The sequence below is a fragment of the Malus domestica genome, chromosome 11 (assembly GCF_042453785.1).
Source record: "Malus domestica chromosome 11, GDT2T_hap1".
Taxonomy (NCBI): Eukaryota; Viridiplantae; Streptophyta; class Magnoliopsida; order Rosales; family Rosaceae; genus Malus; species Malus domestica.
Window position 1 is genome coordinate 25,788,719 of NC_091671.1, and position 117,003 is coordinate 25,905,721.

Sequence of the window (117,003 nt, forward strand, 5' to 3'; positions counted from 1 at the left end):
TTTATAAGGTTTTGTCCTTATTAGAAAGTGATTGAAGTGATGGACCATGAAAAAAAAAATTGAGCTCAACATTGGATTTGAACTTTAGGGTGTGCTAATTAATTGATAATTAATATATATAATTAATTATCAAAAGACGGACCTTGGACCATGGAACCCGGGCTCTCATAATTAAATTCGTTAATTAATTAGTTATTTTTAATTATTTAATTTCGGATTTAATTTTTTAATTTAACAAACTCATCTTTTTAGATGAAGTTTGAAGCGATAGAAGAACTCCTCCCCTCTGAGAAGATGTCTACCAAAAGATGCATCCCATATACATACATGTTGCGAACAGGCATAACTTAATTATATATGTCACATCCCGAGCTTAACTCCGCCGTAGTACGATATTATCCGCTTTAGGCCTCTACCACGCCCTCACGGTTTTGTTCTGGGAACTCACACGAGAACTTCCCAATGGGTCACCAATCATGGGATTGCTCTCGCGCAAACTCGCTTAACTTCGGAGTTTTGATGGAACTCGAAGCCAGTGAGCTCCCAAAATGCCTCGTGCTGGGTAGAGATGAGAATATACATATAACGCTTACAAGATCCACTCTCCTAGGCGATGTGGGATGTAACAATATATACCTTCATCTGCATGGCATTTAGAACATAGAAAAATCAAATTCATCTCTACAATCCCAAACCTTCTTACTGAGAGAACCACAACGAAATTCGCCAGAAGTCTAGTTTTTCGATGCTAGAATCTTGACTTAGATCGTTGAATCCTGGTAAAGCAGACGTCCGTAGAAATACAAGCACAGTGTAGGGACGAAATTCTGTTTCAAGGATATTGTAGTACGCAAGCCTCGATCTTCAGTTTGTTTGTTTAATATTATTTCTTTTTGTTCATACTCCGTTGAATTATTTATTGGGAACTTTAACGAAAAGCTCCCGGTACTGTTTACTTTAACGAAAAACCACATTTTTACACTAAAAAGTCAATCCTGGTACTGTTCACTTTACCCTTTATTTTGTCCTTATCATTAAAACTCAAAGTTTTCAAGCCCTTTTCATTAGTTTTCCTTTATTTATTTGCATTTATTATTTATTAGCATATATAAATTATCATTGATTGTTGATATTTATCCAACATCTTCAATCACGGAGGACCCTTACTCCTAAACCCTAAACGCTAGTCACAAGGTCTAAACATTGCAAGCCTGAGAACTATATCATACATGCTCCATGAGGAGAACACCATACCAATCTCTGACTATTTTGCAAGTGCACAAACCACATACACCACCACCTTCATATCTAAACCACTCTCGAATCCGAGATTGAACAAACTACAACCACAACCACAACCATGAATTGAAGGGCTCTCAATAGAATGAGAAAGTGACCACAGCTAGAAACAAAAAAGGGGAGAAAAAGAGATCAAGAAAGTTGCCGTCGATCTCAACGCCAAAGGCAGGGGCCTAATGTTTTTTCTTTCTTTCTTGTTTTACTCTAGCGGTGGAGTGTTTTTTTTTTTTATTCAAATGTTTATCCAAAGACAAATTTAAATCATATTTTTGCTAGTCCACTGTGAGGCTAAACCCATCCTCTCCTTTTTCGTGTAGATAAGTCAAGAAAAAAGTGTTAAAACTATTTTTACACAAGTGATAGGAGAAGACGGGGAATCGAAAACTCCAAATACGAGTAAATGCTTTTAATCACTTGTATCATTCAAAAAACTAAACAAGGACGCAATGCTTAGATGTATGATTTAAATAATTATCTTTTTATTTGGATTGGAATAAATACCATTTACATATAAGAGCCGAGGTTAAATTAGTCTAACAACATCAACAAGATGACATTTAAATTATGCATGCACGCTCCTCTTCCTTTTTCTGTTATTTGCACGAATAAGATTACTAATAAGCTCCGTCAACTCGTACAGCTCCGAAATTGATCGAAACCTTTTCTTCCTCGGCCTGAAACTCACTTCCTCTTCCTCTTCCTCATCACCTTCAGCGACTAACGTTTTATATTTCCAGCACGAGGCCCCCTTTCCATTGCATTCATCTCCGCCGCTGTTTGTATCGCAGTCGGAGTACTCAGCTGACGCTGATGATCCGCTCAGTTGTACAAGAAGCTCTACCGCGTTCATTTCCAGCTCCGAGAAACCATTTGGGATCAACGGGTTCTTTCCCCCGCCCTCGCTGCTAGCTGCTGCTGTAGAAGTTGTTGACTGCTCCATAAGTTAATAACTTGAATTACTTGATGTTAATGTTGTGTTGTATAATGCGTGTTAGTAGTAATTTAGTAATAACTTAATTAGTTGAGAAACGACGGCTATGAAACGAGTATGTGAAGAGGCTTCAGGTGCCATTGGGTTTATATAGGCATAGACAGAGTCGGTTGGGATTTTGAATTTAAACCTTTTTTTTTTTTCTTAATTTTATTTAATTCAACATTTCCTGCTTGCATTAGGAGGAGATTTATGATATCTTGTTCGTTACTCTTCATGCTAGCACAAGGAAAATGGACCCAGCTGGTTTTCAATCAAAAGACCATTTTGGCCCTGGGCTATTTTAGCCTCGTATGAGTTGTGGGACCATTGCCTTCTGCGCTCATGTTGGGTCAACTTTATTTTTTTTGTCCAAATGAGAGAATTTATTAAATACGAATTGAAATGTTTTACATCTTCTGCTAGAATGTTTCATCCTCGTCGGCACAAAGACAAACTTGACATCTGGACTCCTGGAAGCAAGCCCCCTATATCAAAAATTAAGCATTCAATATTATCCGCGTCACAATCAATTTCCCGGTTTAGCATTTGAATTACCACCTTAGAACGAGATTCCATTTCCACACTAGTATAGCCCTGATTCACAGCAGCCACCCATCGCAGCTCTGACTGCAGCAGCCTCCGCTGCAATCGAGCTTAAAAACATCAGTTTCCCCGTGCCTCCCGCCACCTGCAAAAGCCCAGCAAAGTCTCTGGCCACCCATCCAATTCCTCCATGCATTGTACTTGCATTCCATGCACCATCGCAATTGAATTTGATCGAACCCAAGTCAGGTCGCTTCCATCTCACCGATTGACCAGCAACCACCAAGACTGCCATTTCTTGAACATACTTGCTAACAACATGCCCTGGTATTGCAGCTTTGAATTCATTAACCTGTTTTCTCATCGCCAAAGAAGCTGATCCAATCCATGGTGGTCATGTTGGGTCAATTTGAACTTACTCTCAGGAGATGGGGGAGTGGACAAAAGGCTGGTTTGATATTGCTGTGCTTTGAAAAAAAAACTGCAGAATAAGCGGCTGTGCTATGAGAATAAACAGCTGTAAAATAAATCAGCAGAGTGTTTGGTAAACTTTTTTGTAAAAATGCTTTTGGAAAAAAAAAAGTCTCATAGTGAGTCTTTTCATTAAAGGAACACTGTAGATCCGTGTGCTTTGAAAAAAAACCAGTATTCCAAAGTTGCAAATAGTAGCTTCAGCTTTTTCCTTTGATTTCAGCTTATTCTCACAGCAACTTCCAAAATAATCCCTTTTTTTTTAGTTTACCAAACACCTAAAACCCTCACAACTTTTTTTCATTGGTGCTTTTTTTTTAAGCACCTCACTCCCAAACCACCCCTAAGCCTCACGATGAGCTAGCAATAATGTGATTCAAATTCAACTTTAACAAGAATCGAACGTAAGACCTCACTTACAAGTAAAGAATAATACTACTAAACCGTAGTACTAAGTGGCAATTTGAACTTTGCCTTTTAAAAGGAAAAGAGGGAGCTTATATAATGCAGGAGGTAATTTGTGGGGGTTCTAGGCACTCTAACATACGAATGAAGTGAACGACGATATAATAACCAAATATCAATGTGAACCATATCAACAATATCAACAAAACATTGATATCATATCAACAATATCTACCAAATGTCGATGCCATTTAACAATGACAGTTGAATATCGTTGATTCTGCTGAAGACTACGATAGTGAACACGAAGACGATGACAGAGGAGAACCCCAAAACGCAGCGGCATTCATATCAGATCTTGATCTTTGTGATATCAGCCACCATTGAAACCATAACCATGGCATTCTCATATCTCTATCGTTTCCACCTTCTCATATCTCCATCGTCTCCACCCTCTCATATCTCCATCGTCTCCACCTTCACCGTGACCACCATTCAAACCATTGCCACCCCGATCTTTAGCCACCATCATGCCACCACGATCAGACTCCGCACCAAGATTCGGTTGCTTTGGGTTTTTTTCCCATGCGGTTGTAAGTGAAGCATCCATTGCATCTGCTCTAACAGCCTATATCAACATGGGGTAAATACTTCACGACTAGCCTTGGGTCGCCTATCGCAAAACTTAGGATGTGCTTCTCATAAACCGTTGTTAAAAAGGACCTTCAACCAAATCTTAGATTGAGAGAAAGATAGCGTGAATCCGTCAATCTGATCATGTGCCCCGGGAGTAGCTTAAGCAAGGTCAATATGACGGAAGAAAACCTAGCCACTAATGTTGCATATCTCAAACCAGAATACCCTCCACAAACAAGCATCCCCCTGTTCTGTAGCAAAATGTGCAGTTTCCTCGACATTCAGAGTTTAAAAACAATCATAGAACTACACCAACGATGGGTTTTGGAGCGAGGTTACCAGAAATTTGTTTCTCCAACATGACACTTGACTATGATTGCTCAGGAGAAACTGCTTAGAGTCCATCGATAGTTCCCAAAAATGAAACCAAACTCGACAGCTCTTCAATCTAAAAGAGATACGACCAAACGGAGGTATAACAAAGAATGTAATCCATCATTTTACTTGCCTCTGCAATACAGTTGAAGTAAGCGCTCAGCAATACAGTTGAAGTAAGTGCTCAGTGCTCAACGAACGAACCTCCTGTCACGAAAGGAAATATCCAATTAGATCTAAAATTGCAAAAAGATAACACAATAAGAGCATGATAAATATTCCATCTCATAGCAACCAAAAAGATCAATGACTAGCACTAACCAGTTACCAATTTCAGAACCGAAGCAGGAGTCAGAGATCAAGCTTTCTAAAGATAGACCAAACGAATAAATAAAACCATAGACAAGGTATAATTACTGAAACAGCTACGTTTGAGCCTGTAAGAATCCGAAAAGAATATATATATATTAAACCAATGCATAAGGATCTAGAATCTGAAAGATCATAACAGTAATTACAATGGACTTACATGATGCAAATGCACAAGCACGAAGAACAGAGATATTTATCAAACAGAACAATCGGGACATTGTCTTGCTATGCAATATCATTATGTTTTCCATTAGAACTTGTCAGACAAAGGTCAAGAATACAATGATAATCAGTTCAGTTTAAAGATGTACTTTTAGCAGCAACTAAAATTACAAAGGAAAGTTAAACTCATATGCTTCTCCTAAATCCATGAAGGTTTTCCATTCTCTCATTTTGGCTATTGGAAACTCCAGAAACAGAAATATGGTTGAATTGTGCTGGTTTCTGGTTATTGTTTCTTCTCATCAGAAACTCCATTTTCAACTCGGTTTTCAAACCCATGATACGGAACTTCAAACATGGGCCGGGGCACTAGACGTCCATTGAAGTCTTCTGGAAAGAATTCAAAATCAGGGCCGAAGTTGAACTTGACAACACAATTTGGTTGATGTGGAAGAGTGTACATTGAAGCAGTAGGATAGTAACGTCCACCATATAGATCCTTAAAAGCAACTCCTTGACATAACCCATTTTTGAAAAATGATATCTCACTTCCTGCAAAGCAGATCAACAATCACTCCAATGTTACACTTCCAAGAAAATAAATGTAGGTTATATTAGCAGAATAGAAACCTTTCTAGTTGAACAGAAGTTTGAAAAAAATGCTCCTAAAACCCAGAAAAATTATTGAAGTAGCAAGTTGGTCGAAGAGGCGGCATGTACAATTGCATGCTTGGATCCTAAAGCAACTTACTATTGCACACAATATACAAATGGCAATGAATTGAATAACAAACTTGAGGACTGGTAATGGAATTGGATGGGAACACCAAACTGAAGTTTCCTTTTAATCTCAGGAAAAAAGAACGGTTAGGTTACAAATTGGCAAGAAGGAAGCGTTTTTCAACCATGGCAAAGCCAAAAATAATATATTCACTCAGATCAAAACCAATTGGGATTTTTACTTGATACAGGCTGGCAATAATAACTGCAGGATACATAATGAGGAGTTGTTTTAAGATGGGTTGGGAAAAGCCCCACACAAATTCCCTACTTTTAGCCATTTGGAAAAGAAAATACAGATGTCTTCGGGTTTAAATAGCTGACGGTTTCCATTGTCTTTAAATTTTATAAATTTAAGTTAAATCATGTTTAGTTGCCTGGATCAGGTCCAGGTGTTCTCGGCTAAGACTATGCAAGCCCTGACACATAGATTCAATGTCCTGTCCCACAAAGATTCAATTTCCTGTTTCATTGAAGTAGAATACACATCTTTCACTATTCTAATTAGATTGTAACTGGATATCACATTCCAAGAGTCAATGTTTGCATGGCTTGTAAGTATATTATGAACTTCGAATAATTCTCATGCCGTGGAATCTACCAACGCCTACATACCCCTTAAACTCACGAATTACAGTTCAACCCAAGACTGCAGAGTCAGTTCTTCAATTTAATCATTCTGATTCCTCATTCCCAAAATTTTCCCATTACCTAGCTTTATACCAAGTTTTTAACTCATGCTATGACTTGTTGAACAAAGAGGGGAAAGAGAGACGACAGATTAAGATTCATAACTAGTTTCACTAAATAATAATATAGGAACAATAATACCATCCCCTGGAAACCATTTCGACCCCTTCGTACCTAGTTTGGCTAAAACGCACAAAGATCATTTCTCCCATCTCTTGCTTTCTTCTGCACAAGCAAATGTTACAATCACATGTCTCAAACCTCACTATAATTATAGTCTCTCTCGCAAGTAAAAGAACTAATAATTATAGTACATTCTCTTGGCTAATGTTGTTCCCCTGAACTTGGATACCGGAAACAATAAGTCAAATGTGCAGTTTAATGCTACAAACGTTATAGTGCAGAGATAAATAAAGACTAAAGTCACAAGTTCAGTTGTTTTGATCATCTCTTAGTCTGAATAGGTGTAATTCGGTCAGTCTTCATGCAAGGAATGTTTTGTTTTATGCTGAGTGGAGGTTTATCTTCTATGAACTACTAAAGACACTCATTCTATTTTCTATCAACCCAACATCTGTTCAGTTCAACTCGTTCATGATTCCAATTAGAACCATAGGGAAAGAGTGCCATAACAGTTGAACTGTGCAAGCGGATTTGTATTCACATTCATAAAACGAAACAAGAATGCCTATGCAAGAAACACAATGCTCTGCAATAAATTTCAGACCAAACACAACCACAACCACAAAATCACCGAAAATAAACACTTGAAAACATCAACACCACAAAAACCAAACAATCACTCACCAGGCACTACTTTCGGAGGATCCTCCTTCACGTCAGGGGCACAAGCATACCGCTGACCCTTGTACCAAACCAAATGGGGCGGCTTTGGGGCATACGAGCCCCCATCAGGCAAATTTATATAAAACCCAATAACATCACCTTCCTTGTACCCTTCCTCCCCATACTTCTCCCTCAAAGCCTTATGCACCTTACTCCCATCAATGTCCCTATACCCAAAACTATTCGCATCATAACCGACGGGTGCCTGCAAGTCCCCTTTCTCAGTGGACCAGCCAAGCCTTGTGTGACCACTCTCTCCCAAGTTCACCACCTTTATTTCAAAATACCAAGCCCCCTCAGCCACTCCCCTGGTGGCCCTAACCATTCTGTACCCTTTTGTGCTACCGGCACTCATTCGGTCCTCACTCACCTCCACTTTCTCGGCCTTGTACACCTTGGAGAGGCAGATTGTCATGTCCGGAGTGTCGTCAGTTTTGTCCGGGAACCGCGTGACTGGAGTGATCAACACGGTGTCGTCCGCGGGGGCATTGTGGTTGTTGTTATTGGCCTTGCTCTTCTTTTTCCCCTTGCGGGTCGACTTAGTGACCCACACATTGTTGTTCTTCTTCTTCGATTTCTTCGAATTGGCGGCGGTTGGGGCGGCGGCGACAGCGATTCCGTTGGAGATGGGCAGGGGCAGTGGGGTTTGATCTTGGTCGGGAAAGGGCTCGGTGGTGAGGGAAGAGAGCTGCTTTTGCTTCTTGGGAGGCGGGTCGTCGTCGTCGTTGTCGATGTCGATGTCGATGTCGATTTCGATTTCTTGGGATTTCACGGACTCGGAGAGAGATTCGGAGGCTTCGGTTTCGGTTTTACTGCCGTTTTGCGGGTCGTTGGAAGGTGGGTTTAGGGTGTCGGTGTCGGGGTCGTCGGTGGTGGGTTCGGGTGGTTCGATGGGCTCGGCAGTTGGGATTGCGGCGGCGGCGGTTGTGGGTTTCGATTGTTCGTCTTCATCGTCGTCTTCGTCTCTATAGGTTCGAAGGTTGTCCATGTCTTGGGGAAGAAAGAAAGAGAGAGATCGAAAATTTGAAATGGGGATAGAGGAGAGGGGGAGAGAGAGAGATGGAACTGAAAATTGGGAAGGAGAAATGTTTGAAACTAATGAAAAATATGTCGAAATATTGGATTGGATTGAATTGGGCTATATGGACTTGAAGTATTTTTGGAAGCCAATCTAAGTTTTAAGGCCCGGTTCCTGCCGACCCACCAAACGGGACCTTCATCCCCATAATCTTATTAAGAGAAAATAGGAATACAATTACGGGGACATAAAGTCAAATCTCGTTTATGAGAAAAACATAGCATTTGTCACATAATTTTCACTATTCCATACCATCATTCTATTTCAATTCTTCACATTCTATTTTCTTACTTCTTCCAATAATCTTTCCTTCAATTTTTTCAATAATTTTCAAATGGCCTCATCTGCAATGAAAGGTAGGACCCAAAAAGAAGATGAAGCTCTTTGCAAGGCTTATAAATGGGTCTCGGAAGATAGTGTGAGGGGGATTTCTCAAACAAGTGAAAGTATTTGGACTCGTGTGTCCAAAAAATACTATTAGTTCTACGAAGGCACCACTCCACCGAATACTCGAAACCACGAGAGTTGTTCTTCAAGATGAAAGAAACATCTTCATCCAAGTTTGAATAAATGGTATCAAGCATTGTTAGCAGTCATAAGTAGACATGAAAGCGGTGCCAATTACTACGACGAAATAAGTGTTTCCACAATTTATTTTAAATATTTAATTATATTACATTTAATTTCATAAATTAATTTCCTTTAATTTTTGTAATTATATTACATTTAATTTCATAAATTAATTTCTTTTAATTTTTGTAATTATATTTTCTAGGTAGCAGAGGAATTGTATATGAAGGGCAACTCGAAACCCTTTCAATTTCACGGTTGTTAAAAAATTTGTAAAGGGTGGGTGTTATTTGAAGATCCACCTCAACATAGAGTATGTCCTACGCCGGTATTTGGAACTCAATCCTCAGATGTAGATGGGGATGAAGATGGATCTCCTACCATTCAAGAAACAAGGATAGAAAATCCGTCTTTGGGTTATGGGTGAAGGTTCCATACCTAGGGCTATGGGACGAAACAAGGCCCAAAGGTTGAAGGAAAAAGGTAAGGCAAAAGATGATTATGCCGCTCAACAGGAAGTGGCAGCCTCATTGTGATTAATGACGGAGTAAAATGTCTTTGCCGCAGAAGAAATGAACCGTAGGCATGAAGAACGGGCCAAACAAATATAAGAAGAGATGGATGATAAGAATATGCAAAGGAACACTTCGGATTACACTCCAATGAGTAAGGCTTATTTTGATAGGAAAAAGAGGGAATTTATTATCCAGCAGCAATTGTTTACCTCCGACTATACTCCTACAATGGCGGATGATGAAGATGATGTTGATTATGGATTTTAAATTTAAGTTGTTGTAGTTTTTAAATTTAAGTTGTAGTTTTTAAATATAAGTTGTAATTTTTAAATTTAAAAGTTGTTGTAGTTTTCAAATTTAAGTTGTTGTAGTTTTTAAATTTAAATAATAAATTATGTTTGGCTCTCAGATGATTTTTTGTCATAAGGCAATGTTTGGCCCTCAGTTGGAGATGATTTTTTGTCACAAGGCTATGTTTGGCCCTATGACCCTTTGGCCCTCGGTTGGAGATGGTAAGAAATATAACCCTGCATTGTTCATTAAAATATTAATTTCTTGGAGGGCCAGAGGGCTAAAATGAGTCATCTGGTCCTCCTTCGATTGGAGATGGCCTGACTCCTTTTCTTGAGTCATGACAAACATAGGGCCAAAACCCCAATAAATGGAATCAAAGTCCTTATTTTATTAGGCTTGTATTTGATTTTCTTCCTGAACTTTTGTACACTCAAAATCGTCTTTTTTTCATTTGTGTAAAATCCCTATTAAATAGAAATTTTATCCCTCCTTTAATCTGCCACATTGATACCAAATTGTAGATAGCATTAAATTTGCTCGTAGCTTGACTTGCATGTATTAAAACTGCCATAACACCATCTAGAAAAATGATTGAATCGTAAAATTCTACAGAATATACACATCCGTATCTTTCCAAGCATGTATGAATCATCATCTGGTTCTTCTTGAGTCGGTACATTTTATTTCGCGAAGTCAAGTGATCTGCACAGGCAATGCTAACGGCATAGAATTTTTAAAGCCTTTTAATCTCATTATTTTTTCTTTTTAGCTCATTTTCTACTCTTTTCTTGTTACAACCTAAAAACCATAGAAGGAAAGTAAATCTATATAGAAAATTTCAAGGTATACAAGATACACTCCTAATTGGAACTTCTTTATATCTTGTTGATGCACAAAATTGGGTTGACTTTGGATCAACTTAAATCCGACCGTAAATTACGTAAACATACAAAAACACATGATGTATCGTGGTTGATATCGAGTTTTCTACCTCCATTTTTCTTCCATTTTTAAGTAAAATGTTGTAAGTTCCGATTTCGACATGTTTGATATCAAATTGCTATCACTGTTTTAGGATTAATGAATAAATAACAAAGAAAAAGAACTTGGCACTCCATCTTTTTGGGTTAAAAATTCCCACGCCCACGCGGACGTCAAATTCAGATCTCCGGGGCTATCAGGTGGTTGGTTGACTAATTGGTCTCGTATGTGGGTTTGCCAAGGGAATGAGATGCAAAATTTTACTTCTAACGCACGCACTGAGCTAAGCGCTGCCACGCGTTAACTGTGGGCCCACACTTAAATCTCACTTTCTAGAGAGAGTAGTAGGTGGGAAATTTGAGTTTTAACAATAAGAACAAAATAAAGGATAAAATGAATAATACTAGGATTGACTTTTTAGTGTAAAAATGTGATTTTTCATTAAAATGAGCTTCTCGTTAAAGTTCCATTGTTTAAAATGATGTCACACTTACTATGTATTATTATTGGGTTGTTTTATTAACATTTCATATATTGTTGAATACACTCCACATACTAAGTACACCCCACAGCATCTTTTTCAATCAAAATTTATCTTAGTACATCCCACATACTTTCATATACTACCCTCACACCCCAAACTTTCTACATACACCCCACATTCTTCACATACATTCAACATTCTCTCATTGTTCGTTCTCACCGCACCTCCAAATTTCAAGACTCTCACTAAACATGTAAATGCTAATTATGAGGTGGACTACATAATATTCGATTGTTGGTTTATTTTACTGGTAGAGCAAAAATCCAAAATTTGTATCCCTCTCTGTTACTCCTCTAAAGTTAATCTCACAAAATTTTGACCCAAAAATGAATGATAGGACATGGGTGAATTTTTTTTTCTTTTCAAAATTATAATGGGAAGATTATAATGGGTTCAATTCTTTTTACTGTACAAAATTTAAAAGAAAGTAGTGTCAACTGTCAAGCTTACCACTTAGAGAAAAATTTGTTTATGTTATAATGGATTTATTCAATTTTTTTTTAAATAAAAAATTTGTTTTGGAGTAGTTATATGTTTCTATCAATTTGGGGGTATTTGTCAATTAGGGGTTTTAGGATTTTAGGGTTCGGGTTTAGACAACCAATTTAGAGTTAGGGTTCATATTAGTAAATAATTTGTGTATTCAATTTTTTTTTTAAATTTATTTTGGGGCTAAATAGTCATTTCATGCTAAGATACATGAGTGATTTAATAATACATATTTATGTGGGGTGTGTTCAACAATATATAGGGTGCTAATAAAAAAACCTATTATTATTTTGTATTATCTCTTTAATAGAGATAAGTCGACTAACACATATGATTCTATCTCTATTATAAAAATATACGAATGATGGTACAAATAATCGGTAATAATAAATTTTTTTGTTTCTTATGGGTTGTAATGTTTTTTTTTTTCTTTTCAAAAAGTAACAATCCACCATTCCGAGGGTAAGTGTGACGACCCGTCCCTAATTTTCCTATGTAATTTCTCCTCGAGTATGTGTATTGACGGTTATGCCCTTAGTGGCGAACGACGTGGACATGTTTATTTCCTCCTTATTTATTTTATCGTCTAAGTAAATAAATTGTTCACGTTATTACGAGACTACATAGATTTTATCAGTGTGAAAACACTATTCCGGATAGATTTTCGATTTCCTTTCTGTACAAAATCTAAAACCCTATCCCTAGCCTTCTATTTAGCCCATCCCATGCACTCCACCAATCTCATCCATTCCCTCTTTGCAGCAACCAATCAGAAAAAAAAAAAAGAAAAAAAAAGACTTTGTCTCTCTCTCTCTCTCTCTCTCTCTCCCGTATACTCTCTTTCTCTGCAAACCCCTTGAACGAACCCTAAACCTCACATGTCGAACCCAAAAAACACTCCATTGTACTCCTTTCATCCTCACGAACACAACCATGTTCTTGAAACCCATAATGGACGAGTTTTCAATGTCGAACTCGTGAGGTTCGAACTCAGTGATTTGAGTTCATCAGATTTCAGGCCGAGTTAAGGAGTTTTGAAGGTAAAGGAAGCCTTCCCACAACTCCCCAAGGCCTCTAGGACATTTTTGAATAAGTTTGGACGTCGAAACAACCGAGTTTCGAGGAGTTCACTTTTGGCCGGAACTTTCGAGGCATTTTCCAGCGACCTCCGTCCACTTTTTGGACTCCAAACAAGTATAACGCGATTCTACTCTTCATGAGCTTCAAATCCATATAAAGTAGGTCGAAAATGGTTGAAAATGAAGAAGTTGTGTAACTTTGAAAATTTCCCAGAAATCCGGCAAAAATCAGGTTGCAGACGCGCGACGACGACGAGGGTTGCCGGAGAAGGTGATGGAATTTTCCGTCAAGGTTGACGGAATATTCCTGACGGCTTCATGTAACGCTATTAACTTCTGTTAGCATTTAACATAATATTTCTTGGAATATTCCTGACAGCGTGAGGCTAGCTGACGGCATTGGCCGTGGGGGCGTGTCTGGACGTGCCATTGCCGGCGCATGGGGGCACGTGAAGGGTCCAAAAAAATTTCTAAAAATTTGGGGATGTTCATGACGTCGAGTAGGTCACGGTGGTATATTTAAACCCTAAGTTTGAGCAAACTATAGAGGTTTTATTTAGGTTTACGTATATGTGCTTTAATTAATTCAAAATTAGTTATTTCACATATAGGGGAAACGTATCCCGAGGACGTTCGAGGCCAAGCTAGGCTCGGGGTTATGACCCAGTGACGTACTTGTGAGTGGGCAGTTTATTTTTTTTATATCTATACGTATTAATAGTTTCCAGAATTGCATAAATACATCACTTTACGTTTATATTGCCAAATAATTGATAACTGCGATATAATTGTGATAAATGCTGCTATATGGTTGAAATATTATTGTCATGACATTCATACATATTTGTACATGCTCATCTTGTTGCACCGATGTTAGTACTTACCCTAAGGCCAGGGCCAGTCTTTCACGTGTATGTTAACATCGCACCGTTCGCTAGTCTTGGATCCAAGTTAGGTGCCAGTCCTGTTGGGTAGATTGCATTAAGCAATCCGACTTGTATGTGACCGTGCTTTTGCACCAGCCTTCACGTGATCGTAGTACTGGAGCATATTGATTACACCTAGTCCTGTTCGTGTCAGAAATTATATGTTCGAACTCGTGTGTTAGCCTAGATGGATGAACACTTAGCTATACTTGATTATCACATGAGTATATTATGTGGCATTTGATACATCACGACTTGGCATATTTATGGTTATAATATTGTTACAATGCTGTTGATTTATTGTTTGCATACCTATGTAGTATGTTTTAAGGAAACTATACTTGTTTTACAGCGAAGGGTTAGGATATTCAAAAATAAAGGATTTCGTATAAGCATTCTTTTGTTGACCTACTGAACTTTGTTTTTCGCCCCTCCATTACCTAGATAGCTGTACTCTTTGTGGCACTCGAGGAATCTCGGCAGTTCTGACATTCCCTTCTGTTTAGACGTACGAACTTATCACTGTTGTGTAATAAGTGTACTTTGGTTACTTTGACTACTCTTCTGTAGTCTCATTGTCTATTATGCTCTAAATAATTATAGTGGGTTCATCCCACGATTTCGCCCTTCCAAAAATCCCATTTTCCTTAAAAAATAATAAAAATAAAAAGGCCCGGTTCCAACCGACCCACCAAACGGGACTTTCATCCCCCCCCCCCCCATAATCTTATTAAGAGAAAATAGGAATACAAATATGGAGACATAAAGTCAAATCTCGTTTATGAGAAAAACATAGCAAATAATATGAAAGGGAAATAAAAAATCAACCCCACTTACAAAGAAAACATATAATAAAAATCATCTGAAACAATAGTTGGTAGAAGTAGAAAGATCATGAATATAAGTAGAAGCTACACATGAAGGAACGTTAGACCACCAGTAATATGCATCGTGATCTACACCAAATTAGCTAAGGCCTCGGCCCCACAGTTGCCCTTGCGAAGTGTATGGGAAACAGAAACAACATATGCCTAATATGCCATAGGCAATTGCTCCAATCAACAAGCAAATACAAATTAATGATAGAACTATGAGAGTTTAACTAGTGAATCACCATATTTGAGTCCGTCTCCAACCAAATGTGATGCCATCCATGCACCCAAGCAACTCGAATAGCCTCAGCTACAGCAAGAACCTCAACTGCAATCGAACTAGAAAAATTTGTGGACGACGCAAAAGAACCCAAAGCAATACCTTGATAATCACAAAATACATCACCATAACTTGCGTGACCCATTAGTAATTACCTTGGTCCACCCCACCATAGGAGGTAAAAAAAAAAAAAGAGGCAAATTCTTTAGAACACATAAAAATACCAGCCTTGGCATGATCCATACATAACCTAGCACCCTCAAAACGAATCTTGTTTCGTACAGACCATAAATACCAGCTCAAATACTCACGATTAAAGAGGACATTTAATAACTATTTCGTTTTCACTTTTTTGTTTTCACTTTTTAGTTTTCACTTTTTTGAAATTGATAAAAGCACTTTTTGTAAAAATATTTTTGGAGTCAATCTTGAGTAAAAATGCAAATGAATCTTGAAAAATCATTTGAAGTACTTCCTACAAAAAACACATAAAGGGTGGTTCTTGCAGAAAACACTTTAAATACTTTTGGAACCCAAAAACATTTTTTCTAAAAATAATTTTAGTCATTCTAAAAACACTTTCAAATGAACCGTTCTCATTTTTCTTCTCGTTTTCATGTTTTTCATATTTTCATGTTGTTGTTGCCTAATCCAACGTCTGATCTCTCATTAAATAAGGAACTGGCTCCTTCTCTTGAGTCATGACAAACATAGGGCCAAAAACCCCAATAAATGGAATCAAAGTCCTTATTTTATTGGGAACTTTAACGAAAAACACCTGGTACTGTTCACTTTAACGAAAAACCACATTTTTATACTAAAAAGTCAATCCTGGTACTATTCACTTTACCCTTTATTTTGTCCTTATCGTTAAAACTCAAAGTTTCAAAACCATTTTAATTAGTTTTCCTTATTTTATTAGGCTTATATTTGATTTTCTTCCTGAACTTTGGTGAACTCAAAATCGTCTTTTTTTCTTCATTTGTGTAAAATTCCCATTAAATAGAAATTTTGTCGCTCCTTCCGCCACATTGATACCAAATTGTAGAGAGCTTTGAATTTGCGCGTAGCTTGACCTGGATGTATTAAAATTGCTATAACACCTTCTAGAAAAATGTTCGAATCTTAAAATTCTACAGAAAATACACATTAATATCTTTCCAAGCATGTATGAATCATCATCTAGTTCTTCTTGAGTTCGTACATTTTATTTGGCGAAATCGAGTGATCTACACAGGCAATGCTAACGACATAGAATTGTAAAAGCCTATTATTCTCATTATTTTTTTCTTTTTAGCTCATTTTCTACTCTTTTCTTCTTACAACCTAAAAATCATAAAAGGAAAGTAAACCTATATAAAAGAGTTAAACAAGGGTGTAACACATGGAGAATTAATATGAATGAAATGTCGAATTTATGAGCAAAATAGCCCCTAATCTGAATTCCTAAGTTCATATGGTTCATATGAATATAATTTATGACTCTCTCTTAATTATATTCAATACTCTGACCATAGATTCTCAAATCATACCTTAAAATATTCCTTTTTTACCAAATATAAAGGTTCTTTGTTGTACACTCACATGCCTTCATAAATAAGTTAATGATCCCAACAATACATGCATGTGCCCTAGGTGGAGCATGGTCTTATTGAATTGTCAAATGATGATGACGTATCTATAAGATAACTGTGGTTTTTTAGGTCCAAGGATTAATTGCATAATTGCAACTTTAAGAATTCCTTATTTGATATATTAGTAAAGACTTCCATATATATATATATATATATATATATATATATATATATAAAGAAATTCCATTTGGTTGAATTCAATGAACTCACTCTCTATTGAGTACTTATACATTTGTCTTGATGTTTTTTGCATGAATGACTCCAGACTAGTCATTTTCTAAAGTGAGAGAGCATATTATATATTGATTTTTGGAATCAAATTTTTGCACATCCGTGTGTAGAAGAACAATTGCTAGAATCCTACAAGACAAACAAACAATTGTAAAACAACCTAGGCACCGTATGGTACCAGCCAAGGACTCTCTAATGGTCAAGTTAGTAAAGTCTTTTAGAACACAAACGATGATAGAGAGCGATAGTATGTAATACTTTTAATATGAACCCTAGGGGTGGATTTATACTAGTTCATATAGGATCCTTGTTAGGATGGTAACCCTTATTAAATCGGGTTTAGAGATCCTTGTTAGGATAGTAACCCTTATTAAATCGGGTTTAGAGGAAACATATATTTCCTTCTTATTATGATTGCGATTTCTTGCATAGTATGCCAATCCTATGAATATAGAAATTTAGTTCTTAATTGGAACTTAATTAAGTTCCCCCTTTTGAGGAACAAGATGGTCCTTCTCGATAAGACAAATCCTGCCTATGGAAAAGGGCTCATCGGAATGACTTGCTGCATAGTCCGTTACAATATATTCAATCGGGACTATACGACGCGTTAGGAAGCTTATATGTCGCTTTGGTCATTTTGGCCACCTAGATTCAATAGTCTAAAAATTCACGGTTCCACATTCATCTTAGTAGATTGCCCAATTGGTAATTTTATGACCATAAACATTCATGATATGTGTATAAGAAAGAAAAGCCTAATAAATCCAACTTCTTTATATCTTGTTGATGCATAAAATCGGGTTAATTTTGGATCAACTTAGATGCGACTGTAAATTACATAAACATACATAAACACATGATGTATCGTGGTTGACATCGAGTTTTCTACCTCCATTTTTCTTTCATTTTTAAGTAAATTGTTGTAAGTTCGATTTCGACAAGTTTGATATCAAGTTGCTATCACTGTTTTAGGATTAATGAATAAATAACAAAGAAAAAGAAATTGGCACTCCATCTTTTTGGGTTAAAAATTCCCACGCCCATGCGGACGTCAAATTCATATCTCCTAGGGCTATTGGGTGGTTGGTTGACTAATTGGCGTCGTAAGTGGGTTTCCCAACGGAATAAGATGCAAAATTTGACTTATAACGCACGCACTGAGCTAAAAGCACTGCCACGCGTTAACTGTGGCCCCACACCTAAATCTCACTTTCTAGAGAGAGAAGTACGTGGGGTGGTCGGTTGGGTTCTTTGTTTTAAAATGATGGAAAAGGATTCTAGCGGGATTTTTTTTAGGATCTTAGGCCATCTCCAACCGAGGGCTGGCCAGAGGGCTCGTTTGAGCCCTTTGGCCCTCCAAGATTTCTCAAGATATTAATATTTTAATGAACAGTACAGGGTCATATTTGCCTCCGTCTCCAACCGAGGGCCAGAGGGCCAAATGGCTCGTTTTAGCCCTGTCACAAAAAACCGTCTCCAACCGAGGGTCAAAGGGCCATAGGGCCAAACATAATTTATTATTTAAAAACTACAATTTAATGTTGTATAAATGGCCTAGAAAGTTATACGAAAAAAATAGAATTGAAAAAAAATATGAAACAAATTTTGTGAAATAGAAGTTATAGGAAAAAAAATATGAAAAAAAATTTGATTCATATGAAAAGGAAAAAAAAAGGGAAAAAAAGAAGTTTAAATTCATTAAAAAAAAAGAAAAAAAAGAGAGGCCTAATAATCCAACGGCTACTAGCCGTTACATTAAAAAACATTTCAAACTATTAGTGTCGGTTATAACCGACACTAATAGTAGAACTATTTAAAAAAAAAAGCTCTTTAATGCTGTCGGTTTTAACCGATAGCAATAGGAAACATTAAAAAAAAAAATAGCCAGCCCCGGGGTTGGCTGGCTGGCCGAAAGCAGCCAGCCCTCCAGCCCTCCAGCCCTCTCCGATCCCGTGGGGCCCTCCCAGATTCCAGAGCCCTCTGGCCTAACCCTCGGTTGGAGACGGTTTTAGGGCTATTTTCGGCCCTCTGGCCCTCTGGACCCTTCGGTTGGAGATGGCCTTAGGAATCATGTGATCACATGATTGTTTATCGTACTTACGATCATAAATTATTTTAAAATTTAAAATTTAAAATTAAATGTGAATATTACTTAATGAAAACTAACCGCACGATATACAATGAATGGTTACGATCACTGTATTTCTAGGATCCCTACAAATCCTTTTCTTAAAATGATGTCACACTTACTATGTATTATTATTTTGTAGGGTTGTTTTATTAACACTTCATATTTTGTTGATTACACCCCACCTACTGAAATAATACGCTCACTTGAGGACTTCTTACTCTGGCCGTTCCATCCCATAATTACTTTTGAAATTAAAAATTATATTAATATACCCCATTTAATTTCCTATACTACCCATACACCCCACATAAGGAATAATAAAGGTGGTTGCTACCTTGCTGGGAGATTTATCCAGTCTTGGAAAGAATTGCTTCTGTTTGTCGAATTCCAAGAAATAAATTAGCGTAGCTTCTAGTTTACTGCTATCTATATAATTTAGCTGTTTTTGTTATCAGAGTTAGTCTATGACTTGACCTCTTAGGAGGTGTTTATTTGCCCTTACTAAGTGGGATTGAACTGGATTGGACTAGCTGTTAGTTCAATACTGTGTTTGTTTCATGTTGAGACTAATTAATGAGACTAAAAGGGACTAGCATAGACAAAACCCTTCACTAAGAGGTCTTAACGAGACCCCCCAATAACTATGGGACTAGCTAAGACTATCCTCTCTCATCCTCGTCATGCTCAACAACTATTCTCGATAGATTTCTCGTCATCTCCAGTCACCTAGATCATAATAAAATATTAATAATTTATATATTAAATAATATAATATTAGAATTTGTTATTATTCAGCTTCTTAGTCCAACTTTGCATCAAATGTTTCACTAAGTTAGTCTAGCTTAGTCTAGTCTAAGCCAGTCCAACTTAGTCCTTGAAGCAACTCCAGTCCGAGATAGTCCGGCGCAACAAACGCCCCCTTACGTTTTTATCCTATTTTGCTCTCGGATTTCAAACTTCAGCTAGCTTTCATCTGTATGAAGTCTTGTTCGCGTCAGGAATTTTCGTCAGGGATGTTTCCTGGCCGACGAGCACACAGCTCCTCTGGAGGTTGGCGCTGGTTGAGGGCTGCTGTTGGGCTTCTGCTTCATTGTCGGGCGTTGTTGGGCAAGTCTCGTCGGGCAAGTCGTGTCAGGCAAGACTCTTCGGGCAAGGCTCGTCGAGCAAGGCTCGTCGAGCAAGGCTGAAAGAGAAGGACAGAGTTAACTTTGAGAGGTGCCTTTGTGGGGCCTTAGGTGTAGGCCTTGAGACTCACAATCAAGGTTAACTTTTAGGTGCTCAGGCGTGCCACTGCCATCTTTAGCATGACAGATGTAAAATGGATGTCGCGTTTTAGTTGTATATATGTATATATCCAAGAAACCGTGTTAGTTATAACAGGTGCCTTTGTGGGGCCTTAGGTGTAGGTCTTGAGACTTCCCATAAATAACTAAACCAGTGCTCGAACACATCATATTTGTTCTCGTGATTGCGGGAGTTTTCTAACTATTATACTTCTGATTACCCGAGTCCAAGAAGTAGAATGAACCCAAATAGGTGCCTTCGTGGGGCCTTAGGTGTAGGCCTTGAGGCTTCTCATCAGAGTTCGTTCTTATACTTAGACTCTTTAGATCGCAGAACGGAATGAATCCAAATGGATGCCTTTGTGGGGCCTTAGGTGTAGGCCTTGAGGCTTTCCATCAGAATCCATTCCATGCTCAAGCGTTCTATGGTAATCATAATATAATAGAAATAAAACTAGAGGGTAGGTCGATTACTTGCGCCCCAAGTAACTTCGGACTTCTCGTTTATCAAGGACTATCGTGGACGGGTTAAGTCCACATAAGGTTCTTTTTTATGCCTTGAGGCCAAGGACTTTTAACTGATCAGATTTACATGCCCGAAGGCTTAAGACTTGGATCTGGTTTGAACACTAAAGATATATTCAAATCGGATTAAAGTACTGAGAAAGCCTTTTAATAGTCATATTGCTAGAAATAACTTGCATATAACTGGAAGTATACAACATATTGAAAAGACAAAAACAAAGCAAAGAAGGTCGGGCAAGGTTAAACCTTATCAGGTGAGGTTGCTCGTCTTGTAGGTTCCTATCTTTGTAGTTTTGTCAAGGGTCTGAAAGCTTAGAGGGATAGAGAGAGAGATTACAAAAGATGAATCGATACTACAGCAAGGTTGAACAGGGTAGCAGAGCTATTACAAAGATTTGAAGGGAGGGTTATCCCGCGAGGGATGAAGGTTTGTCCTGAGAGGGATGACCTTCATCCCTCGCGGGATAAAGGCTGACTACAGCTTTGTTTTGAAGGCAAATCTGGCTTTGAGCAGAGTTTGTGCTTGCATTTGTTTGTTTGATTGAGTGTCTTTATTCCTGGTTTCTCTTTCTTCTTATATAGACAACTCGGCTTGGCCTCCTGTAGCAGCAGCCTTCTCGAATGTGGTTTGAGGGTGATGACTCATCAGCTTTTTTACATGTACTGCCATCATAAAGTACTTTATGGGCTGTGTAGCTGATCAGTCTATACCACTTGGCCCTTGGGTAGGTAAGCAAGTGGTCTTCATGAGCTGCACCAAGTCAGAAAAGGCCCTTTCTGCCTTCTGGGCTTTGACTGGGCTTCGGCTGTCTTCCCTTTCGAGTCTTCTTTTGGGCCAGCTCCTTTCTTGAGCCCAAAGTTCAAGTTTTGATCCAAACAAGTCTCTTCTTTCAGCCGGAAAAAAAAGGAGAAATGAAACTTTTTCTTCCAGGCGTTCTTAACTGCCTAATGGAATCAGTTTCTGATGCATAGTCACTGATTATGCATGTATCAACATCAATCTATTTCCTTACGAAAAATCACATGGGTTGCTTGCAACATTTGCGAATTGCGATGCGATACGAAAAATCCCATGGGTTCCCCCCAAAAAAATCTTTGGAAATTGGTATCTGAACTGTAGAAAATGTTTTCAAATTTGAACCCTTAGACTGCAACTCAAAAAAAAGAAAAATCTCAACATGTACTTGAATTATTATTAGGTTTGCTGTTAAAAGAACTTAGGGAGTGTAATTTTTAGGGCTTTAATAGTCATTTTATAATAAGATATATGAGTTATTTAATATTAGAATTTATGTAGGGGTAGTCAACAAAATGTGAGGTGTCAATAAAAAAACCCTATATTGTATTATCTCTTTAATAGAGATAAGTCGACTAACACATATGATTCTATCTCTATTATAAAAATATACGAATGATGATACAAACAAATAGTAATAATAATTTTTTTTTTCTTATGGGTTGTAATGTTTTGTTTTTTTATCAAAAAGTGACAATCCACCATTTCGAGGGTAAGGAAGATTCACATAGCATTTAAGTTTTTATTAGTCATCATCGTATGATTCACCAGTACTAGAAATCGAATAAAAGACGTGTTGTATGAAATATGATGCGATATTTCTTCCTAAGCCTTGGACCCGTGATGGTTGTTTATATAATGTTTGGGTTGTGGGTGAGAGAGGAGGGCGAGAGAGGTGTTGGCATTGTAGTTAGAGCATCTCTAAAGGAAATGTCAAAACAGAAATGTCAAATGTTAATTGGATGGTTGATGCAGAAATATCAGATTTTATATTTTTCCAACCGATATTTTTTTTGTTATAAATAATATGTGCATGACCTATTTTAAAAAAGAAATCAATAAAAATCAATTTTCAAGATCTATCCACACAATAAAATAATTAAAAATTATTTAACATCACATTTTCTCATATGTCAAATTTGTTATATGAAAACTCATATATCAATTCACATAGGAGTGACATATCGGTTGGAATTTGCTCATACCTTCAAATTTAATTACATGACATTCCACTTAGGATTTGACATCTCTTTTAGAGATGATCGTAATAAATCAATCTCCAAAAATCCCATTTTCCTTAAAAAAAATAATTAAAATAAAATAAAATAAAAATTAGAAAGTCTGAACCTTTGTGTGTGGAAATACCAAACATGGAGTAACAAATCAGAAATCTCCTATCTCCAACATTTGTAGGCTCTTCCTTCCTCTTGGAGAAAGAAGAAGAAGAAGAGGAAGAAGAAGAAAAAGAGGAATCTTTCCTCCTTTTTTTATCAGATATATTTTGTTCAACTCAGCCATGGCTCCCAGCAAGCTCAATTCTACTGTAATCACCTCTTTCTCTCTCTCTCTCTCTCTCAATTATGCTGTAATTAATTAATTAATCAATCAATTTTCATTTTAAACTCCATTAGATTTTGAAGTTGTAGTGTTGTTTTTGGTGCATGTTGCATTTCTAGGAGAAGATAATGAGCTTACATATATATATATATATATATATTATATAATTCTGAATTTTGTGATTGCACTCAATGGCCAGTATTGGACTGATTCTGCTTGAGTACTGGTGTTTGGGCTCAATTTGTTAATCATTGTTATCTGGGTGACTTTGGATCAATCCAAAATTCCAATCTTTGAAGGAAATTGCTTAATAAGTACTATCGTTTCCTTCATTTTCCCCATTTGTAAAAATTGAATCAAACAACTTATCCAAATCTCAATGAAATCTGAAGAAACTTGATTTGAGTGTATTGCATAATCAATGCTCAAATACGGACACGGTCATACGAGTTAAATAGATATGTAATTCTATTGACACTACCCAAAATGAGATAACTTATAGTCGGAGTGGTGGCGTGGCGCTAACAGTTCCTTCTTGTAAGAAGCCTGAAGTAGTGATAACGTGATTCTTCTCCATTGATTTATGACTTTGTGCTGATCTATTAGGCCCGAAACTAGGACGTATTCGCTGAAATGAATTTATCGGAAATTCGGTAACTATACTTACCTCTGCATCATACAATAATAACTATGCTAGCTCTATGTTGTTAACAAGATATCCTCGGAGCAGACGAAGTTGTGCTTCTTATCTGATATGCTTCCTGTGGACAGGGCGAACCAAGTGTTTCATGCTCACAGCCAGAGAACGGTTTTCTCAATTCGATTTCGCTTTTAAGTTCAGAGAAAGCAGTCCAGGAACTTTTTCATCAATCTCCCTTTCAGAGCACAGATGACCACCTCATAGAGTTCTCGGACGCTATGAGAAGTATGGTTATGTTCTATTCTCAATTTTTTTACACTAGTCAGTGAAACAATTATCATTAATAATTAATATACATTGCTTATATTACATTCAACTTTCTCTAGCTGTTGAAAAGGCCCTGAGACGGGCTGCTGAATGGAAGGCTTCTGCTCAAGCTGAGGCAGCTGAATGGAAGCGTAAATATGAACTGGAGAGGGCTCGCAATCTACATTTGGAACATAAAGGTTTTTCAATGATTGAACAACATAATATAATTGTCATGCTGCTTTTGTTCTTTCACATAGATATACATATATTTGATATATTAATTTCTGGTGATGGAAAACACAGTTTTCAAATATTTGCTGATATTATTCTAGCACAATAGAAGCCTTAATACAAATACTTGGGTTCATCTAAAAAAGTACTTAGTTTCCGTCAGTTTTTGTCAAAGCCATTTTTCCTTTTATCCTTTTTTCATTACCTAAGAGCCCTTTTATTAGTGCAAAAGAATTCTTCTGGCACTTTAACCATTGAACTGGAGCATCTTAGTTGATCATTCTTCATTACTTTGGATTTTAGCTTCTTGCAGGCCTTTTCATTGCTTTTGAAATTCTGTATTCGTGTAGCTTTTGTTTCGATGGTAACTGAAAAAACAAGATTACATGCAGTGGCTGAAGTTTGAGAAAGGTCATAGAATAAATCTGTATCCTGGTCCCAGAATTAGGTAATGCTGTTTACACTTTTAAAAATCAATCTAGTTCATATGGAAAAGCTTTTCTGCCACGTATACTCGACCATAACCACAAATAGTACTACTTTAAATTGCCCTACATTGAGTCAGTTTGGAAATCATTTGGCCTCCCTGTTATCCTCTCTATCCCCTATGTTAGTTAAATGAGAATTAATTTATTGATGATGAATTTAAAAACTTCTCGACTCTAAAGCATATAGGTTTGCGTTCTTGTGTCATTTTCTAGTGATATGTTGTTAACTAATAGCTAATGATGTAAATTGACGTGATAGGGCCTTACTCTCATACCTTGTAGAAAGTCTTTTCATGTTTCTAAAGAATTGTCCTAGAGCACAGATTAGACTCTTCAAAGAAAAGTACCAGAGATTCAATGCTGGTATCTCAAGCCCTTGGGGTTAGTTCAAATGGTGATGGAGGGAAAATGGGATAGGATTAGGATAGGTCAAGATTCAATCCACTCCAATTTAACAAAAACAAAGTACCAGAATCTAAAACGACTCTTCTAAGAAAGACGCCTTTGTGAAAGAGGTTACTGAAATATTCCTTAACAGAATATCATCAACGTAATGTGAAAAATTACATGAGATAAAAGCATACAAGAAAAGATAAAAGTATAGAACTTTTTCTTCGAAAGTTCATGGCCAAAGTTACTTGTTGAAACAAAAGACAAAAGGAGAAACGCTCTAAGCATGAAGTGTCTTCTCCCCCCTGTAGCCCCTATCTTGTGGTAGGTAGCATGGAAGAAGATGTCTTTAAATGTTAAAGGGGGTTTCATGTTCTCAAAATATTGAAATGAGGTTGTAGAAACGAATCTTCATAAGTGAAGGCTCTGGATAATTCAATGTTCGATGGGTTTCCATTTTCCTAAACCAAATTGCTTCTGTGTTTAACACTTTGTATACAGTTAAGCCTGCAGCCTTAAGCTGTAAGCGCACCTTAGATATACATGTGTACATACGTGCAAAACTATACATACATATAGTTGATGTTACTGGAGAGGGACATAGTTAGCACCTGTTCAAATAGTAGAAACACTTTCAAACTATGCTATAACACATATAGGCAAACAACAAATCTCCAAGAGAGAAAAACTAATAATGTAAAATCTATTGTTGTTTTACCACAAAAATATGCTAAAATATTTCAAAAGTGCCAAGGGTGCTCCGCCACTGTATATACCTAGTTCAATAGAGTCACATTAATTCATTTCTTCTCCCATCATCTTTCTCCATTTTTGGTAAACAGGAAACTTTTGTGAAGCTTTATGAAATGATCTTGTCTTAGAGGGTCCTTCATATCATATGTTTTCATTTTGCAATTTTCACAAACCTTTTGTCTTTTCTTCCCTTTCCTTCTGGACGGGATCTCCATTTATTGTTTTTGCTTATCCATTTGTAGTGCTTATCCCAGAAAAACCTTTTACTTCTCTCGGAATGCTTCTTGTGGTTGACAATCTTATTGGCCATAGTATTGAGTTGATTTCTTCGTGATACCTCTGCAAATGGTCAAAACTAGATCAATTGCTTGGTGTTGGTGGTCTTTCTAATCATATTTGGACTCATTATCATCAGATTGTGGGTATTCCACTATCAGGTGACAACTTTTATGAAAAGCTACGAAGTTCGTGGGCTCTGAGTTCTCTATGTAATGCAATGGGAATGATAGGATTTATGCTTCCATGTGTATTCTGCTTGGAAATTTGCAAGCAACCGGACAGGGAAGTTTCTGAAGGTACTTGCTTTGTCTTGTACACAAATAAAGTCATTCCGATGCGCCCACAAAATAAAACTGCACATTTCTAACAGAAAGTAATTCCCCTTTCTAGTTTTTTGGGGTCAATTCAAATAATTAAAATAAGTAGAGATATATAAAAACCTCTTTCCTTGAGAGGCCAGGATAGGAGAACGTTGTTAAGCTTTGAGGTCATTTGATCTTTTACAACAATACAAATTACTAACTACAAACTGAGGAGCTGTTGTTAATTTGAGTTGATGGTGCTACGAGGACAAGGGCTAGTTGTGCAGCAAAGTATTAGTAACTGTCCCAGTGTAATTTCCAATACGCCTTTATTGGCTGAACAGACCATAACAAATTTTATTTGCGTAAACTTTTCCAACAATATATTAATGTGCCTAATATTTCTTTGTTACAACATAATGTGAATGAACCTCACGTTATTTTTCTAAACAGCCTTCAAAACTACTACACTTTTTCTCACATCAAAAGTTTTCCCTTCCATAACAAGAGACTTGCAAGAGGCTTGGAGTTAGTGATGTTTTGGCTTATATATTGTGAATGCATTTGGGGTTTCTTCGTGCTTAGACTCATGCATTTGTTGGTTAAAATTATGTAGTTCGTGGTAATTGATTTATTGCATTTTCTCCAAGATTATTAAAGTTTAGATGCCAAAGGGGTGTTTGATGTGGGGGTTTCCCCTGGTTACTGTGGTTGTTTCTCAGTTGCACCACTGTTGTGGTATCATTAGTTTTTTTCTTTTGTGCATGGTACTTTGTGTTGTGTGCTCATTCGCATAATTCGATGTATACTTTGTTTCATCTTAAACTAGCATATGTGATGTTCCCCTGAGCTTCTTTGTTTCACCTTATTCATACCTTAATAGAAGGGATTTTCTGGCTTATGTTACAGAGCAATCAAGTAAAGAGAATAACTGCATGGATGAGAGGACCGAGAACTTGGGCAGCCAATCAAATGAGCAATCTGAACAGTGTTGTGGGAGGAATGGGATATGCTCCCATGAAGTTCTTCGGGATGAAAGCTGTTCTGATTCCAAGGCATTTCTCAATATATATACCAGAAAGGTACCCTTTGTTTTGTGTCCTTGCCCTCCTGTTCAGCTAATCTCTGGCGTGTTTTGTACACCATGATTAAGGGGACTATTTAATTTCTAATAAAAGTATCACTCCAATTTGGACTTGGATGGTGTGAAAAGTTTTAGGTTGGAAAATGATTTTGCTGATCATCATTCTGCTTCCGACGTGAAGTGTTTAAACCATACAGAACCACAGTAAAGGGAAAGTAATAATCCTAGTAGTTACAGGAAATTAAAGCTAAGCAAAAGCTTTCCCAAACAATTCAGTCAACAGTTGGACCTAAAAAACAACTATTCAGTCAACTATACAGCTCTACACGTGCCAACAGATAGTAACCACATGACTTTTTGTATCATTTATTAGCATTTCATTATGAACACAACTTAGCGTATATAGATAATGTGCCTCAACAATTCTAACAACTTAGCATATGGTCAAAACTTAAGATTTACACATGTTCTGTAGCCTAATATCAAATTATTTTTTTAGTAAGATGTTCTTAGTTACCATAATTTTTTTCTGAAATATTTTATATTTATACCACTGCTACTACCACCACCACCAACTGAATGCGATTATCTTTGGCTGTCATAATGCATTGTTCATGTTAAACATGTTGACACATTATTACTGCAATTAATTTTACTGATTATATCATGACATCCATGTTTCTTGAGACAGGCATCATTTAAACTTTCATGGTGGTGCAATGGCGATGAGAGTGACCAGCACAAGCATGACATTGTCTCTTTTGAAAGGGGAAACATTACAACTGCAGAGCGTAGCAGTAAACAGGTATAACCTATTCTATATATGCATGTTGCTTGTTTTTTCCCACTGTTTTTGCGTCTTTCGAATGGCTCCCATCTACTATCTATTTAAGATCTCGATTTCATTTCAGATTGCTTTGAAGTGGGAATCTCAGCCACAGACTGTGATTATATTGACGAAACCAAATTCAACTTCTGTTCGAATTCTATGTGCAGAGATGGTCAGGTGTGGATCTTAAGATTTCTTTAGTCTGTCATCTCTGATACCAGATTTTGTTTCCTGCATTAGCTGCTTTTTCATATTATTGTAGCTTGAGCTCTGTGACCTCAACACATTATATTCAAGAAATGACGACTTGTAGTTAAATCTTAAGTATGGCAATGCTGCAACATTTTCATTATTACAATTATTGAGGTTGATTACTCTGCTTTTTCATCGCTAAGTTGTATATTTTAAAACGATGTTGCTTTTTCATTCACCTTACATATTAGCTCCCATATGGTTATTTAAAATAGCCCCCCGTCATGCACTGAAAAAAAACGCGCTGACGCACAATTTCTCAAAATAAAAAATGGTCATGTACATTCTTGTGAAGTCCCTCATGCCAAAATTCAATTTATAGATGATGCTGTATCTTTACATTCTTGCATGCCTATGTAACTTTGTACTTGAATGTTCGCACATGTTTTTCCTTTCCTCAGTCTTGAATTTCCCTCTCCAGATGGTTGAGTGAGCAGAAAAAGTTAAATATTTACGTGGAACCACGTGTAAGAGCTGAACTTCTAACAGAGTCATCTTACTTCAACTTCGTCCATACATGGAAGGATGGTGAGAACCATAGAAGATTGTTTCTTTTCTATTATATTTTTTAAGAGACTTCAATCTTAGAGTAAAAAAAGGTCGTACCCAGTGCACAAGGCTCCCGCTTTACGCAGGGTCTGGGAGAGGTGAATGTCGGCTAGCCTTACCCCCATTTATGCAACAAATTCCGAGACTTCTTTTTATTATGCTTTTTACAAAAGATATGTTTACAGACTTTTGCGCTACATGCATATTTCTGTGTATGAAATTCTTCTTCTTGTTTTCTTTTTTCTAAATAAGAAATAAATCTTCTATTGCTAGTAGAGGGTGAGGGTAAAGCAAGGAAGGACTATCTGAGGCTAACAGAAGAACGTTAAACAAAACAATTCAAATCATTAGGAAGATACTACAAGATCATGGGTGAAAATCATTAGAATTACACTGACCAAGTATTTGGGAAATAGCATTCTAGGGATGCTTGGAAGTCATTCTACCAGCCTGGATCATTTTCGTGCAATTAACATGTTTCATTATTACATAGTCCACAAAGATCTGTTGTTAATCCTTATCGCATTGATTTTTTCATGTTGGACAGAGTTATACATATGCAACTTCACTTGTGTGAGTTGTGTCTGTTTGTTTTTTATTTGAGTAATGATCTTACAAAATGTCCAGCCACAGAGCGCTTTATGCATGCATATGTTCTTTCTTTAATTCCCAGTTATGGTTTAAGTGATAACAAATTGGGCATACATGTAAGACTTTTGCATAATATTGATCTCAGGTGCTTGTTTGTAAATTATAAATTAATAAACAAGTTTTGTTTAAGGGAACTGTTATTAGCACTCCAAAAATCTCATTCTACACTCCTCACAAGTGTATTTTTCTTTCTAATTATAGAAAGTTTGGAGTGCCAAATCAGATTTTAGGAGTGCCAATAACAATTTCCTTGTTTAATAATATATTACTAGCTTGCTACTTGTGCTCGGGATTTGCTGTTTACTGTTTAGAGTTTCATCTTTTGCTTGACAGAGACCGAAATAATGCTCCTGCACACAAAAGTGGACCTTGTGGTAACTCTTGGCGGGGATGGAACTGTCCTCTGGGTAAGTGCATATAATTTTGAGCTTTAACTTGATTACTTCAGAATGTTTTAGTGCATTAAACTATTTGGGTTGAGGGAATTAAACATGTATCGGACCACCTTTCAGTTCATTTTAGTTCATGTGTGCTCCTGTTAATAGCAGATATCTGAGTTCTGATTCATGTATGTTATCCCTTGTTTCTAGTCGGTATTTATCTTCCAATATGGTTGATATTTTATAGTCAAAGAAGTTTCATAGACGGTTCATAACTTCAAAACCCAGCTACTGGAGTTTTGTGTCACAGATCCTACCTTCCCAATAGCATGCAGCCCCTCGGACCATGTCAAAAGGACAAAAAAAAAGAAAAAAAAAGAATAGGAAAATACAGAAACAAAATGATTTGACAATATACATGATGCAATCGTGCAACAGAGGGGTTGGAATTAAACACGATCATATTGCTCTTTCGTTTTTACAGTTCACAAGAATTTATTGTCACATGTATTTATGAATCACTATGCCATGGTTAAATATGTTAGACGTAATCAGTTTGTTGATTAGAGAGATCAATCCATTAACAGACAGGCATACAATTGATTAATATTTTGTTGGCAGTAACAACTGTTTTCATTTAATTTGCAGGCAGCATCTATGTTCAAGGGACCAGTTCCTCCCATTGTGCCGTTTTCATTAGGGTCACTGGGATTTATGACTCCTTTTCGTATCCTTTTGTCATCTCTTTTAGAAGAGTTCCTTTTTAAAATAAGCACTCTAAAATTAGTTCCTAAAGTTACTCTGAATGCTTACTTGTCTTTTACGGGATCTTATTGCGTTACTTTTTACTGTTCCTGTATCTCATTCAAAGTGATCTTTAACATGCTTCAGACAGTGAACGCTACCGAGACTATCTTGATTCAATTTTAAACGGTCCCATTAATATCACGTTGCGACACCGGTTGCAGTGCCATGTTATTAGAGAAGCAGCCAAAAATAAGTATGAAACTGAAGGGCCAATGCTTGTACTAAACGAGGTTACAATCGACCGTGGGATATCATCATACCTCACAAATTTAGAATGCTATTGTGACAATTCTTTTGTCACATGTGTCCAAGGAGATGGGCTAATATTATCAACAACTTCTGGCAGTACCGCATATTCATTAGCAGCTGGAGGATCAATGGTACATCCCCAGGTTTGTTTTTATACTACTATCAGTGCCTGTTTACAGCTATCTATATTATATGGTAGTTCTGTACTTTATAGTGCCTGTTGCTTGGTGTATTGGTGGATAAGATAAGACTACTGATATGTGATGCTGATAATCTTGACGTTACTGTTTGTGTCGGAGACGTCACATGAGTGATTCTAAATCAGAGCTACCGGGAAGACAAAGCAAGTTTTTATCAAATATATGTTATACTGCAGCGTATATTAGCCTCTTAGCGCACTCTGCATGTTGTGGGAGGGTTTTCTTTAATGAGAAAGGGTGAAAATATAAGAGCAAAACAATCGTCGTTATAAAATGCTCGAAGGCGTGAAGTACAACGTAGATGATTAGCAGAGAAACAGAGTTGACGAAAACTGTTCCTAGGATATTTTAAAACTAATCTTGTTAACAATGAAATACTGCTCACAAGGTTATCTGGCTGATCTTTCGCTGCAACATTGTAATTATGATTTTTTCTTCGTAATTGCAGGTGCCTGGAATTCTTTTTACTCCTATCTGTCCACATTCCTTATCGTTTCGGCCGCTGATATTACCTGAGCATGTGACGTTGCGAGTGCAAGTACCCTCCAACAGCAGAAGTCATGCGTGGGCGTCCTTTGATGGAAAGGACAGGAAACGGTTGGCTGCTGGCGATGCACTTGTGTGCAGCATGGCGCCTTGGCCTGTCCCCACTGCATGTCAAGTTGATTCCACCAGTGACTTCTTGAACAGCATCCATGACGGCCTCCACTGGAACCTTCGAAAGACTCAGTCTTTCGATGGCCCTCGGGATGCATAGTGCGTTTTTTTTTTTTTTTTTTTTGTATACTACTTTTCTAGTTCGCAGATCCCCATAGAATCAAAATCTAACGTGTTATTAAGGGAAGAAGGTGGAAGGTGAAGAGCAAATGTTTATCTTTCATGTGTATGGTCTCCTCCTCAACTACGTTTTCTCCTCGAATAAGTTCAAGGCTTGAAGCAGAGCACTTGTTAAATGGTTGCCAAAAGATTAATTTTACCGCTTTCGTCTTAGGAACTTGAAAACTGGATCTTGATCACTGAACGAATATATACAAGAAATTTAGAAATTGTCCAGTCTACGAATTCATACTCTCTTGCATGCATTTGTATTGCTTCACATTTATGCCTGGTTCGAGCACTTTTGTAAGCATTTATGCTGATAAGCGCTTTTACTCGCTTGCTTCAATTTTATTTGAATCGTGTCAAACAATTTTTAGCAAATCGCACCATAGCAATCTAACCACCACTTTAATTCAAGTGAGAAACATACAATAGTGGGACCAAAGTCTAAAATATCGATGATATCGGAAATATCGTCAGTCTAAAAATACGGAAATTTCAATGGAAATATCGGAATATTATCGATATCGATAAAAATTGAATAAAAACCACGGAAATTGTAAGAAAAACTTGGAAATTTTTATTGAAACTTTGCAGGATGTTTATTTAGTCAATTATCTATTAGTTTATCACAAAACATTAGAAGGAAATGTAATGCATGATGGATTTAATTGATTTAAGTTGATTATATAGCGAGCTGGCAAACATTGTGAGTGTAAAAAATATGTAGTAATTAATGAAAGAAGTTTAAACACACCATAATCATTTATATATAATGAATTAGTACAATATTTTACACTTTATACATTGCATGGTAAGATACATGAGTGACTTAGTACCACATAGAGTTCCTATCAAGGTCTAAAATATCGATGATATCGGAAATATCGATAGTCCAAAAACACGGAAATTTCGATAGAAATATCAGGATAATATCGATATTTTAGACCTTGAGTGGGACACACCTCTATTAAAGACGTGATCAATAATGTGATCAGTTTTGTATGTCAAATCAGCGTTATTTATAACTTACTATATTACTCAAAGGATTGTTTTACAAACCATAGATTTACTCTATTTTTATCTTTTGAAGAAATAATATTATCTACATTAATAAGTGGGAGAGGGATGAGTTTAGTCTTACAATGGGCTAGCAATAATGTGGTTCAAATTCGTCTTTGGTGAGAATTGAACTTGAGGCCTTTAACTTACCAATAAAAAGGAATACCATTAAATTGTAGTACTAGCTGACAGCTTCATGCTAATTTATCTGCAAGGAAATGCAAAGACCTGCCTAATGTGTTCATCTTATTTGAGGTATTTTGTTTGGAGAGAGAAATCACGTGCGTGCATGGGTCGAAACAGCTTCTTACGTCCTACTCCATGCATACACCACTCCAACTCTATAACTGTCATTCTCCAAACGTCGAATTCATGTGAATTTACCCTAATGGGAGTTTCCTGTTTTAAAATTAAACAAACAAAACATGTCAAGTGAAGTTGTAATGCACCATTATATTAAGATTATTAATAACTAAAACTTGTTTTATCTGTGCACAAAAGGGTGATCACCCTAGCTAGGTTGCCCTATCTTTTAACTTTAAGAACATGCGTGAATTATGGGATTTACGTTACTCGAATCCTACTCATCCGTACATAACTCAACATATGTTTGGATGACGGGAAAGTGGTGAAAGTTAAGAACAAAGTTCAATGTCCCAACCGGGAGAAACTATATTGTGTGTAACTGTAATATCACGTGACATGCCGATATGGTGTTACCAATCTACCTGAGTAAAATATTGATAACTGTGTCAGCAAAAACCTTTACCTCTTGGAGCTTTATGCAAAGCCGTAGCTATCTCAGGAGTAACCCTATTGTTTTTCTACATATTTTTGTTTGAAAAATTATCACAAAACTACCAATTAGCTTCAAATTTATTCAAAACCTTGAAAGAAAGCTTTCCGGTGACTACTACTCCCCTGAGTCCCCCTTCTACCAATCTAAGCCACATTGTTTTCGGAATTGTTGGCTCCAAGAACACATGGAAGACGAAAAAACCATACATTGAGGCATGGTGGCGACCTAATGCCACCTGAGGATACCCCTTTTTAGACAGAGCTCCTACGCCGGAATTTCTACCTTGGCCCTTGTCTTCTCTCTCTTTTCGAGTTAAGGAGGACATCACTAGACTGAAAGTTTACCCGGAAGTTCGTATGCCGGTCCAAGTACGCATAGTACGTACAGTCCTGGAGACGTTTAGAGAGGGTGAGAAAGGTGAGAAATGGTATGTAATGGCGGACGACTGTACTGTCCTCTTTGTTGATAATTTAGTTGAGGTTCTAGCAAAGTAGGACCATAACAAGTACCAGTAGTGACGATAGAGGAGTCATGGAGAGAGATATATATATATATATATATATATATATATATATATATATTGTTGTAGGCATAATTTACTGAACAATTATGGAGGCCTTAGAGAGAGAGGGGGTGCGGCAATAGAGAGAAGAATAGAGAGATGTGCAATTGTGGGTGTGTGTTATCTCACCCCATTGTGCCTTTATTTATAGTAGTAGGAAGGGTAAAACCTTTCCCTTTAGGATTACAACATTTAATAGGTAATATAATCCTAATAGGAATATAAGATACATTCCCATATTTCCTAGGATTTACACAATCACATTCCTATTCTAAATAGGACTGCAACACTCCCCCTTGAGTGTGTAAATACTCAAGTAAATGGCGCATCAAGTCTTCATTGATGAAGTAAGTACAGTTGATGAAGTCGTCGGCACAATGGGCAAATGCGAGTCTCAAATCAATGGAAGAATGCATAAAAAGTAAAACTCACAAAACCTCGCTATGGTAAAACCCAAGATGGGAGAAAAACCCATAGTCTAAGGAGAAAAGTGAGAAGTTGCATTAAGTCAAAACTATACGTCTTTTGGACGCAAGTAGAAGAGCTCTCAAGGGTATGATCAGCCCAGGATGGGTGCCTCGTTAAAACCTAGTTAGGTAGCAAAAACCCAGTGGGAAAAATGCTCCTAATCGTAGGGAAAAAGAGTACATTAAGATCAAGTGAGTATACTTCTGGATACTCCCCCTAAGTTTGACATAACTTCCAAATGAGAACTACAAGCATTGCATATGAGTAGTTAGGCATACCAATTCCTCGGACAAACTTCTGGAAGGTTAACTTCGGCAGTGACATCGTGTAGAGGTCGGCAAGGTTGTCTGGGATCGGTTTGCATGACTTCAATTTCCTGATGCTTTGTTGATGTAGATGTAGACGTAATATGTCTTGGTGTTGACTTCGTTGATGTATCATAGCTTGGTCGGGTTGATACATGTGGCATAATCTTCATGGATCGTCGTTGGGACTCAACGATGGATGAAAATATAGCAAGTACTTCGAATATGCTCAATAAGAACTCCTAACCATGTCTCACTTGTGGCATAGTGAAGTAAGGTGAGTCTTGGAACGATTCGAAAATTTTGCAACTAGGGTCATATCGTGGACCTCCAAGATATTGCGATATCCCTAACGGTAAAGATATAACCATTCGGGGATTTTGCCTTGTGCGGGTTTGATAAGTAACCAGCGTCAGCATAACAAACAAGGCAAGCATCATTTCGAGGATCAGGGGGGTTAGATCCGCTCAAGATGCGTTGGGATTTGCCCACGTAATACCTTCAGGGTACGTCTTTAATACCAATTCAGTGGTTGCGTGTAGGCGCGGTGTTGCATCTTTACCAAGATCAACAGTGAAGGAGATGTCCTGTCTAAATACAATGACCTAAGTACAACGAAGCGCAAAGTTGAACTTTTAGATATGGAATTTCGGATTCCATACACTCTTCAAGAGTCTCATTTGCATATAACGTATAGACGATCATGGGTATACTCAAAGGTGACACATTCCGGGTGTAGTTCAACTGGTAGACCAAAATACCGTCAGAACAATGCTTCAACTTCAGGTCAAGGCATAAACGAGTTTTCCCAAGATCCTTCATCTCAAATTCCATCTTCAAGTGCGAGGCAGTTTTCTCAAGCTCTTCCAGGGTCTTAGTAAGATTCGTGTTAACGACATAAACCATAACTCTAGCAATTTGGAATAAGACTTCATAGTTTAACACGCAAGGGCATAATTCATATCCTTGCTGATCAAATAATCACTTAGACGGGTATACCACATCCGTTGGATTTTTCAATCCATAAGTGAACGCCTCAAAACGAGTTAAGAAGGTATTCCGTGGTTTGGAACTATTTGAACCAGTCCATGTAATTCTTTGGGAACTTACACGTAAATCTCCGTATTTATATCCCCATGGAGAAATACTAACCACATTTCATAATGCTGTTATCAATCACATGACGTTTTGAGATAAACCTTGCGCCATAAGGCGTGCATCATATCGCACTATTTTATTCATCTCATAACGTTTCCTTTCCCACTTGTAACTCAACAGGGTTACCTTGGGCAGTGTAGGAACGACAGGTCCAATACACACTTTGGTAAGGAATTTGACCTGGATTGTAACTTTAGTTGTCCAATTAGTTCTACGTTGTCACTTAATCAACGGAACACGGTTCGATATCGTCGCTTTTCATTTATGTCGGTAGTTACCATATAAGTGAAAACATCATCGATGATAATCTCATTTCAATTCCATTTTCTCATCCAAACTAGTATACTGGACCAAGAACTTCAAGTCTCGGGAGTAATTCGGATTAATCTCATGAGATGGAAATGATTTGAGACAGCGATCGAGTTTAAATTCATTGTTGTGCCGTGTCTTCCTCTTCCAGGGAAGTGAATCCTACGAACCGAATGATATGTTGTGCTCCAGGCCAAGACATATTGATTGGCTATCCGCCGGTGTACCGGACCGTCAAACAGGAGCGTCCAAACCGTCCAACAGGGGCGGCACACCCTCCAGGGATGTTGACTCGACGTCCGTTAAGTACGTCTATCCTTACAGGCATGTTTGCAGCTGGTATATGATCTCGTCACTTTAGCTAGATCAGAGGAATGCGTCTGGAGCAACATTCTGAAATCTAGAATTTGTCGCACTTGCTTATCACACTTGTGCGGTATGGGGATCGAGATGAGACATAGTGGGCAACGTCCATGCAAATTCACACCATTCTACAGGAATGTTGACGTTCTTATCTCCCCCTAACGGCAGGAAGACTATCTCATTAAAGTGACAACCCGTAAATAAGCGGTAAAGAGATCGTGTGCAAGGGCTCGAAGAAAGCTAGTGTGAAGGAGAATCATGATCGACAAAAGATACACATCTTTCTTTGAGGAACCATGGTGGTACGTTGCGGCGGCGCAACTTGGCACATGGAATGCGCACCCAAATGCGTAAGTACGAAAGTCGTCAGGTTCGTACCCAGTAACCAACTGTAACGTCATATAGGTTGGGTGGCAATGGGCCTCAAGGCGGACCAACATAGCTGCGTGCAAGATTGCATAGCCCTAAGCAAAGACCGAAAACTTGGTACGTTTACCAAAATTTGGGCGATCATTTAAATTGCGCTTTATGATCGCTAGGCTAGGCTATTTGGGGTGAACATGGGAATGCGATGTTCAATTAAAAACCCAAAATGACATACAATACTTTATCGAAAATCGTCGATATAAACTCTCTAGCATTAACCAGTCTTCTAGACCTTAAGGGATAAGTAGGGTGGTGAACCCTTAATCGGCCAAGAGGTTTAGCAGTAATGTGTGTGGACAAACATGTGACCAGTTTTTCGATTCATCAACCAACAACCATAAATATTTATATGGTCCGCATTTTGGTTGGATTAGTCCACATATATTCCCTTGAATCCACTGCGAAAATGGAGTCGTGTCGTATCTTTGCAAGAAATGATATAGAAAATCAATTTCCCTAATGAGCAGGATTGGCAAAGTGTGCTTGTAGGCATAAAATCCTTACTTCAGATAAGGAGATGCGTTGTAGCATCATTGTTCGACCTAAGTGTCCCAAAAGGTCGTGCCAAAGCAAGTAAACTGCTCAATCACCAGGCTATAGGTCGGCCACATGTGGTGTATTCCCAGTTGGGAGACAACCTATTGGCCCCAAATCAAAGCTTCATGCTCATTTTTGGAGGTGGTGCAAAGATATTTCACTCTATTTTCTTCAGTGGTTTCATTTATGATCATTGTCACCTTGAATATCCTTAAAAACTCAACGTCAGGAGGAATTTAAGGTCCTTTAAATGATAATTCAGTATCATTCATACAAAGAGGAGCGTGCCAATGCTCTTAATCAGGTTGGATAGACCTGAAGTCGTTGTTAGAGATGTGATTTAGGTGTAAAGTTAGTGTGCGTAGTACGCATTCATCCAGACAACTAACTTTCCCACATTCCTACCTAATCACGTGTTTAATTGAATCGGTCACATGTATTAAGAAACATGATTCAATTAACTCATATTCGAGGACAATATCAATAAGATTATCCATAAGTAAAACATACACCAAACTTGAATCCAAGAACATGGAAAAATGTTCACAAAGTAAACCAAAGTTACTTTGGTGGATTCGGCCAACAAGGCCATTCATGTCACAATTTTGCTATTCCAACGATATTCGGTGGAGCAAAATCAATCTCACATATTGACTACTAGAATGGTACTCCTCAACAACATTGGTAGGGGCACGAATAGGTGCATAACCAATGGTCTATTCCATCAAGACGGAAGTAGATTCTGCAGGGTTAAGGTTTGGGAATATTATCCCGTATTCTTGAAGTTTTAGGTCTTGGGTGCCAAGGATCACGCGTCGGGCATGATGCCACACCTTGGCAGGCCCTGATTCTACCATATGTTTGTCAAAACAAACTCAAAATTGGATTGTGAGAGAGTATGCCATTCAGTGTATCCTTGCCGAAGCAGTGCATCTCCATTTGGTAGGCTTTGACCAAATTGGGTCCATACCTTTCTCTCACGTTTGTGATAGTAATCATATCCGAGAATTTGATAAACTTCCGCTATCTACACTGCTGCTTCAGGAGCGAGTTAGAAACAAGGAAGGACGATAAAAGTATTATCCAGTCAAAATTCGATCGGATTTATAAACTTCAGAATTGTACTCATTCATAGACGTAATCATGGTTTGCTTTGGGTAATATCTTTCATGATTAGACGGTCCATAGAAACGAGCCAAAGAGCCATGGAATCCTCGTTCGGGAGGTACTTCCATTTGTAATGCTTTGAGCATAAGTCTTCGAATGAAGATCATGGCGGAGGCTTATTTAGCTCTTCTTTGCCATTGTTGGCATCAATGGTTTCTCAGCTTCTTGATAGTCAAGTGGAGATTCACGTCTTGTACCCCACCTAAAGTGGTTTCTATTAGAAAACGTCCAAATCAGGAAAATCAAACTTGTGACGGTTCGACAATCCACTGAATTTAAGGGAACAAGATTGTGATTGGTGCTATGGGAATGAATCATCCATAAGCATCAAAGTTAGAACATTCGAGTTCTAAGACATGGTTTTCATGAAAAACGTCGGGTTTTCATGGGTGTATTGTTTTATGAAATCTTCGGGTTTCAAAGACACTAAATTTGAAACTACAGGTTCAATTTAATTTATGAACGTTTAGTTCATAAAAGAGAGGTTCCTGCAAGAAACTCAGAATGCAATATACTAACTTAGTGTAGTGGATTTGAGTTGTCTTCGGGAACTCAAGTGTGAGAGCTTCGTTATTACTAAAGTATGTGACGGTTCAAGAAGAGAAATAAATTATTGAATCGTTAATGTCCAAAAGTGATATTCAGGTCAATAATTTTGGATTCATTATCAGATTAATGGACTGCAGGTCACTTTTAATTAATTCAATAGATCGGGACCATTCGGGGTCGATCGTAGAAGCAAAATAATATTAAAATAATATTACTGGATCGAAAATAGAGCCCAAAAAATAATTAGGCTTAATGTCGGGGGTTAAGAGGCACGGGTTGGGTGCCTTAAGCATAAGGTGAGGCCCAAATGTTCCTTTGGTGGTGGCTACAGGCCATGGGTGAGGAATGGGAGACCCTAGCCGCAGCTGGGTCGTGTTTTGGGCCACAAGGGAGTACACGGATAGGTCTAGCGCAAGTTGGCTTGTGGGTTGTCATGGGGATCCCAGCGAAGGCTGGTTGCGTGAAAGCAGCCCCATAGTGATTGCATGTCACGGGCTTGGGTATGGGTGGCGCAGTGACAAGCCCAGCATATGCTAGCTATATGTATGCGGGCCAGAGCAACAAAACCCAGCAACCAAAAAGGTTGCAGCGTGTGTATGGGAGGACAGCCCAGACAATTGGGCAGGTTGGATGGCTGCGGGCCAAGGCTAGTGTGCATAGGCTCAGGGCTGCAGGCCTTACCGAGGTAAAATCCAGGCCTAGGCCTGGTGATTATTTGCACAATGATGGTGCGGTGGTGTGCCGCACCATATCCTGATTCTCCCATATTTTTTTTCAAATCCTTTAGGGTTTAGGAAAACCCGAAACATGCTTCTAATTTAATTGAATACTTTGACTCACAAATTCCACATAGCAATTATTGCGTAATGTATGAAACAAATATATATATTGACCAATATATGAACATATACAATATATATATATTGGAAGGTAAATATAAATGTAGGGGTTCATGCATCATGGGGAATGTTTTCATGCTTCATGGGTCATTTCAAATATCTTCCTTTATTTTAAGCATACCTGAGTAGTAGAAAACAACAAAAGCCTTTGAATTTATAGAAGATCCTTCTTGAAAGCCGAAATTCTCCAATGCATTGTATTATGTTCAACACAGAAAAATTAAATTGAATCAATAGCATGTAGATCAATTTAATAAAATAATAAATTAATCATGAAAAGAATGATTAAAACGTAATACTCCCCAAATTGAAGATCAAACTCTCTTGTTAGCATAGCGTCAAGAGCGTGCTGATAACGTGTTGTAGGCATAATTTACCGAACAATTATGGAGGCCTTAGAGAGAGAGGGGGTGTGGCAATAGAGAGAAGAATAGAGAGATGTGTAATTGTGGGTGTGTGTTATCTCACCCCATTGTGCCTTTATTTATAGTAGTAGGAAGGGTAAAACCTTTCCCTTTAGGATTACAACATTTAATAGGTAATATAATCCTAATAGGAATATAAGATACATTCCCATATTTTCTAGGATTTACACAATCACATTCCTATTCTAAATAGGATTGCAACATATATAGGGGTATTTTAGTCTTTCAATGCCCAAAATTTCCTATAATATCGAGGAACGTGGAAATTTTCTACTTCTACACTGCCCTCTTTAAATTTGTTATATTCCGTCTAATTTCCCATTTGTTTAAGCCTAGTCGCGAAAATGATTATTATTATTATTATTTTAACCATCGATATAATTTACACTAAGGGGTGAGGGTGGGCTAAGTCTCACAATGAGGCAAACCATAATAATATGGTTCAAATTAGTTTTTGACGAGAATCAAACTTAAAACCTCTCATTTACAAGTGAAGAGGAATACCATTAGACTGTAGTACTAAGCGGCTAGTCATGAAAATGACTTAGATTGCAAACTTAAAAAGACATGCTGACCAAATTGAAAGAAATTAAAAAATGCAGTGACCGAATTAGATTCTAGCTATAAGTTCTGATCATTTATGGCCCTAAATATTTTATGTTCCAGATAAGGGTGTGATGCTAGGGATACTAAATTTGTAAAACAAATTTTATAAATTAGATGACATGTAAGTTAATGATTAGATTATTATTAAAGTGTTTATTTCTTATTGGTGATATATCATTTGGTTTGCAAATTTAGTATACATCTAAAAATCATCTCTCCAAAGCCACTTAGTACTACGGTTTAGTGATATTCATCTTCACTTGTAAGTGAAACGTCTTAGGTTTGATTCTTGACAAAGGCGAATTTGAACCACATTATTGCTAACCCATTGTGAGACTAAACTCACTTCCCCACCTTCTTAGTGTAGGTAATATTGTTTGTTAAAAAAAAAAACCATCTCTTTAATAAAGGTAGGATCCACAATACAAGAAGGTTCCACCAAGGAATAAAGTTTAGGAAACACGTTTTCAATTCCGATTTTGGATGACTCAGATCAAAAACAACATTTGTAATTTCCGTTCCAAAATTTCAAAATCAGATCAGACACAATTTTCCAATTCGAAAGTTTTGAAATCAGAGTAATCTCAAAAAATTTGAAACATAATTCGTAAACTCATATACTTTATAGATTTTTTTAATATTCTCAAACTTTTTTGTTCTTTCTTAATATTTGGTATATATTTATATATATTTAATTAATTTTTTGCTATACTAGTATATTTATCCTTTTAATATATAAGTGTATTCGGTCTGGTGATATTCTTCTTCAGTTGGAAGTGAGAGGTCTTAAGTTCGAACCTCGTAGATGGCGAATTCGATCCTAAATGAGGTTGCCCATTGTGTGGCTTAGCCAAACTTCCCCTCTCCTTAGGCCATCTCCAACTGACCTGACCAAAGGGCCATAGGCAAAAAAAAAAGCTATTTTTGACACGAAAACTGTCTCTATCGACAGCTAGGCCTAAGGGCTCGGGGGCCCCACCTAACCAAAAATTGGAGAACCGCCCAGAAGGGAGCAGTCAGCCAACTAACCAGCCCTATAACCCATCCTAAACACATGCTACCTAACGTCATGCTGATGTCAGGTTACTGTTGGGTTTGAATTTTTTTTAGACGAAATTTAAAAAAAAAAATTCTAATTTTTTTCCTATAAATACCTAACCCATTTCTTGTAACATTCCACATCGTCTAGGGGAGTGGATTTTGTAAGCTTTATATGTATATTCCCATCTCTACCTAGCACGAGGCCTTTTGGGAGCTCACTGGCTTCGGGTTCCATGGAAATTCCGAAGTTAAGCGGGTAGCGCGTAGGAGCAATCCCATGATGGGTGACCCACTAGGAAGTTCTCATGTGAGTTCCCATAAACAAAACCGTGAGGGCGTGGTCGAGGCTCAAAGCGGACAATATCGTGCTATGGTGGAGCGAAGTCCGGAATGTGGTGAGGGACCGGGCTGGGATGTGACAATTTGGTATCAGAGACAATCCCTGGCCAGAAGTGTGCCGACGAGGACGTCGGACCCTTAAGGGTGGTGGATTGTAATATCCCACATCGCCCAGGGGAGTGGATTTTGTAAGCCTTATATGTATATTCCCATCTCTACCTAACACAAGGCTTTTTAGGAGCTCACTGGCTTTAGGTTCCATCGGAACTCCGAAGTTAAGCGAGTAGCGCGCAAGAGCAATCCCATGATGGGTGACCCACTAGGAGATTCTCGTGTGAGTTCCCAGAAACAAAATTGTGAGGGCGTGGTTGGGGCTTAAAGCGGACAATAACGTGCTATGGTGGAGCCAAGCCCGGGATGTGGTGGGGGCCCGGGCTGGGATGTGACATTTCTACCTCGTTTCTCACATCATTTTCACCATTTCATACTATCTTATCTCATTTTATTTTGATTATTCACCAAAATTTCACATCCTTTTCATTATATAAAGATAAGAAATCCGGTGGCTTATTAATTTAGGGACAATTGGCACTAAAGATATGTTCGAAAATTTTATTTTAATATGGTAGTTTAATTCAATTAAAATAATAAATTATTAAGGGGGCTAAAAAATAGCCCCCTTCAGTTGGGATGGGTTTTTTTGTCAAACAAGCTATATTTTGGCCTATGACTCTTTGGCCCACTCGGTTGGAAATGGTATAAAATATGGTCTAGCACTGTTCCTTAAAAATAATTTCTTACAGGGCTATAGGGCTAAACATGGCCCCTTGGCCCCTTTTCGGCTAGAGATGGCCTTAATGTAAAAATATACCGTTGTACTAATATATATAAAAGTGTATTTTAATCACTGTTCTAAAAATCTCTGCCTAGGCGCTAGGCAGCTAGGCACCGCCCCGATTAATGGTTAGACGTTTGAAAATTAAGAAATGGCGCCTAGACCTGCTGAGGCGCCCGCCTAAACCGTCTAGGCACCCACCTAGCTTGCCCAAACCTGCGCTAGACACCTGCCTAGGTTGTAACTCACTTAGATAGAAAATAGATAACTTTCCTTTTGCATTGTATTGTTTCCAATAAATTGTAAGAGACTTATTGAGCACTTAAATAAACACACATTATATGTTTGCTCCCCATATTTTCATTATGTTCCAATACTTCATTATATATATATATATATATCATTCTATTTTCTAGTTTACAATGAAATTATATATATTTTTAGTATAAACAGACACTTATTTACACGAAATACAATAGGTTTACTTAAATCCGTCTAGTCTGCCTAGGCATTAGACCCCAGCTCGCCGCCGACTAGCGCCTAGCGTCTTTTAGAACCTTGATTTTGATATAAAAACAATGAACAAAAGATATCCAAAACCAACAATAAAACACAAAAATTGATTATAACATACATAATTTGAGTAAATAACTACCAAAAATCAGAATATTCACAACTTTTTTTATTGGAATAGGTTCAGAACACTTCAAGGGGAACAGAAGACGCCTTTTGTTTCCCCCCCTTCGTCGGGTCAAGCCGGACAGCCCATAAAGTGGCAGCCGGGATAAAAACCTAGGTGTCCCTTATTAGGAAGGAAGCCAAAAAATTCAATATACGAAAAATATTCTAATTCAAAATTTTCGAGCTCAAATTTAGAATGTTTACAATCAAAATCAGAAATACCATTCCGAACTTGCACCCCTAGTCCCAACTTTATTGGTGAAATGATTTAGATGTGATCTCCCAAGCATTTTCCCTCCACTAATTACTATTTTACATTTAATAGTACGGTCTAATTGTATTTCTCTTCACTTGTAATGAGATGTCTAATGTTCGATTCTCACCAAAAACGATTTGAACCACATTATGCCTAGCCCATTGTGAAGTTTAGCGCATCACCTCATCTTCGTGTAGATAATATCATTTGTTCAAAGAAAATTACAATTTTACACAAGCACAATACAAATCTGTAAAGGGATGACGTTTCTATACAGCATTTTCACCTTCAGCACACCCTTCTTATTTTGACCCTTTGATTTGTTTAAACCAACTGTTGATAAACAAAGGGCATGCAAAGGTGAAAAAGTGTGCAGATATCATCTCCCAACTATAAAATCCTTTTCATGCTGTTCAAATTCCTGTAGCAAAACCCTTACAACATCAAGGGAAGTAAAATGAGAGAATGTGTGAAAGAAAAATGCAAGGTGTTTGGGATAAAATCTGAACTTTGGGCCAGAGAGAAAGTCGGCCCAAACCCAAGGCCCAGAGGAAAATTTAGGAGGCAGGAAAGAGGCTTTCGGCTAGGCACAAGTTACAAAGGCCACCTGCTTACCTGCTCAAAGACCACAGGGGGTAGGCTATTCAGTCAATACATAGCCCAAAAAAGTACTTTATTGGTGGCATTCATGTAAAAAAGCTAGTGAGTCATCACCAAACCGCATTCGGGCACCGCTATTGCTACAGGAACCCAAGCTGAAGTCGTCTATAAAAGGAGGAAGAGAAGACAGAATTAAGGACACTCAATCAAACAAACAAAAGCCAAAACTCTGCTCAAGCCAGATTTGCCTTCAACGAAGCTGTAGTCAGCACAAGCCTTCATCCCATTCGGGATAAACCTTCCCAAACCCCTGTAATAGCTCTGCTACCTTGTTCATGGTGGTATCGATTCATTTTGTATCCTCTTCTCCCCCGTCAACCCCTCTAAAAGCTTTCAGACCTTTGACAGAGCCACAAAGATAGATTTTGTAAGAAGTTCAGCCTTGGCCGATAAGGTTCAAACTTACCCGACTATCTTTGCTCTGTCTTTGTCTTTTCTTTCTTTTAAAAGCACAATAACATGTTATATATATATTCCCAGTTATATACAAGTTATTTCTAGTAAAGTTAGAATGAAAATGAGTCTTCGGCACTTGAATCCGATCTGAATTGCGTCAGAGTTCAAATCAGATCTAAGTCTTAAGCCCGCGGGCATGTAATTTAAAGATCAGTAAAGTCCTTGGCCTCAAGGCATAAAAAAAGAACTCTATGTGGACTCAACCCATCCACGACAATCCCTGATAAGCGAGAAGTCCGAAGTTACTTGGGGCGCAAGTAATCAATCTATTTCTCCGTTTTGTTGCTATTATATCTTGATTCGTAGAAAAGGCTTAAGCATGGAGTGAATTCTGATAGAAAGCCTCAAGGCCTACACCTAAGGCCCCATGAAGGCATCTATTTAGCTTCATTTCATGTTGCGGTCTAGTTGGTCCGAGTATAAGGATTAACTCTGATGGGAAGCCTCAAGGCCTATACCTAAGGCCCTACAAAGGCACTCATTTGGGTTCGTCCTACCTCTTGGATTCAGATAATCAAAGGTATAATAGTAATAAGACTCAGGCAACCATAAAAGACCAAATATGATACATCCAAGCGCTAGTTTAGTTTGACAGGAAGCCTCAAGGCCTATACCTAAGGCCCCACAAAGGCACCTGTTATATCTAACTTGGTTTCTCGGGCGTATACATATTCAATCAAAGCTTAACACCCATTCAACATCTGCCATACTGAAGATGGCAGTGGCACGCCTGAGCACGACAAAGTTAATCTTGATTGTGAGCCTTAAGGCCTACACCTAAGGCCCCACAAAGGCACCCTTTCAAATTAACTATGTCCTTCTCTTTCAGAACTGCCCGACGAGCCTTGCCCGAAGTGTGTCTTGCCCGACCAAGATCTGCCCGACAAAGGCTTGCCCGAGTGAGCCCGAGAAGAAAGCAGAAGTACGACAGATACCCTCAACCGACGCCATTCTCCCAGGGGAGCTGTGTGCTCGTCCGCCAGGAGATTCCTGCGACGAACATAGTTTTGGCACGCCCGGTGGGATCCTCTGATCTGAAGATAAAGATAAACATGCCAGAAGATTTACAGAATACATTGTTTCAAATGCTACAGAGACTGAATGAAGCCTCCCTAGGCTCTAGAAATGAGACAGGTTTGGATCCTCCCAAAGGAGAAAGACACAGGACTACCCAACCAGATGAGGTAGTCATAGTCAACCCTGTGTTGCCCTTTTCTGAAGCCCCGGTAAACATGCTCAACATGACCTGGGCAGAGAAGGGAAAAGGGAAAATTATAAGGGAAGAAGAAGAAGGGAAACTAGCCAAACGACCTACGGAAGGGATAGGCAAACCATCCAAGTACCCAAAGGCTGCCATAATCAAAGGGCTGGTTATGTGTAGTAAATGCCAGTGTGAATGTGAACTCGAGATTCCCCCAGCTGGAGTCCTTATTGATCACGAGTTAATTAAAAGAGAAGCCCGCGAAAGGCTTAAGCAGGCAACAAGAAAAAATACTTCCCGAAGCGTTTTTCAACGTTTAGAAGGTGATTCCCAACCCAAGGCGTTGTCAGAAGTATTTCGAAATTATGAAGTTTCTGACGAGGCAGAGGACATGGAAGCCAAACTCCAAAGAAGTACAGAGCAGCTTCAAAATGGCCAAAAGGGGAAGGAAGTCAGAAGAACTGATGGGATAGCTAAGAAAGCAACTCCTGCATATCGTGGGCGGAAATGGTATGTAGTTGGAAAAGATGGGCAGCCCACCAGACCAATGGGAGCATCCATGGTCAGAAGGGTTCAAAGGCAGCACAAAGCCTACATGAATTCCCTGATGACCCCCATCACCTCTGAAGCCTCAAAAAATCAAAAGCCAGAGAGGGCAACATCTGGAAGTAGTAGTCAGCTTCGTTGGCGAAGTAAGAGGGAAGTAGAAAGGGCCAACGGCAAGACGGAGGGTATGGGGAATCATGTGCCACAAAGCCAACATCCTGGCAAGTATAGGATCTTAAGAAGGGCTCAGGAAGATCTGACTATGATGCCAACACCTGGTTGGAGGCCAGGGCCCACCCATGAGGAAACTGTTGCATCTGAGAGGAGACCAACCTTTCTGCCTTTGGATCCGTTTGGTGAAGTTCCAAAGCAAGCGCTGTACAGAGACATAAATCAACCACAACAGGAAGGGATACCAGAGCCCTTACTACCAGCCGATGCAATGGCCTGGTTAGACGAGTTCATGGATCACGTTGGGAGCAAGAAGGAGGACTTGCTCGAACCCAGCAACTTCCACATCAACATGACGTATGTATTATCCGCCATGTTTGGCGCCAGGCCTGACCAGCCCGCTACCATGGAAGGTGATTATTTAACAACTGAGCCGATGATGGCTCACGTCAATGTGGAGGTAGTTACAGAGGAAGACTCAGGCAAGGTTGAATCCTCAAAAGTACCTAAAGGTGGTCCCCTACGGATTTACACAGATAAAATGGTGTTCAGCCGCCCAAGTATTTCGTTGGCCAACCACCTGAAGCCTATATACGTTTCAGCTCATCTGGAAGGTGTACCTTTCAAAAGAATTTTGATTGATGGAGGAGCGGCTGTTAACATATTGCCAGCCAAGCAGATGAAGAGGATGGGGAGAAGCACTGAAGATCTTATTCCCACAAACCTTACAGTCTCGAGCTTTTCAGGTGCCATCACCAGGACTCATGGGATATTACCTTTGGAGGTAGATCTGGGGTCCAAGAAAATAATGTTGGCGTTCTTTGTAGTAGACTGCATTTCCACTTACGGGGCCCTACTTGGAAGAGATTGGATTCATCAAAGTTTAGCCATACCTTCTACTCTTCATCAACAAGTGGCTGTATACCACGAGGCAAGTACTGAAGGATCAAGCTTTTGGGAGTTGGTAGAGGCCGAATCACGGCCGTTCCTCCCCCCAGCTAATGTTGCAGAAGCAAATTTCTACAATCCCAACGTGGGAATTTTGAAATGTTTAGGAGCTGATGAGAACGGCCGCCCTACCAAGGTGACGGCCCGAAAGCTTCTAGAACAAGGGATGCTCCTTACCAAGGAGGAGTGGGAGAGACCCTGTCTTATACCAAACTCTCTATACCATCAATGATCGAACAAAAGAAGAAAGATCAGGTCATGGCAGTCAGATCCCTGATTAAAAGACTGTTGGTGTATGGAAAGGGAAGAAGACAGGAAGAGAAGCTCTTGGATAAAGAAGAGCAGGAGTGGCAGGGGAAAGTTTCTACCAGCCAGCAGGAAAATGAGGAAGAATCTTGCACAGAGGAGTTAGAAAAGGCCATTCAAATGGCCGAATGCGTCTACGATATAGACGAGCCAGACGGTCTGCCCGAGAACCCGGAGTTAGTTGAATTTTTGTGTGCAGAGCCTGATAAGCCACCTCCAGAAGTCCAGGATCCATTGGAAGTTATTGATCTAGGCACAGAAGAGGATCCGAGACCAATTCAAATCAGCAGTTTATTAAGGATTGAGGATCGGGCCAAGATTATCTCTCTTTTGCAAGAATTCAAAGATTGTTTTGCTTGGCATTACACCGAGATGCCAGGATTAGACCCAGCCTTGGTGGAACATAGAATGCCCATCAAGGAAGGATATAAACCTGTCAAGCAGGCACCACGAAGGATGTCAAAGGAGATAGAAGAAAAAGTCAAAGAAGAAATTGAAAGGCTGGTGAAAGCTGGCTTTATTAGACCAGCCAAATATGTAGAGTGGCTAGCCAACATTGTACCCGTTTTAAAAGCTATAACAAAAGCAGTACGGTGTTGTGTTGATTATAGGAATATTAATAGCGCCACACCAAAGGATGAATATCCCATGCCCATGGCTGACTTATCCATAGATGCTGTAGCAAAGCATAAAGTTTTATCGTTTATGGATGGAAATGCCGGTTATAATCAAATAAAGATGGCGCCAGAGGATATTCATAAGACAGCTTTTAGATGTCCTGGTCATGTGGGGGCATATGAATATCTGGTCATGCCATTTGGGCTCAAAAATGCAGGCGCCACGTATCAAAGGGCAATGAATGCCATTTTTCATGATTTAATTGGCCAAAGCATGGAGGTGTATATCAATGACATTGTGGTAAAATCTAAGACAGAAGAGCAGCATCTCGTGGACCTCAAGCAAGCATTGATGAGGATGCGGATCCACAAGTTGAAGATGAATCCAAAGAAATGCGCTTTTGGAGTAAGAGCGGGCAATTTTTTGGGATTCTTGGTGCATCAGAGAGGTGTGGAGGTGGACAAAAATAAGTCTCGGGCAATATTAGAGTCACTTCCACCTACCAACAAAGTACAGCTTCAGAGATTGCTAGGTAAAATCAACTTCTTAAGGAGATTCATTGCCAATTTGGCGGGCAAAATCCAGCCACTAACTCCGCTACTGAGATTGAAGGATAGGGAGAATTTTGAGTGGGGGCCAACCCACCAGCAGGCATTTGATAGCATCAAGGCTTACTTAACTTCCCCACCAGTGCTGGTGCCACCTCAAAGGGGAAAGCCATTGAAACTATATATTTCTGCATCGGAAAGATCAATTGGGAGTCTACTAGCCCAGAATAATGAAGGAGGAAAAGAGCAGGCTGTGTATTACCTCAGCAGAATTCTGACCGAGGTAGAAACAAGATATTCTCCGGTGGAAAAACTGTGTTTGGCTCTATATTTTACTGCCAGCAAGCTAAGGCATTACATGCTACCTTGTCATGTGCACATTATCGCCAAAACAGATGTGATAAAGTACATGTTGTCAAGACCTATGCTAGCAGGGAGGATTGGGAAGTGGATTCTAGCATTATCAGAATTCAGTTTTCAGTACATACCCCAGAGGGCAGTCAAAGGCCAGGCAATTGCTGACTTCCTGACCGAACACCAGGAGTCTCAAAGCGAGGAAATCAATATCCCGGGAAGTTTAGAAGTTGCTAATGTATGGATCCCACCAAGAAGTGATGTTTCGGGCAAAGAAGATTGGATCCAGCAAGAGATAAGGAGAGTAGCAGGTCTTTGGATTACACTTTGGAAGCTATATTTCGATGGATCCTACACTCAGAAGGCAGCAGGAGCTGGAATTGTGATTATAAACCCTCAAGGGGTTTATCATTACTATTCCTTCCTACTTGATTATCAAGAAAATACCAATAATCGGGTGGAGTATGAGGCATTGATTATCGGCCTGGAAATCCTGATGAACTTGGGGGCAACTGAAGTAGAGATCTTTGGTGATTCAGAGTTAGTGATAAATCAACTAAATGGCGAGTTCAAATGCAGACATATCACTATGGCAGGGTACTATATGGCAGCAACACAACTGCTGAGTTTGTGGGAGTCTGAGATATCAGTCAATCACATTCCTAGGGGATCTAACTTGGCAGCTAATGAAATGGCGCAACTAGCTTCAGGAGTGCCAATGCAAGAAAGGAAGTATGGTGTTGATGTTGAGATCCAAACAAGAAACCTTCCCTCTATCTTAGATCAGAGGTTCAGTCTGGATGTAATGGTTCTAGAGACCGAGGTGGAAGATTGGAGGACACCTATTACTCAGTATCTGAAAGATCCTTCTTCACCCACAAGTAAGAAGAACAGGCAGCAAGCAACCAAGTATGTCTTGTGGACAAAAAATCTGTTGAGAAAGACCCCAGATGGGTTGCTATTAAAATGCTTAGGCCTAGAGGAATCCATGAGAGTAATGGCCGAAGTACATGAGGGAATATGTGGAGCACATCAAGCGGGAACAAAGATGAGATGGCTACTCAGAAGGTATGGTTATTTCTGGCCCGACATGGAAAAAGATTGTAAGTCCTATGCCCGCGGATGTGAAGAATGTCAGAGACATGGACCTCTCCAGCACGTACCATCAGTACCTCTCAATCCAGTGGTCAAGCCTTGGCCGTTCCGAGGATGGGCAATGGACTTCATCGGGCAGATTTATCCGGCCTCTAGTAAGGGACATACTTTCATAATTGTGGCAACGGATTACTTCACCAAATGGGTAGAAGCATCGGCAGTAAAATCCATAACTTCAGCCGTGGTCAAGAATTTTATTGAGACCAAGATCCTGCACAGGTATGGGGTGCCTGAAACTATAGTAACGGATCGTGGGCCATCGTTTATTTCAAAGGAGGTTGAAGAGTTTGCAAACAAGTACAAAATAAAGATGATCCAATCCAGTCCATACTACCCTCAGTCAAATGGGCAAGCAGAGGCTAGCAACAAGATCTTGGTCAACATTATTAAAAGAATGGTGATTGATAGTCCAGAAAGGTGGCATGAGATGCTAGGGAACATGTTGTGGGCATACCGGACTTCTAAAAGAGCGGGGACAGGCACGACGCCTTATGCCTTGACTTTCGGGCAAGATGCAGTGCTCCCTATGGAAATCAACGTCAGTTCCGTAAGAATTCAAAATCAATTTGGGTTGCATAGTGCAGAATATATTGAAGCCATGTGTCAAGGTATTGAGGATCTGGATGCAGCCCGAATTGAAGCCTTGAACCAGATTCAAGAAGGAAAGATTGCTGTTGCCCGAGCTTATAACAAAAGGGTGAAGTTAAAGTCTTTCAAGGAGGGAGATTTAGCGTGGAAAGCGGTCCTCCCGCTAGGCGCTCAGCTGCGTGGCTTCGGGAAATGGAGCCCGACATGGGAAGGTCCTTTTATTATTAGTCGGGTTTTGAACAAAGGAGGATATTATCTAGCAGACCTCGAAGGCAATGAGCAGAAACACCCTATTAATGCAAAATTCTTGAAGAAATATTGTCCTACATTATGGGATGTTAGGGATTGCTATATCGAAGAGGGAGCAGAGTGAGACGGACCTTAGAAATTCACATACGGTATTTTGTTCATCCAAACATTTAAAGAAGGCAGAGATGCAGAAATAGATAAAAATACTTATTTCATGTCGACAAATTGATGAGATTACAAGATACCAAATCTTATGTATTACATTTGATCCTCTCTGAAAGTATTGGTGTCTTCAACTGGTTTCCCGCTATCTTCTTGGTTGAAACCCAATCAGGTGATCGGGTTGGGCGGCCAACATGAGTTTGGTAGAGGACCCTCCCACAAGGTCTTCACCATGTATGATGATGAAGCCCAACTTATCACCACAAGTTGTGGGAAGATCAGACATCAAGAGGAGACCGCCTGACCAAGGGTGTTGGAGGTAGAGGGGTGATCGACCAAAGGTGTTGGAGGTAGCAATCATCAGGTGAAAACTTTCTTTTTTTCTCACGAAAGGGGAGTTTCAGGAAACTCTACTCAAAACCTGAGGAACCCATTTCTCAGTGGGGAGACGGAAGGATTCAAGGTGGATGAAGGGTGAAGACCAAAATGAAGAAGAGGTGATGATTTGAAAAGGGTTTCCAAAGCCAGAATTTATAGAGAACCAGAAGGCAGTTTAAAGGTCGCAAGAAGCTCAAAGGGCACGCATGTTGTTATTCATTTAATGTTGGCGCTTGGGATCCCAACCTTAACATCAATTGAATGGGGCACTGTTTGGGATAAAATCTGAACTTTGGGCCAGAGAGAAAGTCGGCCCAAACCCAAGGCCCAGAGGAAAATTTAGGAGGCAGGAAAGAGGCTTTCGGCTGGGCACAAGTTACAAAGGCCACCTGCTTACCTGCTCAAAGACCACAGGGGGTAGGCTATTCAGTCAATACATAGCCCAAAAAAGTACTTTATTGGTGACATTCATGTAAAAAAGCTAGTGAGTCATCACCAAACCGCATTCGGGCACCGCTATTGCTACAGGAACCCAAGCTGAGGTCGTCTATAAAAGGAGGAAGAGAAGACAGAATTAAGGACACTCAATCAAACAAACAAAAGCCAAAACTCTGCTCAAGCCAGATTTGCCTTCAACGAAGCTGTAGTCAGCACAAGCCTTCATCCCATTCGGGATAAACCTTCCCAAACCCCTGTAATAGCTCTGCTACCTTGTTCATGGTGGTATCGATTCATTTTGTATCCTCTTCTCCCCCGTCAACCCCTCTAAAAGCTTTCAGACCTTTGACAGAGCCACAAAGATATATTTTGTAAGAAGTTCAGCCTTGGCCGATAAGGTTCAAACTTACCCGACTATCTTTGCTCTGTCTTTGTCTTTTCTTTCTTTTAAAAGCACAATAACATGTTATATATATATTCCCAGTTATATACAAGTTATTTCTAGTAAAGTTAGAATGAAAATGAGTCTTCAGCACTTGAATCCGATCTGAATCGCGTCAGAGTTCAAATCAGATCTAAGTCTTAAGCCCGCGGGCATGTAATTTAAAGATCAGTAAAGTCATTGGCCTCAAGGCATAAAAAAAGAACTCTATGTGGACTCAACCCATCCACGACAATCCCTGATAAGCGAGAAGTCCGAAGTTACTTGGGGCGCAAGTAATCAATCTATTTCTCCGTTTTGTTGCTATTATATCTTGATTCGTAGAAAAGGCTTAAGCATGGAGTGAATTCTGATAGAAAGCCTCAAGGCCTACACCTAAGGCCCCATGAAGGCATCTATTTAGCTTCATTTCATGTTGCGGTCTAGTTGGTCCGAGTATAAGGATTAACTCTGATGGGAAGCCTCAAGGCCTATACCTAAGGCCCTACAAAGGCACTCATTTGGGTTCGTCCTACCTCTTGGATTCAGATAATCAAAGGTATAATAGTAATAAGACTCTGGCAACCATAAAAGACCAAATATGATACATCCAAGCGCTAGTTTAGTTTGACAGGAAGCCTCAAGGCCTATACCTAAGGCCCCACAAAGGCACCTGTTATATCTAACTTGGTTTCTCGGGCGTATACATATTCAATCAAAGCTTAACACCCATTCAACATCTGCCATACTGAAGATGGCAGTGGCACGCTTGAGCACGACAAAGTTAATCTTGATTGTGAGCCTTAAGGCCTACACCTAAGGCCCCACAAAGGCACCCTTTCAAATTAACTCTGTCCTTCTCTTTCAGAACTGCCCGACGAGCCTTGCCCGAAGTGTGTCTTGCCCGACCAAGATCTGCCCGACAAAGGCTTGCCCGAGTGAGCCCGAGAAGAAAGCAGAAGTACGACAGATACCCTCAACCGACGCCATTCTCCCAGGGGAGCTGTGTGCTCGTCCGCCAGGAGATTCCTGCGACGAACACAAGGGAAAGTAAAAGAACCAAACACAAAAAGTTAGCTCAGCCATGAGCGGTATAAATATATTTGCGGAAAAAAACCAAATTAACCTAGCACTTTTAACCCGCGTTACTTCAATTATCTCAGTTTTGCCCGATTTATGCGACAAATTGAAATTCAGCAAACCGACAATGAGTCCTTTAAAATCCTTTGAAATCCAAATTGACTACACCCCCTTAATCAAATGTGGAAATACTCCCATTGGTATACTAATGAGCCTTTTGAATTCCTATGAAACGAGCATAGTCGACCCACCTGCAAAGAAAAGTAGTAGTAAGAGGTGAGTCACAAGGGTGGTGGTGCGAGGAATAATTCGATGCAGTGTACAAATTTAAAGGGCACAAGTTCTCACAATAATGAACCCAAGAATGTGTTTCCAGTGCGAATGGCAAAGCAAATTGCGCTTAGCATGAGCTTGTTTTGATGTAGTAGTGGTTCCAAAAACCTTTGTTCAATAACACCAGCCAACACTTGGTACCTGCCAAAGAATTTTGCATTTTATTATAAGCTTGTGTTGGTGAAAAGCACAAGTTATTGTTCCTTTTCCATGAGCGTTGTTATTATATGCTTATGCCCGACAAAATAATACTGATAAAAATTTTAGTACCTGAGATTGCTAGAAACTGCCATGTAGACACCATATGCTACGCTAGTGGATACTATAGGCACATTCTCAAGTTCACCTGCTTTGTCCTTATCAACAGCTTTCCTTGCGTTGATCAAGGCATTTGTCACAGCTGTGCCAACCTAGTGAAAGACAAGATTCATTAGTGCTACTGAGTCACATAAGTTAGCATAGAAGTAAAAACTTCTGTCAGAGATTTGGATGGACTCATAATTAAAACTGCAAACGCATACATACTAGCTGAAAGTAGTAAGGCATCCAAAAGCCATGTCAACTTTCAATAAGATGTATGTTTGAGCGTGTGCTTGTGCGCTACATATCAAATACCCATGGCAGTTGGGGAACTGTGCAGATGTCGTAGAGGTTAAACGTAAGGCATTTGAATTCATTCCCTCCCTCCCTCCCTCCCTCCCTCCCTCCCCGAAGAGGTTCAAATTGGGTTTCTCTAAACATCGTTGGGTCTTCTTAGAGGTTTTCTACATTGGAATAGAACACCACCAACAAGAAATGCCCTCCTTAAGTTTCGGTTGCCTTAAATTATGTCTTGTCCACCTGCCTTCTCTAAACTCTAAAGATGCCACAATGGTTGGTATATCATTAATAGATAGGTGACCATGTGGACACTAAAAAGCAAGAAGACAATTACTCAGCTGTAGCAAGGACAAATCCATTATATATCTCAACCTAACCGAAGCATGAGGTCCATGGGCTTCCAGGCAAAAACAAAGGGGAAATAACCTAAAATTGGGTCAAATGCTCAAACACAGTGCACGTCGGCTGACTTCACCTTGTGGACAGCCAAAGTAGGCTCTGTAGTACAAAAGATCACCACTAATCCAACCCAACCGCAAAAAAAATTACTCCTCATTGCATGCTCTTAGGACCAATAACATTATCGCATTGAGATCTAGGAAAAAGAAATTAATATGCTTTCATAAAGATGGAAAAAACAAACTACAAGTACAAGGGCTACACAAAGAGTTTTCTTTCATTCAGCTATACCTTCGGTGCTTCACTACAATTTTAACAATTAAGATGCTTTCTCACCACTTCCAGCACAAGGCAGAAGAATCGACTCAACATAAACTGAACATTTTGCTTCTTTACTTTATCCAATTGAATGTGATGTGAAAAAATGCACAATATGATAAGCTCGTTGTGAGCTTTGCTTTACCAGCTTTACAAGATAATGAAATTTACAGGACGTGTCTATGATGCATGAGAATTGCTGTCACCTCAAATTGAAACAAACATGCAGAGACAAATGAACATGAAAACACACTAGTGGATGGACATGTGGATCACTTCACTAATCAATACGAAAACAATTCTCGGAATCACCATTTCCAAGGAGTTAAAAAGTACTAACCAGTGATGAAGCAGTACCAACAGCAAATAGCTTGGTCCCATTTCTCTGCCAAAACAATTTAAATATGTGATTTCATTCTTACCTTCAAAATTCAGATGAAATGAAAGACAGTTACCAAAAGTATCTTACCACTACTCCACCAATCCTCTGTAATAATGAGTATGATGTTCCAGACATAGCGATCTGCATAGAGAATTTCATAATCATTTTAAGTAACTGTATCTGGCTTCTGATTTGATCTAACGAAACAAACTGTCAGTACAGATTCAGGAATCCATAGAAAATAAACCTGGAAGGCATTGTCGGGGCAGCCATGGAAAAACCTAGTGATTGCTCCTGCATCGAGCCCAAGTGGAGGTCGAAGAGAGACAGTTGGGGCAGGAAGATAAACAAGCATGAAATCTGCAAGTATGGCCATTACCTAAGAGAAATACACTGCAAACATAAATGACAGAAACTAAAACATATATAAGACGCATTATTGATGTTAACTGAAGATATTTCAACAAAAAAAGGCTATTTGCTGACGATTATGCAGCTAATACACAGTAAGCATCAAACAAATTTCTTGTCAATTAATCTTCACATAATCATTTGAATTCATCACTACGAAAGTCCAGTACCCACAAATGGATCGAAAAGCATCAAACTATCTCACTGTGGCTTACATTATTCATCTACAAATACAGCAAGGAATTGGATGAAAATAGATTGCTTATGAGCTCATACATTATAATCATAATTTGAGGACTATAAAATTGATCATATGCTTCACCTTCAATTATCATGCCGAATAAAAGGTTATGGACTTAAACATGCCTACTCACGACATATAATACATGGAAAGCAGCCAACTCTACCCGAAAATACCCCATAGCTAAGCAAGCACTATAAAACTACTTCCAAATCAACTTCCATAAGCTAGAATGTGTAGCTTCAAGCACACCAAATGCCAATAAAAATTAACAACACGGCCAAGTTGATCATTGATATGCATATAAAAGAACAACGATGAATCATGGAATGTAAGGGCTTGTTTGGATGTACTTTTAAAATGACTGAAAGCGCTTTTAGAGAAAATATTTTTAGGTTCCAAAATCACTTAAAGTGCTTATGTGCTTCTTTCAGGAAGCACAGGATTTACTTCTTTACTAATGATTGGTTCTAAAAACATTTTCATCAAAAGCGCTTTCAATCATTTCAAAAGCAAATCCAAATGAGCTCTATGTCGATATCGAAACAATGTGCAATGTAGCTAAAACCAATGTGATTGGCAAAAAGCAAAATTCGTACCACATCTGCAAAAACAACTTCCAGCTCGTTGAAAAAGTTCTCTCTCCGCCTCTCGTACTCTGCAGCAGTCTACAAAAACCGAAACAAAACCAATTAAAATCGAAAAAAATGAGAACTTGAATCAAATTTGAATTAAAGAAAAAACAGAGGAAACAGAGAGAGAGGACCTTAGTGAAGAGACCAACGCCGCATTCCATGAAAACCTTAGCGAAGAAAAGATCATCAGCGAGCAACCTCTCTCTAAACCCAGCGAATTGCATCAACCACCGGAACAGACCCGACTTCTCCAGCTCAAAGTACCGCCCCACAACCGACCCGGGGATCCGACTCGCCTGGACCGCAGCAGCCAAGTCCTTGGGCAAGCTCTCCAACCCCCGCTTAGACTGCGCCAACACCATCAACGCCTCCGCCCTGTTCTTTCCGCCGGCATTGTCGGACCCTCCGTCGCTGTCGCCGTCATCTCCGCCGCCGCCTCCTCCTGAGGAGTCACGTCCGTTAATCCCTCCGTCGTCGTCGCCGGCGGAGAAGAGGATGCGGCGGAACTGGCGGTGGCGGTGGGTGAGGGAGGGAGGGGTGACGGTGAGGCGGAGGTGGAGGAGGGGCGAGGAGGCGGAGGCGGAGAGAGATGGACGGTGGGGATTGAGTTTGGAGAGAGAGGAAGAGGAGGCGGCGGAGGAAGAGGGAGCGAAGCAGAAGGCGATCGCCATTGTTGGTTGGAGTTTGTTGTGAGGTTTGGGGTGGGCGGAGATTTTATGCGGGAGGGCGTGTGGGTTGGCGGTGGGCTGCGCTCTCTCTCTCTCTCTGTTTCTCTGTCTCTTTTGTTTTGGTGGGTTGTGGGGAAAGGCGTGAGTTCAGAGGCAGAGAGAGAGAGAGAGAGAGAGAGAGAGAGGAGGGGAGGCGGAGAGAGGTATATTTAAGTAGGGGTTTTGGCACGCTATACCGCCAAGTCAACAAAGAGTGCAAACGACTTTCTTGTAGGCGTCGAGCGCGCATTGAGTTACTCTGCAAATGTGGGGCCCCGTGTCAGCCCTAATCAGTTACCGTTGAACTTAGACCGTTTGATTTCCAGATCAACGGTCCATGTTTTTTAGCTTTAAAAAAAAGAAAAAAAAATCAGAAATGTTACAATGGGCCACCAATTTGGACTGTTGGATTTCAAATTTTTGTAATCCAACAGTCCAGATTAATTAAGTTAATAAAAATTTAAAAATTTAATTAAAAATCCGAAAAAAAATTCAATTTTTTTTTCTTTCTATAAATACCTTACCATTTTCTCCCACCTTACACCACATTTCAATATTTTCAACGATTCTAAACAGGTAAGTACACGTTGCTCGACGAAATTGGTTAAATTTTTTTTATCAAAATCTATCTACAAAAATTGTACTTTCGGATAATGACATGTGGCATGATGATATCGGTTAAAAATCCTATCTAAAATTAAAAATAAAATTATTTTATAAAATAAAAAAAATGCTAATATTTTAATACGAATTGCCTGAGCTATTCAATATAGGGGTGGAGATGCAATATGCAATTATTGTTCATTACAGACAATTACTATTCACTTGAGGGGATTGAATTGCCTGTTGCCAATGGGAGCCTTTACACACTGAAAGTGCTCTTATTGTAGATAATATCGTTTGTCAATTTTTTTTTTAAAGTCTCGAGAAGACACAAGACTTCTAGAGTCAATCAGAATACAGTTTTTGGCTTGGGAAGGGATAACCCCATCCTAATACACATAATACTAGTATGATGACTTAAAAAAGTAATAACACCCGCTATACAATTCACTTCTTTGAAAACATGGTTTAATTCAGCTGACTCAAATGAGGATTCCACCCAAGGCTCACTTGTTAGCTACAGTTCCCATCTGTTTTGTAAGGAACTAGAACTCGAACTACCCACAGTTACAGCCCGTAACTATAGTTACTCTTGCTCATGAGCTTCCAAATCCTTACTTCAAGAGATGCTTTTATGTCACCAACAAAAGCCTAAGCTCATAGATTTGTTGATCTTGTAGCGACTGAGTAAAAAAGAAAAAATAACAAAAATTTCAAAAGAATCGGTGATTTGAGATTTTATCTTCTTACTAGATTTAATATTCTATTCATTAATATATTAATATAGCTTCAGTGGGAGTAGTGACTAGCGTTATAGGTCGTTAGGCGGCTAGAAGGTTGCCACAAGTAAGTCAGTTTGAGGACTGAAGGGTGCACCGGGCATGTAACTTATCGAATCCAGTAGCTACAAGAATGGGAATGCATGCTAGGAAAGATAGAGTCGAGTCTGATATATCAAACGTCTAGTCAATATCATTCTATGAGTCCACAATCAATACACGAGATAAACCTTGGTTTGGTCCACATGCAGGGAGACCTGCACGTACGATTTTTAGAAGGGGATATTTGGTCGAAAGACAGGCCGGCGCCCACCCGACTAAAGGGACTGAGAAATTGATAGAGTACAAAACTTATCTTTAAGCTCTATCTTATTCTGATCATTTAGAGGGCGATCGCGGAGTCGTTAAATGAATTCCTTTGTTTCTTTTGGAGGTGCGGGCCCGCGGCAAGGCAAAGATGACTAAGTGAGATATGGAATATGGTGACGACAACAACATGTCATAGAAGGAGATAACAAGCGCCCTATCAGCTATCTTGCTTAAGGAATAGTTTCACAAAATAGAGACGAACTGGTGTAACGTCCAATCTTGTTTCTGGGTTGAGTGGAAAAATGATATCTAAAGTTCGCTCTGTTTCTCTGTGCATCTCTATGATGGGTAAATCCCAATGAAAAAGGGGCAACTTTCGTGTAGTTTGTAATTGGATGTAATTGTTAAGATTTTTTCGTGTAGTTTGAGATTGAATGTAATTGTTAAGATTTTTTCTCGGATAAATCTTTCTCTTAATAGATCTCTTCTTGCTCCTCAATCTTTGGAGAATGTGGCGTTGTCTTATTGTAAGTTCTCTGTTCCAAACATTTCCTGAAAGTAGACGACAAGTTTTAAATCTTAATGCAGGCACAACATATCTCGTTGAATCAATTTTTATCAAACCTGAGATTCATCAATTTGAAAACATGTGGCTAATTTAAAAGAAAATTTCCCATTGGTGAGGAGCCCAAATAAATTCATCCTCCTTATGCTGCAAGGGAATAGGAATAGCCAAGATTTTCTCTGGTTACATCATTAAGAACAAGTTGACAAATTAACTCACTATTCCACATTCAATCTGTAATCACATCACTAACTTTAAGATCCCAATTTAAAGATCTTCTTAGCTGAGTATGGATGAGATTTGAAAGAGGGAAGGAAAAACTTAGTTATGGGTCCAGAACATAATATTTTGACAATTTCCCATAATCCATCTCAAACCTTTATGAAGAATAATTCATTTCTTAAGTACTTTGTTTTCACAATTTGAACCTACCAATTGTTTTCATTAGTTAGAATTTTTCAAGCAAGTTTTATTAAAAAAGCAAGGTTAAAATGTTTAGCTTTTCTCCACTTAGTATTACGGTCTAGTGGTATTCATTTTCACTTGTAAGTGAGAGGTTTTAAGTTTGATTCTCGTCATAGGCAAATTTGAACCACATTATTATTAGCTCATTGTGAGGCTTAGCCTACACCTCTCCCCCTTAGTGTATATAATATCGTTTGTAAAAAAAAAATAAACATCCTTCCAGGCTATTGGAGAGAAGTTTGACTTTTTACTCCAGAGAAATTTCCTATTCTCTCTGTTATAGCATCAATAATCTTAGGGGAACACTTAAAACAGGCCATCATGTGGTTATGCATCCCAGCTAGATTATATTTAATAAGACAAAGTCTACAAGCTCTAGATAAAGTATTGGCTTTTCCAACCGGACTTGGATTGTCTGCCCTCCCATTTCGGTGCCCTCATCGTGCTCTCCTATTTATGTGGTCACGGTTAAGACACGTCAATATTTTATATTACTATTTCTTTTTGTTTTATTATTTTTATAAAAAAACAATATAAAATGTAGACGTGGCTTAACCGTGACCACACAAAATAAGAGGGCACGGGGAGGGTACCGAAATGGGAGGGCAGACAATCCAAGTCCTTTCCAACCAACCAATTTCTGTTGTATCAAATTTCGTACTACAAAAAGTTTAAAACAAATTTTAAATTATGTTCTATAAAAAGTTGAAAATAAAGTTTATCTTAAAATTAAGGAAAGGTTTCATATATAGTTCTTGGCTACGTAAATGAGTGCTCTATCATATAATGATTACGATTCTTATACTATTGAATTGTAATTTGTTGCTGAGCAAATTGGGTGTTTGTCAGCTCGTGTTAAGTCTAGAACTTAATTAGGTTTGGTTTTCCTTGATCAAACAATGTACTCTCTATAATTTTACCATTAGACAAAGCTTAGGAAAAAAACAATTTTGATCAAAAAGTTTTACATCAGTATCAAATTCTTCGGTTGTTTTTTTTTTCAAGAGCAAAAGTTTGTTTTATCATCAGAGTCGAGAGCAAAAGTGTCACATATCATGCTTTTTGTTTGCTCTTACTTTTGCCTGCAAGTAAAAAGAGAGAGAAAACGATTAGTCCAAACATGAAATCTAATTTCTAGTCCAGAGCTAATTGCTTGGAAACCTTGCATGATTGCTTACCTTGCATTGCTCTCGAGTAGTCATCTTCAACTGTTGTTGGCGCCAAGTTCAATCACCAACGCCCAAAAAAATTGATATGATGTTGGTTCTTTACATTGAAGCTGCCAAACATAAATAAATCACCAAGAAGTGATGCTTTGAAAGGCAAAGGTTGCGCACCACTTCTGTTGTGCAGGAGGTTAAAGCAGAAAGATCTACAATGAATCCATAGAAGATTAAAGGAAGAAAATGAGTGGCTGACTAAATGAATAGAGGACCAAAGTTTAATGATAGGAATCCTACTCTGTGCCCCAAGTAAAAAGTGCATTATATTCACATGATCACCTTAGTTGTACCAATAGTTAGAAACCTTTGAGGAGAAAACACTTGAGGCATCAAAATCTTGGAAATTCTACCCGAGTTTACGACGACCAAAGGACAATAACGACTTCAACTATTATTCTGTTTCACTAGTTTATATCATTCAAATGATGTACAAAAAGGTAATTCAAACATTGACAATTATTAATTAACTACCAAATGCATTAACAAGTTACAAAGATGTCGCATGAGTGAAATGTCAATAAGAAAATCCATGTACTAGGCACTACTAAACTATTGTATACTCGAAGCATGACAGTCACCGCATGGATTCAAGTCCTAAAAGGACAATCTATAGACATGTTTTAATATGTTTAATGCCTGAAGCATGATAGCGTATAGGTTCCAATGGTTCAACTCCCCATAAATGGAGATTAAAAATTCAAGCTCTATAACACACTAGGGGAGGTTATGGTCCACATTCAACAATTCATCTTATAGTAGATAACTGTCCTAGAAGAGATAGTGTAAACCCGAGGAGAGGCAAGGATATCCAAACCAATAAAATGCTTGTAAACTAAGCATGCGCATGTGCATGAGAATTGTGGAATCACTAATTGATGATAACAAATTTTAATTTTGGTTTTACAATAGCTACTAGATTCATCAATGAGCTGTATTTATATTGAGCCACGTTCTTTTATTAAATGTCGATGAAAAATTATTGGCCAAAATGGAAAGAGGCAATTACATTACAATTTAGTATGAACGTGAAAAAATGAACCTATAATACAAATCCCAAAAGATGCAAAACCCATAATGTAACATATGGGCATTTGTTATACATTGAAATATAGTCACATCATATAACACAAGATTTCTAGTTGAAACCTAAAATGATGAAATACTATAGGAAACATGATTTCCCATTATGAAACGAGTTCATTTCATATAAATGGAGAGTCTATATTATATGAAGGGTTATGAAATGCTCGAAGCATATCTCCATAAGTATTTCCTAAAGTATACATAGAAGTAAATTGCTCTGTATAAATTCCAAAGGATAATGTGCCATGAAGTGCAGAAAACTCTAAAAAGCAAGTCGTGGAAAGGTAAAGCACAAATTATGTACTCAATACCAATAGATAATTGCCTTAGTTAGTACTTTCGTTAGATTAGGGCTCCTGAAGAGTCTAGAAAGGTTATAAAGTATTGAAAAACAAATATTGTCTTGAGCCGCAGATCAAGCAATATGCCAACGTGATTCTTATCCATCAAACGGCTTACGTTATTAAAACACCATATAGATTGAAGATCATTAGTTGAGTACTAAAATGATTAACCAATATTTTGGACACTAAGAAAGATCATTCATCCTCGTGAAGGAAATGATGAATTGATACTTGAATCAGAAGTACCATATCTTAGTGAAGCATGTGCCTTAATGTATTTAGCACAATACAATGAATCATATGTTACATTTCCTGTGAAGCATAATACCAACATATGGGTACTGAAATGAAGTGAAGCTTATATATTGTTATTTATGGGAAATTATAAACATATGCTTGTTCTATTCCAATGAACTCGCGAATAGCCATGGTCTTATTGGGCAAGGTAAATATGAATATCTTTGTAGCTAGCATATAGATAGCTCACATCAGTAGCTGATCTAGGAAATAATAGTAGGAGGGCCAGTAAGAATAACAAGCGCAACGTGCAATTTTTTTTACCAGAAATAACATGCATATCGCCATTTCATCGAGTCTTGGTAAGCCTAAAGTCATTTGGAAGGGCATACTGCACAACTGTTAATGCCTCATTTGTGAGGGTAACTAACATATTCCAAAGCTGCTCCCATATGAATGCTTAACAAAGAAACACACTTATCATGAAGACACTAACAATGTTTGATATCATTGCATCCCATTAATATTTTTGTCCAAGAATGATGATGCTTTGTTATTCACTGAGATCACCATTTCATTCACTCTTCTTTCATACATTTTATCAAACTATTGGAGGGCATGTATGAAGTTAACTCTAATTTTCAAAAAGGCAGCACCTAAGGTATCCATGGACATTCATCAAAGTTCGGAGGGTCAGCACCCAAGGTATCCATGGATGTTCACTGAAGTTTGGGGGGCCCCCCTGTCCTCAATGCATCAGCCACTGGCTCACATAAAGGATTTGTATTTACATATGAAAATAGATCGATCCTAAAATGCTCAACAAAGAAAACCTTTGTTACAACATCTTCACATATCTCCATGAAGCTAGCCATGAATGTGTTTGGTTAAGACCAATGCTCCATTCATATTTGAAGCGCATGTGATCTACCTTAAAAAACAAACGCTCTAACTATCAGGCATGAAGATAAAACAAAAAGGAATGATTTATCAAAAAGGACAAAACTAAACTAAAGTCATTGATTTTCATTTAAAAAAGATTCAAGAATTGCACCAACACGCATCTGCTTGATGACTCCAAGTTTATTGTAATTAGAGGGAGTATCTAAGAGTATGCTACATTGCCCATATGAGCATATTATTTTTGTTTTTTGTTTCCTTTATACCATTCATTCATTTTATGAGTTATGATTAAAGAAGTTCTAATGAGGCAATTAATCGATAACTTGTGACCATTCGAGAAGAGTGTTGTAAATGTGGATAGTCCCACATGTTTGCAATAAAGTATTAAAAACTGATAGGAGCATATTTATGTGACTTAGTTGGCTTGTTCTTGTGCATTTATGTCGTGTTTCCTTAGTTATTTTAATGTTTAAAGTCATTTTCATGTGTTTTCAGACTCTAAGTACAAAGTATGCAAGAAGATGCATTTTGGAGGCCTTTGGAGCATGTTTCGGGCTTGGAATGGATAGCAAATGCATGGGCCAAGTGGATGGACGAATTTGAGAACTAAAGAGGCCAAGAATATGAAGAATTATGGTCCAAAAGATGAAGAAAATAGCCCAAAAATCTGTCACCCCAACTTGCATTCCTTGCCATGCAAACCACATAGAATTCCCTTTGGATTCCATGCCATGCTTGATCACTCTTGTCCCCTACATAATTTTTAATTTCATGCTTCAATTCATTTAATTATTACACTCAATTGCTTGTTACCTCTTGTTCCCTTCACTCATTAGATTTTAGACAACATTTACATCCATTACATGCACCAATTGATGCTCCATCATTCACATTTAGAATCCCATGCCTTGTGTACCACATGTTGCTGCACCTTTGACCCATTTATTGACACATTTTCACCTCCCTTTCCATCTCTATGCAATGTACACAATCATTCATGCTCCCTAGCTTCAAGACCACTCCATTTTACCCTTCACACTTTGCATCATCACTTCATTTTCACCCTTGGACCATTGCACACCACACACACAAATTACCATGCATTTCATCCTTAACCTAACCTGATTTTCTAAGGTTTTGGGGCCTATAAATACATGTTTACACCCCTTGGCCAAAGAACAATCCCCCATATTCATCATTTTATCACAGAAATTCGTCCATACACACCCTAGGAAGCAAAACACCCCAAAAACACCATTCTAGTGCCTAGAAAACATAACAGCCACTCCACCTTCTTCCACCCTCTTTGCCTAGTTCTCCACCACCTTCCAACCATCAAACACTCTTCCACACTCACCCTAAACCCCTCCATATCATTCCCCATCCATTCTACACCATAAATCCACCCAAAAATCTGTCCACAAGCTTCATGCCGCAACAAGGAGGAAGGGAGATCCATTGATGCACTTGCTTTCCAAGTTGGAGCATTTTAGGTGTTTTCTTTCCTTTGATTTTAATGTCTAATTTTATGTATCTTTGTATTGCAAGAATGAGGAACTAAACCCCCTTAGTTGGGGGGTGATTCGAAACCATGTACATACTTGCAATATGATTTGATTACATTCAGTTGTTATTTCATAAGTTGCGGATTCAATTCGTTCATCTACTTGATTGATAACTTATTTGTGTATGTTGATTGAGAGTGCACGCTTAGTTTTCATGCATGAATATGATGCTAGATTATGAGGGAGTTTCACCTAATAGTTACAATCTTATAATCACAAGTAGTGAAGGTCGCTTGAAAACGATCGCGTTGAATGAATTCTTGGCACTAGTTTCATGCTCATCATAGTAACGAATGCCTCGTCAACACTTATAGTTCTCATTGTGCTTCATGATTCTTGATTGTATCTTTATTGTGCTCATCATGTAAGGAACCTTTGAGGAATGCTTTGAATTGTTGTATGCGCTTTTCCATCCAATTCATTAACTTAAGGAGAACTTGAAGGTTAATTTAAGCGTATCTAATTAACTTGGGGTGTTGAGTTTCATAATTTATTGAAAGAACAACTGAAAATCATTTTGTTTGCAAGTGTGTCATGTGTGGAGAAGAACCTCCTAACTAGCCTTTTATCCATCCTTTTCATCCAAAAACGTTTTACAATCTGTTTTGTTTTAAAGTTTCTGTTTTGTTTTCAATTTTCGTCCAAAACAAATCCCCCTTTATTTTGAAGTCTTAGATTAGTTAGAAAGTGTTTTGATTTGTGTTTCTAAGTGTTTTGATTCAAGTTTTCATACAACTTCGTCCAAGTTCTTGTTAGGTTCTCAAAACTGCCCAGAAAGTGGTTTTTAGGCAGTTTTGAGTCATTAGGTTGCTGTTTTGAGTTTTATGTTTGTTTAAGTATTTTAAAGTATAGTTTTGCATTCTTTGAGTCTAGTTTAGTGTTTTAAATTTTGTTTTTATGTTTTTAAGTCAGTTTTCAAGTGTTTAGCAATCCCTCCTAATCCCCGGCCTAGAACGATCCCTACTTACATACTTTACTACATTTGATAAAAAGAGGGTTTAATTTGTGTGTTTAGTTATTTTACGCATCAAATTTTGGCGCCGTTGCCGGGGATTAGCAACTTTGCTAATCTCTTGGATTGTTTTCTTTCGAATTATTGTATTTTGTTTAAGTTTCTGTTTAAGTTGCTGATTTGTTTTGTTTTCTTTGTTTTTAGGTACTAGTTTATGACCCGTAGCTCACAACCTGTTCGTGAGCATATCTCCGACTTTGAAGGTGATTTTGAGAGGACTTTGAGAAGGAAAAAGAAATTGCAAGAGTCTAATCCTCCTAGTCCCGAGCCTGAATTAGAAGAGCAAGAAGTTGAGGTTGAAGAGAAGGCCACGACACAAGTGGGTGGAGAAGAGCAAGGTATAGCCATGGACAACCGTACGCTCAAGGAGCTTGCCGCTTCGGGTTTGGATAATGCCGCACCATTGTGTATCCAATATCCCATGGCTGCTCAAGGTAAAACCGAAGAGTTCGAATTAAAGTCAAGTTTGCTCCACCACATTCCAAAGTTCCATGGGCTGTCCATGGAGGATCCGAACAAACATTTGAAAGAATTTGAAGTGGTGTGCTCAAGTATGACTCCGGTTACCGTTGACGGAAGTATTTTAAAGATGAAGGCTTTTCCATTCTCTTTAATGGACAAAGCCAAGGATTGGTTATACGAGTTGGCTCCCGGTACAGTTACATCTTGGGAGAGTATGAAGAGGGCGTTTCTGGAGAAGTTTTTCCCAACTTCTCGCATCATTCTTCTTCGTAAAAAAATAAGTGGAATTCAGCAAAGCCAAGGTGAATCTTTCCCATCTTATTATGAACGATTTAAATCACTTGTTGCTTCTTGTCCACAGCATCAGATGAAGGAGGAGCTACTTCTTCAATACTTTTACGAAGGTCTTTTACCACTTGAACGGCAAATGTTGGATGCTTCCGCGGGAGGAGCTCTAGTGGATAAGACACCTAGGGATGCCAAAACCCTCATTGCGAATCGAGCACTCAATGCACAATAATATGAAGGTGTTGGGCAAAGAGACACCCCACGGCCACATCATGTCAATGAGGTAAGTTCTATTTCTGAGTTACAATCCCAAATGGCTAACCTTACGTCTATGTTATCGCAGTTGGTTGAAGGCCCCAAAACGCAAGGAACTACAATCTGTGGTGTATGCTCCATTCAAGGACACCAATCTGATCAATGCCCTCAATTAATTGAGAATGGAGGATGGGAATCGGCCAATGCTGTGGGTTATGGGAATCAAAACCAACCAAGGAATGATCCTTTCTCCAATACATACAACCCGGGATGGCGTGACCACCCCAATTTCAGATGGAGAGATGCACCACAATATGGCCAACAAAGTGGATTCCGACAACCCCCGGGTTTCTTTCCAAGGCCAATGGAACCACAACCACCTCCTCAGGCACAATCTTCCCAAACTAACCCAGGTACGTCTATGAATGATGATAAAACATATCAGTTACTAACCACCATGGCGCAGGGAATGCAGAACCAAGCAAAGAAGGTTAATGAGCTGAAGAAGCAAATGGGCCAAATGGCCGAATTTTTGGGGCAATTCCGTGAAAATGGTAAGTTACCAAGCACTACGGTGGTCAATCCAAAGGGTGGCTTCGAATCTGCAAAGGCTATCACATTACGAAGTGGAAAAGAGGTGAGAAACAAGGAAGATGAGAAGATACAACTCGAAGAAAATGAGAACACCTACCCCACGGCAAGGGTACCATCACCCATGCCGCAGCCATCTAAGACATCCCATCCGTCCACCTCAGGTAAGAATGTTCCAAATGTTGTGATTTCGAACACTAATCTGCCCAATGTCCCCTTTCCTAGCAGATTTTTGCAATCAAAGAACGAAGAGGAGGAAAAAGATGTTCTAGAGACATTTAGAAAGGTGCATGTCAACATTCCCCTCCTTGATGCCATAAAGCAAATCCCGAAGTATGCCAAGTGTTTAAAGAAGCTTTGTACAACAAAGAAACGTGTCCGGGAGAAAGAGGTGGTACATGTAAGTGAGAATGTCTCCGCCATCTTGCAACATAAACTACCCCCCAAATGCAAAGACCCGGGAAGTTTTACAATTCCATGTGTCATTGGTAATACCCGTTTCAAATCTGCCATGCTAGATTTAGGAGCATCTATTAATGTTATGCCATATTCTGTGTATGCATCTATGAATCTAGGAGCACTTAAACATGATGGTGTAATCATACAATTGGCCGATAGATCTAACGCTTATCCAAAGGGAGTTTTGGAAGACGTTTTAGTGCAGGTTGATCATTTAGTCTTCCCAGCGGATTTCTATGTCCTCGAAATGGATGAATTGGACCATGCCCCTTCATTTCCCATCCTCCTTGGAAGGCCATTCATGAAAACGGCTCAAATGAAGATTGACGTGGCCAAAGGATTAGTCACTATGGCATTTGGTGGTGACATGATTAGTTTTAAAATTTCTGAATCCATTGAGACTCCTAATATTGTTCATTCTTGTTGTGCCATTGGTAAAATTGAAAAGATAAGACCGGACCATTCAGCACCAAGCACGAAGGATGCATCAAGAACCATGCAAGACGAGGGAATTGGAGTGGAGTACAAGGACCATACGGCCACTGCCCTCAAAATGCTCAAAGTGGCCGAAGGCACCATGGGGAAGAATGTTCACATTACTGCCACTTCATCACATCACATAGGTAAGCCACCTAATCCAAATCCAATGCCATTTAAAGTTGATAGGTGGTTCCCTTCTTTGGTGCAGGTACCCAAGCAAATCCCCGATGGTGGGCGTATGAACATGAACCTTAGGCAACACAACGCACCCATCAACAAACATCACTATCCATTTCCGTTCAAGGATGTAATCTACGAGAACTTTGTGGAGCATGTTGTGGAGGAGATCCCACTGCATGTCGTGGGTTCCAAGGAGAAGTGAAGGTGTTCATCGTCCGGCTGGAAGACGTTAAAGCAAGCGCTTTAAGGGAGGCAACCCATTTATTCTGCTTGATTGTCAATTTTATTACGTGTTTAATTATTTTTGGTTATGATTTTCTATTTTGAAATATTAACAAATATGCAAGGGATTTTTTACATTAAACTTCATGAAATGAACAGGAATCTGGGAAATAAAGAAACATAACATAATACAAGAGGAAGAGCCTTCACAAAGGCTGCTTGGGAGAGGTCGCAGTAGTCGGCGGAGTTGCAGTAGTCGGCGGAGTCTCAGCAGTCGGTGGGGCCACGGAAAGATGAGGTATCAGAGGTTGATCAGTTGGAGCTTCACTACGCAGTGCCGCCCCAGAAAACGAAGGCAGATGCGGTTGGAACAAACCCACAAACCTCCGGTGATCAAGTAAAATCTGACCATCAGTTTCCTGCAGCTGGTCAATTTTCCTCTTCATGGTTGTGGCATAGTTGTGTGCAAGCTTATGCAATTGTTTATTTTCATGCTTGAGTCCTCTAATCTCCTCTTTGAGACTCTGTATTTCAGCCACCAACGATTCAACGTGACGGGTTCGAGCAAATAGGCGTTGGGCCATGTTGGACACAGAACCCGCACACTGCACGTTAAGAGCCAGAGACTCCTTAACCGCCAATTCATCAGACCGTCTAGCGAGCAGTCTGTTATCTCTTGGGGTGACAAGGTTCCGGGCCACCACCGCAGCGGTCATGTCATTTTTCATCACCGAATCCCCAACGGTGAGAGGACCAGTAGGGGATATGAAAGATGGGCGCCATATGTTGTCTGGTGAAGGCGGAGCTGCCTCTTCACCAATGTTCAAGTCAAAACGACGATCGGAAGGGCCAGACATTTTCTGAAGGTGGTGAAGAAAGAAGAGAGTCGGACTGATTAAGATTTTGGAAGTTTACAGGAGGGAGCTCAAGTGTGTTGTGGAACAAAATTAACGCCTCTATAAAAAGAAGAAATCAAAGAGGCGCTCCTCAGAGAAGCGTCCTCTCGCAAATCGAAGAGTCGGGGCTCCTTTCTCAAAAGTCGGATTCTTTTCTCAAAAGAGGCATTTCATTTCTTAAAGGCTGGGCTTGCTCAGAAACCACGAGCCGAACATCGAATTTCAAAAGATCAAATTGTCCAGACGTGTCGTCACCCGTCACATGCAACTGGCAGCTTTGCGGAAATTACGGGCAGCTTTGTCAGAAAGCGCGTAATTTGTACTATTCATCCATCCACCGGCTGCCGACAATGAGTGAGGGAATAGTTCCGGTTGTGAAGAAAAGTCCTATAAGTATCTACCTTCGCCTTCCACAGCAAAGGCACACCCTCTCAGCACTTCTTCATCTTCGAGAATGTATTTCCAACACACCCTCTCAAGTCACTATGTATTTCTCATTCCCTGGGATACCCCTGCAAACAACCCATCCAGAGCAAAAGTATTTCATATCATAAAGGTTGAAAGCAAGAGTATCTCATATCATGCATTCTCCATGTCCTTTTCCTTGTCTTTGTTCTAACCTGCAGGACATGGAGAAATTGCTCTCGAGTACTCGTCTTCCACTGCTGATGTACTTCCAAAGAAGCTGCCACATCTACCTGAAGAACAGATAAGGCAAGCGAAAATGATACCAGCAGCATGTGGAGACAACGTACAGAAGAAACAAGCAGAGAAGAATGCAGCTCGTACAATCAACCCAGCACAAGGAGTCCGAGCTGAAGAACTAGAGAAGCTGCCACATCTGCTTGGAGAACAAATAAGGAACTGCAACATCACCCCGTTCAAGATCAAAGCTGTGGAAAGTCAACAAGATCAACTATCTCCAAAACCAGATTTGCGTTCTTAAACTCTACTCTGTCTGGTTTTTACTTTGCCATATTTGTCATGTTTATTTGTCGTTTATTATTTGCTTGTTTTTGGTGTGAGTATATGCTTGAAACATTGAGGACAATGTTTGATTTAAGTGTGGGGGGGGGGTAACCATTGTTTTGCATGAAATTCGTAGAAATTTATCACCCATTACTTCTAGTATTGTTCTTTGTTGTTTTAAGTATTTTTAAGCTGTTTTGGAGTGTTTCAGTGTGTTTTGACATAAAAATCCGAAAATTCATAAAAATTTGAAAAATTATTTTTGAAAATCCCAAAAAGAGTTGTTTTTGTGTGCTTATTTGTGTCTTAGGGTACCTTCCAACACAATGATGAGGATTCAGTTTGTAATTGCATGACTGTTAAAGAGAGTTATAAACATGGATGAAAGTTTGATTTACTCTTTATTTATGCGTGGTTGTGGTTATAACTTATGAAATCACATGTAATCATAAAAGAAAAAAAATTAGTTTTTGTAACATGCTTGAAGGAAAGAACTCAAACTAACGCTACAGCCTTGTGAGACTTGAGCTTAAACGTTTATTTGGAGAGTTAAAATCTGTGCATTCTTGTTTTCTAAAGTCGTTGCATGATCTCATTATTCTTTGCTTGGTTATTACTTAGAAGGCGTTTCATCATTTAGTTCCAAATGCTAGAACTCATGCCTATTTCATTCAAAGCATGCTATTGATTTGCATAAAACATATTCAAGATGAAGTTGTGTAGTTACCACCACCAAAGCCAAACTGCCATGTATCCCATATCGTTATATGTTTAAGTTAACCCCATTGAGCCTTGATAGCCTACATTCTTTGTTAAACCACATTATCCTTACCTAGCCTAGTTTAGGACCATCCATACCCTTGTTCTTGAAGCATAGTAAAACATGATTCAAATTGAATTTCTTTTGATTAATGTATGGCAGAAAACAAGTGTGGGGGAAGTATGAGTTATTATGCTTGTTGAAAAGAAAAGAAGAGTTGAAAAAAAAAAAAAAAAAAAAAAAAGAGTTTTAAAGTGCTGCTTGTTGAAGAAAGGGTCCAAAACATAGAATTCGGCCCTAATTATTGCTTGAATTTTCCCTTCGTGTCTAAAAGCTGATTTCTGCAATCTAAGTGAATTCTAAGTTTCAATTTCATTACTTTACTTGCTATTGCTTTAAGAACGATTGTTATCCTTATCCTTCATTTGTTAGCCATCACCCCAAGCCCCGTTACAACCCTTAACTTCATCTTGAGTGTCATGCGTTTCAATATGTGGAGTTTGAATTTGGTATGAGCATATGGTGTCACTGGTTCTCGCATCTAAGTAGTAGCATTCCATTCATGAGATCATATCTAAACATGCTTATTAACTCCAGAAATTGCTTTCTTTGTGATACATATATGTGAGCGTTCGTTTTCATATCTACATCAATCTTCTCACATATAACTAGTATAGGGTGTGTAGTTAGAAAATCTGAGTGAAAATTGAGTGCATATCTTGTAAGGAATTGAGTGATTTTTCTAAGGCATGTTACTACATCAAAAACGTTATTTTAATCGATTAATTGTGAACAAGTAAGTGGTGACTATGATTAAGTACGTGCTTAAGTGTGAAGATGACTCAAATCTGTGGGGATAATGATTTTTAACATGTCATGTGCATTGGAAATCCCTGAGGCAAATGTTGGAAGGTTTAGGTTGTGTTTTATTTGTTTTGTTTCGTTTTATCTCTTTGTTTTGCTCGAGGACTAGCAAAAGCTAAGTGTGGGGGAATTTGATAGGAGCATATTTATGTGACTTAGTTGGCTTGTTCTTGTGCATTTATGTCGTGTTTCCTTAGTTATTTTAATGTTTAAAGTCATTTTCATGTGTTTTCAGACTCTAAGTACAAAGTATGCAAGAAGATGCATTTTGGAGGCCTTTGGAGCATGTTTCGGGCTTGGAATGGATAGCAAATGCATGGGCCAAGTGGATGGACGAATTTGAGAACTAAAGAGGCCAAGAATATGAAGAATTATGGTCCAAAAGATGAAGAAAATAGCCCAAAAATCTGTCACCCCAACTTGCATTCCTTGCCATGCAAACCACATAGAATTCCCTTTGGATTCCATGCCATGCTTGATCACTCTTGTCCCCTACATAATTTTTAATTTCATGCTTCAATTCATTTAATTATTACACTCAATTGCTTGTTACCTCTTGTTCCCTTCACTCATTAGATTTTAGACAACATTTACATCCATTACATGCACCAATTGATGCTCCATCATTCACATTTAGAATCCCATGCCTTGTGTACCACATGTTGCTGCACCTTTGACCCATTTATTGACACATTTTCACCTCCCTTTCCATCTCTATGCAATGTACACAATCATTCATGCTCCCTAGCTTCAAGACCACTCCATTTTACCCTTCACACTTTGCATCATCACTTCATTTTCACCCTTGGACCATTGCACACCACACACACAAATTACCATGCATTTCATCCTTAACCTAACCTGATTTTCTAAGGTTTTGGGGCCTATAAATACATGTTTACACCCCTTGGCCAAAGAACAATCCCCCATATTCATCATTTTATCACAGAAATTCGTCCATACACACCCTAGGAAGCAAAACACCCCAAAAACACCATTCTAGTGCCTAGAAAACATAACAGCCACTCCACCTTCTTCCACCCTCTTTGCCTAGTTCTCCACCACCTTCCAACCATCAAACACTCTTCCACACTCACCCTAAACCCCTCCATATCATTCCCCATCCATTCTACACCATAAATCCACCCAAAAATCTGTCCACAAGCTTCATGCCGCAACAAGGAGGAAGGGAGATCCATTGATGCACTTGCTTTCCAAGTTGGAGCATTTTAGGTGTTTTCTTTCCTTTGATTTTAATGTCTAATTTTATGTATCTTTGTATTGCAAGAATGAGGAACTAAACCCCCTTAGTTGGGGGGTGATTCGAAACCATGTACATACTTGCAATATGATTTGATTACATTCAGTTGTTATTTCATAAGTTGCGGATTCAATTCGTTCATCTACTTGATTGATAACTTATTTGTGTATGTTGATTGAGAGTGCACGCTTAGTTTTCATGCATGAATATGATGCTAGATTATGAGGGAGTTTCACCTAATAGTTACAATCTTATAATCACAAGTAGTGAAGGTCGCTTGAAAACGATCGCGTTGAATGAATTCTTGGCACTAGTTTCATGCTCATCATAGTAACGAATGCCTCGTCAACACTTATAGTTCTCATTGTGCTTCATGATTCTTGATTGTATCTTTATTGTGCTCATCATGTAAGGAACCTTTGAGGAATGCTTTGAATTGTTGTATGCGCTTTTCCATCCAATTCATTAACTTAAGGAGAACTTGAAGGTTAATTTAAGCGTATCTAATTAACTTGGGGTGTTGAGTTTCATAATTTATTGAAAGAACAACTGAAAATCATTTTGTTTGCAAGTGTGTCATGTGTGGAGAAGAACCTCCTAACTAGCCTTTTATCCATCCTTTTCATCCAAAAACGTTTTACAATCTGTTTTGTTTTAAAGTTTCTGTTTTGTTTTCAATTTTCGTCCAAAACAAATCCCCCTTTATTTTGAAGTCTTAGATTAGTTAGAAAGTGTTTTGATTTGTGTTTCTAAGTGTTTTGATTCAAGTTTTCATACAACTTCGTCCAAGTTCTTGTTAGGTTCTCAAAACTGCCCAGAAAGTGGTTTTTAGGCAGTTTTGAGTCATTAGGTTGCTGTTTTGAGTTTTATGTTTGTTTAAGTATTTTAAAGTATAGTTTTGCATTCTTTGAGTCTAGTTTAGTGTTTTAAATTTTGTTTTTATGTTTTTAAGTCAGTTTTCAAGTGTTTAGCAATCCCTCCTAATCCCCGGCCTAGAACGATCCCTACTTACATACTTTACTACATTTGATAAAAAGAGGGTTTAATTTGTGTGTTTAGTTATTTTACGCATCAAAAACAAGGAACCGAATCCCTTCCGGACCCAAATATAATGAGTCTGCTGAGCAAGGGATCCGGACTATTGAAATTTGATTAAATGGCTACAATTATAATAACTTTTAAAGGGCCTCCCTGTTTGTAGCCATTGGATCAAATTTCAACAGCCCAAATCCCTTGCTCAGCAAACTCAGTTTTATTGGGTCCAGAGGGGATTCAGTTCCTAAAAACAATCCGTTTCACAGGTTGGTGGGTGTTAGTGAAAACATGTTAGCTAGCCTTTTTCCTATAAAACCATAAGTAACAAGTGTTCTATTGAAGAAGAAAAATACCAGTGAGCTATATGAAGGTTAGAGAGAAGAGAGAAAAATAGTGAGAGCTGTTTTTGTACTCTTATTATTTTAGATAATGAAATAAACAACAAAAATTGCCCCGAGAACATTAAAACATTTGCCGAACCTCGTAAATATTGTGTCTTATTTATTTTATATGCCATTGCACGCATATCTTCCATTTCAAACTACTTGTACTGTTATGAGAGAATTTTTTTTTGAGCCCACACAAAAAGCGACATATCCTCCCAAATGGAAAAGAGAGATTCTAGTCATCAGCATATTCTGTTTCCAGGTTTTCTTTTGGTCTCATGTATTTTAGAAAGAATGCTACAAGACCCATCCCATTGTCATATTTCTCCATCCACATTATAATTTTACCCATCATAAAAAGTTAAAAAGTTAAAAAGTTAAATTGTTATTTCCACACTCACTATTATTTCTAAAATAACCTCTAATTAACAACTTGTCATAAATTTGTACGAGTGCATTGTACAGAGTCACCAACAACGGCTGAGACTTATCTACTTTCACTCATACCATCAATCACCCGGCTTGCATACTCGACACCACCCCCAAACCCACTTACCAGAACCTTCCTGTGCACTTGTTCCCCTTCGATCACCAACCCCGAGCACTAAAACATACGAATAGGAAAACCCATCAGCCTCCGCCTCCAAACCCACCGGCCATTTATACAATTCAATCGACTTTTGCAAAGTTTTTCTCCGAGCGTGGCCTCTGATCATATGGTTCCCCACAGTAGTACCTGTGTCTTCAACATTTTTGAAAAAATTTGAGGGAGTGATTGTGACACCCAAAAAGCAACGTAGAATGATAAAATCCGAACAAGAATGTAGCTTTTTTGTGAGTCCATGAATTGTTAATTTGGGTGTGAATTTAGGGTGTGCTTGCAGATCACTAGAAGCAACTAGTTTCCTTTTATGTCATTTTATAGGGGGTTAAAATTGACATTAAAAAAATTACTGAAGATGGGTGGATAAATAAGACAGTAGGGTGGATTTATCAACACTTAGAAATAGTTTAACAAAATAAAAATGATGTATTTTAGAAATAAGTCGTTCATATTAGAGAGTATATTCAAAACGCCCTTAAGCTCGCGTGAGAAATTGTTGAATTAGGTGGGGAGTTGTAGTTGGGGGGAATGAATGATTTGACACACCGAGAGCCAACGTGGGCTCCGTTAAGGTTTGGTGTTAATTTCGGTAACAGAATCTCAAAGTATGTACTCTCTTTGATACGTACGTATACCACATATGTATAATCTAGTTTGGAAGTACTTATACTCATAAACAGTTTTATTATTAGTACATTAATTTATTAAAATGTGTAAGAAAAAAACTCTTAGGTCCTTCATGAAGAAGCATGTAACATCTACTTCTTTAGAAAACACTTCTACTCTATATCTCATGAGCGCTTTCAAGTTTTTTTTTGTCATACATAATCAACTACAAGGATAAATTCATCCTTAAGACAGTTGATGTGAAACTGAAATTAAACCTTAGAGAATGTTAGTGTAATTTGCCAAACATAAAGGGCTTTTGTAAAAAGAAACAATAAATCTCATGAGATATTAGTGTAATTAACTTCTTATATTATAAGATCCCCCGCTAAGCTTATGCACGGAGAGATACAAAGTTACAGCATCCGGCCTAAAGCTAGTCCATGCATGATGGGTGAAGAAGCCCACACACGTTCCTTGTGATTTTGCTTGTATATTTCTGTACTGAATAATTCTACACTTATCACATATATGTATTATTATTTGTACTATCTTTCTAGTAGAGGTAGTACCCGTCAACACATGTGAGTCTTGTTCCTATTAGAGAGGTGATAAAAATATGTGATAAGAGTAGCATTTTTGTTTTGTACTTATTTCAACCACATAATATACTCTGTTTATACCATATTTGACCAATCCCGAAATTACGCACCGGTCAACGTTATACCGTCAAGGACCTAGAAGAGTTTCCCTCAAACCAGGAGGCCAATCACAGCGCGACATGTGTCGACATCAGAAGCCAATCATAGCGCAACACGTGTCAACATCAGAAGCCAATCACAACACGACACGTGTCAATGTCAGAATGAAACTAGAAACCCTCTTCTATAAATAGAGATCATTCTCTCACAATATTTCCTAATGTCATTTGTACTAAATCATTCACTAGTACTCACTAAATAAGAGCTTGAACCTATGTACTTGTGTAAACCCTTCACAATTAATGAGAACTCTTCTACTTCGTGGACGTAGCCAATCTGGGTGAACCACGTACATCTACTGTTTGCTTCCCTGTCTCTATCCATTTACATACTTATCCACATTAATGACTGAAGCAATCTAGCGAAGGTCACAAACTTAACATTTTCTGTTGTACCAAAGTCCTCACTGATTTTGTGCATCAACATATGGCGTCGTCTGTGGGAACGACACTTATTCCCACTCTCTTCAGCTTTGCCAAGTTGGTTTCCACCATTCGTACACTCTCTTTTGACCAGGCATCCCTCTCTAACATGGGGAGCGAAGGAAGCCACAACACACATAATGACACCCCTCTTGCACCTAGTGCGAAGCAACGAAAGAGGGTTGCTCTTCAAGCTAAAGTCGATAAGCTAGAAGCTCAGAATAATAAGATAGCAATGAAGAATGAGATACTCCAGGAGCAGTATGAAAAGCTCTTTGAGACGCTCTACGAAACTAGGTGTACTTAAACACACGAGCTCATTGCCCCTGTGGACATCAACCATCATCTGGGTGCCCCCCAACAGGGATGGTCATCTCCCTTCGACATGGGTATCCCTGATGAGGAGAGAGCTAATCATCAAAACATTGATCAACATGAGACTTCTCTCAACCCAGATGCTTCGACCTGAAGTAGAAGAAGTGGAGGAAGACACCTCTTTGCAGAAGGGTTGGAAGGATCGAAAGTCATTTATTGTGACTGCTGAGACTTCCTAAAGCAACGTGGAGAGAATCCCCTCCACATATGCTCGAAGATCAATGACCCAAGGGTTTCTGAAAGACTCGGTCCCCTCCCACGACCCAGGCCAGCTGCCAGTCTAGGGAAGGAACGACAGGTCCCAGATGAACATGAAGGTACGGGGGACTCTGACGTATTCCGACAGACTCGCCCTAGAAGTCAGTTCGGCGAGTCCAAGAAAAAACCACACTCCCTTGCTCAAACTTTCCTACTTCCAAGAGGCGATGAAGACTTATGAAAGAAAATTCCAGTGGTACATGACTTCACTCAGGACCCCCTTGTCCTATAGCTCATTGAGGAAGTAAACAAGTTGAAGGCCGAATGTCAGGCTGAGATACCTGACTGGAACCAACCCATGCCTGGCCCTCTCACAAGAAGGATCATCGACACCACCCTTCAAGCGAAGACAAAACAAAAGCTTGGTTTACAACTCTATACTGGAAGGGAGGACCTAATTGAACACCTTAACCTCTTTGAGTCCACCATGGCATATCAGATGCACACTGACGAAGAGCGATGTCTTCTTTTCCCCTCCACCCTCTCTGGCGGAGCTCTAAACTGGTATTGCCGTCTTCCACCTGAGACAGTAGATTCATTTGAGGAATTGAGGAAACTGTTTCTCTCTCAACACATCTTCCAGACCGATCACTTGCATTCTGCAAATGACTTATACACTATTCGCCAGAAGACGGACGAGTCACTACGAGAGTATGCCGGTCGCTTCAGGTATCAGTATTCTCGCTGCGCTGAAACAGATGACAAGACCGCCCTTAAGGCCTTCACGGCAGGCCTATATGATTGTTTCTTTAAGTACATGATCAATGCCAACACTTGGAAGACTTACTCTGAGGTGATGGCACAGGCTTACAACCACGCCTCCGCGGAAGCAAGGACATACCCAGGGAACCCCCATATGGTTAACCCTAATCAACAAATAGGAAGTGTAAGTCAAGTTCTACCAAGTGAGGAGATATTGGCCATTCAGACACCCATTGCATCATCTTCTGCCTCATTTAGCTACTCGTTAAGTCACCAAACGTATTTGTCTCTTGGTAAGAGGAAGGATTTTTACTCTTAGCAAGCCCTTTACAACAAGAGGGATAAAAGTTCGTATCAAGACAACCAGGGGTAAACGTACCGTCAACTATTATGACTATGGGGCCAAGCCTCACTCTTTCAAAGTGAAGGACTAGGTACTAAAGGAAATGCTATTATAAGAAGGCATACACATTACAAATGTTTTAACTCTCAACTGCTTGAGATCTTTTGTCACACAAGCCATTCGTCAAATATTTAAAGAAGAGGGAATTCAGACAACTTCTTATAAGTCTTTTGCGTTCCTAGCACTGGAACACTTGGTTTACGCTGACCTACCCTTATATTCCAACTCAGAGCTTCAACATGAGTACTTTGCCACAAAGTATGTGATACTAAATGTTACAATCAACATGGTTCATATATCAAAAGCATGGATCCCTTCATGCATAGCAAAACATTCATAAGCATCATTCATATCAATCAACATAAACATTATACATTCCAACACATTCATACATAAATATCATACATTTTAACACATTCATACATAAACATCATACATTCCAACACATCCATACATAAACCAACTGTGCTTCGAAAGGGTTCAACATACTTTGTGTCTTTGACACTTGCTACAATGTGCCTCGACACCTTGCCCTTATTCTCACCAACCAGGTGATGAAATGTGAAGAAGGAACTCATCTTCATGCCACCAACCAGGTGATGAAATGTACAACCCGTACTCTCTTTCATGCCACCAACCAGGTGATGAAATGTACAACCTGTACTCTAATATCATTTGGCAACTTACCACTCATGCCACCAACCAGGTGAAGAAGAAACTCATCTTCGTGCCACCAACCAGGTGATGAAATATACAACCCGTACTCTCATTCATGCCACCAACCTGGTGATGAAATGTACATCCCGTACTCTCCTTCATGCCACCAACCAAGTGATGAAATGTACAACCCGTACTCTAATATCATTTGACAACTTGCCACTCATGCCACCAACTAGAAGGAACTCATCTTCATACCACAAACCAGGTGATGAAATGTACAACCCATACTCTCATTCATGCCACCAACCAGGTGATGAAATGTACAACCAGTACTCTAATATCATTTGGCAACTTGCCACTCATGCCACCAACCAGGTGAAGAAGGAACTCATCTTCATGCCACCAACCAGGGGATGAAATCTACAACCCGTACTCTCCTTCATGCCACCAACCAGGTGATGAAATGTACAACTCGTACTCTAATATCATTTGGCAACTTGCCATTCATGCCACCAACCAGGTGAAGAAGGAACTCATCCTCGTGCCACCAACCAGGTGATGAAATGTGATGAAGGAACTCACATTCGTACCACTAACCAAGTGATGAAAACAAATCACCATTCATTCCACTTACAAGAAGACGAGTGGTATAACTTGTACATGTGAACTCCTAGCATTCACAAATAATCAAAAACCCTAAAGCTTGACAACTCAACTAGGGGAGCACTTATGCCCAACAAGAGTTATAGTCACCAACAAAGTCTTATTGCAAGCCAACAACAACTTCAGTGCTTGGCATATGAAGATCAAGCTATTCAACCCTCTTGCATCTGCTTCAGACATTTCCCCTCTGTAACAATGCAAACACTACAACTCGTAGAAAGCTTCACACTCTTGATCAAGACAGTGTGAAGCAAAAACAATTTATGATGCCAACAAGAGCTTCATCAATGGAGGGCAATCATAATTCTCAAAAGCTTCACACACTTTTGATCAAGACAGTGTGAAGCAAAACCAATTTATGGTGCCAACAAGAGCTTCATCAAAGGAGTTCAACCACTATTCTCAAAAACTTCACACACTCTTGATCAAGACAGTGTGAAGCAAAATCGATTTATGGTGCCAACAAGAGCTTCACCAATGGAGGGCAACCACAATTCTCAAAAGCTTCACACACTCTTAATCAAGACAGTGTGAAGCAAAACCAATTTATGGTGCCAACAAGAGCTTCATCAATGGAGGGCAACCACAATTCTCAAAAGCCTCACTCACTCTTGATCAAGACAGTGTGAAGCAAAGCCAATTTATGGTGCCAACAAGAGCTTCATCAAAGGAGTTCAACCACAATTCTCAAAAGCTTCACACACTCTTGATCAAGAAAGTGTGAAGCAAAACCAAGTTATGGTGCCAATAAGAGCTTTATCAATGGAGGGCAACCACAATTCTCAAAAGCTTCACACACTCTTGATCAAGACAGTGTGAAGCAAAACCAATTTATGGTGCCAACAGCTTCATCAAAGGAGTTCAACCACAATTCTCAAAAGCTTCACACACTCTTGATCAAGACAGTGTGAGACAAAACCAATTTATGGTGCCAACAAGAGCTTCATCAATAGAGGGCAACCACAATTCTCAAAAGCTTCACACACTCTTGATCAAGACAGTGTGAGCAAAACCAATTTATGGTGCCAACAAGAGCTTCATCAATGGAGGGCAACCACAATTCTCAAAAGCTTCACACACTCTTGATCAAGACAGTGTGAAGCAAAACCAATTTATGGTGCCAACAAGAGCTTCATCAAAGAAGTTCAACCACAATTCTCAAAAACTTCACACACTCTTGATCAAGACAGTGTGAAGCAAAACCAATTTATGGTGCCAATAAAAGCTTCACCAATGGAGGGCAACCACAATTCTCAAAAACTTCACACACTCTTGATCAAGACAATGTGAAGCAAAACCAATTCATGGTGCCAACAAAAGCTTCATCAAAGGAGTTGAACCACAATTCTCAAAAGCTTCACACACTCTTGATCAAGACAGTGTGAAGCAAAATCAATTTATGGTGCCAACAAAAGCTTCATCAATGGAGGGCAACTACAATTCTCAAACCTTCAAAGCAAATTTAAGACTGTTCGAAGCAAATTTAAGACTGTTCGAAGCAAATTCAATTTATATGGTTCATCCAAACCTTTGACTACTACAAGATGTGACTTGCATCTCAATCTCTTGCTCAACAGTGTGGAAGCAAAATTTGTATATGTTGTCTCTCCCACATTTTCAAATTTCTAGTTTCCCCAAAAAAAAAAAAAGGAAAATTCAACAAAGCTTCAGCAATGGAGGACGACTACAAATTCTCAAAAGCTTCACACTATTTTGATCAAGATAGTGTGAAGCAAAATCAATTCATGGTACCCAACAAAAGCTTCAACTCCAAAGCTTCATCAACAAAAGCTTCATCAATGGAGGACAACTATAAATTCTCAAAAGCTTCACACTATCTTGATCAAGATAGTGTGAAGCAAAATCAATTCATGGTACCCAACAAAAGCTTCAACTCCAAAGCTTCACCTACAAAGCTTTAACTCCAAAGCTTCACCTACAAAAGCTTCACTCATAAAAGCTTCACCAACAAAAGCTTCACCCACAAAAGCTTCACCCACCACAAAAGCTTAACCTACAAAGCTTCACCAACAAAAGCTTCACCAACAAAAGCTTCACCCACAAAAGCTTCTCCCACCACAAAAGCTTCACCCACAAAAGCTTCCCCACCACAAAAGCTTCACCCACAAAAGCTTCACCCACAAAAGCTTCCCCCACCACAAAAGCTTCACCCACAAAAGCTTTCCCCACCACAAAAGCTTCACCCATAAAAGCTTCACCCATAAAAGCTTCACCAACAAAAGCTTCACCAACAAAAGCTTCACCCACAAAAGCTTCACCCACAAAAGCTTCAACACAAAAACTTCACCTACAAAAGCTTCACCCACAAAAGCTTCACCTACAAAGCTTCACCTACAAAGCTTCAACACAAAAGCTTCACCTACAAAAGCTTCACACTATCTCGATCAAGATAGTGTGAAGCAAAATCAATTCATGGTACCCAACAAAGCTTCAACCTCAAAGCTTCACCAACAAAACTTCAACATCAAAGCTTCACCTACAAAGCTTTAATATATATATATATATATATATTTTTTTTTTGTGGAAATTCAAAAATTCAAAAATTCGGAAATTCGAAAATTAAAAAAAAAAAAAAAAAAAACTTGAAAAAATTGCCTAGGCCTCTTCTTCATTGGGCCTAACAACTTTCATAACAAATATATATGAAGAAAGAGTTTTGGGCTAGCACTTAGAAAGGAAATGCCTCATTCGTCAACTCCCTCGACCGGAGACTTGGGGGACTCCTACCATATGTTACTGCACCTTGATACTCGGAAGTCTCACGACCACTCAGTGATTTGGATTTTTCAAGTCTCCAAATGAGAAGTTTTCCTCACTTGGGAAATTAAGGGAGCTGGTAGGATTAAAAGCACACCACAAAGTAGCATACAAATATCCTATTAATTTTCCTTATTAACACTAGGATTTGTCAATTGTAGCATATGAAAATAAGGGTCTTTCCCGCAGAAGATTATTTTATCCAAATACTTAAAATGTCACAAAAACAGGGTGGCTGTCTCCACTGACCAGCCACCGAACAATAATTATTAGACTAACTTACACTTATCCAAATGCAACGAAATTTTAGACACATAAACTAGACACACCAAGCTATGCTCACACAAAGTTTTGGGATTTTTGGAGTTGATTATCTATTTAAATTAAATCGGACAAAACAGGACCTCAACAAGTTTTAAATAATACCAATAGATTTTAATTCACAAGTTAAGAAAACGAGTTAGGGGAAATGCTATCCACCACCAAATAATCATGCAAACATGTTATGTTTCATTCAAATTCCTTTTATTTCCGGATGAAGATGCTCAAGTTGGCTCACTGTTAGAACTCAACCTATTACTCTTTCTTACGTAGTATGTTAAGAGAATGGCGTTTTCAACTTAACTTAGTTCCTAACATGCAATCTAGAATGGCGTGTTCATAGATTTAACAAGTAGAAATCATTAAGAATAAAAAGAGTTTGAGTCATCACAAGGCATCGTAAGTACTGGCGTTGTCTTACTTATCCTAGAAATCGGTTCACATGTTAACCACAATTAACAAGTGCTACTCTAGAACATATGTAGGTCCTCATTCAACAAGGGCAGGTAAACATATATTCATAGCATTAAAATCCTAGATATGCTCACTATGTATGCATCCATAGAAACACATAAAGAATTTATCAATGACATAAGTAGTGAAACAATTTTCATCCTTTCATAAAAGTCATTCAAACAAAATATCACAACAAACTTGCAATCATATTCGGGGCTTCAAAACAGCCCCTAACTACTAAAAATTAGTTACACATTATTCTCAAATTAAACCAAAAGTAAAACATGGGTTTGAGAAGATTAAACCAAGAAAACTAGAGTGAAGCTTCTTCTTCTTTCCTTCGTCAGTCTCCTCTGCCTTCTCTGTCAGTTCTGTCGCGTCTGCTCTTTGTGCTCTCTTTCCACCCCGTGCGCTCCTTTCTCCCCGCGCCTATCTCCTCCTCCTCTCTGCGCCTGCTGCGCCCCCTGCTCTCTGTCAGTTTCTTTGCTTCTCTCCGCACACTTGGCTCTGCTGCGTGCTGCTTCTTTGCCTGCTGCTTCTGCTGCGTGCTACTCCTCTGGCAGTCTCTCCTCTTTCTTATTATTCTCTGTTTTCTGCTCCTGTCCTGCCCTGCCTATTTCTGTCCGTCTGTCCTCTTTGTGCTCTCCCTCTCTCACGTCAACTCTCCTCCTTCTTATTCTTCTTTCATTCTTTTTTTATTCTTTCTTTTTCTTCTTTGCCGTTCCTCCACTACTTCTTAGTCTTCTTTCATTTCTTTTGTTTATTCCTTCCACATTTCCTTGTCTGCCATGCCTTCTTTATTTTCTTATTCTTCTTTCTCTGCGCACTTCTGTCCGTCCTGCACTTGTCTCTTCTTTTCTTTTATTCTTCCACATTTCCCTGTCTGCCATGCCCTCTATCTTATTCTTTATGCCGTGCTTTCCTTTCCGTCCCATTTATTTTCTGTTGCTCAGTGTCTCCCCCACTTTTGCTTGAAATTTATCCTAAAACAAATTTAACTGCACATCAACACAAGGTAAGGTAAAATGCCACAATTTTAACACAAAAACATCACAAAGACTTTAGAAATGGATGGTATAAATGCATGAAATATATGAGTGATCAAATACCCCCAAACTTACATTTTTGCTAGTCCTCTAGCAAAACAAAACACAAAACAAAACCACTCAACTAAGACTAGATTCAACAACTTAGTAGACAACTTCTCAAGTTCGATTTCAGAGATAAGTGTTAATTATGAAACAAACAATCAAGAACTAATCAAGAGCTCAAAACATCGTCCAATAGTTAACCAAATTTCCTTCAAACAAAACTTGAAATGTCATGTGTGAGCTAGCCATGTCAATGCAATTCCAAGCTCCTTTAAATCATCATATGCAAACATGTGAGTTTCTCACAAGACATACGCTCATTCACTCATAAGTTTTGGTTAATGTGTTTCACTCAAGTGATTTCATTATACATGCCGCCATATGCTTGCTTGTCCACCTAACTCGCTTATCAATATTTAAGTAATACATTGGATCAATAGGACTTTATTACGGTTGTAATGGGGCTAAAGGTGATAGGCTAATGAAAGAAAGGATATGGAAATCAAAATTTTTTGAGAAAGTACACTTTGGTAGTTTTCCAACACCTCAATATCACACCACCTCAAATTGAAAGAAAAATAATAAAACCTCGAGCACCTTTTACTCCCCAAATTTAACTTCAAAAGGAAATTTATACTCTACCGACACATTTTCAACAAATCAACACTCTCCAATTTTCATATATTTCGTTTTTTTTTTTTTATATGAAAGGAACAAATCTGCAAAAGCTACATCACCCATCAAATTCACATTTCATTGTAATACACATGCTTCATCCATCTTTCTACATAAATGAAACCCCCAAAAGCACAACCCATGTAATACTTTCTCAAAACAATAAGGAATTGATTTTTGTGTATGGGCTCAACTCCAATATTGGAGCAAGGTAAAGAGATGTGGCTAACAAAGAAATGGCTTAGTTAAAGGCTCAATGGGCTACTACAGATAAACATAGCATATAAGGTAGGCATGAATGCTCAAACGATCCAAAGATGGCCTATATCACTTCCAAGTTATTACATGAATTGATTAATGAATCGAGTAGTATAAAGCAAGTTCTAGAGATACATCTACAGTGAGATCACACGCACAAGAAGGAATGAGATTGATGCATAATGGTTCAATCATGTATAGGCTCAAAAACTCACAAGGTTTACATAATCTCACATGATTCACATATGAAACGCTAAATCATGCTCAAGTTTCACATTGACAAGACTAGGCACATTTATTTTTCAAGTTGACTTCTGGAAATCACAGTTAACACAAAGACAACGAAAAGAACTTAGACTTCTTGAAAGTAAGAAGGAAATTAAGAAAAAATCTCATCATTGAATTGAGAAGTAGCTACAAACAACAATAAAAATGCAAAATATATTATTATTTTTTTTTTAATAGACAAATAAACTAACGAAATATAATTCCAAATACCCCCAAACTTAATTATAGCATTGTCCCCAATTATAAAGAAAGGAAATTTTGAACAATAAGACATAAAAATGGAAGGAAAGAAAGATAAAATGAAATAAAGACATAAAGAAAAGGAAAGAACACACCAATTTGTGTAGGCGAATCTCGGAGTTTGATTTGAAACCAAGGAACTCTGAATTGTGCAGTCTGCATTCTTCTCTGCTTGTTTCTTCTGCACGGCGGGCAGGCACGAGGTAGAGGTATTGGTCTGTTTCTTTCTTCAATCTTTCCAAGTGCCCACCTCTTGCTTTCTTTCTCCTTGTCCCTAGCTGAATTGTCTCCACATGCTTCGAGGTATCATTTTCACTTCCCTTATCTGTCCCCCAGGCAGATGTGGTAGACGAAGAGAAATCACAAGATGATGAAGATGAGTACTCGAGAGCAAGGCTAGGTAAGCAATCAGGAAGGGGTTCCAGGCAGTTGGCTCCAGATCGGAAGATTAATACCAAGTACTGGCTGATTGCTCTCTTTCTCCTTGTCCTAAAACAACGACAAGGAGAAGGACAGAGAGAAAGCATGATATGAGATACTCTTGCTTTCAACCTTCATGATATGAAATACTTTTGCTTTGGATGGGTTGTTTGTAGAGGTACCCCAAGGAATAAGGAACACTGAGTGACTCGAGAGGGTTTGTTGGAAAGGCATTCTCGGAGATGAAGGAAGGTTATGTATGTCTTCCTTGCCATGGAGGGTGAAGGTCGACATTTATAGGAAATAATAACCGGTACTGTTCTTTCACCCTTGTCGGCAACCGTTGGATGATTGAACAGTAAACTTCACGTGTTTTCTACTTTACCAGAGATCTTCGACAGATTACCCGTAATTTCCGCAAAGCAGACTCTGCATGTGACAGATGTTGACACGTTTGGAAAAGCAGATGCCTCTCCGATATCTGGAATTGCCTCTTCGAAATCTGAGCTCCGTCGAGTGCAGAGGTTGCATGTGACGAGTGCGGACAAATCTGGAAAAGAAGATTTGCCGTGGTTTCTGAGCAAGCTCAGCTTTTGAGAAAGCTAGCGCCTCTTTGATTTTTTTAGTTGGCCTCTTCGATTTCTGAGCTCGCCTCTTCGATCTCTGAAATCCCATCGCGTGCTGCTTTTTATAGAGGTATGCAGGACGTTCAAAGCACACTTGAATTTCTGCCTGTAAAAACTCCCTCTTTGCATTTCTACGATCTTGACTTGTCAGACCTTTTCTTTCTTTAACACTTCTGAAAAATGTCTGGCCCTTCCGACCGTCGTTTTGACTTGAACCTTGGTGAAGAGGCAGCTCCGCCTTCACCAGACAACATATGGCGCCCATCCTTCATATCACCTACTGGTCCCCTTACCGTTGGGGATTCGGTGATGAAGAATGATATGACAGCTGCGGTGGTGGCCAGGAACCTTGTCACTCCTAAAGATAATAGACTTCTTGCCAAACGGTCGGATGAGTTGGCTGTTAAGGAATCTCTGGCTCTCAGTGTGCAGTTTGCAGGTTCTGTGTCCAACATGGCCCAACGCCTATTTGCTCGAACCCGTCAAGTTGAATCGTTGGCGGCGGAAGTGATGAGTCTCAAGTAGGAGATTAGAGGGCTCAAGCATGAGAATAAACAGTTGCACAAGCTCGCACACAACTATGCCACAAACATGAAGAGGAAGATTGACCAGATGCAGGAATCTGATGGTTTTACTTGATCATCAGCAGTTTGTGGGTTTGTTCCAACAGCATTTGCCTTCGTCTTCTGGGGCTGTACCGCGTAGTGAAGCTCCAAATGATCAACCTCTGATGCCTCCTCCTTCTGGGGCTCTGCCAACTACTGAAGCTCCGCCGACTGCTGAAACTCCGCCGACTACTGAGACTTCTCTTAAGCAGCCTTTGTGAAGGCTCCCTCTTGTATTTATATGCTTAATGTTCCTTTCGTTTTTATGAATGTAAAACTACCTTGCAAGAAGTTGTGGTAGAGATTGCAAAATCATTACCTGCATAAAGGAACAAAAGTAGGACTTAAACACAAAAACCATAAAACAAGAGAAAAACAGAACAAGAAAATTTAAAATTATTCAAAATAAAGATGAAAGATAGAAAGCTTGGGTTGCCTCCCAAGAAGTGCTTTCTTTAACGTCTTGCAGCCGGACGATGCCTCCAGTCACACTCCCCTAGGTTCCATGGCATGGAAGTGAACTTCGAATGGAAGGTGATACTTGAAGTGATCCGGCATTTGGACTAAAAACTTCCCCAATTTGCAGTGAAATCAAATGATGACCCCCAAACTATAATTCTGCAATCAACTCCAAGGGTGGACATAACCCAAATACAAAGAAAAGAAATAATTCAGTTTAGCACGCAAGAAAATTGAAAATGACAGAAAAAGGCAATGAATAGAAATATTGGGTTGCCTCCCAATAAGCGCTTGCTTTTACGTCCGCAGCCAGACGGTACCAAGAGTAATCATCCAAAGGGAACTGGTTCTTGGAGAGGTACAACCTCCACATCATGCTCCGTAAAAGACTCGTAATATGGCTTGAGTCTATGCCCATTCACTTTGAACATGTATCCGGTCTTTGCACTTTGGATTTCCACTGCACCATGAGGAAAAATATTTGTTATAACAAATGGACCAACCCATCGAGAACGATGCTTACCTGGAAATAACCGAAGGCGAGAATTAAATAGAAGAACTTTCTGTCCAATGACAAAGCTCTTCCTTAAGATCATCTTGTCATGAAATGCCTTTGATTTCTCCTTGTATATTCGACTAGACTCGTATGCATCATTCCGGATTTCGTCTAACTCATTTAATTGAAGCCTAATTTGCTTTCCGGCAACACTCATGTCCATGTTGTAGGCTTTGATCGCCCAATAAGCTTTGTGCTCTAACTCCACTGGAAGATGGCATGGTTTCCCATAAATTAACCGAAATGGGGACATTCCAATAGGAGTCTTATAGGCAGTCCTATAAGCCCATAATGCATCGTTCAAGCGCATGCTCCAATCCTTCTTACTAGGACTCACAGTTTTCTCCAATCCTTCCCGCGCCTATCTCCTCCTCCTCTCTGCGCCTGCTGCGCCCCCTGCTCTCTGTCAGTTTCTTTGCTTCTCTCCGCACACTTGGCTCTGCTGCGTGCTACTCCTCTGGCAGTCTCTCCTCTCTCTTATTATTCTCTGTTTTCTGCTCCTGTCCTGCCCTGCCTATTTCTGTCCGTCTGTCCTCTTTGTGCTCTCCCTCTCTCACGTCAACTCTCCTCCTTCTTATTCTTCTTTCATTCTTTTTTATTCCTTCTTTTTCTTCTTTGCCGTTCCTCCACTACTTCTTAGTCTTCTTTCATTTCTTTTGTTTATTCCTTCCACATTTCCCTGTCTGCCATGCCTTCTTTATTTTCTTATTCTTCTTTCTCTACGCACTGCTGTCCGTCCCGCACTTGTCTCTTCTTTTCTTTTATTCTTCCACATTTCCCTATCTGCCATGCCCTCTATTTTATTCTTTATGCCGTGCTTTCCTTTCCATCCCATTTATTTTCTGATGCTCAGTGTCTCCCCCACTTTTGCTTGAAATTTATCCTAAAACAAATTTAACTGCACATCAACACAAGGTAAGGTAAAATGCCACAATTTTAACACAAAAACATCACAAAGACTTTAGAAATGGATGGTATAAATGCTTGAAATATATGAGTGATCAGGAGCACTACCTCAACCTACATGCTTCACTCACAAAGCTTCAATATACAAGTTTCAACAAAAGTAAAAATTCAAAGAACTTAGTGAAGAAGACCTTGGTGTATTTAACACAATATGTTGAAATGAAGCAAAACTTGTTTATTGATATCTCCGATAAGTTACAAATATGTACATATACATGAATCAAAATAAACAAACAAGAGGGAGCCTTCACAAATGTTGCTCAAGAGAAGTCTCAGCAGTCGGCAGAGCCCCAGAAAGATGAGGCACCAAAGGGTGATTATTCAGAGCCTCAGTACTAGGCAGAACCCCAGAGGGAGGAGGTACCAAAGGTTGATCATTTCGAGCTTCATTACGCGGTACAGCCCCAGAAGACGTAGGCAATAAATGCCTTTGGAAAAAACCTATAAACCTCTGACGATCAAGTAAAATCTGACCATCAGATTCCTGCAACTGGTCGAGCCTCCTTTTCATGTTTGTAGCATAGTCATGTGCGAGCCTGTGCAACTGTTTATTCTTATGCTTGAGCCCTCTGATCTCCTATTTAAGACTTATCACTTCAGCCGCCAATGATTCAACTTGGCGGGTTCGAGCAAATAGGCGTTGGGCCATATTAGACACAGAACCGGCACACTGAACATTGAGAGCCAGATAATCCTTAACAGCCAACTCATCAGACTGTTTGGAAAGTAGTCTGTTATCTTTAGGAGTGAGAAGGTTCCTGGCCACCACCGCAGCGATCATATCATTTTTCATCACAGAGTCCCCAACGGTAAGAGGACCAGTAGGGGATAAGAAGGATGGGTGCCATATGTTGTCTTGGGAAGGCATGGCTGCCTCTTCACCAAATTTCAAGTCAAAACAACGATCGGATAAGCCAGACATTCTCAAAAATGATGAAGGAGAAATGAGGTGCAATAAATCTCTTAAGTACAAAAATAAGGGGAAAATTCCTACAAGCAATAACTCTTTGAATGTACTTCTTGCACACAATTGGTGCCCTTATAAAAGAAAGGGTAACAGGGTCGTTGGTTCAAAAATCGAAGAGGCACCACTTTTCGGATTTTGAAGAGGCACCATTCTCCACACGCAACATCAACTCCTCGGGTACCACAGATAACTTTGCCAAAGATCTCTGACAAAGTTTAGACACATAAATTTTGAAGGTCCAGCTACCCTACTATTACCCACAAGGGTAAATGAACAGCACCACTACTTGATAACTGAAAAGTCCTTATATGTGTCAACCGCCGTGCTCCGTGCCAAGGTAGACTGGCAAAAATGCCCAACCTTTATTCACATTCGAGAAAACACTCCCAACAAGATTGCTTGCTAAAAAAATCAAAGAGGCACCGCTCTCCGAATTTCAAGAGCCAGACTCCCAACAAGATTACTTGCTTAAAAATCGAAGAGGCACTGCCCTCCGAATCTCGAGAGCCAGACTCCTAACAGGATTACTTTCTAAAAAATCGAAAAGGCATCGCTTTTCGAATCTCAAGAGCCAGACTCCCAACATGATTGCTTTCTCAAAAATCGAAGGGGCACCGTTCTCCGAATCTCGAGAGCCAGATCCTTGACAGGATTGCTTGTTCGAAAACCTAAGAGGCATCACTCTCCAAACTTCGAGAGCAAGATTTCTTTTGATAAAGCTTGTCTGTAATCTTCACACGCAACATCAGCTTTTCAGATACCATATACCACTTTTTCAAAGTGCTCTGACCAAGTTAAAACACGTGAAGCTTGCAACTCCCACTACATTGCTACGACCAAGAAGGGTAAAGGAATAACATTACTACTTGTTGTTAGGGAGACTCCTATATATGTCGACCTCCATCCTCCACAGACAGGTAAACCTGCAAAAATGCTCAACCCTTCTTCATATTTGAGAGGGCACTCCCAACGAAGCCTCTCGAAATACTCAGCTTTCTTCCCCCCAATAATACTTATGAAAACCAGCCACACCAGAGCAAGAGTATCTCATATCATCAGGGTCAAAAGCAAGAGTATCCCATATCTTGCTTTTTCCCTGTCTTTTCATTTGCCCTTGTTCTTACCTGCAAGACAAAGAGAAAGATAGCAATCAATCAACACTTGAAATCAAGCTTCCAGTCAGGAACTGATTGCCCGTAACCCTTTGCCTGATTACTTACCTGGCATTGCTCTCGATTACTCATCTTCAACATCTTATGCTTCCAGAAAAAATACCACATCTGCCTGAGGAACATATAGGGCAAGTGAGAAGGATACAAGGAAGCATGTGGAGACAAGCGCAACAGAACACGTGCGGATTCATCTATTACTTCGCCAACAGCAAAAGTATCCCATATCATCAAGGTCGAACGCACTATTGATTTGATGGACTTGTTTTGACCCTCAAATTATTGAGTCAGCCTTATACTTTGGAGGAAACCAAAAAACCCTCCAGCCCAGTTCAAGAATAAGCCTGTGGAAAGTTACTTCTTCAAAAGCAAAAGTATCTCATATCATCTCTTCTCCATTTGCTTCTCCTTATCCTTGTTGCTGTTTACGACACAAGGAGAAGGAGAACAATCAACCGGAAACCGAAATCGAACCTCCGATCCAAGTTGCTTGCTTGGAAGTCTGATTGCTTACCTTGTCTGTTACCTCTTTCGGCAAATCTCCTAGCTAGGCGACTTGGGGGACTCCAACTATAGGGTTTTGTATTGCACTTGACCAAGCCTAAAACTACAAGTAAGCTTCAAGTGAAATTAATACATTACCTTGTGCATTTTCATTGGTTAAAGATACCACCCCTGGATGGAGGAAAAGTACTTCCAGAGAAGATGCCACATCTACGTATGAGACAGACAAGGCAAGTGAAAATGATACCACACTTTGGTACTTAGAAGTTTCGTGATTACGCAATGGCTTGGATCTTACAAGTCCTTAACCGAGGAGCTTCCCTCACTCGGGAACTTAGGGGAGCACTTTTTGTACCATACTTGACCAATCCCAAAACTACTGAGCACTAGTCAACTTTATACCGTCAAGGACCCAGAAGAGTTTCCCTAAAACCAGGAGGCCAATCACAACGCAACACATGTCAACATCAGAAGCCAATCATAGCGCGACACGTGTCAACATCAGAAGCCAATCACAACACTACACGTGTCAATGTCAGAATGAAACTAAAAACTCTCTTCTATAAATAGAGATCATTCTCTCACAATATTACTAATGTCATTTGTACTAAATCATTCACTACTACTCACTAAATGAGAGCTTGAACCTATGTACTTGTGTAAACCCTTTACAATTAATGAGAATTCCTCTACTCCGTGGACGTAGCCAATCTGGGTGAACCACGTACATCTTGTGTTTGCTTCCATGTCTCTATCCATTTACATACTTATCCACACTTGTGACGGAAGCAATCTAACGAAGGTCACAAACTTAACCTTTTATATTGTACCAAAGTCCTCACTGATTTTATGCATCAACATACTCTATTTGTTTTATCATCACTATTGACTAATTATAAACTTGTCGGTCCCCACATCACATATCGAAAAGAAAATATGATTACAAATAAATTGTGAACTTAGGACGTATTCTGTACATAGTTAAACAATTTTTCATCATCCATTCCTATAAGTTTTCATCATCCATATCTAGAATAGAATATGATATCCATTGTTTTATGTCCGGAAAATTTGGAAATGTAATCACTTTGAAAAACACCTAATGAAATATAGCCTAACTTTTTAATTCTTATAAAATTAACCAAAATTGAAGTTAAAAAGACTTAATTACCCTTAATCTAAAACTATCTTCTCTCCTGCTCTGGTGTTCGTCTTCTATGCTCCATCAGGTTGAAGAAAGAATCATTCCTTCTTGCCGAAAAATCTCCCAAATCCAACCCAACACAACACTTGATCACTTCCTTGTCCTAACACTCGTATTTCCTACCAATTTTTTTCCAGAAAATTCCCAACTATTTTTCCAGGAAATTCACAAAAAATTCCAAACTATTTTTCCAGAAAATTCACAACTTTTCCGAGAATCAGCCCAAGTTCTCAAATCTGAAAATTAGATAAAGATGTGGAATTGGATGCTATGTCTTCGTCTTTTGTTAATGGTTGCGTGGCAATTAAGAAGGGGAAAGAAAAGATAAATGCTGCCAAGCAGCAAATTGACCGCATCAATATTTGCATTTCTGAAGAGGTCAACAAGTTAAAAAAGTAAAAAAAAGTATAGATTGGAGAAAGAGAGGACGTGGTATTGATTGGGAAGATTTAATTATTGAAACCCTCCTCCTTCATCAAGTAAAAATGTAAAAGAGGAGGAATCGAGAACGAGTGGTACAATGTGTTACTGGAATTATATGTATTTTAACTCTGGGTTTGTGTGAGAGCTTCTGCATTTTGGAACAGAAATGGGAGGAACGTGCTTGCACGCCTTTGCAACTTCATGATCGAAGCGACATTTTTTATTGAATTTTGTCTAGATTTTGCAAATCTTACAACTGATGCAATCATACAAGTTGAGAAAGATGGCCGAATGAAACCATGGAAGCATTGGAATGCAGGTTCCGCTGAATGAGTAAGGTAGATCATTAAAGTAATTCAATATGCCTTAAAAGGGCAATTAAGTCTTTTTAACTCCAATTTTGGTTAATTTTATAACAGTTGGAGAGTATAGGCTATATTTCACTGGTTGGCTATCAAAATGGCTATATTTCCAAATATCCCTTTATGTTCTCATGTAAATAAAAAAGAGATTGGGAAAGAAAAATAAGGGTAAAAATATAGATAAGAAAATAGAAATGAAAAATTAAAGTACAAAACATTGGAAAATATATACGTACATATACGAGAAGACAAAGTTTATTGATAGAAGAAAATAATTTAAAAAGATGCTTTCAAAGTAAAACTTTTTATGCACACTCAATCATTTCATAATTTAACGTTAATTTCTATATAAATATTATAAATTTTGTTCTAGGAAACAAAATCGTAAAAAACTGAAGGACAAGATGCCAAAATATTGGTGCATGGAAACCATAAAAACTTTGGCTATTTCCTGAAACATTGGAAGTCAGTAGTGCGTAGTTAAACTAATCCCCAGCGTTGTGCCTTTGCTTTGTCGTTTTCAGATTTTTGAGTTTGGAAACTGGAACCAAATGACCAGTACTGCCGCCCAAGCCGACAGCTCTCAGATGATTTTAATGGTGAGACTTTCTAGCCTCTGTCGCCCAATTACACAACACGTGCCTTCCAATTGCCATCACAGATAATTTTGTTATTTTATCACCAACCTTCAGCTTCTTTCTTTTCCTTCTCCATAGTCTTACTATTAATAAAGTTACGGGATGTGATATGATGCTGCATAATACTTAGTGTTATGAGTATTTTAGTTGTTACATTTATATTTTACAATTGTTAAATTTTTTATTTTTAATTTCAGTCATTTGTCTTTTGTATCACTCAGTAACATGTGTCATTTCACAAAAATTAAAAATTATGAACATTCTTCCAAATGGTATTTGATAATGCCTATAAACAGTCACAATGCTTTACAAGGACTTCATGACTGTTAGTAGGATTGAGATGTGATAACTGTAAAGGCTTGAGGTACTGTGGCCTATACAAGGTTCTAAAAGATGCTAGGAGCTAGTCGGGCAACGAGCTGAGGTTAGGGCATAGGCAGCTAGACATGTGGTTAGGCGGATTAGGTGGATCTAAGTAAATCTATTATATTTCATTTAAATAAGTGTCTACTTATACTTAAAATATATATAATTTCATCATAAACAACAAGCTAGAATGACATGTATATTATGAAGTATTGGAACATAATGAAAAAATAGGAAACAAACATATAATGTGTGTTCATTTAAGTATGTAACAAGTCTATTACAATTTACTAAAAAAATACAATGCAAAATGAAAGTTATCTGATTTTTGTCTAAGTGAGTCACGACCTAGGCGGGTGACTAGGTGATCTAGGTGGGCGCCTCTGCAAGTCTAGGTGTCATTTCTTAATTTTCAAACGCCTAGGCATTAATAGGGGCGGTGGCCAGCCGTCTAGTGCCGCCCAGGCATGGATTTTTAGAACAGTGGGTCTATATTTAACTGATGAAGGTAGAGGGTGCACTGCATAGAGTGAAAGAGATGGAGAAAGTGTCTTGAGAAATTATGTATGTTATTCCCTAGACCTTATGCTTTTATTTATAGTATAAGGAGGAGAGAAACTTGTTCTCCAAGTATTACAAAATTTAATATGAAAGATTTTCTAGATCCCGAAGGATTCCTAATTTATCTCTACTTAGGATTTACACAATCTATCCTTCAAACGTAGAGCTAGGATTTGAAGTTTGAGGAGGCCAAAGATTATAAAGCATAGAGCATCTCCAAGAAAGTTTAATGGGGTAACAAAGTTAAATTTGCTATGCCCTGTAGGAATAATGCATATCCAACATAAGTAGCAACCCAATTAGTAAAATAAAGATCAATAGTTGTGTAGTTAAACTTGTCTAATACCAAGAAACACACCTTTAAAGGCTTTCTTTATTATGTTCTTACAGTGACTAGGTGACAGAAAATGCATGATCACTCATGACATACCCGATCTGGATATCTAAGTGAACACAGAAGTAAGGCATGTTGGCAGACATCTACAAGGTGATATGAAAAGTGTTGGAATCAAATTCGTGCACCCCAGTTTGTGGAGGAGATGTACAAACTCGATTACCTGTAAAAAAGCAAGCAATTGTAAGACACTAATGGGGTACAAGGCAAAGGTTCTGTAATACCTTGGTTATTTTTAAGGGAAAACTAATGGAAACACCATTGAAAACTTTCATTTAACCATAAGGACAAATAATTAAAAAAATGGCAATGTTGCCCTTGAAAACCTTCTGACAAAAAAAGGCAAAAGTATCCCAATCTCCAACATCCATCAGAAGTCACATGCTCTTCATCAAGCAAATACAAAAAAATGACAAAGTTATGGGCTCCAGAAGACAAGCCATGCAGCAGGTTGACATGCATTTATTAAGACAAAGCAAAAGGAGACAAGCAAGTTCACATTTATTCATCAAAACAAGGCAAAAGAAGACAAATAAGTTAGACCATGTTTCAGAAACAATGCTAACAATTTCAGCAATAGTATAAGCAAAATGACAAATGACAAGTACCAAGGATACGTCTACACCATTCATTTGTAAAGATTTTTAATACCATAGTATTCTCATTCAGTGTGTATATAAGGAGTTCCATTCATTATAAACACACACCAGATACACACTATACTTCAATCCTCATACACTCAAGCATCCGAAACCTTCCTAGCATCCATTGTAAACACTTCTTTGCAAACACTTCTTTGCAAACACTTATCTTTGTAAACATTCTATATATCAATAAAAGTTCAAGTGTACAAATTCAAGCAATCTCCAAGTCTTAAGTAAGTTTTCTTTTCTTTCTTTAGTGTGTTTGTTTAATTAGACTTTTAGTCCAAAATAGGGAAACACTATTGTAGTTATATTATTAACCTGTTAAATTGACGATCATACTTTGTTCGAGCACTCTGTTATAGTTGAATGTTTGCCATACAAATAACTGGACATTAACTAGGGTACCTCTGAGTTCCGTTGTTAAGGCCTTATACCTAGATTGTGAGTTGTTGTCATGCTGAAACATGTCAAGTTCCATGTGCAAGGTTTTATGTCTAGTTGTTATAATGGTAACTATTTAACCAGGCTTGCTTATCGAATTTGGTATCAGAGCCAAGTTTAGCATTTTAATAGTATAATTATAATAGTAAAGTACTTTGAGGACGGAAGTCATTAACACAACTGATATCACATTCTTTTATTTTGTATGAATAACAAATATTATTATCCTTGTAGACCTTGTCAACCACAAACACTAGGTATTTATTGTCCTAAACACCCAACTATAACTAGTATGAAGAGAAGATTAGCATACATATCTAAAAGAATTTGCAGTACTTTGAAGAAGTAGAAATTTTATCTTGGTTATCTTGAACACCCTTCATTTATTAGTAAATATAATAACACAGAAGTGCAACATAGAGTTTTAGAAGCAAAAGGAGCAACATATCAAGCTTTAGAGAACTTGAGAGAAGAAAGAGAGTTTTTAAGAAATCAATTAGCAGTAACTTTAGAAAAATGTAGACAGTAGTTTATGATAGATTACCTTAATTTAGTTTAGTTTGTTATTTTCTATTAAGAAAGCATAATCATATTTTGCATAGTGAAGAAAATTCACAAGCGAATAGTTTTGTATCTCTTATTATTAGTCAAGCACAAAATATAAAATTAGAAAATAATAAGTATAATCATTGGTTAAACCAGTTGTTAGAACATTTTTAGAAAAATTCCATAAAAACAATTAGACAAAATTTAGATTTTATTACATCTCAATTAGAAGATAATAATAAAAATATTCAAGGGTTTCTTAGCAAAGAGAGATAAAATAGTTTGTTGACCTCATAGATAGTAAGCCTAAACAAGTAGAAATTAGATCATTAGAAATAGTTGAGCAGTTAAAATTAGAAATTCAAAAAATTCAATTAGTGCAAAAAGAGTTGAGTGAACAAGTAGATAAGTTGCATAATAAAATAGATATTTATTATTAGTTTAATGATCGATTCTAGAACTAGTAGAAAATATATCAAAGCTTTGAAAGAAATTAGTAAGTTAGATAAAGAATCAGTAGGATTAACAGATTTTTCAACACAAGTAGCTAGTAGTAATATCCCTATTAGACAAAATAATTTGATTATCTAATTAGTTTTAAATTTAGTTGAAAAATTAGAACAAGTTGAAAAACAAATAATAGAAATAAATCAAGTTTTACATAACGCATCTTCATCATTTCCACCAGCTTTGTTAGAAAAATTAGAAAATTTAACTTTAAGTACAAACAATCATATTAGAAGACCTAAGATAAATCATTTTGATAACATAAAATGGAACTCATTAGGAGAAAAGGAAAAGAAGTAGTTAGAGCTGAAGATATTTATCCAAATGAAGAAGAAGCACAAAATTTATTAGAAGAGGATTTGAGAGAACTTAGAAAAATAAATACAATTTGTATCAATTAGGTTTATTTGAAAATAGAAGTAGAATTGTAAGTAACATCAGTCAACATGAAGTTAGTTGTATTGATAAAGAAGTTACACTTAATTTACTTAGTATGGAAGCAGTTACTCACTTGAGAAAATCACATTTTAATCATATTCATATAGGAAAAACATTAATTGGAATAGCAGGATTAACTAGAGCACAAGTAGGTACAAAAGCTTTAGTATACATATATGATAATAGATGGGATACTCATCAACAAGCAGCAATAGCAACAGCTGAAGTAGACTTAAGTTTAAACTTAGCAATCATAGGATGTATTCCAAATTATATTATGACAATTAATGAATTTAGTAAATATATTAAAGTAAGCATAAGAACAAAAAATTATAATATGAAAGGAGAGTATAAAAAATTGTGTATTAGTTTAATGTATATTGGAAAAGTGTCTGATAAATATAATCATAAGTTTAATTTAGAATTTCAAAATTTAGTTCAAACATTTGGTAGTAAGCATGTAAATATGATAGAAGCAAAACCCGTAGATAATAGATTTTTAGAAGGAACTCAGTGGACATTAACTAATTTACAAGTAGCAAAAAATAGACGACCAGATATAGTACAAATTTATGAAATTAGTACAGGTAAAGCAACAATTAGGTTTAATAATTACAAGCAATTAGAAAATATAGAAGAGGATGAGAGTGGGATCGAAAATGAGAGTATTCATATGACTTTTGATAGTTTAGATATTAATTTAGTTGAGTACAATTTTGATCATATTGTAGATAAACTTATAGAAGATATTGATCATTTAGATGAAGAAGAGTACTTAGAAAAATATAAGACATATAATTTAGGACTACATAGAATTTCAGATGAAAATATGAAAAATTAATTCTTGAAATAGCAGTAGAACATATTTTAGGATCAAAAGAATATAATAATTTATTAGAGTTGAAAGCAGAATGTCATCCAGTAGAAGAAAGTAATACATTAGTGGTGCGTTTACTAATCCGTAATCAAATTGAGAGGAATTGAATTGAGGAGGAATTGGATTGAGGAGGAAATGAAATGAGGCAGAATCAGAATCAGATTCCTGTTGAAGTTGTTTACTAAAACTGTCTGGAATCAAAATAGAATTCTATAAAGCTGTTTATTAATTCAGCAAAATCGGAATATAAACCAGTATGATTACTAAAATGCCCTTGTCCCAAGTAATGTAAATACTAAATTGCCCATATTCCAAGTATATAATTTTTATATTTTTGATAATAAAAAAAAAAAAAAAAACCTTTGTGAAAAAAGCATTAAAAAGAATTTGTACGGTTTATCTTTTTTTTTTTTTGAAATGTCAAAAAGATATTTATGTAGTTAATATTAAAAAAACCAACTGAGATCCTCCTTGCTCTACTTCCCCATCCCTCAATTATTTTTCTTTCTCCTGGAGCCCAAACTGCACCCCATTGCCCAATTCTTTTCACCGATCCCCCAAATCTTTTTAGCCTCCCCCTCTTCTGATCATTCCTTCTTCTTCTTGCTCCATTCTAATTCTTTTTCTTGTTCTCTTCTGATTCTTCTTCTACATCTGCCAATTGTTTTTTCTTTCTCGTGAAGGTCGCACCACACCCCACCCCATTCCCCAATTCTTTTCAGCTTCTCCAACTTTTTCTTTTCCATCTTCTTCTTCTTCCCTTCTAAGTTTTCTCCTCCTGATTTTTCTTCTCCTTTGATATTGGTCATTGCCCACAAAGACACAAAGAAGTAGAGAAAGAGGTGGAAGGGAGACGAGATAAGGGTATTTTGGGTAGAAAATGGGATTCTAGATAGAGGCTTTCACCCGGAATTCAAATCCCACCTAATGTTCAGGAGACCTGTTCCGGGTAAATTGGGAGTCTGATTCCCCATATTAGATGGGTCCCACATACATTTCATTCACTCAAGTGTTGGTAAACACTTGAATAACGGAGAAGGAGTGCAATTCCCATTCCTCTTGTCCCACTCTCCTTACGTAAACGTGCCATAAGAGTAGAAAATCCAGGATATGTAGGTAGAACTGATCAATAATTTTTTAGACAAACAAATGAACAATATAATGAACGAGCAGGAGTAGATTATGTTGAAGAAAGCATGATGAAACCACTTAGAAAAAATAGGATTCCATATTTGAGTGGATTATAACAAATTAATATAGCAGACAATATATTAAACTTAGATAATGTAGATCTACAACATTGGGAAAGAACAATTAAGAGATGGGAGAAAGGTTGTGTACATACAACATTAAGTTAAACTTTAGTAATTCACAAAATATGTTAGATTATTTTGAGCATACTTTAGATGATTTAGTTTTTTATTATTTTCAGTCATGGAAAGTTCAAAATCTAGAACATCATCAGATAGCTAAAACGCATTTTAATATTAATGGTTTTGTTACTTTGATTAAGCAAGAATTTTTATATCATAATAGGTTAGATGACAGAAGCGAACAAGAACAAATAAGAACAATTAAAAATTTAGAACAATTACAAATTTGTGATTTATAGTACATAGCTGAGTATACATCAGATTTCTTTAAATATATAGAAAGAACATGTAGAATTAGTGATATTAATTTATTAGATATTTATATGACAAAAATAAAAGGACCAATAGGAGAAAAGATTTGGAATGAATGGCAAAAGCATCCAAAGAAAAATGATATTGTAATAGGACCTAGAATTCAACATGTATAACTTAGACAAGAGTGTAGCCAAATAAAAGCTAAGAGACAAATTAGGAAACAATTTTATATGAGTTGTAAAACTACAGATTTACCACGACAGTATGGTTGTCATAAGAATTTTAGCATAAGAAAATATACAGAAAGAAATATAAGTCATACAAACCATACAAACAACATACGAATTTTAGCATAAGACTTTCAAAAACATATAGGAAGAGAAAATATATTTCGAAACAATTTAGGAAAAGAAGTGGTAGACCTTAGATTAGAAAATATAAAGCACCAAAAGATAAAAGTGGTTGTAAATGTTATCATGTGAAGAAGTTGGACACATTAGATGACACACCCTGACCCGGAAAGTCTACTTGGACTTCAAATCGAGTTGTGCTGGCTGACACCAAGATGGTGACGAAGTCATAAAGTATAGTGACGTGGGAAAAATGTGAATAAATTTAAATATAAAAGTGTCTAAATACAAGAGTGCGCTGTGAGCGGAAATGAACCCATTTCACACGTGATGTCAGAGCATAAGTAAAGCATAGTAGAGTGGATTGAGAATCATACCATCGAAGGTGATCTCCAATACCAAGATTTGCCACGAATCCTCTTCGATAAGAAAGCTCAACTAAAAAAAAACTGGAGGGTGGAAACAAAGCAAGGGTGAGTGGCCCTGGAAATAAAATTTTTTAAAAAAACCTTCTAAATCGTTATAACCCCTCACTGTAACACATGTATAGTTTAAAAAAAATCATACCACGTATCAATGTAAAATTAAAAGTTATCAACAGTAAATCCATAAATATACTGCGACACAACATCTCATGAGCAATATAAATAATCATGTGCTTAATAAATCAATGTTAGCACATAAGTCAGAGTCCCTATAGTGACCTGTACGACTCATCCATATCTCATCAATCAATGCTAGCACATAAGTCGGAGTTACCTATTGTGACCTGTACGATTCATCAATATCTCATCAATCAATGCTAGCACATAAGTCGGAGTCACCTATAGTGACCTGTACGATCCCCCATATCTCATCAATCAATGCTAGCACATAAGTCGGAGTCACCTATAGTGACTTGTACGACTCCCCCATATCTCATCAGTCAATGCTAGCACATAAGTTGGAGTCACCTATAGTGACCTGTATGACTCATACATATCTCATTAATCAATGCTAGCACATAAGTCTAAGTCACCTATAGTGACCTATACGACTCATCCATATCTCATCAATCAATGCTAGCACATAAGTCGGAGTCACCTATAATGACCTGTACGACTCATAGGCAACCTGTATGACAGTGTCGGAGTTGCCTATTCATTGCAACATGTACGACTATTTCAGAGTTGCCTATATAGCTCATCTACCAATCTTGCACACGAATCGGAACCACTTAATGTGGTCTGTACGACAGGCAAGGTGTAAATAAATACGCTCAAGTGCTACGATCACGTGAAGACTGTGCGAAGTATTGCAAGTTACCTACGAGTCGGAACCACCTAATGTGGTTTGTACGACAGGCTGGCACCTACCTTGGATCCAAAGTGAGTGTGTGGTGCGGGAGGTGAACGATCACGTGAAGGCTAGGCCCTGTTCTCGGGCAGAGCACTAACATCGAGGTGCAGGATAATGAACATTAAATGCATAGAAACATAACCATACACATTGAAATCACTACATTAACATGTACTCACCTGAAGTTTATCGGGGCATCCACATCGTCATTTGGCATAACCACTTTAACGTCCCAACATTCTTAATCGGAACTAAACCTAGAGATAGACCAGAATAAAATCATGGTTAATCATTACGCTGCTAACCATCATAACTTATTTCCTTAAACCAAGTACTATGTTAAATTTGGATTGTTTTATGGCTGCATCTAATTGCCTTGTTAGGTTGCTTACGTACCCTCAAACGGGATCAAGCCATTCGTAGTTCAACTTAGTACTTCAAAGCATTCACAGTAACTATATGCCGATAATATGCATATAGATATACCATAATGCAATCTAAATCTCAACCATACCATAGTATTTTAACATATATATATATATATATATATATAACATGACATAAAATGCATAGAACAATTTAAAAGCATTTGTGGAATTATCAGTCATATCTATATACAATAAAAGGAAAAAACCCACTCACCTGAGGTCCGCGCTACGACTCATTCGCACGAAAATCGAGACATCACGAACCATCGTCGCCTATAACAATTATCAAATCACATCTCAGAGTTTTTATCGATAAAACACGGAACTACATAAAACATATCCCCAAGGATGTTCTAGAATGATTTGGGGCCCATTGACCAAAAGTCAATCGTCTATCAAAGATCGAAGGTAGGGTCCACAAACCTACGTAACTTGATCTAGAAGATCCACATGACAGATTTACAATTCGTAACTTCTAAAGATCCACATTGTGCTTCTAAAACATCATACTAAAGTTTCATTACGATCCAACGGTTGGATCTCCTCCAATTGCCAATTCAAGTGGTGGTCAACGTTTTATTTTACAAACTTGCAATTCCAATTTGGGAAGATCCGTACTTCAGATTCCCAGTCTGTAAGTTTCTAATATCCTCAAATATTACGTACTATAATGTATTAAAATTTAATGGCGATCCAACGGTCGGATCGTCGACTGCTGTAATAATTAAGTGGCGGACCATAATGGGACTAAGTTCAAACGACGGAATTTCGTCAATTGGACTTCACAAACAGAACCAAGGTATTCAAATTTAGCCTAGGAAGGTTAGGGGACCCCTCGGCCCACGTGCTGCCGCAGGTGGCGGTTGGCCGCCCCGACTTGCCGGAAAATTCAACTATTTCTAAAAATTACCAAAATTCATAGAAATGAAGATCTCAAAGAGAGGAACAACTTTCATACTTACCACAAAGTCCAAAAGTGGACGGAAGATAGTCAATTTTGCCCACAAAGCCGGCGGGTGCCTAAAGCTTCCCAGCGTCAATTCGTCGTCTACGGTGGTCCAACAAGGTCAAGGTTGGTTGGGATTTTCTCTTGGGATGATGGGCTACAAAGCCCAAGTGGTGGCATCGGCCATTGCTTTGCCGATTCACTAGAAAATTGAAAATGGTGGTTGGAGCACCACGAGAACTGTCGACTTTCGTGGTCTTAAACCACCTCATACAGTGGTTAATCAAGGTGGTTCTTGGTTGGGTTTTGTAGAAAGGAATGAGAGCTTCAAGATGGTGGTGGTGGTGTCGAAAAACTCCATCGGAGTTGGCCGGAATCGGCCTTGGAAGATGGGTGGTCGCAATGGGTGTGGGTGCGTGTGAAAGGCCACGGGAAGGCTGGGAGCTTCCCCCCCCCCTTTTTATTCTTTCTTTTTCCTCATTGGCTCTCACTCTCGCTTCCTCCAAATCAAATTGGTCCCCTTAACCCATATGTTGATTGGTTCTCAATCCTACAAGGTTGGAGTTCAAATAATTTAACTACCCTTAAATAACCAACTTCAAACGTCCATGACTATTTTATAATCCGGACTCGTAAACGGCTTTCGCCTATGCATTCGTAGTGACGAGTATTACTTAAATACACTAAAAGGATAAGTTATACGTTTCTCTAAACAAGGGTCAATAGAAGTTAAAGTCCTTGCCTTTAGGGCATTTTCGTCAATTCTTGCTTTTAAAATTTATAAAAACGTAAAATTAGGGACGGGTTGTCACATTAGACCTAAATGTCCAAAATTAAGTAAATAGTTGAGAGTAAAAGTGCATTTAATGGAGTTGTTTAAGTTAGAAGAAGATGAAGATATTTAGTCAATATATAGTTTAGATGCTTTAAGTGATAATGAGAGCATTTACAGTATAGAAAGTATAAATATGATAGATTCAGATTCGGAAAATTCAAGTGGTTCAAATAGTGATTTAGAAGAGTATATGTGTGCATTCATAGAAGAACAACATGAAGAAGAATATAAATATATTAATTTAGGTTGGCCAGAAAAATGTCATAAGTGTGGTAAATTGGTTGCAAATAAATACTATAATACATATTCAATATTGTGTGAAAAGTGTTATAGTAATAGATTATTAGAAATTAATTCAGCAGAATCACAAGAAATACTGAAATATTAGGAAATATTATACATAGTATAGAAAAGCCAAAAAATAGTTCTTTAATTACTATAAATTGTGAAATAGAATTAGCAAAAGAACATAAGATACAAACAACAACTATGATAGATACAGGAAGTACAAAGAGTGTAATAAGAGAAGAGATAATACTAGAAAAATATAGACAAAAATGAGCAAAACCAGTAAGAATAACACAATTTGATGAGAGACCAGTTTATTTAACACATTGTATTAATAATAAGTCTATTAAAGTAGAAAAACAACAATTAAATTTACCACTAACATTTGTTTCACCAGTAGGATCATATCCATTCATTTTGGGTTTAAATTTTTTGAAAAGTTTGCAAGGTTTTTTATTTATGAATCCTTACTTAACATTTTTCAAGATAGGTATTACAATAACTGATCAAAGTAATACTGTACAAGCATATAAAATTATAAGTATGGAAGAGTCTAGTGGCCAAGATAGTTATTATTTAGAAAACTCAAAAGAAAATCTCAGTGAGCATAATAATATAGAAGAGTTTGATGAAGAAATATTTGAACATGAATATCCAATTTTAGAAGAAGGAAACCGTATAGAAATATTACAATTAGATAGACCAAAGAGTTTAGAAAAATTATTACAACTAGCAGATCAAACTAAGATTATAGGAGAAGACCCACAATTACATTGGACTAAAAATAAAATACTAGCAAAATTAGATATAATTAATCTAGATTTAACCATAAAGACAACTGATATGCCTTGTAGTTTAATAGATAAACAAGAGTTTGAGTAGCAAATAAAAGAGTTGTTAAATTTAAAAGTAATTAAATCCTTTAAGTCTAAACATAGATCAGCAACATTTATCGTGAGAAAACATTCAAAACTGAAGAAAGGTAAGGCTAGAATAGTTTATAATTACAAGAGATTAAATGATAATTGACACACCTCGACCGGGATCGAGGCATGCTGGCCGTCAAGTGAGGGTGACGTAGCCATGTGCATAGTGCAGAAGCAATAAAGATAAAAGTTATACGAATAAATAAAAACCGAAAGCTACTAAAGTGCACTAATAAGCCAGAGTGCTAAAAGTGAAATACAATTGTAAATACACCTAATAAGAGCGTAGAAAGTCTAGGTCCAGTTCAGTAAGACAAGTACTAGTCCTACAGTACCATAAGATGTCTTACAATTATTTTAATATGTCAAATGCGCCGAAATCCTCGTACGCCACCAACAGCGAGCTTACCTAAAACCTGGAGGGGCGCAAAACAGAAAACGTGAGTGGGCAAAAACAAATGTTTTACAAAACAATTATATAATATGCATCATATACCAGTTCATATACAGAATATAAATTTATATGCATGGCATTTCAAGGCATACTCTCATTTAAACGCATTTTTTGGGAAAATATCACGTATATAAATATATACTGAAAACCAAAAGCCCACTCACTGATATGTTGAAGGGTCGTAGCCCCCGAGTCACCCTTGACTGCGCTCGTCCTCAGGATAAGCATCCCCTCTATGCGAAATAACTATAAAAACGTCATTTAAAGCACATAGACAAAACTAGCTAATAACTTCTCATACAATGCTCAAATGGAGTGTTTGAATATACCAACGTTATCTACACAACTCCACAAACATCCCCATATTTTTAGAATAATTTTCTGACCACCCACGGGTCGCCCACGCGTAGGGACCCTAACGGAATCCCTTAACCCCGTTAGGAATATACCGTTAAATAGTAACGGAATCCGTTAAACTAACCAATGCCGTTAAGAATATTCTGTCAAAGTTGACGGAATATTCCGTCATCTCCTACCTCAGAAATTCGACGATCGTTGCCAGCGTCGGAAACTAAGAAATTCTTTAAACCTTCGTTTCTTGTCCATTTCTCAGTCAAATTTCATGAAACTTATATCAATTTGAAGCTTGACATGAATAGAACACAACCATACCTTTTAAAAGCCCTAAAACCCACGGGATTCGCCGGAAAACTCCTCGACACTTCGGCCAAACCTACAACCCTTCGAATCTCACTATTCCGACATCCAAAATCTTCCAACAAACCACTCCTAGCCTTGTGAGGACCTCCTTAAGCTACCTATAAGCTTGAAATCTATAAAAATATGAGATTTTACGTTTGCATGAATAGTACCTTAATCGGAGTTCAAGAGAAACTAGGGTTTTCAAATGAGTTCTTACCTAAAAATGGTACCATTCAACTTGTATGAACCTCAGGGACACGATGGTGTACTTTAAACCCTCGATCTGTAAACTTTCTTCTAGATTTGTTGTTCATCCGTATGTGAGGGAAGGAGAAAGAATGAGTCTGAGGGAGAGAGAGCACGTGAGAGAAGAGAGAAGAAAAGTTTGTGTGTGTGTGAGTGGTCCACGTGGTCACCAACCAAAACCACAAAAACTAAGTGCTACTTTGGTTCAAAAATTAATGAAAAACATAAGTTTGGACCACCCCTAACATGCATAACACACACCACGACACTCATGTCCAAGGGTAAAATAGTCAATTCACGTCATCGATAATTTATTTCTGGACGGGCTGTAACAATCTACCCACCTTATAAAATTTCGTCCTCGAAATTACACACAACCAATACATCCATTAATAATCATAAAATAGACGTGGATATATCTCTCTCATCCGGTCATTTGTCTCATCAGTAGCTTCTTCCACTGAATGATTTCTCCAAAACACTTTCACCAAATGCACTGTCTTATTCCTCAGCTCCTTATCTTTCCAATCCAAAATAGTCACTGGTTCGTCATCATAAGTCAAATCTGGATTAATTTCCAAAGTTTGAGGAGGAATCACTTGTGAAGGGTCTGCAACATAATGATAAAGCATCAAAACGTGATACACACCATGCACCTTGGACAACTCTGAAGGTAACTTAAGCCTATAAGCAACCTCACCGACTAGCTCGATGATCATATACGGCCCAATATACCTAGGACTCAACTTGCATTTCTTTCTAAATCGCACAACACCTTTCCAAGGTGATAGCTTCAGAAATACCCAATCACCTACATTATACCTCCGGTCAGTGGCATGCTTATCTGCTAAGCTCTTTTGTCGATCCTGGGCCACTTTTAGGTTAGACTTAATTACCTGAACATTTTGAGTAGTCTTGTCCATAATCTCAGGGCCCACTAAAACTCTTTCGCCAACCTCTAACCAACAAAAGAGGCGTATGACAAGATTTCCTGTAAAGTGCCTTAAATGGTGTCATACCAATACTCAAATGGTAATTGTTGTTGTAGGCAAATTCCATCAAATGCAAACAATCATACTAACCATCGCCAAACTGCAGCACTAAATATCTCAGCATTTCTTCTAATGTCTGAATGGTCCTCTCAGATTGCCTATCTGTCTGAGGATGATATGCCGTACTATAAAGTAATCTCGTACCGAGAGCCTCCTGAAATGCTACCCAGAACTTGGAAGTAAATCTAGAGTCCCGATCCGAGATAATATTAACTGGAACGCCATGGTACTTCACAATCTTTGATATGAATAACTTAGCTAATCGGCTTAACGAATATTTTTCCCTCACTGGAATAAAGTGTGCTGACTTAGTAAGCCGATCAACTACCACCCAAATGCCGTCATATCCATTCTGTGTACGAGGAAGCTTGTACACGAAATCCATGGTAATATTTTCACACTTCCATTGTGGAACGGGAAGTGGCTGCATCAACCCAAATGGCTTCTTCCTTTCAGCTTTAACCTGTTGGCAAATGACACACCTACTCACATATTCGTCAATTTCCCTTTTCATACCCGGCCAATAATAAAATGGTCGAATGGTACGATACATCTTAGTGCCTCTTGGATGCATTGCATATGCCGAAATGTGTGCTTCATCAAGGATTTCTTTCTTTAACTCTGCGTTATTCGATACATACATTATGCTTTCCTGCAAAAGCATACCATCAGTTTCTCGAATCTTGAAATCTTTCTTTTTCCCCTGATTCCTTGCTTGAATGATTTCCTGAGTCTCTTCATCATTCATCTGGGCCTCGAGCACACGATCAATTAGAATTGGCCTAACTTGAAAATTAGCAAGCAAGGCTTTCTTTCGATCTTCCACTCCTAACTCCACTCTAGTGCACCTCAAATCCACAAGAAGAGGAACATGACAATCATAGATGTCATTGAGTCTAGCTAGAGTCTTCTTACTAAGTGCATTTGCCACTGCATTTGCACGACCAGGATGATACTCAGTCGTGCAATCATAATCACTAAGTAACTTTATCCACCTCCGCTGCCGAAGATTAAGATCCCTTTGAGAAAAAAGATACTAAAGACTCTTATGATTCGTGAAGATCTTACATTCTCACCATAAAGATAATGTCTCCAAATCTTTAAAGCAAAGATGATAGCCGCTAACTCCAAATCATGGGTAAGGTAATTCTTCTCATGAGGTTTCAACCGTCTCGAAGCATAAGCAATTACCCTACCATGTTGCATTAATACACAACCCAGACCATTCAAAGAAGCATCACTGTAGACCTCAAAATTACCGCTATCATCTGGAAGTGCTAAAACAGGTGCATGAGTGAGATAATATTTCAACTGCTGAAAACTTTGCTTAGAATTATTATTCCAATCAAACTTAACATCCTTCCGGGTCAACCTCGTCCATGGCAAAGCAATCACTGAAAAATCCTTAACTAACCGTCTATAATAGCCTTCTAGGCCAAGAAAACTCCGCACCTTGGTGACGGTTCGAGGTTGCTCCCAATTCTCTACAGCTGCCACTTTTTGAGAATCCATTTGAATGCCTTGAGCAGAAATGACATGTCCCAAAAATGCCACTTGATCTAACCAAAATTGACATTTGCTAAACTTAGCATACAACTGGTGTTCCCTTAAACTTTTCAACACCAATTTAAGATGTCTAACATGCTCAACCTTAGACTTAGAGTAAACCAGAATATCGTCAATAGAGAAAATAACAAACCTGTCCAAATATGCCTGGAATACTCGATTCATCAAATCCATAAAAGCTACTAATGGCATTATAAGAAACTCATAATGACCATATTGAGTCCTGAATGCGGTTTTAGGGACATCTTCGTTTCTAATCTTTAATTGGTAGTAACCAAACCTTAAGTCAATCTTAGAGAATACACAGGCACATCGGAGTTGATCAAACAAATCATCTATACGGGGTAACGGATAACGGTTCTTAATGGTTACCTAATTCAATTGCCTGTAATCAATGCACAGCCTCAAGGTTCCGTCTTTCTTCCTCACAAATAAAACTGGAGCTCTCCAAGTTAAAGTACTAGGCTGAATAAAACCTTTATCCACTAATTCTTGCAACTGAACTTTCAATTCCCTTAATTCAGCATGAGCCATTCTATAAGGAGTCAAAGATATAAGATTCGTACCTAGAAGCAGATCAATAACATACTCCACATCTCTATCTAGCAGAATCCAGTCAAATCCTCAGGGAATACATCTGAAAAATACCTAACCACACGTACATCCTCCACACTACTAAGAGTATCATCATTCAACACCACATGAGCCAAATATCCCTGACAACCTTTCGACAACAATCTTTTGGCTTTCATGGTAGAAATAACACCATGCCTCACTCCCCTAGGCTCTCCTACAAATATAACTTTAGGTAATCCAGGATGATGAAATGTGACTGTCTTTCCATAACAATCTATCTTGGCATGATTATAGTGTAGCCAATTAGTGCCCAAAATCACATCAAAATCTACAATATCCAACGGCATAAGATTATATGGCATAACAATATCCTCTACCATCACTAGACATCTTGGATATACCTGATCCACAAAACATGTATCCCTTCTAGGCATAGAAAACTCTAAATCATACCCTAGGGGTGTAGGATGAGGTTGCGTCATTTGAGCAAATGTATGAGAAACAACAGAATGCGTAGCACTACAATCAATCAATACTCTAGCAAAATGACCAAGAATATTTAACGTACCCATGATTAAATCAGGAATGTTCTGAGCATCTTGCAGTGTCATGTTATGGATACGTCCCTGATTCTGCTGCCTCGAAGATCCTGCACTGCTAGCAGCAATCTCTACCTGCTGGGGCTGTCTTTCTTGATACCACTGGGATCTACCGGCTGAATGTGGTTGATAAGGCATAGAACCTCCCTGATACTGAGGGTAACCACCCTGATGATGAGGATCCTGAGAGTACTGATACTCTCCTGAAGTATAAGGAGCGGCGTCGCCCTCATAATGATAAGCATCTTCTCGTCCAGTCGGGGCATAACCACTAGATCCTGAAACTTGCTGGTTCAGCATAAGTGGTGGTAAGGAAGGCTATTAGGGTATCTGCTGATTCTAAGGGCAATGAGCAGCCTTATGCCCCATCTGTCCACAAGTATAGCATGCACTGCTGCCTCTCCTACACTTCCCATAATGCCTATTATTACACATGCGGCATAAATGAGCACTTGATCCACCTGAACCACCAAAATCCCTTTGCTTCTGAAATCTTTGGGCTCTAGATAGAAAATCTACCACTTCTCATCTGCAGATTAGAGCTCAAACCTCTATTAGAAGAGCTGGAACTGCCACTGCTTCTTTTAAAACTCTGGGTCTTACGAGATCTCTGAGATGATTGACCTTTACCTTTATCATCTCGCCTCTGGTTCCCATTATTTTCTTCTTCATCTTTACTTTCATTGGGCATGTTCTCTGAGTCCTCAATCCTCAGAAAAACCTCATAAAACTCCTGTAAGTGACACAAGGAGTCGATGTCGCTATAGAATGCCATTTCTTCTTAGTACCCAACCTGAAACGACGAAGCATCTCAACCGAATTAGCACCAACCTCCGGATCATATCGAGATAAATCAGTGAACTTCTTGTAATACTCATTTGCTGACATCTTTCCTTGCTTCAAATGGGTAAACTTTTGTTTCTTGTGATCAATGTACTCATGAGGAATGAACCTTTTCTGAAATAACTATTTAAACATTTCCCAATCCGCTAAAACCTCTGGTGTCATCTGATAGAACTCTTGTCTCTACCAGGATGCAGGCTCCAAACCCAGAAACTAGGTAGTCGTCTCGACCCACCTATCAAGAGGAATATTCCCCTGACTCTGCATCACAATGAAAGTCTTCTCAACATGATTAAGTCACTTCTCTGCTCCCTCATGTCCTTCATTTCCCATGAAGTAAGTCAGCTTCATGTTATACATAGTCTCAAAAGGTGTCATTTGAGGAGGACGGAACGAAGACTGAATGGCATTAACTATAGCTTCCCTTAATTGAGCAATATCAGGGAAACTAGGCTTAGTTGAGTGACGGGGCTCTCTACGAGGCGGCATAGTTCTGACAAAATACATCACAAGAGTTAGAATATTATGAACCATACATGACTGCTAAACCTAGGCTCTGATACCAAACTGACACACGCCGACCGGTCGAGGCATGCTGGCCGTCACGTGAGGGTGACGTAGTCATGTGCACAGTGCGGAAGCAATAAAGATAAGAGTTATACGAATAAATAAAAACTGGAAGCTACTAAAGTGCACTAATAAGCCAAAAGTGCTAAAAGTGAAATACAAGTGTAAATACACCTAATCAGAGTGTAGAAAGTCTAGGTGCAGTCCGGTAGAACAAGTACTAGTCATACAGTACCATAAAATGTCCTACAATTATTTTAATATGTCAGAACCGCCGAAATCCTCGTACGCCACCAACAACAAGCTTACCTAAAACCTGGAGGGGCGCAAAACAGAAAACGTGAGTGGGCAAAAACAAATGTTTTACAAAACCATTTCATTTCTTAATAGTTCTAACCCCTCGCCGTAAAACATGTATAATTTTTCCCAGAAATAGAATATAAACATATGCATAAATGTATATATAATTATCTCAACTCGAATCATGCTTCACATAAATCACATTCATAAGTATGCCATGCCAATATATAAACAGAATAAGTAATTCAGGTGAGAATAAATTCATGGAAGATAACATATTAG

At 38.4% G+C, this 117,003-nt stretch overlaps 5 protein-coding genes and 1 long non-coding RNA gene across 10 annotated transcripts; 2 read left to right on the forward strand and 4 right to left on the reverse strand.

Moving 5' to 3' along the window:
* Positions 1-3,836: 3,836 nt before the first annotated feature.
* On the reverse strand, positions 3,837-8,645 carry LOC103430058 (protein TRAUCO-like). 2 transcript variants are annotated; one of them, XM_070808192.1, is made up of 3 exons: positions 7,514-8,645; positions 6,881-6,931; positions 3,837-5,788 (listed from the first exon to the last, which is right to left on the reverse strand). In XM_070808192.1, exons 1-2 carry the CDS (start codon positions 8,538-8,540, stop codon positions 6,906-6,908), a joined length of 1,053 nt encoding a protein of 350 aa, XP_070664293.1. In that variant the 5' UTR covers positions 8,541-8,645; the 3' UTR covers positions 3,837-5,788; positions 6,881-6,905. The 2 variants fall into 2 exon arrangements, with proteins under 2 accessions (XP_070664293.1, XP_008366410.2); XM_008368188.4 differs by lacking the exon at positions 6,881-6,931 and having other exon boundaries at positions 7,514-8,644.
* Positions 8,646-23,095: 14,450 nt separating this feature from the next.
* Positions 23,096-32,779, forward strand: LOC103448248 (NAD(H) kinase 1-like). Of its 4 annotated transcripts, none has more exons than XM_029088801.2 (12): positions 23,145-23,326; positions 24,112-24,265; positions 24,367-24,486; positions 26,589-26,726; positions 27,642-27,814; positions 28,508-28,621; positions 28,728-28,822; positions 29,319-29,425; positions 30,431-30,504; positions 31,126-31,204; positions 31,369-31,676; positions 32,182-32,779. In XM_029088801.2, exons 1-12 carry the CDS (start codon positions 23,300-23,302, stop codon positions 32,488-32,490), a joined length of 1,698 nt encoding a protein of 565 aa, XP_028944634.1. In that variant the 5' UTR covers positions 23,145-23,299; the 3' UTR covers positions 32,491-32,779. The 4 variants fall into 4 exon arrangements, with proteins under 4 accessions (XP_028944635.1, XP_028944634.1, XP_070664191.1 ...); XM_070808090.1 differs by having other exon boundaries at positions 23,164-23,326; positions 26,567-26,726; XM_070808091.1 differs by lacking the exon at positions 26,589-26,726 and adding an exon at positions 23,947-23,993 and having other exon boundaries at positions 23,186-23,326.
* A 12,732-nt stretch (positions 32,780-45,511) lies between these two features.
* LOC139189336 (uncharacterized) lies at positions 45,512-55,687 on the forward strand. Its single transcript, XR_011573172.1, has 2 exons — positions 45,512-45,826; positions 55,584-55,687. It is a non-coding gene; the product is annotated as an uncharacterized lncRNA (long non-coding RNA).
* On the reverse strand, positions 55,607-59,884 carry LOC103413146 (protein RETICULATA-RELATED 4, chloroplastic-like). The gene is made up of 8 exons (XM_008351636.4): positions 59,069-59,884; positions 58,902-58,970; positions 57,898-58,029; positions 57,738-57,791; positions 57,609-57,653; positions 56,222-56,361; positions 55,967-56,092; positions 55,607-55,869 (listed from the first exon to the last, which is right to left on the reverse strand). Exons 1-8 carry the CDS (start codon positions 59,606-59,608, stop codon positions 55,824-55,826), a joined length of 1,152 nt encoding a protein of 383 aa, XP_008349858.2. The 5' UTR covers positions 59,609-59,884; the 3' UTR covers positions 55,607-55,823.
* A 31,956-nt stretch (positions 59,885-91,840) lies between these two features.
* On the reverse strand, positions 91,841-92,377 carry LOC139189501 (uncharacterized). The gene is made up of 2 exons (XM_070808462.1): positions 92,035-92,377; positions 91,841-91,971 (listed from the first exon to the last, which is right to left on the reverse strand). Exons 1-2 carry the CDS (start codon positions 92,375-92,377, stop codon positions 91,841-91,843), a joined length of 474 nt encoding a protein of 157 aa, XP_070664563.1.
* A 19,230-nt stretch (positions 92,378-111,607) lies between these two features.
* Positions 111,608-112,655, reverse strand: LOC139189502 (uncharacterized). Its single transcript, XM_070808463.1, has 4 exons — positions 112,599-112,655; positions 112,301-112,508; positions 112,115-112,209; positions 111,608-112,009 (listed from the first exon to the last, which is right to left on the reverse strand). Exons 1-4 carry the CDS (start codon positions 112,653-112,655, stop codon positions 111,608-111,610), a joined length of 762 nt encoding a protein of 253 aa, XP_070664564.1.
* Positions 112,656-117,003: the final 4,348 nt, after the last annotated feature.

What these genes read in the sequence shown, in the direction of transcription:
- LOC103413146 (XM_008351636.4), bottom strand. Translation starts at nt 59,608, where the DNA reads ATGGCGATCGCCTTCTGCTTCGCTCCCTCTTCCTCCGCCGCCTCCTCT. An exon ending in GCAGTTTCTAGCAATCTCAG is followed by an intron (nt 56,093 to 56,221) that starts GTACTAAAATTT and finishes ATTCTTTGGCAG; the next exon opens with GTACCAAGTGTTGGCTGGTG. An exon ending in ACATTCTTGGGTTCATTATT is followed by an intron (nt 55,870 to 55,966) that starts GTGAGAACTTGT and finishes TTTTCTTTGCAG; the next exon opens with GTGGGTCGACTATGCTCGTT.
- LOC103448248 (XM_029088801.2), top strand. Translation starts at nt 23,300, where the DNA reads ATGGCTCCCAGCAAGCTCAATTCTACT. An exon ending in GTTCTCGGACGCTATGAGAA is followed by an intron (nt 24,266 to 24,366) that starts GTATGGTTATGT and finishes AACTTTCTCTAG; the next exon opens with CTGTTGAAAAGGCCCTGAGA. An exon ending in CAGAGCGTAGCAGTAAACAG is followed by an intron (nt 28,622 to 28,727) that starts GTATAACCTATT and finishes ATTTCATTTCAG; the next exon opens with ATTGCTTTGAAGTGGGAATC.
- LOC139189502 (XM_070808463.1), bottom strand. Translation starts at nt 112,655, where the DNA reads ATGGATTTCGTGTACAAGCTTCCTCGTACACAGAATGGATATGACGGC. An exon ending in GATATGACGGCATTTGGGTG is followed by an intron (nt 112,509 to 112,598) that starts GTAGTTGATCGG and finishes TTCATATCAAAG; the next exon opens with ATTGTGAAGTACCATGGCGT. An exon ending in AGTGCTGCAGTTTGGCGATG is followed by an intron (nt 112,210 to 112,300) that starts GTTAGTATGATT and finishes GGCACTTTACAG; the next exon opens with GAAATCTTGTCATACGCCTC.
- LOC139189501 (XM_070808462.1), bottom strand. Translation starts at nt 92,377, where the DNA reads ATGCGCTTGAACGATGCATTATGGGCTTATAGGACTGCCTATAAGACT. An exon ending in TCGCCTTCGGTTATTTCCAG is followed by an intron (nt 91,972 to 92,034) that starts GTAAGCATCGTT and finishes CTCATGGTGCAG; the next exon opens with TGGAAATCCAAAGTGCAAAG.
- LOC103430058 (XM_008368188.4), bottom strand. Translation starts at nt 8,540, where the DNA reads ATGGACAACCTTCGAACCTATAGAGACGAAGACGACGATGAAGACGAA. An exon ending in TCCTCCGAAAGTAGTGCCTG is followed by an intron (nt 5,789 to 7,513) that starts GTGAGTGATTGT and finishes TCTGCTTTGCAG; the next exon opens with GAAGTGAGATATCATTTTTC.